This window comes from Coenobita brevimanus, chromosome 6 (assembly GCF_032717465.1).
Source record: "Coenobita brevimanus isolate Jiangsu-jjx chromosome 6, ASM3271746v2, whole genome shotgun sequence".
In the NCBI taxonomy this organism is placed as follows: Eukaryota; Metazoa; Arthropoda; class Malacostraca; order Decapoda; family Coenobitidae; genus Coenobita; species Coenobita brevimanus.
The window spans coordinates 62,732,379-62,876,557 of NC_136959.1; the positions used below are offsets into that span (position 1 = coordinate 62,732,379).

General features: G+C 42.1%; 5 protein-coding genes, 1 non-coding gene and 1 pseudogene across 6 annotated transcripts; 2 read left to right on the top strand and 5 right to left on the bottom strand.

Moving 5' to 3' along the window:
• The first annotated feature begins 2,078 nt into the window (after positions 1 to 2,078).
• On the top strand, positions 2,079 to 6,700 carry LOC145402156 (lysosomal proton-coupled steroid conjugate and bile acid symporter SLC46A3-like). The gene is made up of 7 exons (XM_080274279.1): positions 2,079 to 2,298; positions 3,641 to 3,793; positions 4,318 to 4,903; positions 5,130 to 5,225; positions 5,426 to 5,656; positions 5,781 to 5,937; positions 6,096 to 6,700. Exons 1-7 carry the CDS (start codon positions 2,149 to 2,151, stop codon positions 6,613 to 6,615), a joined length of 1,893 nt encoding a protein of 630 aa, XP_080130405.1. The 5' UTR covers positions 2,079 to 2,148; the 3' UTR covers positions 6,616 to 6,700.
• A 10,074-nt stretch (positions 6,701 to 16,774) lies between these two features.
• Positions 16,775 to 17,953, bottom strand: LOC145401463 (beta-1,3-galactosyltransferase 4-like). The gene has a single exon (XM_080273768.1). It carries the CDS (start codon positions 17,951 to 17,953, stop codon positions 16,775 to 16,777), a length of 1,179 nt encoding a protein of 392 aa, XP_080129894.1.
• Positions 17,954 to 32,994: 15,041 nt separating this feature from the next.
• TRNAG-GCC (transfer RNA glycine (anticodon GCC)) lies at positions 32,995 to 33,065 on the bottom strand. The gene has a single exon. It is a non-coding gene; the product is annotated as a tRNA-Gly (tRNA).
• Positions 33,066 to 41,839: 8,774 nt separating this feature from the next.
• Positions 41,840 to 70,364, top strand: LOC145401479 (uncharacterized). The gene is made up of 22 exons (XM_080273769.1): positions 41,840 to 41,863; positions 44,751 to 45,434; positions 50,695 to 50,764; positions 51,451 to 51,562; positions 52,286 to 52,330; positions 53,119 to 53,232; positions 54,098 to 55,268; positions 55,708 to 55,980; positions 56,120 to 56,332; positions 56,724 to 56,854; positions 57,298 to 57,423; positions 57,722 to 57,910; positions 58,577 to 58,756; positions 59,166 to 59,376; positions 60,169 to 60,336; positions 65,032 to 65,199; positions 65,677 to 65,865; positions 66,506 to 66,617; positions 68,163 to 68,300; positions 68,855 to 69,026; positions 69,379 to 69,581; positions 70,147 to 70,364. Exons 1-22 carry the CDS (start codon positions 41,840 to 41,842, stop codon positions 70,362 to 70,364), a joined length of 4,911 nt encoding a protein of 1,636 aa, XP_080129895.1.
• Positions 70,365 to 76,296: 5,932 nt separating this feature from the next.
• LOC145401495 (proton-coupled folate transporter-like) lies at positions 76,297 to 81,548 on the bottom strand. Its single transcript, XM_080273770.1, has 7 exons — positions 81,387 to 81,548; positions 80,628 to 80,780; positions 79,550 to 80,126; positions 79,248 to 79,343; positions 77,812 to 78,039; positions 77,205 to 77,361; positions 76,297 to 76,888 (listed from the first exon to the last, which is right to left on the bottom strand). The coding sequence occupies exons 1-7, from the start codon at positions 81,546 to 81,548 to the stop codon at positions 76,297 to 76,299; spliced, it is 1,965 nt and encodes a 654-aa protein (XP_080129896.1).
• A 342-nt stretch (positions 81,549 to 81,890) lies between these two features.
• Positions 81,891 to 110,281, bottom strand: LOC145401511 (sodium-coupled monocarboxylate transporter 1-like). Its single transcript, XM_080273771.1, has 15 exons — positions 110,231 to 110,281; positions 105,895 to 106,075; positions 104,979 to 105,260; positions 101,770 to 101,903; positions 101,196 to 101,384; positions 100,109 to 100,263; positions 99,529 to 99,669; positions 98,900 to 99,118; positions 96,457 to 96,575; positions 95,957 to 96,111; positions 95,309 to 95,520; positions 94,902 to 95,005; positions 94,572 to 94,709; positions 92,749 to 92,805; positions 81,891 to 82,066 (listed from the first exon to the last, which is right to left on the bottom strand). The coding sequence occupies exons 1-15, from the start codon at positions 110,279 to 110,281 to the stop codon at positions 81,891 to 81,893; spliced, it is 2,313 nt and encodes a 770-aa protein (XP_080129897.1).
• A 17,175-nt stretch (positions 110,282 to 127,456) lies between these two features.
• LOC145401527 (juvenile hormone esterase-like) lies at positions 127,457 to 137,764 on the bottom strand (annotated as a pseudogene).
• Between the last annotated feature and the right edge of the window lie 6,415 nt (positions 137,765 to 144,179).

Sequence of the window (144,179 nt, forward strand, 5' to 3'; positions counted from 1 at the left end):
ATACTGGTAAGGAGAGCCTTTCCGAACTGGACTGGGCGGATGTAGGCTTCATTAACCCCTTCACTGAAATGCTTCTTGCCACGAACTGGAATAAAATCATCAGGATGTAAAAAAAAAAAAAAAAAAAAAAAAAAAAAAAAAAAAAAATCTCCGGATTCAAAGAGTTAATGTTCAGGAAATTGGTATAGTTTAACTCCGAACCCTTACACCCACAAGCGGAGCTGCCCTGCTATATACGTGCCTCCGCGTGAAGGTGTCCCTGTCCATCACCGAAGAAAGTAAAGAACAGGTAAACTGCAGGTGTTGGTGAGGTACAGCTCAGGGAGGAACGACGATCGGTGTTAAGAAGGCCACGATGCGAAACAGATGTCCATGTGTGTGTGTTCTAAGTGGGATTAGGAGGCTTCGTAACACCTCCTCCTGAGCGCTTTATTTTGCTTATTACACTTCAGCATTCTCTTGCATGTTTGATGTCCAACTGTCGTATTTTAAGTGGCATAGAAGGCTTTTTAGCACCTCCTCCTAAGCAATTCATTTTGCTTATTACACCTCAAAATCACCTTGTATGCAATTTACATCGCTTTACTGTCAACACAGTCTGCATCACCAACATATGAAAGGATATTGAGGTGCAATGTGCAAAATAAATTGCAAGGAACAGGTGTTAAGATATTTCCTAGGCTAAGTACTCAGACTGCAAGAGGAGTGCATGAAGGTGTGCTGGAGTCCATGTTGGTATGTGGGTGAGAAAGTCTGGTATGGTGCGTTTCTGAAAAGTAAAGAGTGAGAGCAGTGGAAATTGCATTGTTAAGAAATGTGTGTGCGGGTGATGTAGACTGGATAGGAAAAATTGATGTAAGAATTCGTGAAAAGCGTGGAATAAGACAGCCTGTTGATCAATGAGTAAAAGGGAGAGAGAGTACGTAGATGTTTGGTAGTAAATGGAAAATGTTATATAGCTACGAACAAAGTGTACCGGATGAATGAATTTAATGAACAGAGAAGGCGTGGTTGGACAAGAAGAAAGTGAATCGATCTGGCAAATAAATTTGTGGGAAATAGAGAGTGTCTATGAGAGAGTGAGAGGGGTCATGCGTTAGATGAGGTATGTAAAAGGAATTTTTAATAATTTGATTGTCAAAGGACTGACTCTGACAGGTGTATGTAAATGAGATATCAAAATTACAATTATGTATGAAAAAACTATGTGCAGATGGTTAGATTGGTGATATGGAGCCAAGAATGTACGGTTGATGCATGGATGAATGTATGGCCCAGTTCTCTGGGCATCTTATTGATAACTGCATCTTTTTCTTGATCATATCTCACCCCATCCTTAGCTAGGGATGAGTTCATTATCATGATAATGATGATACGTTGTTTCGTGATTTAATTAGAATGCTGTTGTTGTAGCTACGCAAAATGAAATCCTACAAAATTCAGAATATATTATATTCGAAAGGGGACGCCTTGACGGAAGGGGGTCTCTGTGTAGCCGCACAGACAGCTGTAACTGGAGCATAATCCGTGACTGGATGACAACCGCGTTCGTTTACTGACATAATACTGACCTAGTTATCGTTAGACGATGAAACAAGTTACCTCAGCCTCGCCTTGGCTCCTTTCATCCAGAACGGGGATGTATGGGACTGGCTGTTACCTCTACCTACAATGATAGGATAACATGCGACGCAACAACAGTTCCTGTATCTATCCACCCTCCTGATCTCGGATGGCCAAATGTGAGTGCAGCAACACTTGCGTCATTATTATTGCTTAATATCACAGATAAAAAAAAATACTTGAACATGGTTGAGCATCTATTATCGGGTATGCCACCTCCCCCTCAACTCCCATAACCTTGAAGACAAGAGACTGCCCCTCCCCCTCTTCTCATCCCGCAGGACTCGTACACTAACCTAGTTTTTATTCTTCCGACTCGTACGAAAACCACCTTGACGGTGGCCATTGGCCAAGGTAAGGGGATAGTCCGCTTTACACCAGAGCGACAGCTGAGGGTATATAACGAGTAAGGGGTGATGCATCGGCATTAGTTGACTCTTGTATGTGTTCTGGAAAACAGAAAGTTTGCACCTTCCAGCGCTTAGAACTTCGCTCGTCTTCACTGGGATAAGAGTGGAAGGAAAGATGGTGCTAAGGTTAATGTCCTTCATTAAATCGATGACGGTGGAGCCTGTCATGCTGGTGGACGGGGCGTGTAAGGAGGCTATGCTACTATTTATTGAGAACGTCCAGCTAAACAGAATTTGCTCGGTCAAACTTGGATACCCAGAAGAGGTATGTAGTGATGTAGGCGACCGGAGCTCCTTTTGTTGTAAACGACCTGTGGTTATGAATGACTCTGACAGCACAGTGTAGATAACTATTCCGTATACTGATAGAAAAGTTCAGAGGGTGGTTGTGTGATTGTCTACAGTGAGAAGGGAATTAGATCAGCATCTGAGGTAGTGAATGAGTATGAAGTTTTCGAGTAAGTGCATTGCAGTTTTCGAAACTAAAGAGAAAATTATACGTAAAAATGTGCAGAAACAGAGGAGGGTTTGCATAGGTACAAAGGCTTTGGGCATAAATACGAATTTTGTAGCACAAGAAATGATTTTAAAAAATGCTGTGGAAATGGATAATATTCATCATAATCACTATTTTAATCCACATTCTTCCTAATTCAAAGAGGTTACTAGGCTCCAGGAATTATATAGTCACAAATAATATGGTGGGAAAAAAATGTAAAAAGAGAAAATTAATATGATGAACGAACAATGTACCTAAGCCTAGTATGAAGAGGTGAGGATGTAGAGTAAAATATATGTTCTCTAAGACAGTGTGGACATGAGATACTACACAGCCCGCTAAACAATAACTCTCTGGTGAACTGATTATGTGAGCACTTGACGAAGCAAACATTTTCTCTCATGTAAAGCTGTAGATGATCTTGAGTTACTTACGTTTAAATATGAGGTGACAGGAATACAGAGAAAGGACAGCGAAGGCACGACAGTTTAAGAATTTTTGTGCTTTCTTGTTTGTTTCTGGATTTACACTTATAAATGAAGTGGAGAGGATCCAGAAGCAGTAGAGGGAAAACACAAAAGCAGGAGAAATTAACGCTAGGGTATCCACTGGAGCAAGACATCCACTCATTCACTCATCGTTCAAGTTTCCAAAAAATTTCAACACTTGACAGGCAAAACCATCCACGTTATTAAATTGCTCTATTTTTATACTCTGGAGTACTATAACACATTTTTTATATTATTCTGGCTATTTCCAAACGGTATTACTCAAAATAGGATAGGTATCTCGAAATGAAAAGGTTAATGAAATCTACCATCTATCCCCCATCTAATTCGACAAGTCTCCTCTAACTTGTCCAGCTATTTCGAGAAGAATGAATTTTAATTTTGTCTCTCTGTTGTTCAGTTTTCTCTGGAAGATATTTTTTTATTTTTTATTTTTTACCTTTGGTTTTTTCTTTATGCACAAAAAAAGAGAATGAAATAGCATGTCGCCTGCAAGCATTAATACGAATCAACAAAAAAGGCATTAGTGTGATATAGGGATCAGTAATTTTCCTTATCAACGTAGCAGCAGGTTAATAACTGTGAATTTCCCCCATCAGGTATGCAGTAACCTAACGGCGTACCCAGAGCACAGTGTCATTGTCCAGAGGGAATTTTCCATCTTCGCCTTCTACAACAGTATCATCATGTCCGTGTTGCCGCTCATATTCGTCCTCTTCATGGGCGCCTGGAGCGACAAGTACGGCAGAAAGGTGAGTCTTATCGTCATCATCGCCATTACATTGAGGTGAGGTAGGATCCAAGGACATGGAAAGAGAAAATGTGAGAGCAAGATAACTCGTGAAATGTATCCCCAGTGAAATGAGCCATGGGAATAATTCACATATCATCCACGCCCCTACAGTCCCGATTCTACCTCAGACCTATCCCTCTGCATATAAATTTTTATGTGTTTATATTATTTTGCAGATGAATTTCATTATACACTGAATTACCTCCGTAGCCTCTTCAGCTCTCTGATTCTTTCCTAAACTTAATACAAAAGTGAATAGTCAAGTGACGTGATGAGTGTAACAGAGAGGGCTTGGTGGTACTGAGGAGATTTATCTATTCACTACGAGGGATTTTTCAAGATTTTAATATTCTGGCAATTGCTCTCTCTTTCTTTCTCTCTCTCTCTCTCTCTCTCTCTCTCTCTCTCTCTCTCTCTCTATTTGGGGGAGGGGGCTATGTGAGTGAGTAGTTCAGAAATACAAGCAATGTCTTTTCATTTCAGATTCCCATGCTGATAACACTTGGAGCTCACTTGTTCTACGCCGGCGGGTACCTGCTGGTAAACTGGCAGAGCAGCTGGCCGGTAGAAATGCTCTATGTGGTGACTTTCATGGAGGCTCTGGGGGGCTCCAACGCAGGTCTCCTCTCTACCACCATCAGCTACATCAGCGACATCACCCGGGAGAACCAACGGACGTCGCGAGTCAGTACCGCCAACTCAGTATGGTTCCTCGGTGGTCCTATGGGTACGCTAATGGGAGCCATCATCATCAAGTACAGTGGCTACAACTTGGCTCTTGGTCTCGTCTTCCTCTCTTACTTCTCCGCTATTATCTACGTCGTCCTTGTCATCAGTGAAAGTCACGGTCCAAAAGCTAAGAAGACACTGGCAGCTCAAGGTTCACTGCCCCTGGACGGTGCAGACAACAGCAAGAAGAATGTGACAGTCGTTACCATGATTACCGACTTCTTCAACTGGCACCGCGTGTTAGAGTCCTTCAAAACCACTTTCATAAAGCGGGACGGCAACAACAGGGCCATCCTCCTGACAGTTCTCCTCTGCAATATGATTAGGCGCATGGCAAGAGGTGAGGGAACGGATCTTTGTTTTGGGTTTCTTTTGCTTCCACTTTTTTTTTGGATGAACAGTTTTTGCTGGCTTCAACAATGTCTCACCCTACCCCTTTTTGCATAAAAGCACACTCTCCCTTGCGCAAGGCTTATTGTGTTTCTTCTTTTGCGTGCTGAACATGTTTGATGCAATATATTACCAGTCATTTGCTATCAGTTTACTCATAATGTGTGTCCTTGCAGGGTTCTTCATGTACATGTTCGTGCGTCGTGTTCTGCACTTTGATGCCACTGACTACGGCTACTGGATCAGCTACCGTAATCTGCTTGCTGCTCTTGGTGAGTCTCCACAGTAGTTGTCTGTATCTGTCTGTATAACACTGGTTGATAATGATAACTGTGCATTAGGGAGGTGGCTATGATGTACAATGTGTGCGGTGTGTTGTAGTGTACACTGCTATATGTAGTGTACACAAGTGAAGAATACAACAGTTGACAATAGTGATATACTAGTAACCATAACGTGCACAAATTCACAGGTTCCCTGTTCCTGGTGCCGCTGCTGACGAAGTCACTGTCATTTCTGGACACAACTCTAGTGGTTGTGGGGGCGGGGTCCCTCATCGGGGAGTACCTGTGCTACGGCCTGGTCAGCGGATCGGCAACACAATTCCTTTTGTGGCTGGGACCGCCCGTCGGCATCATCTCCAACGCCTGTGTCATTGCCTTCAAGTCTATGAGCACCAAACTCGTCACCAGCTCTGAAAGAGGTAAAATATATAAAGAAAGTAGAGTATAAGTAACACCTAAGAAAATATCTGAGTTTCTGATATTTGATGCCGTAGGTTGAAGTATATGTATGGTATATTTCGTCTAAATGAGCCATGTTTGCAGGTCGCATCAATGCAGTGATGGCCGCCTTCAATGGACTGATGCCCATGGCCGGGTATGCTGCCTACTCACCAATTTACTACCACACCGTCGACGTCTTCCCCTCAGCGCAGTTCTTTGTTGCCGCCTGCTTTAACATCATCATCGTAGTAATTTTCATGTAAGGAGCCTTTTTTGCTTATTAAATAGTACTTCGCCTTCAGCAATCTACTCTGTGTCTCAGGAATGTTTAAATAATCTTTGTGATTAGTGTCTGATATTAGATTAGCTTTATCCTCAGCATTATGATAATGTTTGACTGATATTGTTTCTGTGCAGCGCCCTCGGATGTATGAAAGTGTCATCATATTACGATGCTGCGGACCTGGAAGACGGCGAAAAGGAGACTCACACCATGATGGAGGCTTTCAGATACCATTCCTCCATCAAGCTGAAGTCCATAGCCCGCACCCTCAGTGGTCCTGGAGGCCTGCGAATCAAGCAACCCATGAGGGTGTCCACCAAGAAGCGGTTGTCTGGAATCAGTGAAAAAGACTTACCATCAATGTCTACTGAGTCTACTGGAGAAACGGACACCCTCCCGGGAAACAGAAGCAAGTGGAGCAACCTGATAGCGGCTGTAACTGCTGAAGAGGAGCAGCAGCAGCAGCAACAACAACAACAACAAAAACAAAAGCAGGAGGAGAACAGTGGCAGGAATGAGCCTGGATGCTACAGTAACTGGCTGAGTGCGGTGGCAATCACGGCGGGGGAACTGCCCCTGGACAACCAGCCTGTCAGAGACCCCGCCTCATGCCCCCATACCCCCGTGCTGGCACGCACTCACTCACACTGCTGACCTTATTTATTTTGCTTCATTACTGCTGACGTCTACCACTGCTGACCCCACTACTGCTGATCAAAACTATTACTGATTCCCAACACTGCTGACCCCACCAGTGCTGATCTCACCACTGATGACATCCACTACCGTTGGCTCCTACTACTGCCGGCCTCCACCCCACCACGGCTGACCCCACCACTATTGACCCAACGACTGTTGATCTACCACTGCTGACCCCATTACTGCTGACTCATCACTGTTCAATCTACCATTACTGACTTTACCATTACTGGACACTACCGTTAGCGACTCCATCACTGTTGACTCTACTACAGCAAACTCTATCACTGCTGATCCACCACTTCTGACCCTCCATTGCAGACTACCATTGCCTACTCTACTACTACTGACTCTACCACTACTGTCTTTTCTACTACTGACTCGATCATTGCTGACTCTACCACTGCTAACCCCCATCTCCCAATCTCAAAATTGCTGCCCAGTCCCCAACCACTTTCACCTCCACACCTGTACATAGTCTCCATGATTTAGCGTACTAGTATTTATTATGTGTGTGTGTCATTCATAAGTTGTCACGTTCATTCATATCATTTGTATCTACCTTAGGCATAAACTTAAATATATCGTGCATCACAAATATATTTATTATTTGCCCTTCGAATTACTGTTGTGTGAGAAATTTCCAAGGCTTGATTGTTGAGCAAATGGAGGTGAAGTTTAGTTTCGTTTCTACTGCGTTTTCTCTTTCTTATTTCTAAATTATACCCTGACTAACAAAAAAAAATATAGAATTAAGTTTGGGATTAATAATTATGATGATAACGTGGAAAAGTACTAGAATTTTATGATGTCATCTGTGTCGTACTTGACACAGAAAAAGACAACCAGGAACAAAATTAATATAAAGCAACTTGTAACAGGCTTTGAGATATGGAATCAGAGAAGAGAACGCGGTTAATTATACTACTACTGCTACTACTACTACTACTACTACTACTAAAAATAATAATAATAATAATAATAATAATAATAATAATAATAATAATAATGTCCCTCATATTACACAAGGTAGCTAAATATCCTAATTCGGGTCACGTTTCAGTCATCTTTGGAAGCTAACTCTTTCTCCTCCTTAGAAATTTATTACTGTATTCTTTTTTTATGTTACTGCTCTCTATATCATCTATACAAATTTCTCCTTAATAAGTGTTTAGATGCGATATATATTTTTCATTTCATATTTACTTTCTCCAAACAACCCTATTTAATGAAGACTTCTTGGTGGGAAGGGGTAAGTTATAGCCTTATTTAATCCCTTTATTACAACAGGTCCTTACCACGTTGACCAAAATATCGTCTGAAAAAAGCAAGAATAAAATAGAAAATGCTTTACCTGGCTGAAGAAGGGGATATAAATAGCATATAAGAGAAGGTGGTGTAATAGGCAAAATAAGTGTCCAAGTGTAAAATGACCTCCCAAACCAACGAGAAGGCAAGTTACAGTGTCCAACATCCAATAATTATGCAGTAGGAAGTCGAATGGCATGAGTCTGTTATCACTTCAGAACGTGAATCAGAGGAGAAAAAAGTCCATTTCCATCGTCTTTTTATTGCAGAAGCTATGATACTATTCTCATTAAACAGTAAAAAGGAGAACTGTGATTAATGCTTATAGACGGGGAGGGGAGGATCATAAAAAGAGGGAAATCCTTTTTACGACTCGCTGGATGCACAGGGACACGAGGGGAAACCAGCTTTGCCTATGAGTCTGACCGGCTCGAGAATCAAACCCGAGTTCTTTCAGTTGCGAGCTGATTGTGCTAACCCATACATCATCTGCTCCCCTTCAAGTGGTAAGCTAAGTGGGTTGATTCCTTTTACACTTAATTCCTGCTACCTTAACACTATTTTATGCAGTACAAAGATGTTTTGAACTGGAGGGCTAAGATAAAGATTTCATCAACCCCTTCACTACTAGGATGGTCTCCAAAGCTTGATAAAACCATTGGATATCGACAAGCTTAAAATAAAAATGATATACTCCGGCTGAAAAGGTTAATGGAGAGTTTGCAGCACCGTCAGTACGAGAGGATGAATATTTTTGACCTTTTCATTTATTAGTGCTGCCTAAAAGAGAGAGAGAGAGAGAGAGAGAGAGAGAGAGAGAGAGAGAGAAAAAAAAGTTAAATTACACGTCATGGAAGTGAAGGAGTGAATCCGAATTAAATAATACGTCGGTGGTAAAAATAAATGAAAGGCTATAAAGAAGGGATGAATGGAGATTGCTTATAACCCTTTCCCTGAGGACTCTGTGATATACTGGTTAGCACATCTAGCCCACAACTAGAAGAACTCGAGTTCTAATACTATCTATCTATCTATTGCCAGATGCCTTAATCCCGTAAGGGGTGGCCACAAACAAATCGCCTCCATGTCGTCCTGTCCCCCTCCATTTCATTGCCCTGCTCCCAGCTTACACCCCCCCCTCTCTCATATACCTCTCCACTTCATCCCTTCATCTCATCCTTGTCCTCCCCCTCCCTCTTCCCCCCCCCTCCACCTCACTCACATACACTCACCTCGTCACGTGCCCTTTTTCATGGCGCTCTCGGAGTCACACAACGGGATGGAGACAATGGTTTGCTTTTTTCTGGGAATTCGTCCATCAATCAGTGTCAGGCATGAAAGTCAACATCATTAAATCAAAACTCTAATCAATCTTCCCTCACGATGCATCAGGAATAATTATTATTCATTGACTGATACGAATGAAACACACACACACACACACACACACACACACACACACACACACACACACACACATACACACATACACACACATACACGCACCACAATGAAAAAAAAATGTAATGATAATGGTAGGATGAATAAATACGTGACAGGAAAAATGAAAAAAACAAATCCTAAAATAATAGGGAAAAATTAATAACAAGCATGAAAACAATGGGAAGGGGAGAGGACGGCGGCCTTGTCGAACCCCCAGTTTTATCCGTCCGTGGATATTAAACACAGCCCAGCAATGTCTGCCAAAAACTGGTTAGCACTGAGGGTTCACGAGGCTGAGGCGTGGGGATCAAATGGCAGCCCGCCCCAACCTGCACCAGGCTTGAATCACGAAGAGCTCACGTGTATAGAGAGCCAGTAGAGAGTTCCAGCAGTTTCTCGACTCTATGTACGATGCTCTAAAGACGTCAAACGATCAAGTCAATAGAGAGTTCCAGCAGATCCCCGACTCTGTATAGGATGCTCTAAAAACATAAACCGAAATGTCAGCAAAAAGTTCCAGCAGATTCCCAAGTCTATATAGGATGATTTAAAAAGGTAAAATTATACGACCAAGAGAAAGTTTCAACAGATTCCGACTCAACATCGAATGCTCTATAAAAATAAAACGACAGGGTCACTAGAGAGTAATAGCAGATTTCTGACTCTATATAGGATGCTCTAAAAACATAAAACGATAGAGTCATGAAAGAGTACCAACAGATTCCTAACTCTCCTAGTATATAGCTCATATTATAAAAGCATATAAAAGCAATTAGACGTGAATCACGAAGAACTTGTGCAGGGACAGTATAAAAATAGCTGGGTTTCTAGAAGATACCATTCAAATTTCGGGGTTCATACAGGGTACAACTACTTTCCCAGTGTACTAGGGGAGAGTTGCAGAGACTCTTAAAAAAAAAAAAAAAGGTCCTAATCACGAAGAGTTCACGTGCTTAAAGGGTTGTATAGACACTATAAAAACGGTAGGGTCTATAAAAGGTACTCATTTTGATTCCCGGCTCCGGACAGGATACATCTTTCTCGGTGGACTGCACTTGTTGAGTGGGTTGTGGTGTAGATCCTATAAAAAGACAAAGAAACATTAGGGTCATAAGTAGAGACTGTGAAGTTAGATTTCCTGGTCTATACAGGATGCCATTACTTTCCGGCTATGGGTAAGATGCTCGTTTTTACACACACACACACATACACACACACACACACACACACACACACACACACACACACACACACAGTCGCTGTCCACCCCCAGTAACTCGAAACTTGAAGCACGGGGACTTCACGTGCTTAAAAGGTACCAACAGCTTCTCGAGTCAAAACAAGATACCACAACTTTTCAGGTAACGGTAGGATGTTCATAAATATATAGATTTTTTTTTTAAATTAACACTCAGCCATTAACTTGAGGCCTGAAGCACGGAGACTGCACGTGCGTAAAGGGTATTTATGGTCGGGGGGGAAACAGGATACCACTCTTGTTCCGGCATAGAAAGGTTGGTTGTTTGGACATGTACCTGGCTTACCTATGTAGTTTATTGTGTTTAAGAATGTTTGTGTTACAGGCTTTTAAAAAAACTCGACTTCTCAAATGTAAACAGTGTAGGAACCTGAAAATGTCTCCGCTTCTCGAACGTAAATAGTGTTGGGAGCTTAAAATATCGCGACTTCCCAAACGTAAACTGTGCTGGAATCTTGAAAGACCGCCACTTATTGAATGTAAGCAATGTTGGAACCTTAAACAGAATACTCAAACTTTTCCGGTATGAGAAAGCTGTTTATTCTGAAATGTAGATATTCAGACTGTCAGTGTTTATATTGTTTTGAATAATGCAAGTATTAGACCAGATGGAAGGTGGAGGTCACAGAAGCACCCTTCTTCAAATCTTATACAAAGGCGCAGCCAATGCGGGGAGGGGTGACCCGAGGCATTGACGTTGGTGTATTCCAATTTCTAGACAGGTGATGACTTCTAAGACAAAAGAATACTCAGATGTGAAAGAGAGGAGAGGGCCATCATCGAGGGAAGTGAGGTGATATAGCTGCTCGTATAATTATAAACTTTATTTAGGTGGGAATAATATCAAATCAGGTAGCACGGGGAAATGAGAACTAGGACAGTTCATTACCTGTAGCCACATCTGGCACCATGGCATCGCTACACACTGGCGCTCTTTTCAAAAGATGAACTTGCTACATAAGATTAACTTACATTTTCTGATAATGTAATATTTTGCAAATTCAGTTTTCCCGTTTTCTAAATAACTGCATTTTCAGTGTAAAAACAGTATTTTGAGGATAATTGTATGCATAACTTTGCATTTCCTCTGAACTGCCTGGACTGTAGGGGGGATCATACATAGGATACCTCCCTTGACCCAGTTGCAGGAGGTATATGCCCCCCTCAGCCCAAGAGGCTCAGATCCCCACCCCCTCTAAGATAATAAGCCGAACAGGAGTATAATCATTCAGTCATTATTCACGTATTAATTATTGTTTCCTGGGTTCTTTTCCTTACTGATTAACAGTAGATACATTTTAATACTGCATTATGATTCTTTCCAAGCAACTGTATCTCAAGAATAATGACAATCGAAATGCAGCTCCCACCCCTTTAAATCAAAATCCTGGCTGAGCCCCTGCATCCATAGTGGTTATGTTCCTTAATGACCACTATGCAGTCAGTAGTCATAAATCAGTCTCAACTATACTCAATTTACCTTAACATGGCCAGGATTTTTGTCGTATGGTAGTTTATTTCACGTAGATCAGTGGCAGAATAAGACAGTGCTGTAGCTCTACATCCCTTCCATAGCATTTCTTCGTGACTAGCCTCGTATTTTGATGCTAATCTCTTGTTAAGAGTGAGAATTCAAGATGGAATGATGACAGTTTTAGGCCAAGATAGAGTAAAAGTAGTATAGTCAGTTTTCAGAGTTCATAATAGTGGGAGTTTTCGGGTGTAACAGGATGCAATAAATCTCACACGGGATACAATAATTTTCCGGGTAAAAGAAAGGAAGTTCTTTATCACACACACACACACACACACACACACACACACACACACACACACACACACACACACACACACACACACACGCACACACACACACACACACACACAGTCCTTGCTGAAGTCACGTCCACGGAGCCTCCACGTGGTCACAGGTTACTTGTAAGGCCTCCCGGATTAAAACAGGATCCTCAGAACCTTACGCGGGATGCCGAAATTTTCCCGGCAAATGAAGAAATGAAGCTCTTGACGTCACAGGCCGAATCGTTGCCCGCCTCCACGTTACCTCGAGGGCTGGATCACGACACCTGTGCATGATCGGAGGGTGCAGGTTGCTCCCCGAGGCGTGCAGGATACTGAGGCTCTCAAACCTGATGCCAAAACTTTCCCGGTGTTGGGGGAGGATGTTCATTTTTTCAAGGATACATGGATAGTTTTCTCGTCGTCTTAGAAGGCTCTACTGATCCTCTTCCTTGCCAATTTATTTCTCTGTCTTACGGGATGTTTTACCAATAGGTTTTGAATGCTAGCCACGAAAAAAGTGGAAGTGCTGGAAATTAAATTGGAAACCTTCTCTATTACCTTTGCCCTTGTTTAGTCAGGGAGCTGGATATAATATCGACAGTTCCGAGACGTATTCTAGAGCAGACTGGGGCATACAGTGTCTACCTTCCTGACTCTCGTGCAGTCGGTAGGTATTAATCCTTAGCCTCTCTCTCTCTCTCTCTCTCTCTCTGGTGTATCAATAACGTAATGGATAACTCGTCTATCAGGAAACTAAGTAGGCATTAACTTGAAAATAATCCACTTGTATTGTTGCCTCATGGGAACTGTACCAAGGCCATTCTGATTTATAGTCCTGCACTCTATTTAGCATTTACGTAGAGTCTCCGTCTGTGCATACGCTTACGTAGCTCTGTCAGTCAGTCAATCTCTGTCTGTCTGTTACATCTTTTATTTTTTTTTGTATGTCCCTGGTATCTGTCTGTCTCATAGTTACCTTTGAATATTCTCTCTCTCTCTCTCTCTCTCTCTCTCCCCACATTAACTTCTCATATTCACCTAAAGTAACGAAACTTACACTGTTCATTACTGAAGGAATTATGACACTGATTATAATCTAAATATCCATGTGGACTATCGTACAAGTTTATCATATTCTTTTTAGGTGACCCATCAAAAAATTTTCACATGCAAGCAGAATCCTGATTCATACGTACACTCAGAATCCTAACCTTCACATGTATAAAAAATCCTTTCACTTACACAGAGAATTCTCACTTTCACGTACACAGATTCCTGATATTATCGTACACACAGACTCCTGACCGAAGTACACACAGAATCCTCACTCTCCCTATGGTTATGAAAGAAAGGTAGCACGAATAATATCTAGCAGAAGCCACAACCGCAGTCCTAGTATTCTAAAGAGTTTTCTTTTTATATCTCGCCACATGTTAACATTTTTCTTCTGTGGCACTTCCCAAATAACCTCCGGCGGGAATGACTGACCAGAAAGGGAGATGAAGTTAATTTACGAAGGAAGTGTTTTAAAGGTAGTGTTAAGAAATGGTTAGGGAAAGAGGATATTCTTCAAAGTACTTGGTCTGCAGTTATGACTTCTAAATATTTACCAATTTCACATGCACACCAAATGCCTGCTCCACGGGCACGCTTAAGGGCTGCCTGCGCTTGCACACCTCGCCCAGATTCCTTAAGTGTTACACCACCTCTCACGTGCACACAGGCTGCTTGACCACGTTGCCTGCCACACTCACACCGGCTGCATTAGGCCCATGTCAGTACTGGACCTGCGTGATCACTAATACACAGTTCGAACAGCGGGGCATTCAGTACAATCTTTTTACTATTTATTTTTTCATTTTCACTTGAACTGTACATAACCTCGACGACTCTTGGACCGAGATTGTTTACACTCTGTCACAGTTCACTCGGTAGTACTACTAGGGATCTGGATGTAAATTCGATTGTTGCATGTCGTATTATACAGGAAGGTTACGATTTAGTAAAAAATGTCTATATGATCCCCGTGCAGTCGATACGCAATAATTTTAATCCTTCCTCGTCCATTAACCTTGATACGAAGGGTGCTGGAGGTTGTTGATCTTTCCCTCCTCACAATTGGCCCATAGTGGTTACCTCTCTTAATTATTCTTGTGCAGTCGGTGAGCATAAATCTTATAAATCAATAAATATATAAATAAGTAAATAAATATATAACCTTGATACGATGGAAGGGGAACTGTGGTTAGCGAAACTTTCCCTCACCTTTACTCTTAATTGTTATCTGCCTTAATGGCGTTTGGGCAATCGATAAGGATTTTTATTTTCTCAGAAGGTGAACAGAGGAAGGAAAAACACTAAACAAAAAGAATTCCATACACCAGATTACAGTCGTCATCAGTTCATAAAAAAATCTGTAACAGTTGGACTTGAACTGCTGTAGGTTGAAGTTTTGCACAACTAATTAACTTTACCTGGAGACCTGTGGGCGAGGTCTCTTTACCCCATTATTCTCTCACTCACGGTTGTATTGCGGTGCTGTAGGAGGTCTCTTAGTACCTCTTTCTTAGCGAGAGATTTTGCATATTGCACCATAACATTCTCTTGTACTGTATATTATTAGCACAGTTTTAATACTTACATAGTTTGGATTGTAATATGCTCAAGGGATAATGAGGTATAGTGCGCAGAGTAAATTGCCATTAGGTGGTAGGAAATCTCCAGTGTCACTAAGAATACGACTCCTGGAATAGAAATAGTGACATGGACTTGTATAACGACGGCTGAATGGCGTGGCGTGGGGGAATGCTTTTTGGGTGATTGCCTAGTCAGGAGTGATCACGCCTCGGTTACATTGCAATACCGTAGTAGTAGTTGCAGAGCCAGGCTCATCTGAATGTGAACCCAGCGGGGCGCAGACTGAAAGTTACCCTTCTCCTGCAGTCAGCAATCCCTTTATTTGGGGGGGCGGGGAGCATAGGGAGAGAAATTGAGGGGCGTTTATATGACCAGACAGCGGAGCCACCTGGATATATCGGTGTCACCACGCGAAGGCGTCTCTCTCCAGTACTTACATTGCAACACCAGCTGCAGATAGAATTTCTTGATTTTTGAATGTTTTACTGAGTAGTGCAAGCTTACACTAAAACACTTTTCTGTAAAGCACACTTATTAATATTTTGTAACGTTTATGGCGCGGATTTAAGTTTGCTCATAATACAGTTCACATTCTATGCCCCCTAGAAAACATGGTATGCATTTGTTATCGACCATGGTGAGACAATGGAACATAATTTGTCTAATTTGTACTGTTGACGTCATGTGTATGATGCTTATCTGTCAGACACAAAACCCTTTCTTGTTACCTCTCACAGGGAAATTATGTTTTTGATTCTGTTCATTCGACTGTCTTTATTTTTATTTTTATTTTTTTGTCGGTCTGTTAGCAGTGTTATGGAATGATTATGAGAATGAACAGCATCAGATTTGGCATAATGACTTAGGACTATCAGGGAACCAAGTGCTTAAATTTTAGGTGAAAACATGTCAAAGGTCAAAAGTCAAAGTCAAAAGTGCGGATAATTCTTTCTCGGTGGAGGTATTTGCTCTCTGAGTGTTTATTCCTTCCCTACAAGGCAGAGTTATGTACAGGAATGAATAAAACCTCACATAATACTTCTTTTACTTGACTAAATATTTGGTACATCCTTGACTGATTTCATCATCAGGTACAAACATCGCCGACACTGGAAGAAAAAGACTCTGAAACTCATTGAGTCCACCACAACAGAACAGTGAGTGTTGTGCTATTCAGTGAACATCACAGAGGAAGAAAATATATAATAGCTAACATATATACATACATTCTTTAAGACAGAGTTCCATACTTGCTTGGGTCAGCCTTGTTCAGCTGATGGCAGCTTTCTAAACTGTCCGGTCTCACGCAGCATCCGTAATAACTCTGTGAGATCCCTTCCTTGCACTAACTTCAAGTTTTCCTTGCTTTACTCGTTGGTGCTCCCACATGCACCTTCAGGCTTGTGTATCACTTCACCTCGGTACTCTCGCATCTTTTCTTCACATGTCCTAACCGTTTCAGATGTCCTAACCGTTTCAGACCATATTTACTTAACATTAACATTCCTGAGTGCAAAAATTGTCTTTTAAAAAGTGCTGAAGCGCAGATAGATAATAAACACTGAAAAATGCTGGTTAAGTAGATACATAGCTATGTTTCTTCTCATTTTCTGTACACTGTTTTGACATTTTTTAAACTCGTTTGGCTGCTGGTTAAGAATCTTGTCTTCAGTTGAGTCTAATGACAGTACCGATACCACTCTGTGGCTGCGTGCGAGGGCAGGCAGAAGGCGGTGTGGAGGGGCAGTCACCGCCCTCATGGCACGCCCTCGCCGTCTCCAGCCATTCCCGCAACACAGTCAGGTTCTTGTCTGAGGGCGCCACCAGCACACCACACAGTGGGGCAAAGTGCGATCGTGGCCAGCCTGATTTGCCCTGGTTACCCTGCAGGCAACAGAACGCCGCCCCAGACTGCAGTGAATAATGGCGATTGAGGGCATAGCGTGGAACCCCAGCTGCCAGTGCCACGGTGCCTGTCATGTGAACGTCATCGATCCAGAACGGTGGAGTAGCGGCAGCGGTGTCGAGGATGGCTACAGCAGCTGGTAGGGTGGCAAGGTATGCCCAACCGGCGAGAAAGTCTGGATAGCGGAGTTTCGGGTACTCGCGTCTTGTTACTTTCCATTTCCCAGCTCTCCGCTGGGGTATGAGGCCTCGCTGCACTAGACCAGCCATCCATATTTGTTCTGAGTTCAGCCGCTGCCCAGCTCCGCCTGGTTGCAGCTTGCCGCGGGGCCCGAGAGTCGGACCAGCTCGCAGGAGGGCAGCAATACCCCACACGTCTACCATGATGTCATCGTCCATCTTGAGAATATAGCGAGCAGAGGAGCAGAAAGTGGATGGCCAGGCAAGAGCGAGGGCGTGTTTGTAGGTGAGGTTGCGGTAGTGTTCGGTAAAATTGGCCATCACCAGGTCTCGGTGCTGCCCTGCCTCTGCCAGCACCTGGGACACTTTCACTACTGGGTACTCCTCCTGTGCCTTCACGCTACCATCACCCAGCACGAACACACGTCGAGCTTCCAGCGCGTCCAGGGCCTCCTCCGGTATGTGGGTGCGGTGAGCATCCCTGAGGTCAGCATGGGAGGGATGGGAGATGACGACAATGACTAGTAGCAGCGGATCGGTGCCACAGGTGGCGGTGTTGACCAGGAGGGACACAGCAGGAAGGTCTAGAAGAGGGGCAGGGGGCGGGTAGAGCCAGGCAGGACCCCGGGGTGGTGGGCGGCGGTGCTGGGATACTGGTGGGGGTGGCAGGACTGACTCTCCCGCCTGCCACACCAACCCCACCACTAGCACCAGGCACACCGCAGCAACCGCCCCGCACACACACTCCCACCGTACTCCCATAGTTAGTTAGTCTCTAACCGCCATCCTGCTGGTCATCCACCGCCCTGCCAGCCAGGCCACGTCGCCATCGTCATCTGGGGATTAAATAAAAAACGGTTATTCACCTGATTGGGTTATATTAGCTGACACGAACTTTCATTCTCGCATTGCAACATTTTTAGCTCTGACATCACTGTCTATCAATCTTAGCACAATCTCAGCCATGAATTCCCAAATTTAAAGAACCAGCTCAACCACTCATTCCCAGGATAACATCGTCTCACGACAAGTACTTGTATTACAGCAGTTGCATTCCCAGAGAGGAAATCTGAATTCAGTCGAGAGTTCAGAGCTGCCCAGCCCAAGGCCAGTAACGAGGAGAGAGCCTGGAAGGTGCGCATCCTCTCCCTCAGCATCCCCTCCTCCTTTCCTCTCCCTCAGCCTCTCGTCCCCTCAGCTCCCCCTACTCCCTTTCCTTACCTTCTCTCCTTCTTTCTCTCTGCTACGCCATCTTTCCCCTCCTTGTCCTCATCCCCCACCCTCTTTCCCTCCTCTACCCCATCCACCCCCTTCCTCCCTTTCCCCTCATCCTCGGCTCCCATCCTCCTTTCCTTGAAATCTTAAATCTGTAATGGTTATTTCCTTTGATGACCATTGAGAAGTCCTTAGGCATAAACCTATTTTAACTACCCAGCTCACCCACAACATTCACCGCCTCTCACTTCGTTCTATCCCTCATGCTCTCCCTTTCCATCGCCCTCTCTCCCGTGCTCCCTCTCCCTTTGCCTTCTCCCCTGTGCTCCCCTCCTTCACCCTCTCCCTCATACCCCCTCCCCCCCGTCGACGCGGCGTAAGGGGGCCACTTGCTGGGCAAGTCAGAGTTTAAGCGGGGGGTGGGGGTGGGTCTCAGGAAGATGGGTCAGGGAGGGCGTATTGTTGTGAGTGAGAGTGCGTCTTCTTCCTCATGCCGTTCTCTTCTCTCTCTTTCCTCATTCTTTGCTCTCTTCTCACTGATATCTTATCTCTGTTTCCTTATTTTTTCTTCTCTTCTCCCTCATTTCTTTATCACTGTCTCCTCATTCCTATATTGTTTGTTCTGTGTAATTGCAGATTTGGGTCTTTTCTTTCATTTTTTTTTCATTCCCTCTTCTTCCTACTCTATGATAATCTCTTTTTTTTTTCTCTCTGTTTCTTCGCTACTTGCTTGTTCTATACTTTCTTGCTTCATTCCATGCATTCTTCTCTCTCATTCCTTTGTGACTGCTTCCTCATTCTTTTTTTTTTTTTTTACCCAATTATAAACTTGCATCTTCTCATTCATTCCCTCTTTCTGACGGTTTCTTCTTTCCTCCATTAGCCTATTTCCTCATTCTATTTCTTCAATTCACGCATTCTTCACATCTCAGTCAATCTTTCTGACTGCATCCATTCATCATCCTCATCCTCATCATCATATTATTATATCATTATCCACCACTAAATGAGGTGGGTCGAATCCCGAAACAGGAAAAGGAAAAAAACTGAACCATCATTTGAGTACCTGGTGAACCATGCCTACATTCACCCGCAATTCAGACTTTCCACATTCTCTACATTCTTTTCTTTCCGATGTTTTCCCTCCCTGCATCGGCATTTCCGTACACTCTGTTCTGTCTTCCTTTCCCTTCTTTATCTCTTCTATCTATTCACTTATTATTTCCGCACAAACTGCCTTTTCCAGCCGTATCACTTCCTTCATTCTTTACTTATAAATAACGAAGAATTAGATTCGCACATATTCAAATACTCACAGCTCCTATAACTCATTTTCAGGTCAATAAAATCCCTCTCCTTTCCTTACATTTCTATTTTTTCTTCTTTGTTTCATTTCCGACGCACATTCTCCCCCATTACGCTCATTTCTTGTCCTGTCTCATCTTTTCATCCTGTCATGTTTCCTCCTTCCTATTGCTTTTCTTCATCAGTCTTTTGAATTTCTTCTTTTCTCTGTTGTCTCATTATCTCCCATTATTCCTTGCAAGCTGCATTCTTTCTGTATATTTTCTTTCTCCCTAAGCTTCACTGTCAACTCTCTCTCTCTCTCTCTCTCTCTCAGATAGTATAATATGTCCCTCGTAGCTATCAATATTTACACGAAGAAGAGAACTCGCCGAAAGAGTCAGCATTCTTCTCTCCTCATTCTTCAACCAATAACACAATGATCTTAGTTAGGGCAGGGAATCGATCGTAAGTGAAATGATGTGAATCAAAGTAATGGTGTGTGATTCTGAACGGTCCTGGGAGATTTAGGTCACATATGGGCGACATTCCGACTGATCACTCACCCTCCCCCCTGTGTGTGTGTGTGTGTGTGTGTGTGTGTGTGTGTAGTATTATTCACTTCATTGTCTGTCTTTGTCTCTCTGTTGGTCAGTCTGTCTGTCTGTCCCTCTAATATACTGAGTGGGCAGGATCCAGACAAAGAAACAAGGAGACACAAAAAGAGTTATTATCTTCATCATCCAGAAAAAATGAGCCACACCTCCACTCACTCATCACTCACCGCTTCTCTCTCTCTCTCTCTCTCTCTCTGGAAAAAAATATATTCTGACTGATATCCTTTGTGTGGGTGAGCGTGTGTGCATAACTAGTAAAGGAATTTCTCCCACATGACGCATTTCTCTTTCTTTATTCACTCACTCACTCTCTCTCTCTCTCTCTAATAAAAAATGCTTTCTGGCTGTGATATCCTTTGTGTGGGTGAGCGTGTGCATAGCCGAATGAGTTTCTCTAACATGACTCATTTCTCTTCCTTTATTCTCTCTCTCTCTCTCTCTCTCTCTCTCTCTCTCTCTAACAAGGCCTGTAATTACCTAATCCGGTATATACGAAGCCAAACTATTCATTGTGGTCCAGACGCTAATTGCTTCCGTCCGCATACTTACTGTATAAACTTGGACGGTGCATCGAACTTTGAAAGAGAGAGAGAGAGAGAGAGAGAGAGAGAGAGAGAGAGAGAGAGAGAGAGAGAGAGAGAGGGAGAGAGAGAGAGAGAACAGTTAATCATATGGAACAAAAATCCACCAGGAAGTGAAAGTAAATTTAGCCTAACCATTACGCAACACGGAATTAATTAAGACCCATTGAGTCACGCTGTCATGCTTGCCGTCACTATCACTTAACTACAGAGAGAGAAAGAGAGAGAGAGAGAGAGAGAGAGAGAGAGAGAGAGAGAGAGAGAGAGAGAGAGAGAGAGAGAGAGAGAGAGAGAGAGATCAGGTCACAGTTAAAGGGACAGATTGCAATTTACGGAATAATAAAACAATAATAATGAATAAGCTAAGGTGGTTTTTAGGAAGGAGAGAGAGAGAGAGAGAGGGAGAAACATGGATGGTAAAGGAAGAAAACAGTAGCAAAGAGGAGGATACAGAGGCTTAGGGCGAGGCAGGAGAAAGGAAGACGAGGGTGGAGCGAATAGGACAGGTGCAGGTGAGAGGGGGATGGGGATGGGGAGGAGAAAATATTGCTTTAAAACTGGTAGAGGATAGAATCGGGAAGAAAAAGATATCAAAGGGACAATGAAATAGGGAAGAATAGAGTTGACGGAAGGGGCTGTCCAAAGTTAAAACAGGTGTGTAGAGTGGAAGAAATTCAGGATGCAGAACAGAGTACACGTAACTGTAGAGAGTGGGAGGGGGTGGGGAGCGGCAGGAGAGAGCCGGGAGAGAAAAACGGTCCTTATGCATTCTCGATCTAAGTCTTACACTATACACCCTCCAAATAACATACACCATACACCTACGCTCACCTGCTATATCGTCCTTTTCTAACCCATAATTATATTTTAAATATGAGGATGAAAGAGTGAGTATATCTGATGGGAAAAGAGGACTGAGGGTGTAGGAGAGAGTAGTATGAGGTAAGAGAGTGGGTTTGGGTAAGGAGGAAGGTAGGAGTTTCAAATGGTAGGGGTTTGTACTGCTGATCGCAACGTCACAAGATTAATCGTGGCTGAGGTAGAAAACAATTCGATTTGACTTTCGATACATTACTGATCATTGTCCATCTATAAGACCCAACTGACATGAAACAAAAACACCCCCACAAATAGAGAACACAATTTTTGAATAATATAGTCCTCGTATATCAATTCAAACGGTCCATTCTCAAGTGGCGTAGCATTTGAGGGTGTGAGACCTCGTATGTTAGCACTTGGGAAGCCTATTCGCCTAAGGGCATGGACTTCCTGTTCTATTGCCAGAGTCGGATTGTATAAAGAATAAATAAACACTGTGAAAGGCGGCAGTAAATTATGGGAAACGTAGAACAGCACTGGAGTAGTCAGGAGTGTGCAGTAAGGGCTAGGAAAGGGTGGGGGGAGGAGTGTGGGAGGAAGTAGGAAAGTGCAGGAGGGAGCACAGAATGAGGGAGAGGTGTGGTAAGAGAGGTCAGTGGTGAGGAGGAAATTGTGTAGGAGGGAGAGGACAGAGTACGACGGTAGACAGTTGCCTCAGGGTGGGAGGGAGCATGGTGGAGGGGTGAGTGGAAGTGCAGGTTGGAAGAGGACGTAAAAGTTAAGGAGGAAGAATCGGTGTAGGAGGGATGGGGGACAGGGTGGATGGGGAAGTACGAGTATAAGGTGAAGAGATACGCGGTGAGAGGTGGTGAGTAGGTAAGGGAGAGATGGAAGAGGGTGGGGTGGGGGTTGTGGAGGAAAGACAGGGGTAGGGAGAGATGGAAGGGGCAAAGGGTACGAAGGAGGTCAAGGAGAGAGGGACAGAGAACTTGACTGGGGAATGGAAATGGGCAAGAAGACGACGGGAGAGAGAAGGGAGTGGTCAATGGTGGGTGTGAATGGGTAGAAGACATTAAGAGAACAGGAAGTGAGTAAATAATAGCACATGAGTGGGCAGAGGATATCGAGAAGGGAAAAGAGCGTGAAGTAAGAATATGATTAGACAGAAGAGGGGGGAAAAGAGTGAGCAATGGATGTGTTAGTGGGCAAGAGAAGGGCAAGACAAAAAATGAATGAGCAAGGATATGAAAAGGCAAAATAGGACGAAAAGAGGGAAGGAAATGGGTGATGAAGAGGTGAATGGGCAGCAGAGGGCAAGAAAGGAAACCAGTGGCCAGGGAAGGACGATAAAGGAGGGTGACAGGGTGATGGATGAGGGAGAGAAAGAGGAGAGGGTAAGGAGGAGCGGGAGGGAGTGAGATTTCGTCAGTGATGTCAGCGAGCAAGAAAAGGGGAAGAGCGGATGTGAGGAGGGGATGAGGGAGGGGACAAAGGGAGGAAGAGAAGAATAATTCACTGACGTTGTTTTTAATTTTACCTGTTATACCTTTCCTCATTAACATTTTTTCTTCTTGAAGGAGAGAGAGAGAGAGAGAGAGAGAGAGAGAGAGAGAGAGAGAGAGAGAGAGAGAGAGAGAGAGAGAGAGAGAGAGAGAGAGAGAGAGAGAGAGAGAGAACAGAAGATAAATGAAGAAAAAATGAAAAGTACTAGGTGTTGGGGAGTAAGGGACGAAGGATGAGACGGTGACCATTGAAGAGGGGAGGGGAGGGGTGGGGGGGGTACAGACCAGCAGACTCCCAACATAACTGCACCTTTCTCAGCTGCAGACCACACTTAAGCAACACCTGGTTCTAATGAGCAGCTGACCAGGTGAAGTCCCGCTACCTGGTTATACACTGCAGTGCTTGGATGAGAGTGGTGGTGGTTGTGGTGGTAGTAGTAGTAGTAGTAGTAGTAGTAGTAGTAGTAGTAGCAGCAGTAGTAGCAATGATCTTTATAATCATGATGATTTATTTTAGGCTGTTATCCATTTTAATGTGAAAAAATTTGTAAAGGAAAAGGTAATAATGTCGATAATGGTAATACTCTCTCTCTCTCTCTCTCTCTCACACACACACACACACACACACACACACACACATTCCACCACTGACATTGTGAACAGTGATGCCACTGATTTTTTAATTTTATCATGGTCAGGACATACCGTCACTCGTAAGACAGCCTCTCTGCACTTCACACAATTTCCTTGTAAGACAATATTTATAATCAAAAGAACATTTTACTTTACGATAAAAAAAATGTAAGGTATGCATGCATTAAAATATAGTTTTATAACCTGCAGGAAAGCTGTGGATAAAGTTAATTACAAAAAGGAGAAAAAAGAACGACTAGAAAGTAAAAAAAAAAATATTGTGCTCATTACCTCCGAAATTTACACCAGCGCGGGCTCTTTCACACAGGTAAAACGCAATAGGGCGTTGAGGGAGAGGCAGCACCACACACACCGAACACACACCCACACCCACACCGGCCGCTGGAACCACACTGACTGACGCTCGACCTACTAGCACGCGTACCGGCTCTCCTGCACTATCATCGCTCTTCTCACGCTCTCCCTCCTTAGATAGACCGAAGACGTGACGAAAAGTGACCATGTAGTACAGTCATATATAGCATTGGCCGGCTTGCATGTGCCGTTTTTCGCGGACTGTCAGTTCTTCTAATGGGTAACTGAGTAGCGTGTCAGTTGGGAAATAACTATCTGTTACTGGAGAAGTCCCCCACCCCCACCCACGCTTGGCACACGGGAATAGGCAAGGAAATCTTTGGGAGTGCTGGGTGAGATGTACTGGAGAGTGAGTACTGCAACTAGGAACGTGTTTATGTATTTATTTATTTATTTATTCATTCATTCATTCATTCATTCATTCGTTCATTTAATTTTTGAGAGGCACTGCTTACGAACGGGAGTGAGAGAATCTATACCTCATCGAAAAAAAGTTAACAATACGAACTTGCGGTAACACATGGAAGGTATAAACTGTCACAGCCATATATGTGTCCTTCTTGGCGGGAATCCAGGTCCAGATGAATGTCAGTGAAGAGAGCACGACCCACACTACTACAGAAGGCTCAAGGGAAATGAATGTAGATGAGATAAAATGATGGAGGAAGAGTATGAACTTATATGAGAGGAAGAAAAACGGGGGCGGGGGATGTAAGGTAAGAAGGGAGATGAGAAAGAGTAATAAAAGACTAGAGATCACATAACTTACAACGGAAGAAGGAAGAGTAAAAGAAATTAATGAATTAGAAAATTTAAGGGAAGTGATGTTACAAGAAACGAAAGAAAAACGAGGAAAAGTTGAAAGATAAGGAGGAAAGAGAGAAAGACCGTAGGGTAGGAAAGGAAGAAAAGGAGGACGCAGTGGAGAATTAGGAGAAAATAAAACTCAACCAAACCGAAACTAAGGGAATGAAAGAAGGAAAAATAAGAACATATTGAAAAAGAAGTTGTGATAATGGAATGCAGTCCAAACGGTACAGATAATGAAATTTCTCCCCGCTGTTATTACTGCTGAGGTTGATAACACAGGACTTTAGAAAAGTAACTAGGAAGCAAAACACACTTAACACACCTTACACTTCCACACTACACACTAACACATCTTACACCACCACACTTTGCGTTAACTTTACACTGTCACACTTCACACTGCCACACCATATACTCGTACTAACACATCTTATACCAACACACTTTACATAAACTTTACACTGCCACACCTCACACTGTCACACTTTGAAGACGCTGCCACATTCCACAAACCTCACACTGCCACACCACACATCACACTACCAATCCTCGCATTGCTACGCTATAGGCTACACATCCAAATCTCATAATACCCCACCAATCAAACCCACACTTCATAATGCTACATCTCACATTGCCACACCTCTCCGAGTCGCACCACACACTGCCACGCTACTTACCACTACACTTCACGACCACACCTTCCGTGTTACGCCGTACACATATACCCTTCGCAATACACACCGACCAAAAACACACTTCATATTGCTACAGCTAACACACACACACACACACACACACACACACACACACACACACACACACACACAAGCACTAAGCATGATCATGCCTCACACCAACACACCATGCACACGCACACACTTCACACCGCTACACCCCTGACCTACACCTCCCACTGCCACGCCTCCCGTCCCCTTAGGCAGAGGCTCTTCCAACAGCTTGTATTATCCAGCAACTGGAGCATCAGCCACCGCGTTTAGATATCTGGAACAGGTTTTGCTATTGTACTTTTTTCAATCTTTATTTTACGTACACTCTCGTCTAATGATTTACCTGTGGCTAACGGTCAAGAGCAAGCAAAAAAATAATTTAAGGAATGAAGGAGGGAGGTATTTTTGTATGAACTGTGAATGTCATCTCTATTTCACACAGACAGACAGACAGACAGACAGACAGACAGACAGACACACACACACACACACACACACACACACACACACACACACACACACACAAAATCGATCTCACTGTCTCTCGATTCGTTAGTGGCGATCTATCTATTGTCTAGAGCCGCATCCTGTGTGGGGTGAGCTGGACAAGAAAACCTCTGGCCATTTCTGTTCCTACTCAGCAAAGATCCCGTTTCCCGAGAAGGCCCTATGTACTGTAAATCGCCTCTGACCCGTACCATTCATGATTACTAGTACATCATCGTCGGCAGATCCTTCACTTTCGTCGAGAGCGTGAAATCACGAAAACTGAGCCATCATGACTTTTGCCTCTGACTGGTAACTCTCATCTTTGTACAGTCAGAGAGAAACGTTCTCCTACATTTACCTCTTCAAATCCTCACTTTCATCTGCTGGGTAATGTTGTTAAACTGAGACAGGTCTGGTAACTTTCTCTGGCCATAGATGATTCTCTTTGATATGATGCATGAGAAAGGGAAAGTGAAGGACATTTTTAAAGTATGAAGGAAACTCAGTGGAACTAAGAAAATTTTTACCACTGACCATACTAGACTTTTTTTTTTTTTTTTTTTTTTTTTACCCGTAACGCAGTATATTGTTCAACTGGCAAAAAATATCCTCATACTTATGCTTTTGAAGACAGAGGTGATTATTTCGGAATTCTACACGTATACAGTTGAACGCCTGTCTGTTTTACACTGTTAAAGAAAATCCTGTGATAAAAAGAGCTAAAGATTGGTGAAAGGAAGGAAACAGTTATATGACTTTCGTTTGTTTAATATATGCATGAAAGAGTTCCCGAAGCAGGCGGAAGTGAGAGTGATGGATTGAAAGGTAAACTTGTTGATGAGATGAAGGAAGGTTGAAGTGCCAATGTTTTTTTTATGCGTTGTCTGCTTGTTTATTTGTCTTTACCAACCTTTTTATCAATCAATCAATCAACTAATCAGCCTAAATCAGTGCCTATCTTTTTATCAATTTATCTATTCGTTCCATTGCGGGGGATGAGGGGAGAAAATTCCAAATGACTGTACAGTTGTATATCTGTGAAGGTCATTGATCTGTACAATCTAGGGTCTAATGTTGGGAGAAAGCCAGTTGCTGATCTTGGCAAACCAGATGGGTGATAGAGTACGATGAAATTGACGTATGGTGGAGAGGTGTGAACAGTGCCAGTGGGCCAGAGACGCCAGGAACGAAATTTGGGAAGCGATTCTTTGTGTTTAAGGCGAGTTATTGGAAAGCTTATTTTTTTTTTATTTATTATTTATTTATTTTTTTTTTACCAATGAAAGATTGTACTATATGTAATGTGGTGTCAAGCAGGTGTATCAGGTGAGATTATCCCTTTTAGTCCCATGACTTTTTTTTTTTTACTTTGACATTTTCCTCACTTAATTTTTTGGAACAACTTAGGGTCTCTAGCAGTGACTGGGTTAAAAAACAGTCTCCATTACACCAGTCAGTAGTAGGGCCTCTTGAAGAATGAGGTTTCCTTCTACTTAGTGAACACCTCTCGTAATGATGAAGTTAAAAGATGATCACTAAAATGGTTTGGATTATTAGAGAAAATTATGTCCCTAAATACTGACGTCAGACCAATAAGCTAAAGAATCTGCCTCCCACATCAGAAGGTGTGACCCTTCAACTGAGTGCAAGATTTTTTTTTTTTTTTTTTTTTTTGCAGTGGACGAAAAGTCAAGGGTAGCAGGACGAAGAACTACATAGCTATTCATTCTAAAAAACTTTGTTATAAATTCTTTAATGCTCATAGCTACAGGAGGAGGAGGAGCATAATTACGCATTACCACCGATACTGAAAGGAGATAGAGAATGACAGGGATGAAGAACTGAGAACGATTTGCTAATTTGTTCTTCTTAGTGTTCTCTTGACTATGGCAGGATTCTTTGCACGAGAACACTTCTCAACAACAAGGAAAGGAAACAGAGGACGACAAGATGAAAAGCTATTGAAATGCATGGGAAAGAAACAGAGGAAGAGAGATTGAAGGGCCATATAGACCTGCCCACAAAGATTAGCCATTCATTCCTCCCTTTATGTTCTGGATTATAGTGGGAGTATAAACATGAGAACTCTCCCCTACACAACAATGGAAGGAGGACGGCCTACAATCATTCACCCATCGCCATCATCCATATTTATCTATACTGCCAGATGCTGATTCCCACAGTTAATCCGATGTGGTCGTGACAAATACACCTTCTAAAATACACTTCTTTATCTAATCCTCCTTCGGCAGTCCTCCTTCCCTCCGTGTAAGTAGTAAGCCTCACAACATACTGAGTTCTTTCCTTGTGTCCTTCAGTTTCTCTCAATATTATTAATATTACACACTTCCATTCCATATTTCCACCTCTCTTTCGGTCTTCTTCTCCTCTTTTTCCTATCTTTTGTACTTCTGTACATGCCAAGTTCGTAACCACAAAAGGAGGGTGCCGGTGTCACCTGTGCTCGATTCGGGTAAGTTGTCGATTGGATGTTTTGTGGAGCGTGTAATTCCGGTCCCACCTAGGCACTGAGTTCTCTCGTAATTAAGGTTTGTTTTTGCTGAAAGAACGAGAGACATGGGAAGTTTTGCACCCAAATTTTTCCCCCACCCCTCTCTCTTCCACACCCCTCCCTCTCTCCCATAACCCTCCCTCTTTCCCATAACCCTCCCTCTCTCCCACAACCCTCCCTCTTTTCCACACCGTTTCCTCTTCCCCCTATCCCCCACGTATCACCCCCTCCCTACCGTTCTCTCTACTTCACCTCCTCCTTTCTGGCTCCTCAGTGTGGTGTGCAGTGGATACTGTGTGTCAGACAGTGAGTAAGGAGAGAAAATGGTAAACTTACAACTCCGTGACGGCCGTGAAGCCTGTGCGCTCTTCAGTAGGAGACAAAAGTTCACCTGATATTCCTCACATCTGCTCCTCGCTTTCGTCTTCTGGCTAATGTTCTTAAACTGAGAGAGGCTTGGTGTGTTTCTCTGTTCAAAGACGATTCTCTTTGATATTATTTGTCGTTGTTGTTGGTGCTGTTGCTGTTGTTGTTATTGTTGCTGGTGGTGGTGTTGTGGTTGTGACCCCAGGTTCATCCGAATGTCAGCGCAGTGGACTGCATGCTTAAGTTGTGAGGCCTCAATCTTGTAGTTCACTGTCCTCCTATCAAGGGTTAGGCAGGGAACTGAAGGACATTTGTGTATCCAGGCAACTCCACCACCCAGCTATAGCTGTGCCACCACATTAAGGCGTCCCCTTATAGCATCTCTACTGTGTGTTAGGGAGGAAAGTGACGGATATGACCAAAGTGTGAAATAGACACAGTAGAACAGTGGGAGAACTTTTGTCTGTAACTGTACTGTTGGGGAATGAGGGAATGAGGGGTCTTAGTGGGAGGGAGGGGTCTTAGCGGAAGGGAGTTTTTTTTTGTGAGAGAGAGGGGGGTCTTAGTAGGAGGGAGAGGGTCTTTGTGGGAGGGAAGGGTTTTAGTGGGAGGGAGCGGGTCTTAGTGGGAGGAACGGAAGTCATAGTGAGAGGGAAGGGGTATTAGTGGGGAGAGGGGGAACTCAGAGGGGGAAGGGGCGTGGTCTCAAGAACTGCTTACTCACTCTCCCACACATCTTTACCAGGCGCATGGCAGTGATTGCAGCGGCATGGCATGAACTGCAGGCAATGTGCAAACACGGAAGGGGGTGATTAACATTGGTAGTAATTGTGGTAATGCATTATGATCAACGAACATGGTTTATGGAGATGATTACTTTGCACACACACACACACACACACACACACACACACACACACACACACACACACACACACACACACACACACACACACACACACACACACAAGAAATCTAAAAAGGAAAAAAAATACAGACAAGATAACCATTGAACTGAGCTCTATATGGAGGTCCTTCTAAAGTCATGAATCCCGCTTTTTTACTCGAGCACTGAATCGACTCCTTGTAATCCGTCAGTATATCTACGCTGGTTTATGTTACTTTGTGTTCCTTAAGAAAATATCACGTGTTGGGCAAAGATTCAGAATATTCAGTGGATTTTCTTGCGTTTGACCAGCCCTCGTGGGAAGACGTCTTAAGTTGTTCGTTATTAAGCCTATCCTGCCTCGACATTCGGTAAGTCTGAGTGAAATAGCTATTTAGTTTCTTTTTATTAGACATCACCCTCTCACTACGGGGGAGGGGGAGCTCTCTCTTTAGTAGAATAAAATCATCTGGCGACAGCAAAATTGAGAAGTCGTCCTGTTGAAGGGTTTATGGAGACCAAGGCCAAGAGAACAAGACTCGTTTATGGGACAGTTGAAAGTAATAAATTTTGTCAACGTGCACATCATGTTCCAGAGGCCAGTTAACAGGGAGTCGGGGAAGAAAAACACGTTATGCTCTCATCACGGAGTTTCGCAAATGACTGTCATAAACTGGAAACTTCACATCAGCGATCTCTTTTCAAATCCTTTTCTTTTTACATTGTTTTTCATACTGACAGACGATTTACTCAGTTTTCAGAGGTCCCACTTCTTGAAGGGTTTACACATGATCTCAGCTATCTCCCGTAGCACCAACATGTTTGAATATCTCATTTTCTTTACTGCCCATCAATGTTGCCATTCTTACAGCAGACCTCTCGTAGTGAATGGGTTAAAATATATGACTCAGTTAATGGGTTACCTTAACGGGTGTATAGTTTGGCGGACTGAAATCAGTGGTGTGCTTGCTGATTTATGTTACGTTACATTTTCTTTCTCAGATATTAAATTTGCCTGTTACGCCTACATAAGCTTTTGTGTTACTAATGCAAGTCAAGCATGTATTAAAGTATTATAAAGTTACATAACAAACGATTAATCTATGAAGCGTAAAGTAAATCGATACGAAAGAAGTACTTTAATACAGGTCCTTGACACGATGGCACCGATATTTACAAGGAGAGAACATCCCCACAATGGCTGCACACACCTTTCCCCTCTCCATCATCCCTCAGAAGCTAGTGGTAATGGACTGTGAGAGCACTATTAAGGGCGGCTTTCACGAAGCAGACAGTCACTCCATGCTGTCACACCAACCATCAGTTCCACATCTGTGCTGCAGCAGTGACAAACACAACATTTCCTCAGCAACAGATTTAGTAAAAGAGGTTTATGATATCTTGTGCTACCTGAACAAGAAAAACACAAAACACACGCCTATGAATATCTTGTGGAAACTGACCGTGGTGATCCCCTTCCCCTAAAAAAAAAAAAAAAAAAAAAAAAAAAGTTTTGTTAAATGAACACGAAAAACGCATGTATGGATAGCTTGGATTCTTTCTGTTGCTGGAGTCTTTTCTTTGTGATGTGTTTGGTGGTAGGAGAGTTTTCAGCTAACGAACTTGATTTGAGTATGTGATGAGTGAAGAGTGCGTCACGGTTCACCCTACTCTGTGTGTGTGTGTGTGTCTGTCTGCCTTTGTTTGTTTGTGTGTGTGTGTGTTTTGCAAGTGTGAACTGGATTTTATAGCAGCATGCTGTTGTGCATTGTTTCGTGTGAGTTATGGTTGTATTGTGTGAGAATAAATGAACGGGACACCACTGAAAGAGCGGACTTTACAAAACACACACACACACACACACACACACACACAAGTACGTAAGGCTAGACAAGTGGCAATGAGAACTAAAACTAATACAGGGAATGAATGAAAGCAAAGGTTAAGGGAAACTGGCAAGAAGGTGAGGATATCCCCTAGAAAAAAATCAAGGTTTACAACTTTTGTAAACATGTCTATATAATCAGACTATTTTCTCCTAAAGGAACTGGCCCATTCTCATAGCCTGAATGCTATGTAGTGGTTACATGAACTTCGATGAGCCTTCATTATGGGGTAGGAATGGGTCTCCTTGGCTACTAGTTAAGTCGACCCTTGTGTCTGACTATATCTGGCCTTCATCTGAGCTGAAACGGGATGACAGGGGTGAGGGATCTTTGCCAGGATAGAGTAAACGCACTATAGTGAGGGTTAAAGTTACCTCCGTTTTCGTTGTAGTCAGAGAAGTTCCGTAAAGCACTGGGACACGTCACCATTCTGTGCTCAAGGTCCTACTCGTGTATCTTTTCATTCATTACAACATATCCAAGGGGGATCTTTCTGAATTAAAAATAATCGTGTGAAGAATCCAGTAACAAACTGGATAAAAAGATATCGTCGCAGAGGATGAGTCAGAGGAGATTGTTTCTACTCCCCTTACATATCAGAGGCTTTTCCTATGCAGAAGAAAAACCTCTGGCTGTGAAACTCAGATCGAAAAGGCGACATTGATACGAGCAGCGAAATGGTGAAGCGTGTTTTTTTTTTTTTTCTTTTCCATTGTGGACCTACACTGCGTACGACTTCCAGGCAAAATGTGTTCAGATAGACTTCATTTCTAGACCACCGCTGCAAATAACTACAATTTGAGAAATGGCATAGCTAACTTTACCTCACGTATTTGTCTGAGGGCTGACATTTCCTCAATAGAACACCCGCTCTGGCTTCGCTGCGCGTGCGTAAAGGGACGCGGAAAATGACCTCTCTAGCAAGTGTACACAGGCGCACTTCCCTGCCACACTCACACACACACAAACACACGCACATTCTCACGGTCACGATAATGTGATAAACAGGTATTCGTAGGTTATTGGCGTATCCGTTCACCGTTACTCCCAAGTCTTGCACGGATTTCTAGGCCAGTGGAAGGAAGTGTGCCAAAATGTGCATCGGCCGGGAATCGAACCCGGGCCTCCCGCGTGGCAGGCGAGAATTCTACCACTGAACCACCGATGCGATGAATATGTGGTGTAATATTATAAATGAAAATTTGGATAAGCTAATTATTTTCCATGTTGACTGACTGTGTTCATATTCTGTACTTACTAATACTACTACCACTAAATAATATACAATATCAGTTTAGGTACACTTCATTAAAATTTTGCCTTTATAAAAAGTAGACGGGTACTGCAAACAGCCCTGGCAAATGATGCAATAGAATGTCGTGCATTGTTCTGGTAGTTATGTTGACGGTGGGGTAGTGGAGATTATCATTCATGGCAGGTGTGGGTGGAGATGTGTTGTGGTGGTGGTGTGTGTGTGTGTGTGTGTGTGTGTTGTGATGTAGCTGTGTGTAACGTGGACGTGATGATATGTGACTGATGTGGCTGTGGGTAATGTGGACATGACACTGTGTTACTGATGTGGCTGTGTGTGACGTGGATTTGGCATTATTTGACAGTGACATACGGCAGTATGTGATGAGGGTGCTTGGCGACACGGTACAGGTGGGTAGATAACAACCAAGGGACGAGTGGTGACAGATAACAGACCCCAGCGGACTAGGTCAGAGGGGCACAGGTCACCCAGCCACACCAAGCGATATCATAGCCTAAGTTTCTTTTCTTAATTAGTTTCACACACATACTGGAACTGTCTCTATTGTCAGTGTGTAGATGTAAGTCATACATCACAGTAATCACGGAGTTGGGAATCAGGCCATAAAATTCTCCCGTATGTTGCCTTATCGTATAGATGGGTTCAGATTAAAAACACTTTTAAAATTGACTGTTTACGAACTGAATGGTGAAATGAGTGTCATACGATGCATAGTTGAGCTGAAATTAAGTATAAATCAAGTAGGGTCATGTACTGCCCTAGAAACAACTACACATATCACGGTATTAACGCATGTGTAAGAAATGACGTTAATTATTCATCGTCGAAGCTTTCTGTTTATTGCCTGACGCCGCATCTTGTAAGGGGTGGTCTTAGTAATGCGATCTTCAAGCATCGGTGCCTCTTCTCAGTGACTATCTCTTCTTCCCGCGACGCACTGCCCTCCCCATTCACTCTCTTTGCTTATTTCTTCAGTTTGTTTGTGCTCATGTTCTTCTTTCTCGGATAATTTAGTCGGAGAATCACCAGCAACTGCAGATACTTAAATTTCTGATATCCTACGTGTCTCCTACGACTAATCAGTTTCGCAAATGTCAAATACGTCATCACAGGTCAAGGATAAATTTCCTCAAAGTAGTAGTATGACAGACGTCTAAATTTTCACTGTTGGATTATTAACAGGTCTTCTAAACAGGATCATCTGCACAAAAATAATCATATGTGAAAAATATATGCATTTAGAGTACCGTATGTATAGATTCGTAAATCTGAAGGCCCTGTATACGCACAAAGATTATGCGAAGTGCTAAATGGTAGGCATCTCATAAATTTATAGACATTTACAATCGTATGCGACGTAAAATAAAACTTTAAAGCATACTCTTGTGACCCATCAATCCATGTTTATGCACTGCCAGAGAGAACTAATGCAAGATTTCCTTTAATGACTCGTCATTTACTATCAATGATTTTATAATATAAGAGTATAATGTATGTTGATGGATTACTCTCACCGTAAATTATCATCAAGTTTGCTGTTTAGTTTTGATATAGAATCTTCATTCACGTGTATATCGCACCGATGTCCGAAACCACAACTATTATTACCGATAAAGTCTCTCTTAAGATTTCTGTGACACTGATAAAAAGATAACCAACGATTTTCTTAAGTTTGGAACATTGATTTTTGAAGTTGACAAGCAAACTTATAATCATTTCCTTGTGGTTGCTATGCTTTTTAATATTACCTTCACCAACGATGTTGGAGGTTATGTATTCGCCTGTGTTTGTCTGTTTGTCCACACGAGAACTCCAAAAGTTTTCAATGAAAATCAATGAAATTTTGTGGAATGGTGGGCCATGGGCCAAAAAGAACTGATTAAATTTTGGGGCGGATCCAGACCCGGATCCTATGTATCTCGCACAATATCTCCAAAGTTCTCATTGAATTCCAATAAAATTTGTGGAAGAGTGGGCCATGGGTCAAGGAACAATTGATTAAACTTTGTGGCGGATCCGGATCCTATGTATTCCATACAATATTTCCACCCATCCAGATCCGGATCCTTTGCTAACTTAATGCGTCTCAGTTCCTGCTGCAGCATTGGCAGATGTATGCGCTCTCTGAGTGTTTTCTAGTTTATTTATTTATTTATTTATTCATTTATTTATTTTAGGAAGGACATGGAAAGGAGTATGCAGATTCATTCCAGGCGTCTTATTTGTCCTATAAAATGAGTCTTCATTGACAAAAAAATGGTCGTAAGTCTGTCTGTGAAATTCAACCTTGAGTGAATATTTTAATTTCTGAAGTATTTCTTTAAAGTAGTAGATATGACAATGTTCGGTCATGCCAATTGCTTCTTCTGTTTTCATATTATACTATTTTCTTCGTCTAGATCCAAGCCAAAACACATTTAAAAGTGTGTAAAGAATGATGATAATGATGACATTTGAATAAGGATCGAGAATCAGTAGTAAATGATGATGATGATGATAGTTTTGAATGAACGAACGGGGCCGATGTTCATGGATAACGATGATGATGATGACGACAGGTGACCGATGATGAGGATGAAGATGGTGATTATAACTATAACACTTGACGAACGATTAAAGAGATGATGATGATGATGATGATGATGATGATGATAAAGATGATGCAAGGCTAAGCTTCCTGTGGTTATTCCCAGGATATAATGATGATGCATATCCTACCTTAGACCTTCAGTTACTTTTGCCTTTGCTGACTTAATGCTGTCTCAGTTCCTGCTGCGGCTTTGAATCCTGTAGCCTCTCTGTTCTTTTGTTTCCCTATGTTTGTCCTGTTCTTGCTTTCTTCGGTCTTGCTTTCTTTGCTTTAATGTTGTTTTACTATCGTTCTTCTTGCTTTCGTTGTTTTAGTAGTTTTTCCTATCGTCGTTCTTGCTTTTGTTGTTTTAGCACTTTTTTTCATCTTTGGTTGGTCTTGCATTCGTTGTTTTTGCATTAAACTTTTCTTTCATTGTTTTAACTTTTTTCTTCCTTTCGTTGATTTTGTGTTCGTTGTTAATATACATATATTTTTTTGTTCTTGATTTGCTGTTTTAGTTTTTTTCATTCGTTGGTCATGGTTTTGTTTGTTCAATATCGTTTTTTCATCTCGTTGCTTTGTCCTGGTAATGTTTTTGTTTTTCTTACCTCTTGTTGTTCTTGCATTTGGTGCCTTTGGATTGCTTTTGATTTCGTTGTTATTGTTCTCATTGTGTTTGCTTTTGTCTTTTGTTGCTTTCGTTGTGTTTGTGCTGTTGTTTGATTTCTTTAGGTTTGTTTTGTTCTTCCTGTCGTTGTCTTTTGTTTCTCTCTCTCGTTACATGTTGTGTTTTTGGTGTACTATTTCCTTTCCTTGTATTTGTTTAGTTCGAGCTTTCGTTGTTTTCGTCTTCTTTTTTTCGATGTCTTTGTGCTTGTTTTGCTTGTTTTTGTTACTTTATTCAACTGCAAAGGCCTGAGGTATAAGTTATTGGCACTGGGGTTCAATTCGCTGGCCATTTAGATCATAGTTTCCCTGATGTCGTAATTGTTATCCTGTGTCTGAATTTTACCTTTCCTATTTGTGTAACTGTGTGTCCGTGGGCATAGGGTAGGGATGATGATGATGATGATGATGATGGTGGTGATGGTGGTGGTTGAGGTGGTGATGGTGATTTTCCCGTTTCTATATCTCACTCATCCATTTTATTTTTTCTTAAATTTAATTTTACTATTGTTGTGTCTGATTCCACTCACCTTTGCAGTAATGTTTCTTTTTTCTTTTTCTGTGTGTGTGTGTGTGTGTGTGTGTGTGTGTGTGTGTGTGTGTGTGTGTGTGTGTGTGACTTTTTTGTGGATGAGAATATCTGAATGTGAATATTTATCTGGGGTCTATTTTTTCTCTGCCTGCCTGCCTGCCTGTCTGTCTGCCTGTCTGTCAAGCCCCAGCATCCACTCATCCGTCCGTCTTAACCATCTACCCATCGATCAAAGCCAATGCACGGCTACCAGAGGAGAAATCGAAAAGACGGGCATCATCACGCGTTAACATGGGCCTTGATAAGATAAGACAGGCATAAGATAAGCAGCAACCAATCCAGGCCGAGACGAGAGCTTCGAGGGTGGTGTCTGACGCACGATACAACTTAGTGGCGCCCGGGTCAGCCTGCGCGAGGGGGAGGTCAGTCTTGTGGTGGTGGTGGTGATGGTGATGGTGTGTGCTCTTTCTCAGGGCTTCAAAGGGACTCCTACCTTGCCACTAGAATTTATAAAACTGCATTACAGGTTAGTCTAGCCTTAGTGGTGGTGGTGCTAAAAATGATTTCTGCGTTTGGCCTTCTACTGTACCTCGCAACCAGAATTTATCAGACTGCATCACATGTCAGCCTAGCTTAATCAATGGTGTAAGTAATGTGATACGTTTCTCCGGGATATATCTGACTTCCTTCCTCCTAAACAGAATTTATCGCACTGCACCAGAAATTCAGCTTTCCCATATTGATGACGTTTATAGTGTCCCCTGCATGTCACCTCCTACCAAACTCCACTGAAAAGGTCAGTCTAGCCTTGCTAGTTGGATTATTTGTGATATCTTATCTGGACTGAGTCTGGCTTCCTTTTTCAACCACCCTCACATTGCACCAGCCAAGTTAGTTTACCTTTTCGTGTTATGTGACTTTTTTTTTTTTTTTTCCCTCCGTGCTTCATCTGGGCTCCTCCCTTACGATCAGATATTCCCATTTACCTTCAGATTCCGCTATCGAGGTTGGTCAAGCCTTTACTGGTCGAGTCTTAAGTACGTCCAGTCTCACTCCTTTGCACTTATCTTTCTACCTTCACACCAGATTGGGCAAGGGAGGCCAAACTAGTAGCTTCTCCAGTGCAGGTGTTTCTACTATGCTCTTTCTCTGGACTGCATTTGGCATCTTACCTCCTCACAAAATAGTTCAACTGCCCCCAGATTACTTTATCGTGGTCAGTTTACCCTCTCATGGTATTGGTGTTATCTTTCCCATCACGCTTCACTCGCCTTCTTATTTCCTCTACTAAATTTCATCTGAGTGCAAACAAATGTGCTACAGTTCTACTACCGCGATTAAGCCTCGTGTGGATAAAGACAGTTCTGACAATCAAAAGAGACGTCAAGTCTCGGAAGACTGTGAGTTGAGTGACTTGCTGTGTCTGAGTGTCTAGACTAAACTTAAAATGGCAGCAAATGGATTAGTGACTTGATCGACCTTATCACTTTGACTGCGCCTGCCTTAGTGTCATTAGTCTGGCCTTAGGGATTAGACTCCTCTTGCCTTCATGTTTCTAGACAATGTATAAGGCTATCGAAAAGAGCCACAACTAAATTAGTTAGCGCAAATACTGTCGCATGTTAGAAGGTACAGCCAAGTGAGTGAAGAATGGGGCTAACTTATTCAAACCTACCTACTGGCCACCTGGAATAGCAGAGATTCAGAAACTACTAATCTCTTCAGCCAAAAAAAGAAAGGGGGGGTGGGGAAGGGCACAGACACTCTTAGCAGGCATGGCATTAAGTCCATGGAATGCACTTCATCACCTCAATATCCTTTTGTATGCTATTAATGCAGACTATGTCAATATTAGTGGTAGTAGTGGTTGGAATGTGAATCCAGCAGGTTGCAGGCTTAAATTACCCCCCTTCTGCAGTCCACCATCCCTCTTTTGAGGGGATAGGGAGGGAGTTGGGGACATTTGCAGAGCCAGGCAACAAACCCGCCAGGATATGTCAGTGTACATTCTCTGGCACCTTGTCCATATTAAAACACACAAATAGCATGTAAGAGAATGTTAGCGTGTGTTATGCAAAATAAATCCCCATGGAAAAGGTCCAGTCTCTTATGTCATCGTGAATAGATACGGCTTTATGAACACCATGTGGCGTTTGGGAGGTGTGTGTGTGTGGGGGGGGGGGTAGGGGTAGGATGGGGGTGGGGGGGAGGAAGGAGGAGGCACTGAGGTAGGTAGTGGATTTTCTCAGATTGTTGTCGCAGCTACTGAGGACAGCGATATAAAAGATTGTAATGCTTATTATTTGGGTTCCTGATTCGGTAAGGGAGATTAACTTGCTCCTGCATCATTGTTAACAACACCCATATGTGTTTCTTTTAAAAGTTTTCGGATACTCATCTTTGTGACTTTAGCTACATCATTACGAGAAATTTCCATTTGATTACCTATCAGACATTCGTCAGCTCAGATTCTCTCTCTCTCTCTCTCTCTCATTCTCTCAATATCTGTCTATCTATCTATCTATCTATCCATCTTTCTATCTGTCTGTTTATCTCTGTTCGGATATTTTGTTAGTATGGGATAAGTGAACTCCAGTTCACAGAACAATTATCTTCTTTTCCAGTTTAAAGTCAGACAATCACATTCATTTGAGAGTGAGTCCGAGGAGACTGATAATGGGAATTAATGAGTCTCTAATGTTAGCAGACAATTAATGATAAGACGATGAATAAAACCCACACTTGTAGACGAAGAATATAATTACCAAACAGTTTCGGTGGACACTGCCACCATCTTCAGTGGTCAAGATAGTGAGAGGGAGTGACATACTGACTATACAAGCGTTCCTTTTTATGCGTGTGTGTGGAAGGGTGGGGTAAAGGTGAGGTGGGGTGGGGTAGATTGTAAGCGGGGATTAACCCAGGGGGGATTTTGGGGGGGACATTACCGGACAGGTCAGGTGTAATTCCTATCTGACCTTACCTGTGTCGTAGCAGGAACGGACATTTCCACTAGGGACCTCATTATAGGATCTACCTTGTACATACCTTCACTAAGGTTGAAATTCTCGTATTTCTGGATACACATGGCTTCAATAATCTTTCGTTTCCGAAAGTCATGACTTCTATACAATAGATGGCTACCTTGCCAGTCAATTCTGTGGTTGGCTTCACAGACATGGTTAAATATTGCATTATTTAAATTACATGTTCTTATGGCATACTTGTGTTCCTTAATCCGTGTTTCCAGACTACGACCTGTTTCTCCTATGTAGACTAGTTCACAGTCTTTGCAAGGAATTTTATATATGCCTGCTTCTGAATATGTTGTACATTTGTTCTTTACTAACATTGCTCTGATGGTGGAGGTATACGTAAATGCTATATTTACATCACAGCTGTAACCTATTAACTTTAACATTCAAGTGTGCAACATAAGACAAAGTGAAGAAACGTTTCTTTTCTGTGGTGGGGTCTTTAGATACGTAGTAAGATCGCCTAGCTTGAAGGTATGCTTGTTTAATGAACCATTTGGGATACTTAAAGTTTTGGAAGATTTCCCAAATGAGATTATTTTCTTCTTGTATATGTTCTGGACTGCATATTCTATGGGCTCTAAGGAACATTGATGAGATAACAGACAATTTTGTGGCAGACTGATGATACGTATCATCAGTCTGCCACAAAATTGTCAGCAATTAATGATAAGGTGATTAGAAGGGTTAATAGTCGTATCAGGTATGGGTGTAATTGTCATGGCCACTAGCAAAATCTACAAGTGTGAGTTTTATTCACCGTCTTTGATTATCACTCAAGAGTGATTCATCCAGCAATTAATGATTAGGTGATTAGAAGGGTTAATAGTCGTATCCGGTATGGGTGTACCTATCATGATGGTAGCAAGCAGGTGGTTTTGGCTTAGGTAGTTAGTTGGGTGTTTAGTTATGCCCTGTAATGACAAGAACCAAGATTTATTGCTGATTAGGTGATTAGGAGATTAAAAAAAAAAAACATCTTATTCTTTTCTGTGGTGGCATGATAATGAAGGTAACAAGATCAGGAGATGAAAAAAAAGTTATACGCTAGCCTGTTTGGGTATAACTGTAAGAGGATGAAAAAATTAAGGAAGAAAAGTTATATCCTGTCGTGTGTGGGCGTGGGAATAATGATAATATAATAAAAAAAAGGAATATTCTGGCTTGTGTGCATAAGAGATGATAACCAGATTGGAAAAATTTAAAAAGGAAGAAAATCCTGTTTGTATGGATGTGACGTGATGGCAACAAAATTAAAAATATTAAAAAAACGTAATATCCTGTCTTGCGTAGGTGTGCCAGTGTTGGTAACAAGATTAAAAGATTACATAATAGTCATATCCTGTTTTGTTTGTGCATAATATAATGGTAACAAGATAGAAGAAGGAAAAAAAGTTATATCCCGGCTTGTGTGGGCGTGACAGTGGTGGTAACAAGCTTAGTAACTTTGACTGACGTGATCTTCCTGTGTGGCAGCGGCGAGGTGGTGCAGTCAGCAGTGTGGTCAGCAGCTAGTGAGGCACGGTGACAGCACACGTCCTGGTGAGCGAGGCGGACGGCAACGCTGACATGACAACGTGGGCAAGCGGGATGTGGCCACATTGAGCACCTCCCCGCCTCATCCTCGCTCCTGTCACACGCTTACACATCCCCACCCCCTGTCACACCCTTCCACCCACCCCCTTGCCATACTCGACGCCTTTCCGCTACACTTTACACCCTCCCTGCCGCTCCCTTCCAACTACACTTCCCTCCCACATTTTCTAGATTATCCTTTCCACTCCCTTCCATCTCCCTGTCACACTCTACACCTTCCATGCCACACCCTTCCATCTGACCATCATATCTCACCCCCTCAGCCATCATGGAGAGCACAAGGACCCCACAAGTGAGTGAGTCATCATTATCATCATCAGCATCATCTTCATTATGCATACCACCGTCTTATTTCACATGTTGCATAGGATGGGGGAGGTGCAAAAATCGATAGCTAATCCTGTGAATAAGGATCAGAGATACGAATGATTAGTTAAGCAGGTTGCTGGAAAAGTCTCTGAGCAGTAAATGTGACATTGTGTGTGTGTGTGTGTGTGTGTGTGTGTGTGTGTGTGTGTGTGTGTGTGTCTGTGAATATGAGATGTGCTAGAGTGTCCTACTACACATAGACTAATATATAGCTCTATACATCTTTTTCCTCCTGTGGTACAAGACCCACAAGACAGCCTGGGGCACAAAAATCAATGTTAGTCAGAGGAGTTCCTTATCGTACATCACAACACTCGGAAGGAAATTAGCTTACAGATCATGCCACCCTAAGTCTTCGCTTGCGATAGGCAGGAAACACGTGGGTAACATTCTCCCCTGTATCCTGACGTGATCATATGAGTCAGTTTCCAAGGCAGTATATTCGCTGGATTAGGAGGCTATTGATCACGTAGTTTTATTTATCTGTCTAGCTGTCTATCTATCTATTTATCTACCTTTTTAAGCATCCGACTCCGGGCACAGACTACACTGACATTTTCAAGGCCTTATGACCAACAAATGGCCTTCACACCTTTACCTCTCACTTACCTACAATAGTTAATATCTGTATACGCCGTGCTATTGACCTCTAGAGTTCTGTTTATGTCGGTACGAAAAAAAAAAGTATGAAAAAAGAGAATATTGAGGTGTAAGTTTCAAAATAATTAAAGACGAAAGGATGGACTGTCTCCTAAATCTACGAGAAAGTGGCCTTAGGATTTCACCACACACACACACACACACACACACACACACACACACACACACATTCTTAAGTCCTAATGAAACCAGTCGCTATCAAAGTGGAGAGATTATTGGAGACACTATGAACGTTTTATTATGAATGCTTCTCCTTGAGCCAAGTAAAATAATCTGACGGGAGCAAGAAAAAGAAAATAAGGACTCGTCATCGTATTGAAGGGGTTAAGCATGTCTAATCCTTCTTGATCTCCTTTAATCCCGAGGTCGTCTTTTATATTCATTTCTAGCTTCTATTACACGGTTTTGTTGAACTTATGGATTTTTTTTTTTTTAATGGAGGGTTAGATATAGCATTCCATGACTCCCTTAAGTACAAGAGATCTCCACCGAAACTATATTACGTTGTGTGTTTGACGAGAAGAAAAAAAAATAGCGAATGGGGTTAATCTTCACCAATCTGCATTGAAGTAAAAAGTTTTAATCCCGTTTTTGAGATTTATGTTACTGTGCTTTGACTTTCCTTGTCTCACAATTATTTATCATTGACATTCAGTGGTCAGTCATCACCTCCCATCATCAGTCAGTCATCTTCATCAGCTATCATCACCAATCAGTCACCTATCATCACCACTCCTCTACCTACCATCACCACTCCGCCACCTACTATCGCCACTCCGTCACCTAGCCATCACTTGCCATCACCACCTACCATCTCTAACCAGCACCAACCATTACCTGTTATTCCGGCTCTGACGAGGAGCGTACACGTGGCGGCGCTGTGCAATTAGGGTGGCGCAGCTACAGCATCCATCCGGGAGCCAAACATCCTCATATTTCCCTGCACCTCTCCATGAGAAAACACTGATATCATCCTAGTGAGGCGCTGTCTATCAAAAGGGGTTGCCGGATCACTACACGTTTTATGTACTGCACTGTAGGTTACCTGTAGGACGGGCCCCACAGAAGAGGTTGCTTACCAGTGGTCGACGGGTCTGCTTAGTTAAACAGCAACAACAACACCAACAACAACCTTTTTCAGCATTTATCATCATCGCTCCGCTGCCTACCATCACCACCCACCACCCACCATCCCTAACTATCACCAGTCAATACTACTTATCCTCAACCATTGCTCCTACCATAATCATCCCTCTCTACCATGACAACATCTCACCATCAAATCACCACTCACCACCTATCACCACCATATATCATCATCCTAAGCCATATCTTAACGCAGCTGTAATGTCAATATATGAATACTATCTCTCTTATCAGCGAGTAGGAAACGTGCTGATAACAGGGAGATAACAGGCTGACAGGAGACTCTTGCCCACCTCCTGACTCCAGATGGCGATGTTTAAAGATAAAATTATACGATGCTGTTGCGTCGAAAACTGAATTATTATTTTCTTTATATATTAGCACATGACTGTCGCATTAATAATGATAATAATAATAATAATAATGTGCTCATCCCTCCTTAAAAATCAGTTCTAATTATTATTTGCCCATTTCCTGTATTACAACGACTTCTTATTCTTGTTTTCATTCTATAAATGCGTTTTTAATTGGTTTAGGGGAGACTTTTCAAATTGGAGATGTTATATAAGGCCTTCATTTGCTCCTACATTGCTAGAAATCTTTCCAAATTTGAATAAAATCGCCTGGGAGTAGCATGAATGAAGCATAAGAAGTCCTCGCGCTAAGAGGGTGTAGCGAAAATGGCGTGAAAACAGTTAATTTCATTCTCATTTAATCTGGCTTAGTTTCACCCTGGTATGTTTTCTAATCTGCCAAACAAATGTGGTTCGGATTGAGAGAGAGAGAGAGAGAGAGAGAGTGTGTGTGTGTGTGTGTGTGTGTGTGTGAATATATTTTGTTGTCACTTAAGTTTGTTTATTTACATTTCATTACAGTTGTAGTCACTTACTTAGTTTATTCTTCTCCTTATTTATGTCTACAGCCGCGATTGCACGTAAATGATATGTAAGTTAATTTCTCTGTCTGTCTGTCTGTCTGTCTCACGTGGTCCTAATATCCCACAGGAGACACAGGCGCTGCACGACATCGCCTACGTCCTCCGCTTCGGGCACTTCCCCTGCGATGACGAAACACCAGCTGACACGACGAAGCGGACCCCATCAGACACACCCTCTCCCAGCCTACCCCCCTCCTCTTCCTCCTCCCCCTTCCCTTCAGACAGTCCATCCCCATCTTCAGAAATTCCCCAGCCTCCCTCCCCAACCAATCCCTCGCCTTCAGAAACCTCAGAGGAACAATTACAATCTCCACCAACTCCCTCAGACACATCACAGCCACCTAAAGTTTCCGTCATACCGCCCACCCCAGACCAGACCTCGAATCGTGAACCAAACTTCCCAAAGGAGGACATGAATCCCTTCGCTGAGGATGAAGATGATCAGAATCCCTTTAAGGACGATCTAAATTCTTCCATGGACGACACGAACCCTTTTGCCGACGACTTGAATCCATTTAACGATCACAACAACTCGGTGGATGAAGAGCAAGACCGAGGCAGCTCCCCCGGCGGCAAAGGCTCTATCCCACGGATCACAGTCACAGCGCCCCCTACGAAGCCCCCCGAGGCGACACCGAAGGGGGATGTCTGTGGGGTGTCGAGGAAGATGGTGCAGGAGACTGTGGCCGATCTCTTCAACGTGACCAGACTGGACATGAAGCGTCTGGTGGAAGAAGTCGGCAAGAACAAGGTCAGTGAGATCGGACCTAGTAATCTAACGTACAGTACCTTCCAGTATTTCCTTTACGTTGTTCTGAATCGGACTTAAAAGTTCAGGGGAGTCGAAAAGTACAGCTGCAGTTAATGTATGTCGTCTCGAATTAGTATCGAAACTTTAATATGATCTTGTTAAACTGCTCAGTAATTATCGTGTGGGTTAAGATCTCACTGCATTTGCTCGGTTCCTTAAAAATGTAAAGGAGTTGTTGACCAGACGGATGCATGTGGGAGGGAGGCGTGGAGTGGCAGAATGGAACGTTGATGTGTAGTGGAGACTTCAAGGCGTTTTTCTCGTGGCCACCCTGGATGACCTAGGGTTAGTTAGGTAAATCGCTTTCAGATTCAATTCCTCCAATTGTTTATTCTTGCTACTCCAGACGATTCTGTTAGCACTGGAGAAACCGCTTGTAGTGACGGGATAAGAAATAGTCTCCAGTAACCCCTTCACATCATGATATTTCTCCCAAAGCTGAACAAAGTCGCCTGAATGTAATAAGAATGAAATTAGAAATACGTCATTGGATTGAAGGCGGTAAGGACTATTCAGTGTGGAGCTTGATGATGAGGTGAGTAAAAGAGAGGGAGACCGAGAACAAAACGAAAATGGAGAGATCTTTCAGAGCCCCCGAGACTGTGATGACTTACGATAGGTGGTTAGGTGAATGGAGGAGGAAGAAGAGGGAAACCAATAAAGCAATGGAGTGATAACATGAGAGAATATACGAAGGAGGGAGGATAAGGGGAGATCATGGGAAAATGGATCAGTACTGGGAGAAAAATACCCGAAGGTCGTTTTGTGGACTTGAGACCACTCTCACAGTGATGAAACCGAAAGTATAAGCTGGAAATGTGTGATAATTAATCTGCTTTTCACTTTTTGGGGGGGCATATGAAAAGTACAGACTCTTGTTTTATGAATGTATTTTTCTTTTTTTAACGTACTACATGACCTCTTTTGTGTAGTGTCAAACCTTCTATAGCTGCCAGCTTTGATCCCATGCCTCCACGTCTGTAGGAACACGCCTGCTCAATGCTCATGCCCCCTAGTGTGGTACCCCAGATAAACACAAGTACTTTAAATCTCCTGTATCCTGTAGCTTACTCTTCGTTTGCAATGCATGTTTACTTTTATGAATCCTCTCTATGAAACCCAGTGCCACCCGCAGCGCCACCGTACCATTACTATCTAATGCTTGTGCACATAAACATAGTCCCTGCGTTGTGTGTTCCCTAAACGCTGATAAGATACCGGCAGCATGAGAAGTGAGCCATTTGTTGTCGTTGCTCTTGGCTCGAGTGTACGGAACAGGAGGGGTATCGCTCACTATATACCTTTGTTAGTCGCTCAGCAATATATTTTCTTGCTAAGTCTTATTCACTACGCAAAATTTATGAAAAAATTGTTTTAGAATGGTAAAGAAGATATAGGAAACTGTCATCGTATAGTGAAAGAGTTATAGTGTTCTGCTGCTAAACCATTACTACGAAAGATCCATCTTTAGCTGAGAAAAGTCAGAAGTAATATTTGATGGTCGTCGTTGAAAGGAGTTGAGAAAATTATAATTGTGTGTGTGTGTGTGTTCAGGGGGGGTGCTGTGGATGTTTATGTGGGTTGGAGATGGGGAGTGGGGTGGGAATGGAAGTGTGTGTGTGTGTGTGTGTTGTGTGTGTGTGTGTGTGTGTGTGTGTGTGTGTGTGTGTGTGTGTGTGTGTGTGTGTGTGTGTGTGTGTGAAGGGGGTGAGATAGTGTAGAAGTGGGTGTATGTAGGAATGGGTGTGTGTGGGTGTGGTGCTGGATACGGTGGTGAGGATGTTGGTGTGGGTACATATTTGTTTGGGTGTGGACATGTGTGTGTGGGGGGGGGGTGAGGTTGTTATGGCGGTGGGGATGTGGGTGTGGAGGCGTGGATATGTATGTGTGTGGTGGTGGGAGTGGGCGTCTGTTTAGATGTGGGTGCGTGGGTGTGAGTATTATGGCGTGTGTGGTTGTATGTGTGTATGTGTTGGTGGGGGCGTGGGTGTGGGGGTGTGGGTATGTGTCGTTTGGTGGTGGGAGTGTGAGTATGTTCAGGTGTGGGGGTGTGGATGTGGGTATAATGATGTGCGTACTTGGTGTGTGTGGGATGCCGTTTGGGTGTGGGTTAGTGTGGGTGGGTGTGGGTGTGGGTGGATTAGACAACTAGAGAGTGCCCAGCAACAGGTGTCTTCTGCTACTGTCCAGCTTCCCTTTGATAGCATGATAGCAGAGGTGACCCCGGTTACATGGCAGTTTGTATATTATCCATCTAGTTACAGTATTCAGATTCTCTAAACAGTGATAAGTTATTTTGCTTATGAACCACGTAAATTTAGGCTTTGCAAGTGAGCCGTACTTCATCAGTTATGCCTATGTTCGTTTACAGTATTTTTTAAAAGCAGTAAACAATATTGCAACCGCTGCAGGACCTTATAATCTCTCATGACCCAACAGTTTCGTCTACATGAGGCATAGTTTACTGGGTTATCCCTCATCAGCATCAACACAATCGTTCGCCTGAGGAAATTCATTGTAAGATTAGGGCTTCTTCCATCCTTCTCTGCTTTGAAATGTTGACTATTAACTTTTATTTCCTCACATCCTAGCACCCCTAACACTACAATCGCGCCACACTCCACAAGCATCACACACACTAGCACACACAATCATCACCATCATACACCACCAAGGCCATACACTATAATCGCTACACACCATCACCATCAAACACCGTCATCAAACCAAACCATCAGCATCACGCCACCACCACCAACATACACTACTAGCTCTGGTGTAGAAGCTGTGTGGTATAGGTGAGTGGAATCAGGGAGAGCGATGTTTTGGAGGTGTGTGTGTGTGTGTGTGTGTGTGTGTGTATGTGTGTGTGCAATATTGAGGGTGCTTCCTTCAAACTGCTTGATGATGAAGACGAGTAATGTGTGGTGCTGTTGGTGAGTGATGCTATGTGGTGTGTGGTGGCGAGAGGGCCACCTTGTATAACTGATATCAGGATCTAATCTAACTCTCCAACTCGAGGTGTATAGTCTTACACTTAGTCATTCAAGCTCCTCCGTCTCTCTCTCTCTCTCTCTCTCTCTCATACACCTTGTTCTTTTTAAAACCTAGCCATTCTCACACAGGTATCATAATCATCATCATCATTATAAACTCTTAGCCTTGGGAAATCATTTTAGTTTTCATTTCTACTAACTCAAAGTTTTTTTCATTTCTCTTGAATGCAACATCCTAGGGCTGGAAGGGTCAGGAAAAGATCAATTAACCTTTTTCCCTCTACAGTACTATGAAAAATGAGTAAGGTCCAGAAAAAATGAAAGGCAGAAAAAACTTTACTTCGTAGAAGGCGTTAATTAACTTCTGAGCTGCATATTAAATCTGAATGCTAAATCTGAGGGTTTAAAAAATGGAGAGACTGAAAACTGGAAGCGAATGGTTTTACATATCCTCCATATAATTGCCAGGAGTTAAAAGGGTATCAGATACTTAATGTAATGTTCTTATTAGGAAGCGTGTAAGTGCCCGTTGGAAATGTATTATGGCTTTACATCACTGGCTTACTGCTTTTCCTGGCTTATCATGCATTTTTTAGACTGCATGGCGATAAGGTAATCTAAGTTTTTCCGTCCTGCATGATTATTGATACTCTCCTCTCTTACCACCTCAAGATACTTCATCGAGAACCGTGGATTTCCATGACCCATTTTCACAGAGAACATGACGATATTCTCTTATTTTGTAGCTACTTTCCTTTCTTTCAGTCTCTAGCTCATGTGTTTTAGGCCTGCACGACGGTCACTTATGCATTTTCGTCTCTTATCACCTCAAGTTTACTAATTTAGAGCTGCACATTTCGAAAATAGGATTGATAGCTGAATGAAGGGTGACTGGTTTGTAGGTGTGGTCACAGGACACCGTGATGATAGTTTTCTTATTCTGTGTTTTCATTTCTTTTGTTTTGTTATCGTTTTCCTCCTACCTCTCTTACCATCGATAGTCACGTAATTCGGAGCCAGTGATTTTGAAGGTTTAAATTATGAGTGACTGGAGGTGTTTCTGATCTATTACTGCTGGATCCTTGGATGATAGTGCTCTTGTTTATCTTATTCTATTTTCTTTTAGTTTTATATCTTCTGTTTCTAGATCCTCCGTTCAGTTCTGTAAAAGTTAGGTTGATGGACAGACTGATGGAAGGAAATAATCAGAGTAAAAGTAAAATTATTGCTACCAAAAAGGAAATACACTGAAATCTGTCTGCTGTGTTACTTGACGCCGCATCCTCTGAAGGGTGGCCTCGACAAAAGGACTTTAGGCGGTTGTGTCCCTACACAGTAACGACTTCTCCTCTCTCGCTCTCTCTTTCTCTCTCTCTCTGACTGGCTAACACAATGGTATAAACGCAGTACCCCTGGAGTGTGAGAGAGCAATAAAAGCTAATATGGAGCCTAACACCAGAAGCTGAGTGTGTAAGTATTGGCTGATAACTGAGACGTGATAAGGCGTCCCCTGTTATGACCTTACTCTGGCCTTCCTAAAGATATTTGAGGGACATTTTGGTGACCACAGACTCTTTCTTTCATGTGTCTATTTTAGGAGTTTAGAGAATATATCCTAAACCACATTGAGAAGCCAGTAACATCAGAAACAACCTTTTAATCTGAAGCGTGAAATAATAAACCATACAGTCTCTTCAGTGATACCATTTATGCTTTTAAATTCAAAGATAAACTATCTAACAGCTGGAGTTAATACAGTATGCTAAGATTATACTGATTTTTATTTTTCATTTTTTATGGTTACTCAAATTTTGGAGGCTATTGGTAATATTAATTGTAAATTTTTTCATCGAGTTAGTTGTTAAAGCAGACGTAGGATAATCATAAAACTCAATTAATCTGTACACACACACACACACACACACACACACACACACACACACACACACACACACACACACACACACACACACACACACACACACACACACACACACACACACACACACACACACACACACACACACACACACACACACACACACACAGATACACACGGACCTTTTATTTCATTTCAATCACTCAGGATAAACTTTGAGATCAGATCCTACGTAGTCAACAGGAACCATACATAAACAGCTTCTCTTGCACTGTAACTACTAATGTAACTCTCTCTCTTTCTCCCCACCCCCCTGGACCATCAGGAGGCCCCGTCTGTGGAACTTCTGCTGGAGGAGATGCAGACGGCTGGACTGGGACTCGAACCGACTACAGGTAAGGAATCAGCAGCGGTTCGTCCAACTTAAAACGGCTGTGCTTTTATGTCATTTGGTAGCTACACACACACACACACACACACACACACACACACACACACACACACACACACACACACACACACACACTCACACACAGTGGCAGAGAACCAGCCAATACTACGTCCCTCTGCCCTTCGCTTAACATATCTTATATACAAGATTAATACTGTTCAGCTCACCATATTGTACATGATGGAGAATTGGCAGTTTTAGGCCAAGATTAAGTGGACAGGCTAAACACTTATTAAATTTCTATTATATTCTCCCTTATTTGTGCAAACTGGTCTGCAAAGACATACTTATCTTGGAAGAAAAGTTTTCCGTATATCTCTATTTTTCTATGCATTTTCCAACTCTTCACTTTTTCCCTTTATCATTTACGCTGGGATTCGAGCTAAATTATTATTGGAGAGATTAAAATACAGGCTAAAAGGGACGCAGGATAAATCAGTACCGTACAGTGCATTATCAAAGAGTGCTAGGAAGATAAAAATAATGATTGTTCATTGTTGGAGAGGTTATTACAAAGTAAGTGGTACTGGGGAGATTAGTACAAACCGAAATTGTACCAGAGAAACTAGTAGATGTTAAATTGGCTCTACAGTGGTTAGTACATGCTCTTCTAACCATCCTTCCCCACAGGCAGCGTGTCCCCTCCTGTGGTGTTCGTGAGGGCGGTGGTGGGCGCTCACATCGGCTTCACCACCTTCACCAGCATCACAGCGACCAAGGCCGTGCACCACACACTCACCCTGTACGTAAAGAAAAGATAATATTGATGTGTTTATTACCATTATTATCATCATCATCCTTGTCCTAACGCATTATATCCACAGTACTAATAATGTCGTCGTCATCATCACCATCATTATCATCATTATCTCAGTATTTCACCCATACATTTTATCCTGCAATATTAAAACACTGGCCTAACATTCCCCCAAGAACTATTAGCGACATAAAAAAAATAAACTTTCTATTTCCACAAGCCGTTCATGGGCAAGAAAATATACTAAGATTAACACAAGGGCAGCCCAGGGACTGAGGTGGAAAGATAAGATGGAACACAGGCAGATTTTTATTATATGCCGGGGATATGATAACAAAAACTGTTATAAGTCTGTTAATTCATTGGTACCGTATAATTTTGGGAACTTGCGAATAGGCTTTAAAAGTAGCCTACAGGAAGAAAACGGAATGGAGACTTCTTTTATAAATCAATGTGGAGTTGAAGTAACAATAAATAAATAAATAAATAAGCAGATGAATAATTAATAATGTAACCTTATGAATGAGTTCTTTACGACGCACGTCTTTAAGGCAGAAACTTTTGCGAAATGATTTTAGGTTGTAACAGTTTCGAAAAATGAGCAATGTTTATGTAAAGTGTGTGTGTGTGTGTGTGTGTGTGTGTGTGTGTGTGTGTGTGTGTGTGTGTGTGTGTGTGCGTAGCTACTGATGTACGTTTCTGTTGCAGGAACGTAGACAACATGTACACAGACACGCTGCTACTGCAGGTGTGGTGAGTAGCATTGCTCTCTAGTCCTTCTTCAGTTTCCATACCCCCTTACATCCAGCCCTACCTTCCCTTTACCTTTCCTCAAAATTACTAAAGCTGTCACAATCCTCTCTCAACCCGAGGGCACACTTTAAACTATACTCTTACTGTTTCTAGACGATTTTATGCAACTGAGGAAGGATTTATAGTGGTGAAGAGGTTTATTAAGTGTACATTCATCTCCTGCAGACAGTCACACCCAAGCTGAATATTATCGTTTGGAGCTTGCAAGAAAAAAAAAAAACTATATAGTATTCTAAAGTTCATTTATCACATGTCAGCATATATCCGGCTGTTTTTTTTTTTTTTGTCTTACCGATATATTCCTTACATAGAATATCAGTTCCTTGTAAAGTCACAGATATATATTTTTTAGGATTCAAGCAGTTCCATTTTTTATTTTGGTTTGGAATATCATAAACCTTGGGATTTGGTTTACCTAAAGCGTAGATCTACATTCTTGCAAACTTGTGCTTAATGTTAAAAGAAATAACCTTTTTTCTTTCTTAAACAGTTTAGGTTTATATGAATGTATTTTTAGTTAGAAGAAGTAGATTTATACCTTTCGGCTGCCAAAAAACTTTTACTACAGACAACCAGCAAGATTAGAAAAGAGAAGTTGAAAATCTGCGACTTTAATATTCCTTCTTCCCCTGATATTAATGGACTTAAAACAGAATTTAATATTATATGTAGCTGCCTGAACACGTGTCTATTTTCCTTTTTTTCCTTTTTTTTTTTTCACCGTGGAGGCGAGCGAGTTTACCTCCGGTGGTGGAGTCAACCAGCGCCCCTGTGTTGGACATCCTCTCCCGCCTCATCAACAGCGCCTCCAGACTCCCTAAAGACACGTCATCACCCGCCAAGTAAGGGATGGATAGATAGATGGATAGATAGATGGACAGATAGATTGATAGATGGATGAACAAATAGATAAATAGATGGATGGATGGATGGATAGATAGACGGATGGGTAGACGGATGGATGAGTGATGAATGGATGTATTGAGAGAGATATAGGTATATATATATATATATATATATATATATATATATATATATATATATATATATATATATATATTTATATAAAGAGAGAGAGAGAGAGAGAGAGAGAGAGAGAGAGAGAGAGAGAGATGTACGAACCACTTCATTAACTCTGGCAGAAATCTTGACTCCTCTTTCTTAATGACCAGAGGCTGATTATCACCCTTCTGAAGCTCTTACGTATTCCCAACTTCATCCTTATGCCACCAAATCTGTTTTTCTCTTAGTCAGTCAAGTAACCAACCCCATATCTTAGTGGGAAAATTAGTTAGGACGATAGTGATAATGATTCCTGTTTTTGGTCCCTCACCTTTCATAGATAATGGAGATGTCAGCAGATTCCCTCAATGACACTAAGGAACCTCCACCAAGTAAATGTAAATCAGACAACGTTATCTATTTTAATTCTTTCACACTAACCTGGCCCTTATTTTCGACCTTTTTCATTTCATTTCACACAACGGCACAAAAAGAAAAAGCTACGGTTCTACATCCTATCCATTATACTTCTTCGTGACTAGCATCACATTCTAGAATGAAGGTATTCCTGCAACTCAGTGCTGAACATGTAATAAAGGAAATTTTAGCCAAAATTAAGGTGAAATGAGTATAGTCAGTATTAGGGTTAGGAAGATAGTGATATTGGTGTTGATAATGATTCCTGTTTTTCATGTCATTTCGCAGGAACAACGGAGAACCAGCAGCATCTGCCTCGGAAGTCAAAGAACCACCCAAGGAACCACCGTCACCAACAGACACCTCAGACCCTCATAGTAACGACACACCACGTAAGGGCAGCCCAGAGAAGAGTCTCGCCGAAGATGCAAGGGCGGAGGAGGCGCAGGACGGAGAGGAACCAAAGCCAAGCCAGGATGGTTCCACTGGCTTCCTTGATTCCTCCGACACCGTATCTGTGTCCTCAGAATTCACGCCGGAGGATCAGAGAACAAGTACCCCTCGAGGACGTTCTGCCAGCTTCCAGAGCCTTGAACTCTCTGGGATGGAGTCAAGGAAGAGCAAGAAAAATAAGGGAAAAATGAGCATGTCAAATTTCAAAACGTCACTGCGAGCGAGTTTCAGAAAAGGAAGTCAGAATAATCTAGAGAAATCTTCAAATACTGTGACTTCTGAAAACACCGATTTGACTACCACAAAACCCGTTGATGAAGACGAAAGCATTGCCAAAAATGAAGAGAGGAAAGATGGGGATGTGACAGAAAAAGAAGTCAACGATACAAGTAAAGAAAATGGAAAGGAAAAGCTGAAAAGGTCGGGGAGTTTGCTGAGTGTCTCATCTTTTTCACGCATGAATTTTAGCAGCCTCCGTCTTTCCTCGAGCAGGGCGTCAGAGGTCGTGAGGAAACTGAAGTACAAGAAGGGAGTAAAATCTCAAAGCGTGACCTCAACACCCGAGCCCTACAGAAAGCAATTTGAGGATGATAACACGTCGATATCAAGCCTGCAGACTGACGTTCATTTAGAGGATGGACAAAACCACTCATCACCCACCTCAGTAAATCATGCTGACGAAGAAAGTTCTGAGGCTCAACACAAAGAGGCAGTTTTGGATGTCACCCCCATGAACTCCTCTGATCTGCGGAAATCATTCAAATCAATGTTTTCGACTCCAAGAACTCTAAGAACATTCAAGAGTTTAAGGGAGAGAGGACACAGAAGACACGACCAAAAGAACAATGACGACCAAAGCAACAGTCCCGATCTGAAGACGGAGAAGCAGCATACGGCGACTCTGGATCTCCCACAGAATCCAGATGACATTCATAATTACCTTACATCAATCAACAAGAGCCACCTGAAGGCTGATCTTGTGGCCCACCTTAGTATCCCGGTCAAGGTATGTAACTGTCAGGTAGTATAGAAGTAGTCGCGTCCAGATGAACTTCAGGCTGCGACAAAAGCAGCAGAAGCAAAAAACATCAACAGCAACAGCAAGAGGCATATCCACACTCTTCCGTTTGTTGTTGCTAAGTCACCACAACCATCCCTATTCCTCATCCTCGGGAAATATCACTTGGGACAAATACATTAATGTTCTGGCAGATCAATTCAAATATCTGAGGGACCCTCACTCGCCAGCATGGTTATGATATTACTTTTCCACTCTCCCTTCATCCGACCCCATCCCTCCTCTTCCGAGAATTCAGGATTCTCATGATGTTTACCTTGTGAAAACTGCTAATACAATCCTGCACACGTCCTTGAAATACACAATCCTCCTAGTGCACACATTGCTCATAATTTTCGTGTTTCCCCCATTTCATTTCCTCTTCCAGAGCTTAGTGGGAACTTGGAAGAAAGAAGGATGGTTACCACTTACTGTTGTTCAAGATCCCATTGTGATCACCAGCCAGAAGAAAAGGAAAGCATCCAGAGGAGCGCCCGGGGACAGCAGAGGGGGTGCCAGTGCCAGTAACAGCAGCAAGGCCATGTGTAAGTTCCATGTTCGACTGACTCTGCCCACGCCCGAGTGTGAGTTGACCACCAGCGGATATGACACCTACAACATCACCCTCCGCAAGCTGGCAGAGGCACGAGTTCAAACGTTGGTGAGTTTTATTCTGACCTTTAGTTAAATCTTAGATAATCATTATTTTATATGAAGTCAATATTAACTTTTGATTTAGGTCCCATCCTGCCTTTTTAATCGAGTTATAATTGCTGATGTGAGTTCTGTTTCTGGTAAAGCCATGTGTGAAGCAGTACAAGGGTGAGGTGGGTCCCCTTGGGGACGTTCTCCTACAACAGCTGGTCTTCTTCTCACGAGTGCCAGAGCCTCAGCGGACCCTGGCCAAGTGGCTGACGCTGGTGGAGGTGAAGCCCAGCGACCCAAGCCTCCTCCTGCCTCTCATCCAGGCCATCAAAGTTCATCTGGAAGCTGGACTCTTCCTCACCCTCCAGGTACTATCCACCAAGCAAACATATTTAGAAAGAACATATATATGGTCTTGAGGTAACTGGGATGCTGCCAAGAATCTGAAGCTGTAGTATTCCTTTATGAAACGTGTAAAATAATGATATTTGGCCTTCTCCTTGACTTGCATTGGAAAAATGGAGTTTTTATTTGATTTTATTTCGTTTTTCAGGTTTTTAGCCATCTTGTCAATCTTTATGCATAAAAGTGTTACTTTTATGTTTTTGTTTCAAGTTACTCATGTCACAGTGATATCTGAACAAATACTGCTATTCATAAAACTAATGTTTATGTACTGTAGAGTGATGTATGCTTGTTATTTTAGGTGGATTTTGTTGTCAGTGTATAAACAACGATATAATGTGTGGGTGTTTTCAGAAGCGAGAATTGAGTGCAGCACTGGTGACGTGGGTTCGCAAGGTTCTGGCCGACGAGTTTGAGATGCTGCACTCCTCCTTCCCAACCCACACCGACCTCCTTGAGCTGCCCAGATTGGAGAACTTCCTCAGGTACCCTTCTCTTATCCTGTCCCGTTTCATCATCTCCTCTCCCTTGCCTGGTGTCATCCTGCCTTCATCCTTATGTGCTTCAAACGCCTCATGGCACCTATTCCTTATCAGTACATATCTGCACACGGCACATAAACAGTTGCGCGTATGGAACTAAAGCAAATTGTACTAAGGAAGTTATTCCTAAAGTAAGTGTGAATATTAAGGTACGACATAACCTCCGATTTTTATGTGTAGTGTACAGGCATCTCAAAAGGGACGGATCTTTGTTTTGGCTTTTGTTTTTCAGGTTTCATTGGACCGATGGGGCAAGTTGTGCAGGTTCTCTCTTCTAAAACTAGTAAAAAATACGTAATAATATGTGACCTAACCCCAAGAGACTATGGAATTCTATGTGGCTGGCATATAAGGACTGTGATTGTAATAGTGGGTGGTGTGTGCAGGTGCTTCAACACGGTGGAATCTTGTTACGAGCTGCGGGTGCTGTTTGAGAGGGAGATGGCCGCGCTGGGTCTCGCCTGCCTCACTGACCTCCTCCAGACAGCCGTCACCAAGCACGTGGACACATGGTTAGTTAGTATGGGCCAGTAGTTCTGTGTGTGTGTGTGTGTGCGTGTGTATATATATATATATATATATATATATATATATATATATATATATATATATATATATATATATATATATATATATAAGCTCAGTAAAGAATGTACGGTAAATATATTGACCGTAGAAGAAACATAACCCAACCAAGCCAGATCTAACCTGAACCAACTTAACCAAACGTAACCTAACCTATCCTAGCAAAAGTCAGTCTAACTAATTTAACATAACTATATCTAATCCAGCTTAACCCAACTTATCCAGGGTGGAGGCACTGAACAAGGAGCAGCTGGCGGAGACGTCGGGAAGCAGCGGCAGCAACAGCAGCAACGAGGGCACGACGGCGGAGTGGCAGGCGTGGCAGAAGGCGCAGCACAGGGCCAGCCACCTCACCATGCCCATTGTCGACTTCCTTACTGTGTCCTTCCACGCATACCAGCCAATCTTCATGGTGTAGGTACAAGGTGGTCATCTACTAAGCCTGTTAAACACTGTCTAAACTGACTTTGCCCATTCTTGACTTCCCCATTCATCTTTCCGTTAGGTGTATCCTTCTACGCCAACCAACCAGCCTCTATAGTGTATGTTCAGATTTACTGGCTTATCATCTTAATGGTACCAATCTTGACCCTGCCCAGTGTATACTTCCTCACTGTGCCCTTCCATGACGTATGCACAAAATAGCCGCTTCATAACTTTTCTTAATATTACCATATTTAAACATGGCCATTCTCGTCATGTTCACTGTGTTCTTCCATGCCTGCCAGCAGATCTTTATGGTGTCCTGCAGTGCAAATAATTGGTCACATAATATCCTCTTTTAACCTTTCCTTACTAGAACATATCCATTCTTGACTTTCTCAGAGCTCTTCCATGCCTACCCACCAATTTCTCTAGTATAGGCACGAGTTGGTATTCTGTTGTAGTTTTGAGATTTGTTCCATGACCCAGAGGAAAACGACAAAGCGCGAAGAATGATGAATGAGTGTGCAGATGTCCTTTCCAGAGAACTGTCAGTGGATATTGTTTAAGACAAGATAACAACTTTGATATCTTTTCTGTGAGACTATGACACGCAGGGAAGAATATGATGAGCAATAATCTTGGTGTCCATTTCAGAGAGCTGTCGGTGGATTATCTGTACCAGGTGATGCCACGGATGGTGCGTGCTGCAGTACACCTTGTCAACCCGCTGCTTAAGTATGACGTGGACGGCGAGGGTCAGGTGTCGCCCAATGCCCTGCCAGCCACCACCCAGGCAGCTTGGCTTCTCCTCACCAACCTTAGTAGGATCAATAAGTAAATACATCCCCTTCGGAATTTAACCCCTTCAGTTTGATTATGTAATCCTTTAATCCACTCAGTTTGATGATGAGTTTTGTTTCATGTTATTTGTGCTCCTGACAGATAATGTTCCAATATTACAAACCTTTTCTTATGTGCAAAATTTCACATACATATCAAATGCTTGGAATGTTTTACTCGTATACATAAGTATTGCAGCCAACATACAGGATCGGAATAGGTACCCATCTTCCCCAGTGCCTAATCACACAAGAGTACTATATTTTTGGCACCAATATCACATACAGAATACCTAGAATGTGTTTCAGTAATAATTATTCATTGTGTCTAGCCATCTAATCGTCCCTGTGAGGTCTGCAAAATTCCCTGCTATCCCGCCTTACTATATGTCTCACCTGGCCAGGATCGGAATCGACAGTCGCCTGCCTCAGCACCTGATCCCACAGGAGTACCGCGACGCCTTCTCCGTGGTGACCCTACAGTGGCTCTCCCTCAGCAAGCACCTGGCGCTCCGTGAATTCGAGAAGGACATCCAGGAAGACAAATTTGAGGCCGTGGATGAGCTGGAGGGCTACAGTCAGTCAGCCGTGGGTGTGGCTGATCTCATGAAAGCTGTGAGAATTTGGTTTTCTTTCCGTTTTCAAGGACTACAATGTCTCTTAAAAGAATTCACCTACATAATATATAATTTTCTCGATAATGTTACACAACCCAAAGGTTATCTTCAGCGTTCCTATAAATTTATTTTTGCTGTATCAGACGATTTTATTTAGCCAAGGAAAGGCCTCTTTTAGCGAAGGGAGTTTATTAATGCTATATCTACCCTCCCTCTCCAGTTTGCAGGTCTATCCTAGGCTCAATAAAATCATCAGGAGATATCAAGAATAAAATAATAAGTCATCAGACTGAAGGGGTAAATGACTGTGGTAGCTTTCTTTTAAATCACTGCCATTTCCAGTGTGTGTATATTCAAGAAAGACTGCGGAATCTGCGATATAAAATGTCTCTTCTTACAAGTGGGTCCATTAAGTCCATGAAAAAGGAGCAACTAAGGAGAAAAATTATGCAGCAATGAACAAAGATAAATGGAAATAAGAAGTTCATCTGCCAAACCGAGCTAAATTTTGTCAAATGCATGTACTGTACTGAATATATTTTCCGCTCTGAATAGGAAAAAATCTCATTAGTTCCATGACACAATGCAGGTGAAGTACAGCAAAGATAGCTGTAAATTAAGTTGAGTTGAAGTCAACTTGAACTTTTGTGGTGTTTGTATCTGTGAGAAGTGTAACCTCTTCCCCCCTCCACTGTAGTTTACTGGTGGGAAATAGGATCTGGATAGTGATGATGATGATGATGATGATGTGCCGTGGGTGTAGTGATGGCCTTACTTAGCTGTGCTTCAGATGATGGGCCGTGTGGGCGGCGTGCAGTGGCCTGGGGGCGTGGGTCCCGGGGGCACCACGTTGACCACGATGGGGCAACAGCTACTAGAACTGGCCAACCACTATTCAGATATGGTCACACAAGCCTACGTGCACCGAGGGACCCACACATCGACCATCTCCACACAGGTCGGTCTCCTAGTACTGTGTGTGACTTCCTAGTACTATGAAGGGTGTTAGGAAAGTGTATTAGCAGACGGGAGGTGTGCCAGTGTGTGGTGAGGTGTGGTACATTGTGAATACATTGTGAAGTGTGTGTGTGTGTGTGTGTGTGTGTGTGTGTGTGTGTGTGTGTGTGTGTGTGTGTGTGTGTCAGTATATGGTGTAGGAGTGAGGTGAGATGGTGTGGTATGTGTCACTCTGAGGTGCGTGTACTGTGAAGCTAGAGTGAGGTGTGGCAGTATGTGGGGAGGTAGTGTGATGTGCTTGAAGTCTGTGTAGTATGAGATTCGTATGAGGTGTGGCTTTCTGTGGTATGGTTGTGAGATGTGGTAGTTTGATGTATGTGACTCGAATATGCGTGTAGCGTGAGGTGTGGCAGTGTGAGGCGTGGCAGAGTGAGATGTGGCAGTGTGAGATGTGGCAGAGTGAAGTGTGGCAGTGTGAGGTGTGACGGTGTGAAGCGTGGCAGTGTGAAGTGTACCATCACGAGAGGCAGTAGTGGGGCAGCAACTACTCAGGGCCAATTGCTGCGTCCATAGATATGGTCACACAAGCCTACATACAGTTGTGGAGATAAATATCGATTCACCTTAGTACGATATTTAATGAGACGGTGAGCAGTGACTTTCGAAAACACTGATGAGAGCTTCGGAGCCCAACAGACTTCACAGAATAATACGTTAGGGTTTTAAAATTGTAGACAGAAAAGTGGAGAGAGATTCCTGGCCGCGACTGTACTGTACACCTCTGGACTTGCACATCTACTGTCTTTTAAGTTGTGGATGTTAGGTGATGTGTGATGTGGTAGATTGTGGTGAAGAAATGTGGTGATTGTGACTGTGTTTTTATTGTGTTCTTATTTCTTTATTAATATATATATATATATATATATATATATATATATATATATATATATATATATATATATATATATATATATATATATATATATATATATATATATATATATATATATATATATATATATATATATATATATATATATATATATATATATATATATATATATATATATATTTTACGTAGAAAAGAAAGACGCAAGAGTGAAAAGTAGCAGTGTGGAGGTGTGGTAGTGTGTACTGTCAAAGTGTAAGGTGTGACAGGGTGTGATCTGTGAATGACTCTGTGCCTCCATTTGTTTACTCATTTATTTCCACTTTTTTCCTTTTTAGCTAAAATAAAACTTATGTCCTAGCTAAACTACAGTGTGTCACATATGATATTAGAAACTCTGCATGTACCTTTTTTTTTTTTTTTTTTTTTCACAATACCCTTAACTTACACAAATTAGGCAATTTGTTTTAAATACCCCTCCCCCCAAAAAATGACGAATAGTGGTAAACAGGAACCTAGCAAGAGAGAGAGAGAGAGAGAGAGAGAGAGAGAGAGAGATGCTGGGGGTTCGAGCTGCGTCATGCCGCATCATACTCGTTCCATGGGTTTAGTCACACCGGGGAGTTCGTATCTCGCTTCGTCAACTAAAACACCTCGACTCACCGATACGAGACAACATCCACCCGAAGTAACTGCGCTGGGTTAGTCTGGCTACAGAATTTACAGCGTATGCATGCTGTTAATGCTGGCCTCATTGGCAATAGAACACTTCATATGATATATTATTAGCTACTTTTAGTTTATGGTAATTCTGGTACTTTATATTGATCGTTAATTTTTAGCGTGCCAAGAATTACCTCATTAGGACCTCTAAATTATATGCTCAACTGGTACTTGCATTTTTTTTCTTATTATGACAAAATGATAATGTCTCTCTTCTTATCAAATATATCTGGCGGCATATGACCCTGGCAGTTACGTCTCCAGTTTTTTATTTCGTTTAATCAATCAGTCTATTAATTATCAAATAATTTCATGTGTGTGCAGTGTGTCTATATTATGATTCACCGTTTGGACTTAGATTTTCAATGTTCATATACCATGCTTCATTTAGTTTCTATACTGAAATACTGGAGTTGGGATGGCATAGTATAAATGGATAATTGTAGACCTATGACAGAAATCACTCGCCGGTAACTAAACGTGTCTGTTAGAAGTGTTTGGGTATTATATTCCAGTGATATTGAAACATATTATAAAGTAAGTTTGCAATGTGTTCAGCTTCCTTTTCATCCCATAATTTTTACTCTCAGGCCCATCTAGCTTAGAGTGGTCAGAAACAGATTTATTTAGTAACACAGCATCTCTGTTTTCATTTCTTGCTACTGCCGGATATTTTTTATTTAGCTGAAGAGAGAACCCGAGTGTCAAAGTATTTTATGAAGAGAATGTGTTCTTCACGTCCCTAGCATAGTTTAACGTACCCCTGTTTTGGTACAATTTGCCCCCTTTTTTTGCTTTGTAGTTTCATGTATCTTTCTTGTGATGTGGTGATTATTACAACTGAGAATGGTACTTAGGAACTAATGGGATAAGGACTCTTACAATAATAAGATATTTCCTTTCCTAAACTGGAGTGCTCCATTTATCCGACTTACCTATGCACTGTTGTCATGGTTATAAGAAGAAGTTATTGCTTCTAAACCTTTTTCTTGATTTGCGATATCGAATTGGAGATTATTCATGGCATACTTAATCTTTTCATTTTTACTGACTACATTAATAACATTGGATACGCCATTATTTGCCACGTTGAGCAAACCACACAGTTTCCCTTTATGAGGGTGTGTCTGCTTTATCAGTTTCTATTTCGGCAGATTTTTAAGCCTTTAAAAGACAAACATTCAACAGAAGCATTTGTAAATTTATAGCAAATAAAAGCACACATGAATTATACATATATGAGGACCCTTAGGCACTCGTTTTATGCCCGTAGAATTTAGCCCTTTTAGCGGAGACCCACATTGGGGCCCTGAAGTTCCCTCATTTATCTAACAATTATGTACTTGGTCTCGTGAGTTGAAAAAAAAACTTTTCCCTAACCATTTCCAACGATTTGCTAATTACAGCTGTTGGGATTGCATTTGTAAGGTTCGTCATAATTCTCTTGAAGGTATTATATTTGGCACAGTTGCTTTTATTGAGCCGACGTGTTTTGATTTGTTGGTAATCAGAGTACCAATCCATAAGATATCCTCTTCTAAGCGTACCAGGGAAGTAAAGGACTCATTATTTCTACTGTAAATGTATATTGCGAACAATGTGTTACAGAATTTTGGCTATCTCAGGTTTCATTGCTAGTACTGTCGGTTTTCCCCTGCCTAAAACTGGTGGGAGTGTTGTTGGTTTTAGTAACGTTCTTGCTTCCGATGTAGCGAAGAAATGAGGGGGAGATTTGATTTTCTGATGCTCAAGAACCACTTAAGCTAGAGGGGTGAAATGTTTATGGCATATACCTCGGACATGGCCAGAATGCAGTGCTTAATATTGTTTAGGTCGGATCGTCATTCTCTGAGATTGCCTATGGTCCAAAATTTTGGCCTACTCCGGATGACAGAGGTCACCTGATTTTACATGAAAGAATAAAGCTAGAGCCACCAAACTTTGTGGACTTTTAGATCTTCATGACCTAAGGTGACATGTACAAGATCAGTGACCTTGACCTCAAGGCCCCATAACAGCTCGGCTTCTAGTAGGCAATGACTGTGGGAAGTCTTCGTGTCTCAGAATTGTTCTTGGACAATTTTTATAAAATTTTACGGTGTTCTAATTATTATTATTATTATTATTATTATTATTATTATTACTATTAGTATTAGTATTAGTATTATTGTTGTAATTAGTTTTTATTGTTATTATTATTATTATTATTATTATATTATTATTATATTATTATTATTATTATTATTATTATTTGCATTTCAACGTAGGACATCGTATTTGTTTATCATGTTTTTTTCTGGCCTTATAAAAATAATGTGATTTAATTAACGAAACAGTTCTTGCTATATTTAGTCGACACTCCTCTTACGCACTGAAAAACATAATTTAACGACTATATTGAATTTCTGTAAAATATACTACGCATCATTCATACCTGGTGTAGGGACAATGGGATTTCTGTAATTTCCTATCATTATCTTGAATGCTTATAAATCAGTCCTTAATAATGTAGAAGTTTCTAATAGCTAGCTTTCCTGGAACTCCTTTTCTGCAACACTGAGTTTACATTCACGGTTACTGAGTACTCATGCTTGCGACACTGACCTAAACAGAATGGTGGACTAGGTAACTTGGACTAACTTGAATTCCACTGTCTGAAGAAAAGTTCAACAACAAAATTTCTGTTAATCACTGGGGCTGGATAAGATTATTGTATCTGATCTTAATGCGGTCTGCGGATACTGGTTGTGAACAAGTTAAGTAATTAATACGTAACATCCCTAATATAAGTCTCTATTTACTGATGTTCTTGGCAAAACTTAAGCTAACTCAGCTTCTTCGATATTTATAATATATTAATAATTATAAAGCATGTTGAATGTCAAAGAGCTCAGTTAAAGTGATGAACAGTACAGTAACCTATGGATGGTGGAGTCACTGAAACTGCTTCCTTGACACGTCTTGAGCTGCAGATTATTGGAAATATTTCTACTCAGTTGATAACTGCTGAATTGTTAAATAGTACTTCATTGGGCTGAGACCCACACTCGAGAAGATGGAAAGTATTTGTTTTGATATGTGCAGGTGTGTGTGATGGTGCGTAGCATAGAGCACGTGTGTGACCAGGTGAGGCAGCATCTGCTCCATCTGGCCACGCAGACGACGGACAGGGAGGTGAAACAGCAACTGGAGGACCGCACACACCTCCTGCAGGAACATGTGGACGATGCTGCTGAAACGCTTCTACGTCAGGTTAGATCTGTGTACTGTCTTGAGAGGTGCTTATTTTAATGGATTTAGGTAGGAAGAAATAATATTTCTGCTCCGTAAAAGGAATCATTTTTCGCTTAAGTAGTACTTGTCTTTCCGTGCAATATCTGATCATGTTGCAACAGCAGGAGAAAACTTTCAACCATAATGTTGTCGGAAAACTTTCATCCCCTACTGTTATAAAAAAAGTTGCAATCCCTGTTGTCAGATATGCTGTGCCCTCTTGCTGGAAGGAGAGTTGTACCCCATCTTTTTCGTCAAGAATACCGTACTCCCTGTTGTCAAAAAGTAGCACCCTCTGTTGCCAAAAAAAACTTCAATTCCTGTTGTCAAAAATCACACGTTTGTTACTGTCAGAATATTCCACACCTATTGGAGAATCAAAATAGTACACCCACTGTTTCAAGAAAAGTTGTACCACCTATTTTCAAGTCTGTAAAAGAGTCTTTTGGTGTTCAGTGTCTGCCGCGGGTGGAGAAACTGCTGTCCCAGGGAGTGGAGCAAGCCAGCTGGGAGATGGTGGTACGTGGGCTGAAGGAGGCTCTAAGGCCCGTAGAGGATCGCATTTACTTTGCTGAGCCTCTTCTGCAGCAGCTGTGGTTCCGCCTCTTCCAGCACGCCAAGAATCTCAAGGACATATACGTCCAGGTAGGAGGGATGCTCTATTTGGGACTGAAATGTTGTACTTTCTGGGGACACAATATTTAGGAGAATATAAGGAAATAAGAACCAAACACTTTATACCCACGAATCTGTGATGTTGCAGGGAGAGTCAGAGTGTTATAGAGTCACGATGTGGTGTAGCAGAAAAAATCAGAGTGTCATGGTGACTGTTTTGTTTCAGGGAGTGTCAGTGTCTGTCAGTTTCTGGTGTTGCATGGAGTGTTAGTGTCTAAAGCCCTGTCCACACGAGCGGGCAATGCCCGCGGGCACAAGCGAGCAGTTTGCCTGTTGACGGGCTCACCGCTTGTGCCCGCGGGCAAATGCGTAAATTGCCCGTGGCATTTTACGCATTTGCCCGCGGGCACAAGCGGTGAGCTCGTCAACAGGCAAACTGTTCGCTTGTGCCCGCGGGCATTGCCCGCTCGTGTGAACAGGGCTTTAGTCATTTTGTGGTAAACCAAGTGTCATGCTGTTGTGTTGCAGGGAGAGTCAGAGTTATTTTGTGTTGTTGGGAGAGTCAGGGTGTCATAAAGTCATGTTATGGTGCTGCAGGGAGAATCAAGAGTTATTTTGTGGTGTTGCAAGGGGAGTCAGGGTGTCATAAGGTCATGCTGTGGTGTTGCAGGGAGAGTGGCGCGACAACCTGCGACAGCTGAGGACGGTGCTGGCTCAGACACACAACTTCCTCACAAACCAAGACGGGATCGGCCTCTTACTGCCCGAGGAAGTAAGCAAAGGTAATGGATTCCTTTTATCTCTAATACTAAATTACTGTTACTTTGCACAATGCCAAGATAATCTCATCGCATATTTTTACGTTCTAAAGTCATTTTCGTATGAACGGCATCCTTCTACCTTATGCTAAACTATATCTCTTCTATTTTAGATTATCTTAATATGGAGCCATGTTCGTATTTTCATTCATTAGGTTTTGAATCGATAGGAACTTGCAGAAAGGTTAACATATCCGTGGTTTGAAGATAAATATACCCATGAAAATTTTTACTGAATAATACTAAACTTGCACCTTGCTTGTTCAGACGCTTACCTCGTTACTAGCATGGAAGACATTGCATTTTTGTTAAGTATGTGTCATGCATAATTCCCCAAGTGTCTTTGAGTTTGCTTATGTTTTGTCCAGTCTTATTAACATTAATTGTGAGAAAATGTTTAGTTTTTTTTTTTCCTGTCGAATAGTTCATTTCAGTGTTTGTGTTATCCCTGAGTCTTGTTCAGATTAATAATGGGAAAATGTTAATATGCCTATGTAATGTTGATTGTGTAGTTCTTTCAAGTGTGTGCCAAAGTAATGTTAACAACTTCACCATGACGTGTTTGTGAAATGTCCCCTCTAAAATTATGTTCAGATTTGGAGAGATTTCTTGAATTGGTGGGGTTAAACATAGCCTTCATGAACCCCTTAACTACTAGGGCACTCACCTAATTTCAGCTGATTATAAAAGGGTATGTATATTTAGAACAGGAAAAGCAATGCATAAAGGAATGTTATTACACTGAAGTATTAAAATATCTTGTGGAAATATGTTGACCCTCTTAATACCTGCTGTGTAGATTTTTATTCCAGTGAATGTTGTCCATGTTTTGAGCTGTGTCTTGTGCCTCTGTGTGGTGTCACGTCCATGTAACCTGCCCCAGTGTGTTCAAGCCTTCCCAGTAATTACTTGTTTCTGCTGTGAGTACAGGAGTGAAAGTGCCTGAGTATTGTCATTTAGCACTAAACACTTCTAAATGATAAGTTTTCTTTCATTCACTCTTCCAGCTTTAGACTTTCAAGTTATGATTTCAGAGGAAAGTAACTCAGTAGTGCAAAGAGTCTTACCATAGTATGGTTCAAAAACATTAATCTTGATCATGTGAACTTCACTGAGCATTCACTGGTACACTGAACATAAATTGATGTTTTCTCTTAGGATGCTTTTAATAACATCATCTGGCTGTAGCAAGAATGAATGTCGAATCATTCTGACACTGAAAAAAAAAAATGCTATTCTTCCTGCATGACTGCTTAGCGGTGTTGGAGAGGGACTCCTTCGTGTGGTGGAACCGATATGACCTGTTGCTCCTCTGCCTGGTTATGTAAACGTTCCTTTACACCCTCCCCACCCCTGAAAGGAGGATGGTGGGTTGCCAAAGAAGCGCAACTCCAGCTCCCAGTCCACCGAGTTCGCGTTTCAGATGAACATGTGGCTGCTACAACAACAGTTAAGATAAAAATAAGTTATCGTACTAAAAGAAATAATAAAATCTGTTCCCCTTGCTAGAGTACCAGGCGCTGCAGGAGTCTCTGATGATCCTGTGCGCCACCACTGCCGAGCTGGTGGCGCAGTTCTACCAGGTTCGGTTCAGGGAGCAGCAGCGTGAGCAGAGCGCCAACCCACCCACCCTTATCCTTAACGTTAGTGCATCGCTGTTGGTGTTTGTATGTCTTCTCTTAACCCTTTCAACCCCATGCTTTTTTTTTTTTCTTTCTTTTTTTAGTGTACTTCTGCTGCTCCCAGACGATTTCATTCTAAGGAGAAAATTTTGAATCTCAGTTAAATATAGGATTCATTTACCCCTTCACTGGAAGAGGTCTCCCAGAGATGAATAAAATCGTTTGAAGGCAGCAAGAATAAATCTATGAACCGCGTCACCGAATGGAAAGGGTTATCTAAGTACAGTAATACGTAGTTACAAGAGTTGCATTTTACTGATGTCACCATTTATTAACAACTGCATTTTTTTTGTACTGAGGACCATCTCCAAATTTTCCAGCCAGGACTTAAACATGCTGGCCAAAGTTTTTATGAACGCCCATTATGTAGCTTTTAGACTACTGTTCGTGAAGAATATTCATAATATATTGTTGATTTTGTAGGCAAATCTACTGATTCAACAGCAAAATACTCGAAAGTAATGTTCAATGTGCTTTTAGTAAAATGCTCATGTACTGTTGCATGTGTGAGGCAGGCAGCGTTCACGGAGAACGGTCTGCGTGTGCACGTGGTGCAAGCACCTGGCGTGGCGCACAACGGGGTGCTGGTTAAGGTGCGTCTGGAGCCCCAGCAGTGGTTCCCGTCAGCTGAGCCCCGTAAGACGCACGTGGTGAAGGGCGACCCAGCAGTTTTCAACGAGGTCTTTGAATTGTGAGTACTGATATCACGCTTCGCCACCTCACGCAAGAGCATTTTAAAGAAATGGAGATCTCACAAAGTACTTTCAATAAACCTTAAACATATGGTGGTCATCTGTTATTCAGTATGTTTTAACTAACTTAATCCCATACTCTGAGCCTGGAATTCTGCTTTCAGTTATACACACTTTCCCGAGACTTCAAGAAATCGCATATTTTCGGTCAGTTACAGAAAATCTCGTTTCTTTGACTATCTGCCCAGCACTTTTTCCTGCATCACAGTAACATTCATTGCACTCATTGACATCACTGTTACCATTCGTCTTTTTTTATTCAGTAATTTATATATTTTCATCCTATCCCAGCGGAGGTGTTACATCAGGCCACGGGGAAGATGGCAGCGGAGGAGCTTTGACCTTACAAGTGCGGACTCCCAAGTTATTCTCGAGCACCACCGTCCACCACGAAGCTGTCCTGCCGCTCAACCAGATCCCATCCTCGACCAGGGAGGAGGTGCTCACTCTACCCCACACCCGCCTGCCCCTCACTCGACCCTGGAGCCTCACGTGTAAGTCCCGTTTTTTAAGTGGCATAGAAGGCTTGATAACTCCCATTCCTTTTGCAAATTATTTACCCTTTGCACGTTAAAATTCTCTCCGTATGCTTTTCATAATGTTTAAATAGCGACATGATTTGCTCTGGTAACATACAAGATACTGAAGTACAAATTAGATGCTGAGATACACAGGCTTGGCCTTGAATTCTTTATCTTCTCTAACGTTTCGAGCTACACAGAACTCATCTTCTGTGACAAATAGCACTAGAAACTCGCCTGGAGGTATCTGATGTGTTACGAGGACGGCTTAGTCTGCTGGTGTGGGCGTGGGTGTGTCAGTGGGAGTGGAAAAATGAATAAATGGTGCTGGATAGACATTGCTAACGCTAACTGACCCGTCCCAGCAAAGACAAGATATTGGTATATATGGACCACCCTGTAGTGTCAGTGGTAGTCGTCGTCGTCGTTGTTGTTGTTGTTGTTGTTGTTGTCTCATTTCGCTGTGAACCAAATGGCCTTTAGAAAATCATAGGAGTCACAGTGTACATTAGCTTATTGAATTTTGTTACTCCTGCAGCCTACAAGCACCTGGAGGCCCTCAGGACAAGGGCCCTAGACAAGGGGGCCGCGGACTTCCTGAAGGCGCTGAGTGAACGCTGGGAGCCCAACGAGAGTTCCGTGCAGATCAAGGACTCTCAGAAGCTGGCCACCTTCGTGAGGGCGGGCAGCGTCAGGAGCAGTCTGAAGGCAGGGAAGAAGCCGACGTACAGAGGAGGTAGTAATATGGTAAAGTAGAGGAAAGGGACAGAAAATAGGAAAAATTTCTTAGATAGAGGATGTTCTGTGGAAAACGAGCCAAATATCAGAGTACAGTACATATTTACAAGGGATTTTAATAATCTTTTAAAATAAACATGTTTCCATTTGTTAATTATGTTGAAGTCATTTTGTCTCACATAATTATCTCTCATTAACATGCACTCCAGTCTTCCGGAGACACTAGCACCCGTGTGAGTGTCGATAAACATATAAACAGACAATCTTAAACACAAATTGAACCCAATCTTGTATGTTCTTTAAGAAGTGTAAATATGGAACCAGATTATTCTTAGATAAATATAGGGTAGTAAACAGTAGATCAAGAGCTACAGTTACTGATCTTGTGGGCAGGTTGGTTTCCGTCATTATATATACACAGGTTATCACTTATTCTAGCTTTGTAGCGGTTGAGAAATGGACCCACGTTAATGCAGCATATTACTTAAAATTAGCCCAAGAATAACCTGATATTTAGCACATTTTCACAGGACACTGTATGCATGTATTTATGTTCGTTTAGCCACAAAGCTTATTTACATGGAAATTTATGGTATGCCTACCGCCCTAGTATCATTCTAGGTATTTTTAATCATTGTTTGAAATTAAATTCATAAATAGCACACAATAGTTTCATCTAGATTTTCCACATTTTCTGTTTGTTACGTGTTTCTTTTTTTCGTGCAATGTTAAGCCAAACATTTTCTTTACTAACTTGGTGTCGTATTCTAGGTGACATTGCTGGCTTCGTAGCATATCTTCCTTGGTGATTTATTTCTATATTGGGCCTTAACGTTCTCTTGTACGTTATTTACACGGATTTATTATCGACGTAGTTTATAAGGGATACTGAGGGGCAATGTGCAGAATGAATAGCCAAAAAAGAGATGTTAGGAAATCTGCAAAGCCACGGAGAATACCATCCTAGGTGTTACATAGACCATATACCTTCTCTGATACACATGTAGTGTCTGTATCTCCCTACACACCATTCCATACACCTGTTGCTCCATATTTACCCAACAGCCAGTGCCATATCTATACATTACATCTAAGAAAATGTATATATCTAGCTATATATAGAAAACTCGAAACTTAAAAAAAAAAATACGGTGCAATTATTATCTGTAACCATCCGATGTATATCACTAACAATGTCAGTTCCTTTTGCCAAGTGCATTACAATGATATTTTTCTGTAATTATAAATCTAAATGAGCTGTTGTTTATTATGTACATACAATAGAGAGCCAAGGCTTATACTCTTAGCCCATTATAAATTATGCTTGTCACTCAAATACTATGGTGTTATAATTAGAGTTGAATTGAACAGATTTATCAGTTTCAGTCTGGTTATTGTTTATTGTTAACTGGCATAGCTGACAATGTTACTAAAAGAGTAGTGTTCTGTAACCCATTGATATCGTGACAATAAAATATATCCTTAACATTCTATTATTCTTTCCTATCTACCCATCTTTGAATTATTACTTTGTCTAACACGTACTGAACAGGTACAGAATCAGAGGACAATATACTGTACAGATGGTTTCTTGTGACCAGTTTCCAAAAATCATCTTTCTTTCAGCTATTCATTATCTTGCGTATTATCTTTCATCAGTGTTCTTTGCAGTAGGGTTCTTTTCTTGTTTGTCATTTGGCTCTAATAACGTAGGTTGCTTACTGTCTTATTTACTTTTATTTATTTATTCTTATTTAATGTGTTACTTTCATAGAGTATTTATTTATTTTTATTTATATAGTCTGATAATGTTTTGTACGGTCACAACTATAGTTCACTGACCTTAACTTGGCGGAGATTTTCGTCCTTTTGTAGCTTATTTCCCGCAATTCAGTGGTAGAGTATGACAATACTTCGGCTCTGCATTCATTCCATGGCACCATTTTGTGACTAGCTCTATAATCCAGGGTTAATCTCTTGCTACAACACAAAACTGATGATGCTGAGATGGCATGTTAGTATAATACCTTAAAATTAATCTGTAAGAATCGAATTCGCGGTGCCCAAAAGCGGTGGCGTTCTAATGTACCAATTGTGAGCGACTTTTCTGCATAACAATGGAATCAGTGGATGTGTGTGGTTCGTAGGATTGCTGGCCCTTAGAGAACGGGCTGTTAAGGCAATGTCCAGAATCAGACTCATTGAAAGAAATGGAAAGGGATACATATCAGTTTACCTGGGCTGAATATCTAAGTCTGACGGAGCAGATATTGTGCATGACCTGGACATTCTCGATAGAGAGCAGCATGGCCTCCTTGCATGAGCCGTCCACCAGCATGACAGGCTCCACCGTCAGTGTGATGAAGGAGGAGGCAATGTGGCTCATGACACTTACATCCTATATGCTACTCAGTCACAACAAGTAAATGCAGTTTGCCGGTAAAGAGGCGACTCAATCACCACCAAATGGTGTTTCAGTCACGACAAGAAAATTCAGTTCCATACTGAAGGAGAGGCAACGTGTGCCCAACTGATCTGGGTTGCTGGCCTGCCCTCTGTTGTTGCCAGCATTAGCATATAATGACCGAGAAGGGAGTTCTGTGGATCGTACTAGAAGATCAAGGGCGTTCGAGTCCAACGACCCAGCAAGGCTATGCAGACCCTCACCACGACCGTGACAAGGGCTCGTCCAGGTTTTTGGGCTTGGTCTCATAGAATCTTCATGTGGCCCGCTGCAAGTTCAAGGTTACGAGACAAGAAATGTACAAGGACATCCCCCACCCACAAAAAAAGAAAAAAGAAAAAAAAAGAAAATCCACTGCAGCCCAATTCTCCATAATTTTCTTTTTGAACTTGTAACTAGTAAGTGTACTTCCTGCATTCAAGAATTTAAGCTGAGGAGTTTATTAAGGAATATAAAATATCTTATCATGAAAATCTATGCACTGAATGACCGTGAAGAAATAATTTTTGCTGAACAATGCAATGGATTTTCGCAGTATGTGTTGCTTTGTGTCTATGTGATGCTGAAGACGGATGCGTTCATTTGATGGCACCGATACAACTGGATGGTGGAGATACTTGGCTATGGAAATATCCTTTAACTCCCTTCCTATCGCCCGAGAGGAGGAAGGTGACAAGTCGGAAATGGAAACTTGAGCCTGCAATCTACCGGGTTCAGGTTTCAGATGAAATAACAACAACAACAACAACAATTTGTACTACTGCTGCTGCTGTTGTTCTTTCCATGTTGCTTTGCGGTCCGCCAGGTTCACGTTTCAGATGAACCTGGGGTTACACCAGCTACTACTACTACTACTGCTACTACTACTACTACTACTACTACTACTACTACTACTACTACTACTACTACTACTACTACTTCTACTACTACTACTACTACTACTACTATTACTACTACCACTACCACTACTACTATACCCATGTTGTTTTGCATGTCTTCCTAAGGCTTCAACAATAGGAAGTTTCTATCCATCCATCCATCCATCATCCAATCCTATGCTGCCCCATGAGGAGCGTAGGAACCCGGGGCTAGGCAAGTTGGTCTTGACATTTAAGATGAGAGTGACCAGCCTCACTCATCCTTGAGTGGCATTACGTGAGCAATAAACCCCAACCACCCCATGGATATAAACCTGCACAGGCTCAATCCGATTGGAGCACCTTAATTACCCACTAAACCACCAGGCTATTTGGTTACCACCCAGAGTGGTAAGTGATTTCCTGGTGTACAGGACACCATTTGGCTTGTCACTCAGTGTAGAGTCACCCACTGGCAGAAGGAAGAGGAAAGAGTGAATAAAAGAAAGACAGAAGAGGGAGTGTAAAGTCACTTAAAGGCAGAAGGAAGTGGAAAGAATACTGGCATCAAAATTAGGTGACACTCCACAAAAACTCAACCGGCAGGTTCTCTCCTATACAGACACGTGACTTTGCTTGACCTTCGAGATTTGGGGAAGCTGCTCCAGTTGCCACCTCTTCACTCCAATGACGTGTGTGTGTGTGTGTGTGTGTGTGTGTGTGTGTGTGTGTGTGTGTGTGTGTGTGTGTGCTTTATACTGTGTGCATGTTTTATAATGTATATGTCTCATACTGTGTGTGTATTTCACACCATGTGCGTGTGCTTACTATTAAGTGCGTGTGTGTTTAATATCATGTGCGTGTTTGTTTAATATTATGTGCGTGTGCTTTTTATATTATGTGCGTGTGTGCTTTGTATTATGTTTGTATGTTTTTCATTATATATTTTATACTGTATTTTTCGTTGTTGTATTATTTGCTCTTACCACCCTCAGGCAATATTATTCAGATTTAGAGGGATTTTTTCAAAATGGAGGGGTTAGATAATACTAGCCTTCAATAATCCTATCAGTACATCTTTCCTAAGCTGAAGAATGCCATCGACAGGTCCCAAAACAAGTCATAAATATACCAAAAATATACGTCCTCTGTTGATAAGGTTCAGATGCCCTTGAAGGAGTACTGGATACCTTAGGAGTTTGACGTTAGTAAAAAATATCCTATGTATTAATTCTCCTAAACCTCAGCTGGGTATAGGTGATTGTATATACATTTTCCTTCAGGTTTACGACTACCAAACGCTTCACAGTCAAACCAGAGTGAATATTAATGTGAAAAAGCACTAAAACTACTGTAAATCAATCTGTGATAATTGATAGATGTTATGGATATTAATTTGTGATGGTGATTACTTAGGACGTTTTATGAATACTGACCAATTATTCTGCAGTTTAGATAGGACCTTTTATGAATATGCCTCGTTTAGCCTGTGAAGTAGTTAGGACCGTTTGTAAATACCGTAAGGGATCCATGTATTTTCTTTTTTCTTTTTTTTCCTGTGTGTCCTGCTACATCCCGGAACCACAGTAGATGCAGCTGTCCCTTTTGACCTGTGTTCTTGTAGTCGTAGGAAGCTCCCTGACACCCTCTTCCTAACAGCTCATTATCTTTTTTTTATCCTTTACGGTAATATTTTCCTGTGCGTTGTTTGTGCAATTTACAGTGTCAACAAGAGGAAAACGAAAGGAAAAATAAATAAAGATAAATATAACTCTTAAGAGATATAGGGAAAAATCAACCCACAAAAATCCATTCAATCCGACGATCATCTTTTAATACTCGTACTACATCCAGACGATTTCTTCAGCCTAATTGAAACATTTTGTATTAAAGGGGTTTATGGAGACTTCATTCAACCCGTCCAGAAAAAAAAAATATATATATATATATATATATATATATATATATATATATATATATATATATATATATATATATATATATATATATATATATATATATATATATCCTACAGTACAGCCAAATCAAATCGTGTGCAAATTTTGATCAATACATTATGAAAAAAGTTGAGCCTTCTGAAACACGTACTAGAAGAGATAGGGTTTTCACTGTATTTCATCTGTTGTAAATTTTCTTCAGACGGTACTGGGAAAATGGTGGTTTCTGTGTACAAGTATTTTATTTTATGTTTTTCAATAATCATGTCAGAAACTTAAGAATCTATTTTCCCCTTTTACTGTGTCAGGTGTATTTATTTATTTATTTATTTATCTATCTATTTATTTGTTACTAAGGACGTTTAGGGGAAAGAACCAAACTCATCATCATCGCTGCAGAAAATGACAAATTATACAGTCATCTGTTTTATTGAATCTTTTATGAATTTTCACACGAGCCTCCACCGAGGCCCAACTAAAGCTATCGGTAAAAAAAAAAAAAAAAAAAAACTGAGTGTGGTGTTGTACTTTTGATGTGAGGCTTCGTAGAACTTATTCCTTACCGATTTGGTGTGTACATTTCGCCCCAAGTCTGTCTGTGTTTGTGTCTGTCTGTCTGTCTGTCTCTAATGACGAATATTATTTCGATATTTAGCCAGCGTTATGATACCTCAGTGGATGTCGCGAGCACAGATACTTTTATTATTGTTCACTGGGGCTTTTATCCGTTTCCGCTTGAAGGCGTATGGTACCGTCTCAGAGGATGTCATTTCGGTGTCATTCATAGGATTCCCACGACATCCTGTCGTCTGTACAATTGCCATCTTGACATCTCTCAGCTGATCTTCATGGGAACCTGGCACCTCCGTACGGCAACCCGTTTGTGAAGATTTTCCAGTTTTCTGTTGCCCATTCTCCTTCACGGCACTTTCATTGTCATTGATGTTGTTTTCCACTGCAGGAGTTTCTGATTCTGCAACTCTGAAGCTGTTACTACTTGCACCGATGTGAGGAACTGTTCCAGAGGGCTGGGTCTTGGTAGCATCGTCGAAGAGAGATTGTTTGCCGTCGATAATTTTTTGCGTCTGGGAATGCGAATTTACTTGGATTTCTCCTGAGTCACTGAGAGTACAGGCGATGGACTTAAGTGTGGCCTCAGTGCCTTTGCTGAACTTGTCACTGATGTGTTCAGATGGCTTGGTCAAAAGCTCCATCGAATTTGAATTGCTGGCCAAGGGCATCTCGTGCATGAGCTTGATCGTCCTAGAATTAAAAATCACATTAGACCGATTTTCTTTTCATATTTCCTGTTTCCTCCAGACGATTTAATTCGCCAAAGAATAAACTTTTAGAACTGGAAATGTTTGATGTAACCTTCGTTACTCACTACATTATAAAACTTCTCTAAAGTGCATCAAATCGTCTGCTTGGTAGCAAGAATAAAATAATAAAAAATGTCATGTCGGCTGTAGAGGTTAAAGGGTGCGGTAGAAAATCTCAGACGACACTGTGACTTATTTCACTTCTATGTTATACCCATGAGAAACATACGTTGATACTGGAATGTGTTGATGCTCACGTGAAGGTGGTGGCGATGAGGAGATTGAGGGAGGCGCCAACAAAAAACTGCGCCCCAGGGAAGATGTCTACGGTGTTGTAGTAGATGGGGGCATAGGTGGCGTATCCTACCATGGGCATCAGACCGGCCAAGGCAGCCAACACACCACTGATTCGACCTGGTGGGTGCAGGGAAATAAATGTGCATGCATCAACCCTTAAATGAACTTAATGCAGTAAAGTGAGTGTAATGCAACGAGATATGGATTTGTTATTGCGGCCCCTAGCTTACAGTACATGAATGCGAACGCGGTGGCGTGCAGACTGAGGTTGCCCTCCTCCCGCACTCCACCTTGGGAAGAGATGCTGAGCCTCATATACAGTGCGATTAATGAAAATATAGCTTTAGACAATTACCCAAGATCATCAGAGGAGAGGATAATTGCAGTAAGCCACTTGATCCATGACAGACAGCTCCTACGAGAGTGTGACTAAACTACTAGAATAAGACAAGGTTAGCAAAGAAGAAGACTAGGATGAAGTGCCACAAACTGACTTTCAACAATAACCTGAAGGGGGGAAAAAGTGCTGTCTCCAACACTAACAGAATATCGCTCCTTGACAGTAACCTTTCTCTTGGCTGTCGACGAGTTTGGTGGGCATGGAGCGAAGAGCGATGATGGAGGCGTTCGAGATGAGCCCGATGACAGGTCCTAGCCACACCAGATACCAGGTAGCGCCCTCCACCATGCCGTAGCTGATGTACTCCCCCACAATGGAGAGGGACCCGACCATCACCAGTGCTGTGTCAGTCATTTTCACCTTCTTGGTCAGCAGCGGCACCAGCACCAGAGAGCCTGCGTGTGAGTATACAAGGTTAGTCCACACACACACACACACACACACACACACACACACACACACACACACACGCACACGCACACGCACACGCACACGCACACGCACGCACGCACGCACGCACGCACGCACGCACGCACGCACGCACGCACGCACGCACGCGCACACACACACACACACACACACACACACACACACACACACACACACACACACACACAAATGACTGAGTGTATGTGGCAGAATGTTTGTGTGTTTTCCTTGTCGGTCACATTATCTTGGCTAACCCTGGTCTTAAGTGCCGATCAAAGTGGGAAGTCACTGGTCTAAAGGACAATGGGAAGTTTTGGCTCGAATAATGCATGTGTGGTAATGGTAAAGTATTTTGTAGTTCAGGTGTATTGGATATAAGAGAAGAAGTAGGAAGGTTTGACAGCGAAAGAGTAAGAAGTTTTGACCACTTCACTATAAGACGTTTCTCTTAAGCTGATCAAAGTCGTTTTGCGATAGCCCGAAATCGAGGAAAAAAAAAAAACATTTAATGAAGGGGCTTATCTTTCAACTCTGAATCAAGATGAAGATTAATCAAAGCTTTAGACAGTTACCCAAGAACATCAGAGGAGAGGATAATGAAAAATATGAATAAGTTTGAATTTCCGTATTAAGGTCGCAAAATATCTTCATCTTAACCCCTTGGCTGATAAATACCAAATTTTCAGTATTTTCCTGTTAACGTCAGACTTTTTTTTTTTTTTTTTTTTTGCAGAAACTCAGCTGTCAGAGTGATTAAGGCAGTGTCAAAGCGAGCGGTTTCTCTGGCAACCAAATCTTGGATTTTTTTGTGTTGCCGCTGCCTTTTAAATGGATGACAGCAGTAAAGGGTTGCGCTTGTTGACGCTTCAGTTGATAAGGCCCTGTGGCAACTGTTATTAGGTAAGAGGTAAATGTAGTTTTCCACGTTTAAATGTATCCTTAAAATAGTGAAAATTTTTTCAGTCGTAATTTTACTTATCATTGCTAACAGTTAACGACCTCCATCCGTACTCAGATCTCAGGTTATTAAAGGAACCATCTTATAATATCTTCGTCCTATCTATTCTTTTCTTCGAAACTGCCCATAATGTAGTGTCACGGAACAGTAAACTTCAGGAAAGGACTATGTAATATAATAAAAGCCCAGTTATGAGCTTGAGGGTGATCAGCTCACCAGCAGCTACCAGCAGATGACGGTAGGTGATCCAGTAGCCGTAGTCGGTGGCGTCCCAGCTCAGCACGCGACGCAGGAACATGTACATATAGAAACCTAGACAGATATCCTTGCATTAGCACTACTGGGGTATATTTAGCAGCACGAAGTAACAAACAGGAAGAGCATTTTTGAAACAATAAAGGCATAGTTTGAGATAGTAAGGGCACATTTGAAACAGTATGGGCACATTTGAAGCAGTATGAGCACGTTTGAAACAGTAAGGGGACATTTATGAGGAAGACAAGGAAGGACCACTGCACCTCTTGCCCCACGACGAATAGTGTTGGCGAGTAAAACAGTAATGATGATGAAGCGAGTGTTACCCTCACGCTTCTTAAAAACCGTCTGGAAGGACTCGGCCAAACGGTGCCAGTTGAAGTAATCCGCCAGCATTTTCGCCACCGTGAGGTCCTTTGTACTGTACTCCTGAGGGTGGGGGTCTTGAGTCGCCAGCGGTTTTTTGGCGAAGGGACCGTGTGTCTCCTTGATATAGAAAGCGACATACATGATGGATACTAAATCTGCAAGGGTAATGAGACCTAGAGCGAGGTGATAGCCGCTGTATTTGATGATGACTGCAGTTAGCAGAGTTCCCACAGGGCCACCCAGGTACCACAGGGAGGCAACGATGTTGACGCGAGGCGTGCGTTGATTCTCGTCGGTGATGTCGCTGATGTAACTAGTGGCAGTGGTTATCATCCCGACACTGGCACCTCCAAGTGCTTCCACCAGGGTCACCAGCAGCAGCACCTCCACCGGCCAGCTGGCCTGCCAGTTCACCAGCAGGTATCCGCCAGCGTGAACCGTGTGCGCTGTCAGCGACACAAGCAATGGAACCTGTAATATATGATGGGTGTCAGCTACAGCATGTGGATATAATTATTCATCTTCGTCGTCATCATAATCATCGCCTTCATCATCATTAGCTTGACCTCTTTCTCCCACCGAAGAATGAGGTGAGATATGATCCAGAAAACAAATAAACTGAAGCACAAAAGACGATGAACCTTAACTTTTACTTCCATTAACACGGGGATCATACATCTGAATAATTACGGTTCTGTGATACAGGACATCACACAAGATTAACCTTTCAGCTGCGAACTGCCTACTTTACTTGTTACTTTGGTTAACGTCAAATAATTTACTTAGCTCAAGAGGAACACCAAAAAACTCTCTTGAATAATGAGAGAGAGAGAGAGAGCGAGAGAGAGAGAGAGAGAGAGAGAATAAAATACGGACGGTTTCGCTTTGTTCACAGAGACTCACAGCAGTCAAACGCTTGACTAAAGGTCACACTTATCCTCTTATACCATTACGAGTATGAACAGGATTCACCTTTCTGCCGTACTTGTCGCTCCAGGCGCCCATGAAGAGGACGTAGATGGGTGGCAGCACGGATAGGACGATGCTGTTGTAGAAGGCGAAGAGGGCATACACTCTTTGAACGCTGATGTTTAGTTCTGGGTACTCGGACAGGTTACTGCACACCTGTCGGGGAAATTACATGTTGGTTAGAAAAGCAGCCACACCTTTCCTTTTAACGTACTCTTGGTTTTCATACGTGTTTTTCGCATACGAACTTTTTCTCCTGTTAGGTTAGAGTTTTCCTGTGCCTTAAATCCTTATGAAATCTGCCATTTTAAATGCGAAAAAATAAAATATGAAGCACGATCATGTTTCTTTTTCTTTTTCGTTCCTTTTTTTTTTTTTTTTTTGAGGGGGGGGGTTCAATATACAAAAGAAAGCCACAACTAAAACTTAATACGGTATCAAACCTCAACAATGACCCATAATAAAACAGAATCAGCGGAAAAGACACGTACGAAAACACAGCAAAACAGAATCCGACACGTACGAGAACAAAACAAAACAGTATCAGCGGAAGACACGTACGAAAACAACAAAACAAAATCAGCGGAAAAGACACACACGAAAACACAACAGAGGAGTAACAGCGGAAAAGACACTTACGAAAACACAACAAAATACAATCGGTGGAAAAGACACATACTAAAACACAACAAAGCGGAAAAGACTAAGACGAAAACATATCAAAAGAGAATCAGCGGAAAAGACACATATAACACCACATACCTCTGTCGGATACCCCAGCTTGACAGTGCATATTTTATTCATCTGGACGTTCTCCATGAAGATCAGCATGGCCTCCTTGCACGCCCCGTCCAGCAGTATGAGGGGCTCCACCGTCACTTTGGCGAGGGTGGTGGTTATGTGGCTCATCACACTCGCTGCCATACTGACACACACTAAATATTCACGTTCTTGTAACCTTCATTTATATTCTCTACGGCAAATTGGCCACTATTTTAATGTACTGAATTTTTGCCTACTAAATACCATCATCTGGACATCTTTTTTGCTTGATTTTCTCGGACTACAGTATATTGTTTATATTAAAATTTCACGAAATTAACCAGGGCCTTTGGGGAAATTTACCACTGTTTTGAAACATACTGATGCTTCACGTTCTTAAAGTCTTCATTTCCATAACATCTTTTCACTTTTTTTTTTCTTCTTGTTACCCCCAGTCAGTGTTCGCAACCGTTTTAAGACTTTATGATTAACAAGAGAGCATTTTCACATTTTTTCCCCTTGCTGCTGCCAGTCAATAACATTTACCTTCAGAAACACCATCACTATAAGGGCATCGGTCAGGAGTCTCCGAAGTTCCTCTGTCACGTAATGCTTCAAAAGCCTCGAAGGATTGAAGAGCCAGCACATTAATCCACTGCATGAGTTGTTCCACTTCTCTGCTGAAAAGAAAAAAAGTCTATCTTAATTTCTCGGTATTTACTTCACATTGTTAACATCACTTGTTTCATTCATCAAAACAGCCTGCATCAATCCATTTTTCTTTTAAGTAATTAAAAGTTCATCTCAAAGGCTCATTTCGTTCTCTAGCCAACTTCTACATTTCTTATCTTCACCTACATTCCTCAGTACGATCATGATCATCATCACCATCATCATTACTATCATTATCATCTGAGTTTGTCCCTAAGTACTTAGCAACGTCAGCGGACAAAATGTTACCATATTACGAAAAGCAAACCCTTGTGCACTGAGTCTGCGTTTATTTATCATCCATTGGTTATACACTTGCATGGACAAGTCTTGGTCGCTGTGGATGGAGGTTCTGCCAAGCGTGGTAGAAGCGAGTGGAAGACTGAACACAGAGTCTCCCACAAGCATATGAAAAAAAAGAATAATGATTGCTATTAACTGTTTCAGCCTATGGAGCATCCTACACTAGATCTAATCGTGTGGCGTTAGCTGAGATGGAATTATGGAATTTTTTCGACCATGAATGTGTGTGTGTGTGTGTGTGTGTGTGTGTGTGTGTTGTAAAAAAAAAAAAACCCTCTAACATCAGTAAATACAACGCAAGTACCCAGTAGTGTCAGGGCACTAAAATCTACAAAATTCTGACACCCTGAAACCACACTCACTCATTATGCGTTGGATTAAGCTACTTCCCTGCTTGGTGAAAATACAGTAGGCCTACTGTACTCCAAGAATAATTTGAAATTGGACTTAGAACACTACGTCCAGAGTGGGAACCCAAAGATCGAGTGCGAGAAAGAAACAAACAGAAAAAGAAGATTGAGAGATGAAGAGCATAGTTTTGCTAGGCTTACATAGAACAGGCTAACAGGCATTAGGTATGAGTGGGGAAAGATATGAAAGGCCTTTATCAAACAATGAATTGTCTCAGGTTGGTGAAGAAGATAAGGATGAGTCTTTGTCCACTACATAAATTGCCAATGAACGGTCCATGTTTCTTACACCATAGAATATTCAGAACGGTTTTGCACAAATGATTATACTTATTGGCAGCGATGGGTGAAGTTTTTGTGAAGCAGTCAAGCAGTTCTGCCTGGAGACTGCGGCCACGTGTGTGTGTGTGTGTGTGTGTGTGTGTGTGTGTGTGTTTGTGTGTGTGTACTTTAAAGGAGGGGAGGATGTCTTGGAGGGGGGAATGAAAGATGGGTAAGAATGGGTGACTGAGCATACCCTTTATTGCAATTTTTCTTTAGTTTATTCTTGCTGTTACCTTACGATTTTGTTTAGCTTTAGGAAGGCCACTCGTAATGAAGAGATTAAGGTTACATGTAACCCCTCCAGTTCGAGAAGTCTCCCCTAAAGCTGATATACAACAGTGAGGAGACAGCAAGAATAAATAAAAGAGGACGTCACTAGAGTCTAAGTTTGTTGACAGAGACTAGAGTGAGATTGTGAGGTACTGTCAATTAAGGAAATATTATCATCCACAGCATCGGTGATGTAATTATTATGCTTCTGTATTTTCCTTCAGTATACGGTTCCCATTTCATTACTGAATTATATTGCTTGAAATTATTAGTATTATGACAGCTGTGATTTGGACAGTTAGATGCTTTGTTCTGAATGAAGAATTTGCTCATTGTGCATTTTGAGTATGTCTGCAGTGACATCGTTCATTTGACTATTTAGTGTCACTGCGTCCATTTAAATGTTCATTATATCACAGATCGTTCCCAGGATTCACGAGGAAGTGGTGGTTTCCCAGATGATAGGAGGTGAACCCCCTGTCAGTCGCAAAAGAAAAAAAAAAATACTGCAGTTAAAAATCTCGCCCTCGAGCAAGATCCTGGTGACCTTCGGTACCACAGAGTGTGGCCCGGGTCGCGTCAGGATTTGCGCTAAAAAAAAAAAAAAAAAAAAAAAAAAAAAAAATACCCGCAGCAAGGATGACGCAAAGCTCATACTTTCACCTTTCTCTCACTCCTGACCCGGGGCACCTCCGCAGTATGGTTGGTTGCACGCCTAACTAATAAATAAATTGCAAGGCCTACGTACAGTATCTTTGATTTAAAAATATTACCTGCGTGCTTTATAGTGGACATGAGCCATATAATTTTGTCAGTCTAATCATTTCTTGAGATTTGGTTAGTTTCTTAGACCACACGCTTAATATAAGAAGACGAAAGTGATGTTAACCCCTTCAGTACAAGGTTTTTCCTAAGGTGCACAAAGTAGCCCAGAATACTGCCCAGACCCAAGATGACCATTATATTCAGACTTGACCTACATAGTCTATAGGAACCAGTGTACAAAAACAAGGTCCCTAAGTCAGGACTGTCGAGCCAGAAGGAACATATGAACAGATGCAGAAAAAGACAAAGAAAACAGGAAAAATACTAAATTGGCGGGGAAAAAAATAATAATGATAAATAATAACAAAAACTCTTCGGGCTGAAAGTGTTAACAAGCATATCTTTCTTATAAGAACGCCTCGTACTCAGTCAGGAATGTAACTATACCCTTTTCACTCAAACTTGGCCCAAAAGTACCATATCTCCATCTTGAATACTAAGGTGTAGCAAGAGATTAGCACTAGAATATAATGCTAGTCACGACGAAGTGCAGTGAAGAGGATGTAAAGCCATAATACTGACATCCTTCTACTGAGTTGCGTGAAATTAGCTAAAAAAGAAAAAAATAGTGTGGCCAAGTTAAAGGACCATAGTCTCTCTCTCCCTCTCTCTCTCTCTGCGTGTGTTCTTTTGTGTCCAGATCTGCCTATTTGCTGCCAGTATGTGTCCAACTTTATCAGCTGTCCAACTCGAACTCTCATGTCGTCTAAGTACCGGGTCTGTTTTATTTGCCTGTGCTCGGCGGTTTCGGTAATTTTGGTTCTCTATATTCAGCCTCCCCCCTATTTTCTTTCTGTTCAGCCCCGTCTTCTTCCCTGTCTGTTTTTCTGCCTGTTTCTGTTTCTCCGTTTGTTTCTCTGCCTCTCTACCCCCCTCCATCTTTGTCTCTGTTTTTAGCTTATCGATGTCCAGTTCTACTTTTGTTATTCTGGCTCTGTGTCCATCTCTTCCTTCGATCATCTATATCTAATACCGTTCGCCTGTTTCCCCTTGCCTGTCTAAACCTTGTTCTTTCGGGGACGGCAAGAACGGAAGGCAGAGTCAAGAACAGGGATTAGGGGAGGAGGCGGGTGAGTGGAAGGATGGGGAAGGGGAAGAGAGTGGGGGGAGGGAGGAGAATTGGGGGGAATAAGTAGGGGACAGTCCAAAATCTTCCTTCCAGGGGAATAAAAGGTGGGGAAAAACCGGTTGCCCTTTAACTTTAATCCCTCCCCCCCCTCTCTCTCTCTCTCTCTCTCCCTCCCTCAGAAATGCATTTGTAATATCGCTTACTCATGAATGTGTATATATACAGGAATAAATGCACATAGAAACACATGGAAAGCATACAGAAAAAAACAACACGAACAAGGGAACAAGGCCCCACACACCCATCATACACATATGAAAAAACAAACACACTTTCATACACACACACACACACACACACACCGCTCGCTGGTGCAGTGGTAACGTTCTCGCTTGCCATCTGGTAGACTGGAGTTCGCGCCTCGCTCAGGTTGCGAAAAGTTTCACTGACGAAGTGGGTGGTTACTGTCCCCCTGGAGCAAGGGGATGGGTGTGTGGGTGTGTGAAGGTCACAGTCTTGCCCTTAGATCGGACTATATGAGCTCTCAGCTCCCTTCCGGGAGGGTAAAATGCTGACGATCACGACCATCAAGTGATCCTGACCGACCCGGTGAATTATACACACACACACACACACACACACACACACACACACACACACACACACACACAGAATGTTATCCCAGAGTGTTCCAGTCTCCACACACGGAAAAAAATATGACGGCCAGAAGGAAGAGAAAGAAGTGGATAAAGGTTGAGGCCATGTGAAGGTCTCTCTCTCTCTCTCTCTCAATCCATCCATCCCACAGATTTCATGCCCCGTACTGTATCATCTTAGTTTTTGTTTTCCTTTTTACTATATACTCGTCATTTGATTACATCTATAAAATCAAGGACAAAGTAACTGGTTCTTTGGAGTGTCCAGGGTCCGTATTCCCATCGCTTAAGGAGGCTCCCTAGCACCTCTTACTTAGCGATTTATTTTTGGATACGACCGGTTAAATGAGTTTTGTACGTTATCTGTGCAGAATATGGCGATATTGAGAATGATTTATGCAACACAGAGAAGGACAATAAGGTGTAATAAGCAAAATAAGTTGCTCAGGAAAAGTTATCAGGGAGCTTCCTTAACCGACGAGAATACGGGCCTGGGAATGAGGGGGTTAGGATGAATTCAATCCTTCAGTCCGATGACCTAATATCAATTATATTCCCACTCCCACCATACGATTTTCTTCAGTTCAGGACAGATTTCTAGTAGTAGTGGAGTTAATGAAGGCTGTATCTAACTTCCTCTGTTCAAAAAATCCCTCTAGTGCTGGACAGAATAATGTGGTGGTGGGGATAATATATTACAGAAAAGGTTTACAGAAATAGATGGCAGAAAGTTGTTGACGTCTTCTCTTCGGTGATGGCCTTATTCTTGCCACTACTAAACTTGCTACATTCACACCAAGAGAGATTTTTTGGGGCAGGTGGGGTTAGATAAGGATTTTATTAACCCCCTTCGCAATAAGAGATATCCAGTGTGCGGAATAAAATCGTCCGCTGATAGCAGGAGTAGAATGAAAACTACGTTACCAGACTGAAAAGGTTGGTAGTCATTTTTATCATTATCATGACCATCATCAAAATCCTGTTTCCTTTACTTAATATGGGACTAACACGATTCAGAAAAGGAAAAAAAAAAATACATCATCCGAGGTCCTGCTGAAGTGGCCGGTTGAAATATCCATTGTTTTAAAGGCCTTCCAGACTAATTAGCCTCGATATGTGGATTTCTCAGTCGTCCGTATATTCATCCCCCCTTGTTTTCAGACATCGACTTTACCAAGCATGGATATATGCTTTATTCAGGCGCCACGCAGAAAAAGGTCTACAGCCTAAAGTTGTCATCGAATTATGTGTACTAATCTAACTGTATAGCTTGAGATCTGTACCAGATAATGATTATAGTTCAGTAGCCATCGCCATTACCTAGATTTTCAGAAGCTTGATGTTGTTCCGTTATTTGGCTCTTCAGTGTTAATGTGTCTCCTTGCTATTTTGAGGAGGTTCTTTCTTACATCCACTTTGGTAAGAGGGATGGTGACTTAAATGAATCTGTTGTTTACCAGTAGATATGAACATTGGTATATACAGTCTGCTGCTGTGATAAAATGAATGGGCAAACGTAGTGAATTTTGTGAGCCATCCTTTCTCTAATACCATGCACATGTTGCAGTTAGAGAAATACGCACATGCCAACAAGGGACAGATCATTACTATTATTATCATCCTCTTCCTCATAATCATCACAATCACATCACCATCACATCACATCTCCATCACATCACCATTATCATCAACAACAGCTGCAGACAGTTTTGTTCATCTGAAATAATACTCTAGCAATCAAATAGCAAAAAACTACCTCGATTTATCCTCTCCCCGTTGTGAGCACTTTGGTACATGATTCCAAGTCCAGGCGATTCTGTTCACCTGAGAGGTCGCCTGTCACTTAGCAAGGCAATATACTACTGTCGATAACACCAGTCACAAAGCAGGAAGAATGGAGTTTGGGTCTAAACAAACACTGAGTCCTTTTGCTCTAGTTCTTTATCTCTTCTTCTCTCCTGCCCTCGCTTACCTGTATCCCCCCTCCTGCCTCCTTCCACACCTCTTTCCTCCCCCTCATCTACATCCCCCCTCCCTCACGCCTCCTACCTTCTCCTATGTACCCTCCTACTTTCTCCTCACCTTTTCTGACTAGCTCATCCTCACATCTTCCTCCCCACCCTCTCCTGTTAGCCCCTTACTAGCATCTCCCCCTCTCCATACCTCTCCCTTACCTATTTCTTCATCTGGCCTCTCCTACCTTCCCTTCACCTGCCCTTTCTCACATTCCACCTTTTACCTCTCCCTCACCTCGTATACCTCTCCCTCACCTCGTATACCTCTCCCTCACCTCGTATACCTCCTCTCACCTCCTACCTTCACTTCACCTGCTCCTTCTACTGTACCCTCTCACCCCTTCTCCCCTCCTCCCTCCCCAGAACCTACCTCTTCCCTCACCTCACCTCTTCCACCTCCCTATGCAGGTTACAGGTACCAAGTGTCAACCCATAAATTAGGAGTGACTACAAGACGAACAGCAAAAAGCACACGTGGCACCCACACCCACACACACACACACACACACACACAGCATAGCGACGAGGGGAAAAAGTACCCAAACTGAGAGAATCAACTCAAAACAATTTAGATGAGAACTGGGGCAGGATTCTCAGTGGAGGCTTCACAGCATCTCTTCCTTGGTGATTTATTTTGCATATTACCCTCAGCTCTTTCTAGCATGTTATTTATATCCCTTTGACATTGACCTAGTTTGAATAGATAACATGGAAGATAGTAATGAAGTGTAATGCACAAAATAAATCGCTAAGGGAGAAGTGTTACGAAATCTCTAAAGCCACTTCCAAGACAGCGATTACTTCAGCAGAACATTTACCACAAAAAGTACTGACGTGGGACCAGGAGGAGCGGTAGGAGGATGATGTGAGGTAATATTATCCCGGGTGAGGAAATGTGTGGCGTAAGGTGGAGATGTGTTTTTGTGCCGCCTCCACCCACCACCTCCCCGGGCCGGAGGGATGGGTGGCAACAGAGAAGCGACGACCAAGGTGAAGGAGGAGGGGGGTAAGGCAACATAGAATTCAGAGGTGCAAGAAAAAAAGTAATAATCTGATTCCATATTATCAACACATTTTAAATCGCTTTTTATGCAGCACTAGAGTAACTGGGATGCCTGCACTCGTCACTTGTGTGTGGTAAGGCAGAGGCAGGTTGAGGTGTGTAGTGCCCGGCAGAACCCGGCACGTGTCCGTACACTGCTAAAGCCGTCAGTGCCTAACACGTGGCCTCAGGTGCTGAATCATAAGCTGCTGCTTCTGTGTACCCTGCCCACCACTCTGGAGGGCAGCCATAGTGTTACATGTCCAATTTCTTTATCTAAAATCGGATCAACATTGCACACCAAACCATATATATATATATATATATATATATATATATATATATATATATATATATTACACACACACACACATATATATATATATATATATATATATATATATATATATATAAAATGTGTGTGTGTGTGTGTGTGTGTGTGTGTGTGTGTGTGTGTGTGTGTGTGTGTGTGTGTGTGTCTTATATAATAAATTATATAAGAGGAGTGGTTATTATCAAGGTGTGATGTAAAAGACGAATCGCTTAGGAAGATTCGTTACGAACTCTCCAAAGTCAACAAGAAATGCGAACCTATAAGAAGATGAGACATACATTTTCCTTCAGCCAGAGGAAGTTATATGTATGCATGTATGCATGTATGTGTGTATGTGTAAAATGGATTTACTATACCGAAGAGGTTACGGCAAGTTGGGGTATATCATATTCGTCTGATAATTATTTTGTTGCAGTTCTCTATCTTCAGTGCGTTATTTTATAAAGCCTTGGAGAGAGAGAGAGAGAGAGAGAGAGAGAGAGAGAGAGAGAGAGAGCATTCAAGGTGAACTTGTCAAATATTTTTATTTTTCCTGCGCACAGTCAATTACATTAAATGAACAGAACTTGACAAGAAGGCATCCCTCCACCCGCCTCAACCTCTAGGGGAGAGAGAGAGAGAGAGAGAGAGAGAGAGAGAGAGAGAGAGAGAGAGAGAAGCTGGTGGCAAGAAGCGGAAAATCATTTTAAGAAGTCAAAGGAAAAAAAAGTTGGATTATATGAAGATGCTTAAAATTAGACAGCGTATAATTAACTGGACAAGGAAAGCTCCAGAAGATTCCCCAGAAAACGACACACAACCATCGCTTTACCACCCAGGTCCCTTTTTCACCATGATCTTCTCCCACCGCCAAAATACCACCCTTCTGCTATTATTTTCAGTAACCTTCCACATCAATGAATAAAATACTTTCGCCATTGATATCTACCCCTATAATCTACTATAATATTGTCACCACTAAATCTACTACCAATACTACTGGCCTTCAAATTTATAATGCTTGTCTCTTTTCAACTTAATAATGAGTCAGTTAAATATTGTCAAGGTGGACAGAGCCCTGCAATCTTATACCTGTGTTCTCCTTGACTTAAAAGACTCCGTAGCACCCTTTTCTCAGCGATTTATTTGTTATGTTACTCTTTAAGGTCTTAGTGTATAGTTTAACCAACATTTTTTTTGCACTAAAGACTTTGCAGCACTCTTTCCATGACGATTTATTTTGTTTCTCACACCTTGGTATCCTCTTAAATCTGATCCATGTATGTTTTAAGCATTGGCACGACTTGCACCACTTACTTGCAAGAGAATAAGTCGAGGAATGAAAAAGAAGTCGCTGAAAGAGAGGTTTTACGAAGTTTCTCACGCTTTTATCATAAGTTTCCACACATTAAAACTAAAGGTGATGTTGCTGCTGGTGAGGATGATAATGATGCCTATGATGTTTGAAGATGTTGTGATGATGCTGATGGTGATGACAATGATGATGACTGTGATGGTGACGACGACGATGATTATGAGGATGCCGATGTCGATGATGTTTTGTGGATGTCCTCGATGATGCTGATGACAGTGATGATGACGATGACGACGAATCTGTTTCTCACCAACCATGACAACGGAGAAAAACACCAGCCTGGAAAGAAAAACAGCTCTCGATGCTCACCCACTCACCCACAAATGTTTAGTGTCCTCCTCACATCCCACGCAAGGATGTGTAATGACTTGCAACTGAGCCACTGCAAAATCCTCATCAAGGCTGGGTGGTGGGTGGTTGAGCAGTGAGTTATACCTGGTACACACGTGGCTAATTTCACCACAAACACTATCGTATTTCACATCAGTCTTTTAATTAGTCCTCATTAAAGACTGGGATTGTAGTCATTCTCTAAAGTTATGACGATTTGGGGTATTCAGACACTCCAAAAGTAAAGCAGTACTACTACTACTACTACTAAGCATGGCGGAACGTCTGAGAGTGCAATACAAGGCCACCAATCGGTTGATGACGTTCAAGATCGAATTACGTAACCGGTAGTTGGTGCCTGACCCTTAACCATCCCATCACGATTAGTCCAAATCAGATCAAAACTTACTGCCTTGACCTTGTTCTGTGACTTTAACTTTTCCATGTGACCTTGACGTTTAACTGATTCTTCTCAAAATGGAATTCCTTTATTCTTGCCTTACCTTGAACTCTTCCACAAAGTTTAGTACAAATCGGGGGGGAAAAAAAAAAGATGGTCTTACAATGTGATCTTGACCCCTAACCTATTGTTCTAAAAAATGGTAGGTCAGGCCCTTGTCTGATTCTCAACACTTTCATCATCTTTGGTTCAAATTAGATCAAAACTGGTTTAGCGTTTTTTTTTCATATACAGACACACGGATCGGAATTTGACCTTGACAATTGCCCGTGGCTTGTAACTGGTTGTTCTCAAAATCGGACCCCCTATTTCTTACGTTACCCTTAACTCTTACACCAACTTTGATTTGAATCGGATAAAAGCTGATTAAGCTTACCTAGCTAGGTTATACTATGACCTGGCATTGTGACCTTGGCCTTTGATCTATTGTTCTACAAAGCAATGGTTCATCCCTTTGTCTTTCCCTCTACCCCTACCCCTCCACCTGTAAAATTTCTCCCTAAACTTAAAAGAAAAAAAAAATCTCCTGAAGGTCGCGAGAAGAAAAGAAAGACGTCCTCGGGGTAAAGGGGTTGTGTCCATTTCCACATATGGAGCTACTGAATCCATAATTTACAGATACTCTGTAATTTACACGTGATTTACAAGCTTCCCCATGAGCCACTTAAATATTATGACGCATTTTTAAATAATTCTTCCTGCCACCCAAAGATATTTTTCTTTCCAGTTAAGGGTAAAGTTTTTGAAGTGGGAGATTAGAAACTACCTTCATTAACCCTTCAACTTCAGAATTCTTTATATATATATATATATATATATATATATATATATAGATTGTGTGTGTGTGTGTGTGTGTGTGTGTGTGTGTGTGTGTGTGTGTGTGAGTGCTTTCTCTGTCATCCTCTGTTCGTCATCTGAAAGTATTGCCAAAAACTGATGACGTCCCTTCCCCTTCGGTACTAGAATTATACCCCGGTCAACTAGGGGACGTCATTTGCATTTTGTTCATGTTATTTCTAGATTATATTACTGAACTCAAGGAAAGATGTTCATACTGCAGGAGTTAGGTATTTCTCTCCCATCAACCCATTCACTGCCAAGGGCTCTTCGAAAACTGAATATAATCACATGGCAGTAGCCAGAACTACAAATGACTCCATACTGAACTGGTTAAGCATACGACCTGTAAACTCAGCTAGGCGTGGTTGAGCTGCCTTCGCTGAGAAGGTAGGCAGGATACACTCTGGCCGTCAGCTTACCCTCAATCACTGCTGCTCTCTCACTGAAGTCTTCCTGGAATTTAATCTCATCCGACACTGTAAAACTGGGAACTCAGGTGTGAAGTGCAGACACCAGAAATATAATGGGTTGTTAAACAGGAACTACTCGTATATTTTGACGTTGAGATTTCAGTTTATGGCGTATTTATGATGCCCTGATTTTGCCTAACACACGCAGGTTCTCATTATCGCATTCGGATTGCTGGGTGCAGATGATTAAGCGGCCAGCAACACTTGAACCAGAATTAGCGTCATTATCTGGCAAAACGCTCATAATCGGAGCTTCCGGCACTACATAATAACTTCCACACCATGCATCCTGCTGCTGCAATGTTCAGTCTTACCTGTAGTTATTCTCAGCAAGGCTTGAAAGTACTCGTTGCGAAAAATTCACTGAGGCGAGATACAGGTCAAGAGGTCCGCCATTAATCCACATTTTCTACTTCTCACATTCCTCCACTGGCTAATATTCTTAAGCTGAAATGATAATTTTAAGCCAAGTTAGAGTAAAAAGAGTATAATTTTCGAATAAATATTCTGTACTGGGCCCGTAAAGACGATTTGGTAGCCTAACTTCACTAATGTCACTAAACCTACTCTTAACAGGCGCTAGAATGTCACTTAAAAAAGGAAATAGGAAAAACGCTGAACTTTCTTAACTATAGCAAAAATATTAGTCAAATCTAAACTGGCCTACATGTGGATTCCGTAACGCTAACCATCAGATATGGCGCTATATATAATTCATCTCTTAATCTGGTATCAAAACAGCTAACTTGGCCACCCTGACGCATAAAGCTGTCTTCAGAATGATTGACAATTTTTAGCCCGAGAAAGTTTTATCACTTTATTTTTACAGCTGCCAAAAAAATTATATTCGGCTTAAGAAGCATCCCAACAATGAAGGGCCCGTATTCTCGTAGGTTAAGGTGGCTCTCTAGCACTTTTTCCTTTGCGATTTATATTTGGATATGGTTGGTTAATATCCTTTTGCACGTTATCTATGCAGGGTATGGTAATATTGGAAGGATTAATGTAACACAGAAGAGAACAGTAAGATGTTATAAACAAAATAAACCGCTTGCGAAAAGGTGTTAGGGACCTTCCTCAACTGGCGAGAATACAGGCCAAGGGGTTTATGAAGGCTATATCCAACCCCATCTGTTACAAAACTCTCCCTAAGTCTATAAAACATCTCTAGATAGTAAGATTATGATTTAAACAACGTCCCAGGGCAAAACGAGTCAACTAGGTAGTTTTCAATTGTATATTTTTAACCATATTTCAGCTAACATGTTAGGGTCATCAAAAAAATAATGTGGCCAGAGACTGACTTGAGGTAACACAGGAGAGAAATGGGTTATATTTTGATTCATCATTGTATGTCCCGTTAATGCTGTTACTGTCTTGATTTCAGTGTCATGAATTGCTCTGCTGGAAGAATTATACCCACTCACATCCAGTATATGAGTATAATCCTCCCACAGCATGGTATTCCCTAGCGTCTTTGGTATTATGCTAAAGATTACTTCACAACCATTTTAGGAGTGCATATGAAAATATAAAGTGACTATAGAAGGTAATGTTCTATACGGTGAGAGATAGTCTGAAACTAGCTTTACGTGGGTAAGAATGGGAGACCTAACATACAGTCCTTACGTCTTAACTTGAGCCGGAAGAATGACTGTTGCATATCACATCCTCGTCTGTCTGGGTGGCGACGGAATGGCAAGAATAAGCATCACTCGTCTTCGAATGGCAAAACTGATCGTTGTTTGTTTTTGAATGGCTAGAGCAGTCACCATTTGCCTTCATCTTCAATCCATTCACCTCCCCTTCAGCTTTTCCCTTCCGCTTCAGCAGCTGCCACGCTCTCCTGTAGAGCTTGGCTGACATGGAGTTAAGAAGTTGTCCATCCACATCCTCCGGCCGAAGTGGACCTGACGGCGGGATGAAGAAAGCCTGCAGTCATTAATATGGATTTAAAAATCAGTTTCTACTTTCCTCATGGCTCTCAAAATACTCTCCTTCGAAAATCATCTCTAGCAGGGAACATCTCCGTCGAAAATAGTCTGTCAAAAACCATCTCAGAAGGATAGGTCAGCTCTCTCTGCTCCATGCACAGTACTTACGTGTGCAGAAGGAGACAACACTGCTGACCACCAGAGTGATGATGATGCCGATGAAGCCGTTGTAGCAGTAGGACACATCATACAGGGTGTGGTGGTCATGGGTTCTGGAAAACGATGGTTAGGATAGTTAGCTGGTTACATTTTTTTTTTTTCGGATTATTTAGAACATTGTTGGCATTTGGTAACAATGCTACTGTTGGGTGGTTGTCCCAGCTCATAACATACCGCACAGAGCTCGAAATAAGACAAAGTTGGTGAGCATTATCATAATCAGTACTTGGAAATACAAATAACTATTCCATGAATAAAAGAATGATGAAGATTGCTATATCTCGACGAGTAAAAAAGCCCATCAATCGGAAACAACTCGAAACGAGTTAACGTGGTGCGCCTATCGGTTTACTTACTTCATCAGATTAGTTTCATGAGAAACAAGTGAGTCAGTGATGGTGGTGGGAGTGATGGTGGTGGTAGCGACAGAAGAGGCACTGGTGAGGATCTCCGGGCAGCCGTCAGTGGAGAGTGGGAGGGACGGGGGAAAGGTGCCCCCTCTCATTAGCGTCCCCACCACCCTCCACATGCTGAAGAAGAATGACGTCACCAAGCCCACCACAGCCCCCTGCAGATGACAATTATGTCACAGTTTTAAACTGATGGAAGTTCTACTGCTCTTTCTACACTGAAAAATTTTCATCATTTCTAATAAGGTGTCTAAAAAAGGAGGGGGGGGGGACATTCTTTTCTCTTTTTTCTCGGCAGCGAGGTGCAAATACTCATCGACTTTCAGAGCCAAACTAATGCAATTCTATTACGCTAAGTTTTGGCCTCTGCACCGTTTTGATTGTGATACCTGACAGTCCAGAAATTAGTGCTTTGATACGTCAGATGAGTTTTATTTACAAGCATCCCTTCCAGAGTCAAATTTTCCGTGCTGAAAACTAAATTCATTCGACTGAGGGAGAAAAAACTGTTATGGATTACCACGAAAAAATTCTTCCAGCACTATCCCACTATAAACACAGCTATGGTTATCACGTACATTCCTGTACGCCTACCGTCTTATTAGCCCACGGTACGAATATCCCGGTGAGGAAGAGGCCGTCTACGGGCCCCTGGATGGCGGTTGAGACGGTGTAGGCGACGCTGAAGAGGTTTCCCCACCTACCTGCCACCACCGCTAGACCCATCGACGCCAGTCCAGCCGCCATTGCTGAGGGGAAAAATATAATGAATTATTGCCGTGATCTGCATTTTCTCAGGTATACAAGCAATGCGCTATAGTAGTGTGGGTGGCATGTTACCTAATGGGTTCAGTTGTGTTGATTACATTAAAGTTCTGTGCATGACCTGATATTAGGGTACTCTGACATGTTCACTATATCTATAAAGGAATGGCCACCAATGTGGTTACTATAGTTAGTATGATAAGAAAACGAAGAGAAAACTTCGTTTTCTTGAAGTGAACAGTATTCAGAGAGAAAAAAGTAAGCAAGTGTGTTGCAAACAAAGACGATGTAACTGAAACTGACATAAAAACGACAGTATTGAAACTAACACACAAGCTTAACCACATTGGTGGCAGCAGCTGGGGAGATGGCCGAGAAGTACGTTGTGTCTTTGAGCAGGTCCTCCCACACCAGACACGCCACAGAGTTAGCGTTGGACGACATCGAACTGTGAGGGAACACGACACATCTTAATATTCATCAATTTATACCTATCGACGGCACAAACGGATATATGGACTAATAATCACTATGTAGGTTTATGATTAGAAGTAGGGAGGTTCTGCAGATTCGATCTCCCTTTTCTCAGCATATATATATATATATATATATATATATATATATATATATATATATATATATATATATATACAATCTATCTATCTCTCTATCTCTCTATCTCATCATCATCATCATCATCATCATCATCATCATCATCGTCATCGTCATCGTCATCGTCATCGTCATCGTCATCATCATCATCATCATCATCATCATCATTATCCATCATCCATCATCAGCCAGTACAAGTCCACTGCTGAACAAAGGCCTCCCCCAACCTTCTTTACAAATTCCTTGACTGAGCCAGTCTTTGCCACGTTTTCCCTGCAAATTTCTCTATCTCATCTCTACACCTCTTGTCTGGCCTTTTTCTGCTACGCTTACCATCTTCTGGTGTCCAGTCAGTCAACCTCTTGCTCCATCGATTATCCCTTGTTCTTGCTACATGGCCTGCCCACCTCCATTTCTGTTCTTTTATAATTTCTATAATATCTTTGACTTTAGTCTTCTCTCTCACCCAAGATGATCTTTTCCTGTCTCTTAAAGATATTCCCAACATTGACCTTTCCATTGCTCTCTGAGAACGAATTAATTTATTTTCCATCGATTTTGTCAGTTTCCAAGTCTCACAACCATATGTTATAGCTGGAATTATACATTCGTTGTATACTTTTCGTTTCATACAAACTGGCAAGCTATTTTTCATAATGTCTCTATGTTTACCGAAAGCTTTCCATCCAATTGTAATGAGTCTTTTTATTTCGCTATCATTATCTTTCGTTAATTTTAGTATTTGTCCCAGGTAATTGTACTCCTCGACTTCTTCAAGAATTTCTCCACTTATTCTTATGACGCTCTTTGGTGTTTGAGGATTAAACATTACTTTAGGTTTACTCCGGTTCATCTTTAGCCCTACTTTGAGACTTTCTATGTTCAGGTCATTTAACATTTCTTGCAATGTCTGCTTTTTCTGAGATTAGGACAATGTCATCTGCAAATCTTAAATGGTTTAGCTTTTCTCCATCTATGTTTACTCCTTTGTTCTCCCAGTCTAGCTTTCTGAAAATACTTTCCAGGCATGCTGTAAATAACCTTGGTGAAATTGTATCTCCCTGACGCACGCCCTTCTCAATCTTAATTTTCTTTGAGTCCTTATGTAATTTAACTGTAGCAGTTCCCTCTTTTTATATGTTTTCGAGCAGTTTTACAATGTTCTCATTCACTCCTTCTTCTCGCAATGAATTTATAATTGCTATGTGCTCCACTGAGTCGAAAGCCTTTTCGTAATCAACAAAACCTAAGCACAGTGGTTAATTATATTCTGTAGTTTTCTCACTTAGCTGATTCATCGTGTGCAGGTGATCAGTAGTCGAGTACCCGCTTCGGAATCCTGCCTGTTCACGAGGTTGGTTTTCCTCCAAATTTGTAGCTATTCTGTTTGTAAGGACTTTAGTGAAAAGTTTGTAAATGACTGATAGCAAGCTAATGGGTCGATAGTTACTAAGGTCTTTTGAGTCGCCTTTTTTATAATGTAGAATAACAATTGCATTACACCATGTTTTGGGAATTTTCTTCTGTTTTATACTTTGGGTAAATAATATATCTATCTATCTATCTATCTATCTATCTATATATATATATATAATCATGTTCACTCAGAGGTAAGGCATACATACAGTAAATTAACCCTTTGCGTATGTTGACGTAACTACAGAATATTTCATTAAACAAATAAGACCTTGTTACGAACGGGTTTGCGAGTATGAAAACTACTCCGTTTGGAGAGGAATTAGAAACGTGGAAGCCCCGGCTTACTGTTGGCAGAGGACTGTCAGTGAACTTTTGCTTATGCCTATACATATAAATCATACTTCACGCCAATCGACCCCTAAATATATTTGCGAAGTCGTGGCAAAAAGCACTGGTAAGAAGATAGAGAGAGAGAGAGAGAGAGAAAAAAAAAAGGGCACTCTCTCATTGGGAAAGGTAATCAACTACATTGTTTTTACCCTAACTTGACAGATTTTTACCCTCTTGTAACTTCATTCGCGTAGGTCAATAGCAGAACGAGACATTGCTATGACTCTACATCCTTTCCACAGCACTTTTTCGCGACTAGCAGCATATTGTACCGTTAAATATTAAAAAAGTTCACAATTCAAGATGGCAATATTAGGCCAAGTTAGCATGAAAATAGTATACTGTGGATACCTGAGAACCCCTCCATAGATCGCTGCCACAAAGAGTCCAGGGAGGCCAGGCAACGAACCCAGCTTGTCCATGACCATGTAGGGGATGATCTGGTCCGCCTTCTCTATCCTGCCGGAGGTGAGGGGGTCACAGTCACTGTAGGTGGCGTAGGCAACCAGGCCGGAGTAGTAGAAGAACCCCCAGAGTATGATGATCCCCACCAGGAATGCTTTCATGAGCCTGTTGATGGAGAGGTTACGGTCGGTCGCATTTTACTGTAGATGTTATTGGGTTGCTCGACTATATTCGGTTTGTTTTCATCTGACGAAACCGGGCTACTCTCACAAGTTGGAATTCGATGAACTTTAGTTATGAAGTAGGAATCAGTCTCCTTGGTCTCTAGTCAGATCCACCATCCGGTCTGACTAACTTGGCCATCAGCTAAGCGTAAAGGTGTTAGGGTCTCTGTCAGGTGAAAGCAAACAGGCTGTAGAGAGGACATCGTTCTACTGTACCAGCGAGGCTTGATGGTGTATAAGTTTAAATCAAAGTCTTCTCCAAGAATAACAGTAGCGGCAAGAAATCAAGCAGCATTTCTGTCATATACCAGGCTCCTTGTGACACATAAATTTTACAGTTTCCAAACTTGCCACTGTGCTTTTCGGAGCGAGGTGACTGAGGCGAGGCGCTGGAACTGGGGCTGTGCCAGGGCCAGGTAACTCAGGACGAAGTGCACACCCAGAACTGTAGTAGACCATAGGGTGTGACGCGTGAAAGGGCTTGGGTCCAGGCTGAAGGGAGGAGCGGATGTAAGAAGGGGAAAGGGAAGGGAGGAAAGGGCAAGAGGGGGGAGAGAAATGAGGGCATGCGAGAAAGGAGAAGGAATGAGGAGCAAGACGAGGAAAGAGAACAAGGGGAGCAAGCGGCGAATGAGAACAGTTTAGGCAAGAGGGATGAAGTGTTGAAGAACAGATAAGGTGTGATACTAATAAAACACTTTTATCATCAATATATAGCAAATGTTTACTTTTAAAGGATCCAGTGGCGAAACTGCAAAGAATGAGACATATTCAAGGCTCCCTACAAAGTTATTGGAGAGGAAAGATTCGCTAACTGAATGTCAGCTTTGAGAAATAACTTGTTTCATTCGTACGTATGTAAGTCTTGCCTTTGACAATTACTTAGAACTCATTCTCACCTGGGAGTCAGGTTAAACCGAGAACCACCTACTTGAAGAACTCGATGCGGTTCCCTTGGGTGGCCACCTGCCAGACGTGAGCGGTGCCACCCAGGTCTGTTGTACACTTCACCACCACCACCACCACCCCCAGAAACATAAGTACCGTCTGTACCACATCTGTGTACACCACAGTTCTCGCACCGCCCTGTAATATTTATCATTCAGAGATGTTATATTCGTGATATGAAATTCTCAACACATCTGACAAGTGAACAAGACCTTGCGCAACTAGAATCCCCCCCCCCCCACTTCATTTGTTCAACAAGAGTTGACTCCTCAAAACTCCACAACTTCCCCATCTCCCAAGGGGGTTGCTACCGGGTCGTGGCCAAATCCTTGGAAGCGGCAGGAACCCTGGCGCAAAGTAATGTATGTATGTCTGCTAATGTACTGATATGTTTGAATGCATAATGGTGAGGCTGTGATGACGGAATTCTGACCTTGCACAGAGCAGTCAGTCATTGGCTCTATAGAAAATTAATGCAGTATAGATCTTAAATTATTTGAAGAGGTGAGAGGACATTATTGAAATATTTTGTAATACTGCTATAGCTGCCATAAATAACGTCCACGAGAATACCACTGAACCTCATGACGAAATAAAATGGCAAGATACAGGTGCTGGGAATTCTTCTGTCCCTAAAGGAATGTAGGTGGTAGAGTAAAGAACACATAAATAATATACAAGGGAATAATAACGGCCCACGTGCAGACATAAACAGAGCAAGATACTGTGTTAGGGAAAGTCTAAGCCTACGAAAAAAGCTGTTTGAGAAGAAAAACCAACGGCTTTCGACTGAGACTTGGAACAACTTATCACGAGACGTAGACCAAGTTATGTCTGAGAGGTAGACCAATGTGCAGCGTACGACTGCTTGTGCAGCTTACGACTGATTGTGCAGCTTATGACTGATTGTGCAGCTTACGACTGATTGTGCAGGTTACGACTGATTGTGCAGCTTACGACTGACCGTGCAACGTACAACTGAATGTGCAGAGTACAACTGAATGTACAACGTACAATCGAATGTACTGTGTACAGCTGACTGCGGCGTATGACTGACTTGCGTAACTTACGATTGAAACGTAGAGAGTGCAGACGAGACCCAGGAAGAGGATTGATGCCCAGGCGGGGACGGGGGTGACAGAGGAGAGGGCGAGGGAAGGGGCGTGGAGGCAGATCCCCAGGTAGAACAACAGCGACATGAGCTGACAGCAGGTGATGAGCCGCTTCAGTAAGCGAGACTGATATCGTAGCTCCAGGTACTGAGAAAAACGAACACTTATGAGGAAGGCTTTGCTAATATGCATCCTATGTTAGTGTATATACAGTAAACTCTCATCACGTGTTCAGGATGAGTCCCAAAATATCACAAGTTTTTCCAGGCTGATGGTATTGCAAACTGGGGGTCATATAGCGAGTAGTGTTGCATCTAAACCCCCAAGTAAAAAAAAAAAAATCTACAGCTGATTAAATTGGTCTGGTGGCAGCAATAATGGAATATAAAATGTCTACGGTGTGAGTGTTAATGTATTTACGTGCGTGAGAAGACATACAATATCGTATTTAAAAACCATTCACCCAATATTTATTTTTCTTTAAACCACCAAGGAGAGGCCGGCAGGTGAAAGTTAAAGGCCCACACCTCACCTGGATGACAGATACGAGGTTCAGAGGTATGAGGACAGGCAGAATGAGCTTGTTCACCAGGGCCACTCCTATAATGCACCCCAACAAGTTCAGGGTCAGCTGGGTTCCGTACAGATATATCTCTGTGGCGTTACCTGAGGGAGAGAGGAAGCTGTAGACGGGAATAAGGCTGATGGAAGTTGTGAGGAAGATGAGGGAGGCAGTAGAGGAAATGAGAATGAAATTGGAGGAATTGAGAGATGCTGAGGGAGATACAGCATTGAGATGAATTACAGTAGTGGTAGGTGCAGTGTGAGAAATGAAGGTGGCACTGAAGTTGTGGGAGAAAAGTGGGATTGTAAGGAAATTGAGGAAGGATGTGGGGAGAGTTAGAGAGAAAGGTATGGAGAAGATTGGAGGATTCGCGAAAAGGAAGAGAAACAGAAAAAGATAAATGGTGTTGAAAGGGATCATAGGCTTGTCGAAGGTGGAAAAATATAGAGTACTTCCTAGAATGCTTGTTAATATAAGAGCACCCTAAGGACCCGAGTATGCAACAGTGGCTCAGGTATGCAATGGGGGCTCTAGTATGCAGAAAGGGCCCAAGTATGCAACAAGAGACCTCGCAGCAAGGGCCTTAGTATGCAGCAAGAACCTTAATATGCAGCAAGGGCCGTAGTATGTAGCAAGGAACCTAGTATGTAGCAAGGACCCTAGTATGTAGCAAGGACCCTAGTATGTAGCACGGGCCCTAGTATGCAACAAGGGCCCTACTCTACAGCAAGGAGTCTAGTATACAACACGGGCTCTAGAATGCAGCAAAGGTCAGGTGTACAGCAATAACCCAAGCATGCAATAAGGGCTCTAGTATGCGACAAGGGTTCTAGTGCGAATATGCAGCAAGGGCCCAAGTATGAAGCAAGTGTTCTTTGAAGTCTTCAGGGTCAGGAATCGATATCAAGAATGGTTTTCGTAGAGTCTGGATGGTCTAGGTATATACATCTGAGTTCCATAATTCTTTGACACTGTCGGAACTACAAAAATCTAAAGAGTCCTTGCTGGCCTAATCAATAATCGTTAAATGGGGTGGAATTTCGCTCCATTACTTTAGCTTCCCGGACATGTAAAGTAATAATTATCCATGACTGTACATAGCTGAGAGAGACTATGAGAATCAGGTGTCAGGAAGGAAAGGGAGAGCATGGTAAAAAAACAAAATGGAGAGATTAAAGTGCGACATCATATAAGGGTGAATGGTACTTCGTGGGTTCCTTGGTAGATCATGGTTAATAAGAGGGTATATATAAATCGTATCTGTTGGTTCTTTTGTCGAGGCCACTCCTTACACAATGCAGCGTCAGGCAAGAAGTACATAGAGGGACAATCACATGTAGCAAAAGATATGTACAGGGACGGTTTCATATGGAAGCCACATATTACAAGACGGTCATGCAGGCATTCAATAGAGGGACGGTCGATCATATCTGGACCCTGCTTACTAATACCAAGACACACCCACACATAATTAAGACTGGCAAGATGCGTCAGACTCGCCAGCAATAACAAACACCCCTCGCTGATGTACTTGGCAAGATTTGAACCTAGAAAAAACTACTACTTGTTGACGTACTATGCAAGACTAGATCCCATACCTCATTGTTGATGTATTTTGCAAGCTTAGATCCCTTACTTCTTATTGTACTGTGCAATATTAGATCCTTTACTTCCTGTTGTACTGTGCAAGATTACATCCCATATCTCTTGTTGATGTACTGTGCAAGATTAGATTCAAAACTTCTTTTTGATGTACTGAACAAAATTAGCTCTCAAACATCTTGTTGATGCACTGTGCAGATTAGATCCCCGTACCCCTTGCAAATGTCCTGTGCAAGATTAGTCCCTAACAACTCCCCCTTGTTGTTGTACTGTGCTAGGTTAGAGCCAACAAAAACCACCCCTTGCCAAGGTACCGTGCAGCCGATGAAGTTATGCTGACAAAATGTTTATCAACATCTTGGCTGGTAGGCTATGCCGTTGTAAAAACAGGGTAGGTTATTTATTTTCTCACACGTTTGGAGTACGAAGTGATGGGGAGATTTAAACCGCTCCATTAATTCCTTTAAGTCGACGACATGTTCTTTTTATTTTATTCTTCATCCACCAGACGATTTTATTCAGCTTAGACGAGTCTCCTGGTGCGACGGGACTGATAAAGACAAAATTAAACCCTTTCAGATCGAAAAATATTAATCTTAATGAGAATGAAATCGTCTGGGGATAGCAATAATAGAACAGAAAACAAGTCATCGGGGTGAAGTGATTAACTTTTTAAAGTCTGAGCCTTCCTGAGGTGAATAAAATCGTGTAGCAGTAGAGAGCATGCATTACAAAAAATCATCTTCATAGTAAAGGTGTTAATGAAGACAGTTTCTAATATTTTAATCCAGAAGTTTCTATTTAAGCTCAATAAAATCTTGAGTTGGTAGCAGGAATAAGCTAAAAAAGTGTCACAGAACTGAGGGGGTTAACACTACATCCTGAACGAATACATTTTCTTTAATTCCGCCACCAACAGATAATTTTCTTTTTTCAGTGTATAGAAATTTTCTCGTATGTATGCTATTATAGACATTTTATACCAACCCTTTCAGTCGACTGAACTTATTTTAGTTCCTCCTTGCAACCTTTAGACAATTTTAGTCAACCTACAAATGATTTATTGATATTGTTGTTATTGATTCGTTCAGGAAAATATCTTTAGATTTCGATCCAATTTTGAGACATTGTATAGAAACATTTTACTCAGGACTTCTCCATTAACACACACACACACACACACACACACACACACACACACACACACACACGGTGGCGCGGTTGATAAGCACTCGACTCTCAGTTCAAGTGACACGAGCTCGGGCCCCTCTTAGACGGCGCTACTTGCGTGGGCGAGGTGAGCTCTCACCTGTCAAGTGTAGCTCAAGGCGCGCTGTGGTGGATGACCCGCAAGGGTTCGAAATTCAGCCAGGTAAAGATTAGGCGTTCTGTCCCCTTGTGCCTTCGCCTCACTCCAGCCACGGTGAGGCTTGGTACTGTGTCGGCGCTCCCAAGGAGCAGCCAGGGACAACTTGTTGACTTCCATAAGTTAGGATAGTAGATTAGGGACTTGTGTAGTTTCAGCTACTAGCTACGATGAATAAATTAACCGAAATTATTATTATTATACGTACCTAAGATGGAGAGTGCCGAGACGACACCCCCTATGAGAGAGAGGGCCACGGGTACGGCAGGCAGGGTGCGTCCCCCCATCAGGTATTCTGATACACTGGGGGGATGGCGTGCCCTGGCGTAGAACACACCCACTCCCATGGACACCGCCAGCAAGATGGAGAACAGCACGTAATCCACCGCAGAGAAGTGCGCCGCTGCCCCTGGACTTGTTTCTATCTCTTCCTCTAAACTGGCTCCTGTTTCTACTTCAACACTTGCCTCCATCTTGCCCTTATTGAGTCCTGTAGGTAACTTCACAATAGTATATTTGTTCTGACTTTACTAAGATCCCTAGCCTCGTTTAGCTTAACTACTGGCTAAACTGTGGTTAGATTGTAGAGTCGTTTTGCCTAGTAAGAAAGGAGATTGATTCCTACCTTATGACTAAGGCTCACTGAACACCAGGCAACTACATGTAGGCCTATGCTTTGTGATAGATGATTTGATAGACCAAGCTCCGTCATGTGAAAAAGAAAAAAAGCCTATGATTAACTTACAGTTAATTCTGTGTCGTAACTATTTTTTTCCAGGAAGGACAAGGGGGTTTCAGGGAAGAACTACACTAACCAGGATGTTGGTTCACCAACAAAATTTGTGTGAGTTCCCTGTCATAGGTAGGACTTGTTTTTGTAGGATGGACGAGGACATGAGAGTGATGAATAATTCTGGCAGGGCATAGTAACTGACAAAGGAAATATGTCAATATCTGGGTGGTTCTAGTGCAAAGCAGAGCCATATTATTCCTGGAACTGTAGATCAATAATTTTTAACTTAATTCCTCTCCTTTTTGACTACTCTACACCCTCTCTCATTCACCCTGATCAGCTCCCTACTCAGGGCTCGTACACATGCTCAGTTTTACCCGTCAGTACAAACGCGCAAAGTGGTCCCTGGTCGTATATACCGGTTTGAACGTGTGGTTGCATGGACACCGCGCATCCAGACGACTAGATCGGCATGTTCGAACTACTGCACAACTCTCCATGTTTTCCAACTCTGTATTGATTTCAGCTGTCTGTGGGCAGGGGTTAAATTTGCAAAAGACCTTAACAAATTTCTGCAATTCACAGATGGGTACACAACAGTTATTAGTTATCAGGGACCATTTTGTTGTAATATATTGGAGACCTCAAACCCCTGACGACGGAGTGAGACCTCAGGCCCCTTGTCAGGGATTTGAGGTCTCTTAACCCTCTTAACCCTTAATTAACCACAAAAGGGGTAAGATAAAGCCCACAAGAAAACTAACTTGCTTTACTTTACACTGTAACACACACACTAAAAGAAAACAGGGTTCGTTTTACAAAGAAGAATTCACACGGGCCTCATAATACAAATGTAAAACGAGTTATTTCTCTCACCAAACCAAGTTACAATCAGTGTAGGCTACGTATTCACAGAGCTTGAGGAACTAGAAGAGCTCATTGATGATATAATCCAGATATAATCCACACACTAGTGTTATATGGAGAAGTGAACCAAAATGGGAAATGGTGCACAAAAAGTGTGTTTTGTAATCAAAGTAACGTGTTTAGTAATGTGTGAAAATATTTTGAGAAGTGCAGCAAAAAGGTGTCTCTCGCTACGTCCTCGGGCTTATACTGTAGCTTTACTCCGCCTCTCCCGGCTAACTAGCCACTAGGCTGTCATAAGTGTAGTCTCCAGCCACACACACACAATGGAGGCTCCTGCCACCAATTACAAGTTAACACATCCTAAACGTAGCCAATAAGGAGCCGTCAAGAAAACGTTTCTAGACTGTTTTGGAAAAAACTCATTTTGCCCCTGCCACACTGTATGTCACACCCACTTATGGTCAAGGACAAAGGTCTCTGCCTAATTCTTGGAAAAACATTTTCTGATGTTCTGCCCAGAAGCATAGAAACTAAAATCTTTTAATGATCTCTTGAAAGCTGACCAAATAGAGGGATAATAGTGAGTTCTTAATTTTTCCAACTAGCGACAGCAAAACAAATAAGAAAACCCTCAAAAAATTATTGAACTTTCTTGACGGCTCGTCTAATCTTCCTACTTTATCTTCACATCTTCTATTTCATCAATTCATTACTGGGGTAACTAAGCCAGTGACAGACTTTAAACCCCTGACACGCTACGACCTCAAACCTCTGACTGAGCTAATATAGAACCCAGTTCCCTCCGTACAGGCAGGGAAATAGCTTAAAAAAAAAAAAGAATGTCATATTTTTCACCTTACTATTCACTCAAACTACTCAAATTGGGTTGTGAAGTGTTTGGTAGCTCTATGAGTGAATAAAATTGGATGCAGTAAACATGAAATCTTATACACAGCCTCTGTGCAAGAAAGTTCATTAATTTGTCTACAGAACAGTGTTTAAATTTTCGCATGGGTAGTAAAAATCAACATGGGAAGATCAAAGGGAAACTATTTTTAATGAGACATACCGTAGATCTATTTTACTAGGTGGAGTGGGCGAGGAGCGATTGGAATCATACATCTTCATCCTTTTCTAGGAGTCTGGATTCATATTTTTGAGTAACATGGGGTGACCCATATATTAAGCATCTCAGTACTCGTGTGTTGTGGGGACGGCTAAGTCACCATTAGCAGTGTCTTCCTTTCTATTGTTTTCTTCTTCACATAACTCTTTTCGTGCTTTATAGAGTCTAATTCTTTATGTTGCATGGTTAATTAGTAATTTCCTAAAGCAGACTAAGTATCCAAGCTCCTCACACCGCACAACTTAGCCGTCCCCACAAAACACAAGATAAGAGAGTGCAATTTATATTTTTCTACGGCCATTACCTTAACTAATTTTGAATCGTCTCCTGGGCTCCCTACGATAATATGCTAAATGAGGCACATTCTCACCGACTTCAGAGTTCTCGTAAAACACCTCTACCTTCGCTATATATTTTGCACACTGAACACCATTATCCTTAAGTATGTCGCTGAGGTAAGATGTGTCTTTATTAAAGAAAATAAGTAATGTTTAAGGCAGTAATAACCCTCTCAGAGTAAGGACAACTCCATTGTTCTATCCTAACACCATAGTTATAATCAGTTGAGTGAGTCATAGGATCCTGAATAAGTTAATACTCACTGGGGTCATAGGGGATTAAGAAATGGGGGGCTGTAATATACGGCAGTCACTGATCGCTCGTTTAAAAATACCAAGAGTGGAACCATTAACTACAAAAGAAGAGAGATGATAACACTGACGGTGGGGTGGAAAGAATTAGTGTTTACAGATATCAGTGCCTGATATGTGTAGTATTTTGGACTGCGGCTGTCTTTGATGGGAAAGCGTATGTGCAGGGTGTAAACAAGTGTCTGTCTACATCACCTAATTGTTTGTGATTCAGAATAGCATTGCTGTGTCTTTCTCTCTTTTTGCTGCAAGTGAGTTTAGTTTTATGTTTCAATGTTTCAACAAAGTGTTTGTAACTACATCTGATTCATCTTGCAGCATTGTTTTGTGTGATCTCTGATTTATTTTTAGTGCTGTCAGCGTGTGGATCCCAGATGATTTCGTTTTTTGTACGATGAATCTTGATGTCTGCCTTACACTTTTGAACGTTTCAGTTAATAAACCCCAAGGGATTGTTAGCCTTTGCCCTGATGCCCGTCTGTGTTCCCCTAACAGAGAGGTGAACTACTTGACAACCCAGTACCAAACTGATGCAACTGTGGCAAAGGTAGTGTGTGTTTTGTACTGGAGTGAAAAAGCAGGGATGTGACTGTGTGAAGTGTATGTGACAGCATATGTGAGGACAATGTAATTTTCCATTAAAATTCACAGTCTGTGAGAGTCGAAGGTAATCGTTCCTATCTATTGTCGATCAGCATACTAAACAATTGTCTTCCAAAAAAGCTAATTGTAGAACAAAAAGTGACAGTGGAATATCATTGATATAAGATAGGAAGAAACGGGGATCGAGGATAATGTATTGTGGTACCCCTGAAGTAACTGGGATGAAAGAAATGAAAACCGTTTAGTTAAGAGTCTAGCCAAAGAATCATTTGTCCACTGACGTCATTGCAATGTATTCTTTCTAAAATCATTTCGTGTGAGGCATTGCTAAAAGCCTTGGCAAAATCTAGAACAACTTTGTTTTCCTGGGCATCGTCATAGGTTATCATAAATAGATGAGTCTTGCACTTGCATTTGGGTCGAAATCCGTGATGGGCGTCAGTCAGTAATATATTTCACCATCCAAAGTGTAAAATTTTGCAGGGATTTGAAGCAAATTAAACAGACGTATGGTTAACTCGGAGTATCCTACTTTCAGTTGCAATCATTGTCACATTTGCTAGTATCTAGTCAGGGGGAAGATCTTCAGTTTGTGTTGTCTGAGAAAATACATCTTGCAGAACAGGGGCAAGAATGCCAGCATTGACCTCCCATACTCTGCAGAGTGCATCTGGTCTTGTACGTTTGGCAAGAGGAAATGGTGCCTGTCCAGTAGGTCTCTCTGTTCATGTGTGAAAATTGTCTGGATCTCGGAGCTGAGTTCATGTGCTTCGTCCTGTGGAAGTGTGACCAGGAAACTGTTAACGTCATGTACTGTAATGCCAGCAGAGTCTTGTTTGCGAGCTTGTACGAAACTGGAAAAAAATTGTGGGTTTTTGTTTGTTGTTTGTGAGTAAAGTTCTTGAGCACTTAGTTTCTGCTTGTCTTATTTCTTTTCATAGTGTGCCCTCTATATTCTTGTACATTTTCCAGTGTTTAAAATCATTGTACCGTTTAGCTGGCTTATATGAATCTGTTTAAGATGGTCACCATTAACCTTCCTACGGTCGAAACAGCTCTAGTATTCTATTCAAGCTAACACAAGACGATTACATTCATCCGAGAATGAGCCATAGGAACCAAAGAGTTAAGGTGCAATATACAAACATTATTCGCTATGGGTGATGTACTACGATGTCTCCCATGCCAACCAGCTCATGGTGGGTGCACGTGAAGACTTGGCCAAGGACGATAAGGGCTGACAGAGAGGATGACAAACACTGGTGAAAGTCGGGGACAATGTATTTTAGTTGGGTTAACGCGTCCGCTACGAGAGATTTCTCCTTGACTGTGAGTAAGATTGATCGCACCAGTGATTAAATAAAAGATGGTGTTCAGGGAGACAGGGACTCAAAGGCTGATGTTGGTCAATTGAGGGTGACGTTTTGCTGGATGAGGTCAGTTATCATATAATTAACCACGACACCACGAGAATGTACCTTCTGAACCTTGGCACGCACACTAACACACTCATACTTGCTGCAGCTCATTCACCTTAACCTGACAGAGATTTTCGCCCTTTGCAGCGTATTTCCCGTGGTTCATTGCAAAATAAGATAGTAATGTGGCTTGCATCCCTTCCATAACACTTTTTCCTAACTAGCACGGTGTTCTAGTGTTAATCTCTCGCTACAGTTCTACACTGAAGATGAAAAGATGGCAGTTTTGCGCATAACTGAAGTGAACAGAATATTATTTCCTATTAATAATAATGAAAAAATTGGCGGTTCGCATACATCTTCGTCCCCTTGACTTTTAGAATAGGGCTGATAGTGTCTTGCGACCTGTGTACATTGGCTGCTTTTTGTTCCAACTCGTATTACTGTCATCTGATGTCCTCTTTAGTTAGGAGTCCACAGTTGCTTTCTCTGCCTCTGTTGGTAAGTGTTGTAACCACAGTATTGGCTCTAGACTGAGGAGCTAGCAAACCAACAAAATAAAAACCTTGACAGTGGGTGAGAGTCGTATCTGTAGTGTTAGAAAAAGATCGCTTAGCTCGTACTCCAACAAAGTATCAGCTGTGAAAGTAGGTGGTAATCGTTCCTTAGTATTCACGTTAGATTGGCAAGCTTTAAGACCAACAAAATTACTAGTATGAAAGGAAATTGATAGTTATGCTGTAGACTGATGCTAATCATGTTGGGGAATGACGCTGATTTTGGGTAATTTGGACAAGAACGAGAGTAAATGAAGCTGGTACCTAGTGAGGTTAGGAATCAGATGGACTCTTAAACACTTCTGTTGCAGTGACATGTGGAGTAGTTACAGCAATAACTATCCATCTCTTTGGACAATTGGACAAGCCCCCAAATCTGCTATTCTTTCCAAAAATTGATTTTCTTTTCGGTACTGGTGATTCCGTCCAACATTTGATTTTTTCTCCGGTATTGGTTATTCTTTGCAAAAGTTGATATTCTCTCCAAAATCGGTTATTCTCTTCAGAGTTTGTCATTCTTTCTCAATGCCAGTTTTAGGTATAAGTAGCCGCTTAGGACCCTTTTTGTCTGTGGGGAGGGACCCCAAATAAGATAATAAGTGAATTTTACTACATCACAAATTCAGTATAGATCAAAATTTAATGGAATAAACAAACAAAAAAGTGTCCGTTATAGGACAAACCACGAACCACTGTCGTTGGAAAACAGCTGTGGAAAGTTCATTTTAAACAAGTACTGAAATAACTTATAATTCGCCCCTGATTCCATAGTTATAAAAAGTACTTGAAAATTATTTGCTGTAATAAAGCACTTCGAAAGAAATGGATCCAGTCAAGCCTATCGGTCCTAGGCTACCGGGTCCTTAATACAGTCCGGCTTTGGGCGCCCAGACGGCTAGATCTGACACTGCTCTTTCCATTAACAGCCGGAAAACATCTCTGAAACATCAAAAAGCTTGGTTTACCGTGCATGGGAAAGGAACTGGATTAGAGATTCATTACTGCTACAAATTAAATTGCGGATTAAATTACACACTGATCAGTACTTAACAGCACTAGCAACAGCCAACACACCCTTATATAAACGGATGTATAGATGGCCACACATGAATTTGGGACAGTTTCTGTGTGAGGAGGTGTGACTACAATTTCCGACGTTCATGAACCACAATTAGTTGATCGTTTAGACGAATATTTGGCACCTCCGTTCATTCATGCCAGTGCCACCAACCAACGTGTACTTCTGTCGAGGTTGTCAAATGTATCAAGTGCTAGACCTCTGTTACAAGTTGATGCTGTCCTAGGTTCACATTTTGCCAACAGTATACCACAGTCCTATTCCATTAATAAAGAGACAACAGGTTACCGTAAGGAAATACACGGAATATAAGCGCTGAAACTCTCCTCCTAACTAGTTGTTCTGTCCCCGTTCGCCGTGATACTGAATGCTGGCTCGCTGTATCTGTTCATGGTTAGGCCTATGATAGTACTCCTCCGCCGGGCATCCCTAAAGTTGGCCCAGCTCCTGCGCAACCTGTCATCCAGCTGCGATCTTCAATTCATATTCCTTTATAATCTACTGCATGGCCCTACTGCATGGTCCATAATTTCTACGCCTAACTGATTTATAAATTTTACGCCTACATGATCTAAAATTTCTACACCTACATGCTTTATCATTCCTGTTAATACACGATCTATCATTTCTACATATCCATGCACTATCATTCCTGTTCTTACATGGTTTATATTTCCCATACCCACATAATGTATCACTCCTACATAATGTATATTTCCTAATCCTGTTATCACTAATTCCTACTTCCACATAAACTATAATTTCATTAAAATAGAACGCGTTATGTTGATGCTACGTTAGTATACACAAGCTGACCAAAGTAAAGTGAATTTGAAGGTCTTTTTACAGTGAAACCAAAACGATTGTATTACGTAATCAAATTTACAGTCACCTCACGGGGATCGAACCAGTGTAATGCTTTCTTTCCAACTGGGACGTTATAACCACTAGACCACCAGGTTAACGAAGGCCATATCTATTTCCCTCAGTTAAAAAGAAAAAAAAAAATCATACTGGCCCTAAATCATCTGAATAATTTATGAAGGCAATTAACTACGACGTCGGCAGGTCAAAGGGATTAATTATACAGCTAGAACATTGAAAACCCAGAGAAAGGCAAAAATGGCATCTCAGTTTTTTTTTTTCTTGATCTCAGTCTTCAGGCCAAGGACGTCCCCTCTGATTAGCTTTATCGATCGTTAGCCAGAGTAAAGGAGACTTTCGTTAGCCAGAATAAAATCTTGAGACGTTTTCGTTAGGCAAAATATAACGTGGAAACTTTTTCGTCAGCCAGAATAAAATGCGGAGACTTTTTCCTTAGCCAGAGTAAAATGTGGAGACTTTTTCCTTAGCTAGAGTATAATGCGGAGACTTTTTCGTTAACCAAAATAAAATGGGGAGATTTTTTCGTCAGCCAGAATAAATTGTGAACATCATTTCGAGCCTCTTCACAATCCCCTTTCTAAACTAAAAATAAATCGACAATCACAAGCCAGAAATAAACAAGAGCGCGTCTGCGAAATTAATAGAACCGTAATGGGGTGTGTAATATCTGTAGCCTGATAACGTCATCATTTTCTCTCCCATAACCCTTTTCGTGGTTTATAGTGTTTGACTTTTTTTTTTTTTTACCTCCATTAATCGCACAGCTGATTACGTCTTTTACACTAACTTGGCTTATTTCACACAGCTCAATGACACAAAAAGACAATGTTTTGTCCCTTTGTTCTTTCCATAGCACTTCTTCATGACTAACATCCTATTCTAGCATTTATCTGCTATTGCGACTCGGCATTCAATGTGCAGAGATGTCGATTTTAGGCCAAGTTAGAGTAAAAGCAGCATAATTTCATGAAGCAGAGAAAAAGAAAGTCTGCTTTCCATACACCAGCAAACTGAGTCGTCTTCGCAACACACGAGTTTGGGAAGCGTTATATAGGGTGATGTGAAAAAAATATCTGTCGAATGAATTGAATGACGATATTAGTCCCTGGATCTTCTTCGATATTGTCAGCTGATGAAGAGGGTACACATTACACCATACCCATCTATCGTGAAGCTCGTTTGCGACACTATCAGCGACGTTGACCGTCCTGAAGTTCTTGGAGTGCAAACTTCTCTCAATGATTTGCCTCTTAGTTGGGAGGATGCCTGGTGGGAAACTTTCGATGCTGCTGAATGTATGACCACTATGCAGTACCTTGACATTTGTTACATTCTTCCTAGTTCTCCATTATTGCAAACAAATACAGATAACACTGGCATAGACGAGCCTGTGATGAACAATTACACAAATCTCACCAATGCCTGCAAGACAAAGCAACGCAATATTTAGGATGAGACCCAATATATTATGCAATTGATTTCATTTGTGCATACTTTCAGCTGAAAATCACAATCCCAAAGCGGTTAATTCTGATTAATACTATTTTTTTTTAATTTACCACAGTCGACGACTCTTCTGGAGGAATAAAGTTAGGGTTGCTGGCACGCAGAAGATGGCAACGCCCCCCCAAAATGGCATTTTGTCTAGTTTTGACATTTTTGTCAACGCATAGTACCTACACTTTTTAAAAATAGGAGAAAACAATTTTTTCACTCCACCCTATTATATATGGACCACCCTTCGGTCCCTCTCCACCTTCAGCATGTCCCGTATAAATATTGAATCTTTTATTTTTTATTTTTCTCCCTGGAGGGAGCAACCTTGAGGGCTTCTTTGTGTTTGTCTCTTTCTACCTTCCTGAAAAAATAATATAAATAAATGGATAAATAAATAAATAAACAAACAAATAGACTTTCGTCATGAAAAAGGGCTAAAACTTTTAGATTTCTTTTTAACCTCATCAGGACGCCTATTCTGAGAGAGAGAGAGAGAGAGAGAGAGAGAGAGAGAGAGAGAGAGAGAGAGAGAGAGAGAGAGAGAGAGAGAGAGAGAGAGAGTTAGAGAGAGAGAGAGAGATTCCTACCCCTTCAATACGTCTCATTTAAGGTGAAAAACAAAAATCTCTCCTCACCCACTTAAGAAATAAGAACTCGTCTTGGAGCTGCAATGGGCGAGGCTAAATGAAAAAAAAAAAAAAAAGAACAGTCGACCAGAGCGTGCCAAGCGGGACCGGCACTTGAATGTCGGTCGGTTTGTGATGACACTCCGGTGGTCTTAACTAAGTGACACTGGTGAGAGACAGAGAGAGAGAGAGAGAGGACGGGAAGAAGGTGAGGTAGAGAAGGGGGGAGTACTTATTTTTCTTGGCCCACAGTACTTCCTTGCACCTACTTTTTAAGAGGGAGGGGACGTGGGAGGAGTATATATGTACTAGTTTTTCTTCGCCCAGAATGCTTCGTCAGGGATGCCAAAAGTCACGCAGATGATCGTATATTTAACAGTAAATCCTACTAAGTACTGCGTTACCAACTTGGCTGAAAAGTCGTTAAGGCTAACGTTCTACATTTCTAGGTGCAACTCTTTGAAGGTCATCGCCACATGCGTTTTTTTTTTTTTTATGGGGGGGGGGCAACTTTACTTTGTTTTAATATCATTATACCATTTGTATCTGAAATGAGCGTGAAGAACCTACCTACACTTCACGTTTTTTCTTGGTAATTTTGCTATTTGAAGATCGCACAAATTTCGCATCCCACAAATATGGATACCACAGTTTGTTTAATTGATAAGGAGACTCACGGCCGCCCATTTTTTGTTTAAATAGTTGATTACTGCGTAAGGATTGATCTTTATTATTTTATAACCATAATAAAACGTATGAAATAAATCGCACATTGAGGGGTGCTTGGGAAACGTTGGTCCCTTCACCGTCTATCTACACATTATTTTCTTAGGCACTAATACGACTATTTTGTTCAGCCGAGGGAAATTTTAGTGATCGAAGGGATGAAAACTGTTAACCTTTGGAATGCAAGAGTTTTCTCATCTGAATTAAAAAAAATTATATATATCTCCCCCTATACTCAGAACTGCGGTGTTAATTGGCTCAGATCTCTTCTTTGCCATGTTTGTGGTTGCGTATGGACTCTTAACATTTTCAGTACGATGATGTCTTTGCAGTACGATGATGTCCTTGCAATACGATGATGTCTTTGCAGTACGATAGTGTCTGCAGTACGATGATGTCCTTGCAATACGATGATGTCCTTATAATACGATGATGTCTTCGCAGTAAGATGATTTGCGTTTGCTTCTTGATATTGAACGAGCTATTTTATTGGGCTTAACGGAGGTTATTTAATTCATTTATTTACTTTCTAACAGAAGATTTTCGATACAGACTCCACTAAACTCTTCACTCAAGCAGATATCTCTGCTTATCTGAGGGAAAGTCAAACAAGAATAGCAAGATTAAAACATGAATTAAGTCATCGGATTACAGGAGTGAATGTCGACGGAGTTTAGTATCTTTACGTCAAATAAAAGTAGAAACAGCGCAGTATCTTCAGACTAAAATAAAAGTGCAGAGAGGATTATTATCTTTCAGCAGAGTAAATTTATCTGTAAAATCAGATTAAAGTGAACAGAGTATAGGTGTCTTAGGCCAAACAGAAGTGAACAGAATAAAGTAGGCCAAAATAAAGGGGTCAAGAAATAAGTGCCTTCCGACTAGATTGATCAGAGAGACTTTTAGCACTGGAGAGGATAATTATAGTCTTCGTTGACCCCGTAAATGCAAGAGTCCTTATCTAAGTTGAGTTAAATCGTCAGTGAGTAACAAGAATAAAGTGAAAAAGAAAAAAACAGGTCGTAGGGTTCAGGAATAAAAATGAACACAGTAGTGAAAAATCCATCACAAGGTTCAGGGATTAAAATGAACACAGTAGGGAAAAAAAATCCTTCACAAGGTTCAGTGATTAAAATGACCACAGTAGGGAAAAATCTGTGACAGGGTTCAGGGATTAAAATGAACACAGTATGAAAAAATGAAAGAGAACACAGTATACTTTAAACCAGGGGTCGGCAACCATTTCAGTGCGAGGGCCAGAGAAAGCTTCTTGGAGTAGCCTGCGGGCCGGAGTGCCAAAGAGAACCCAAAAGTGACAGTGTACAAAAATTTTATAGAAAAGCAGGCAAACCAGTGACTAGATTACAAGAAATTTATTGAAAAACATGCAAATCATTGACTGCCGAAAACAGTTAGTGACAGTATACAAAAATATATATATATATATATATATATATATATATATATATATATATATATATAGAAAAGCAGGCAAACCAGTGACTAGATTACAAGAAATTTATTGAAATACATGGAAATCAGTGACTGCAGAAAACAGTTAGTGACAATATACAAAAATTTTGTAGAAAAGCAAGCAAACCAGTGACTAGATTACTAGAAATTTATTGAAAAACATGCAAATCAGTGACTGCAGAAAACAGTTTTATCAAGAGACATGCAAATTAGTGGCATGATTGGTGCTGTTTGTCATGGAGAAATGATTCAGTGCCTGGATCGATTGATGAGGTAGACAAGAGCAGAATGTCATTGAGGTGGCGGTCACTTAGCTGGGAGCGAATGCGAGACTTTGTATATTTCATTTTTGAAAAGAGTCGCTCACAACAGAAAGTGCTGCCAAACATAGCAACGATGCGTTTTACATGCTCAATGAAATTTGGAAATTTGTCAGAAGGGAGGAGGAGGTCACGGAAGAAGGACAGTGGAAAAGTGGTACGGTACTTTGCCTTCAGTTCGTCATTACACTGAAGCTCCACCATTTTCTCCCTGGCGATTTTCCGTGGTGTTTCTGCGGTAAAGATCTCAGTCATGCAAATTTGCCCCGCGCTACCCGCCGCGATCACGTCGCGAAGCGCCGACTTACTCATTTAGTTGGCTAGGCTGTTGCGGGCCGGATTGTTAAATCAATATCAAGCAGGGTGACGGGCCATGAGTTCGGTCTCTGCGGGCCGGAGGTTGCCGACCCTTGCTCTAGACCATTGACAGTACCTTCGCACTCACCCATCCACACCTAGCACGTCCCTGTCTTCCAAATCTGGTTGATGTTTGTTTGTACTTATCGGTGCTTGCCAATCCAAACAGCACACACACACACACACACACACACAAACGTACATAACCTACATACATATTACATACACACCAAACTTGGTCTATCCTTAATTAAACTAACCCATCCTAACTCATTCTAATCATGTTGTTGTTTGTGAAGCTGGTTTAGTTCTATCTATCTATCTATTGCCAGACACCACAATCCCGCAAAGGGTGGCCATTTGACACTGAGTTAGTTGTTTTACAGGGAGGGGCACCAACCCTCCACCAACCCACTTGTTGACACGTAGGGAACACGTATGGTTTGGCTATATGGTTACCACCCAGCGTTGTAAATGGTTTCTTGGTTTACAAGAAACCACTTGGCTTGTCACTCAATGTAAAGCCACCTGTAATGGAAAGAAAAGGAATAAGAAGTGACAGGAAAGATAGGAGAAATAGAAAGAGAGGAGGGCAGGCACAAAAAAAGAATGATAAAAGCTAAGGAAGTAGCCAGCACTACATCAAGTGAGTGGATGATGGTCGCCACCACCTACCACAACGGTTTAGTTAATGTAGAGAATTAACTGTACTTTATTCATGGAACCTGCACCTGGCCTGACGTAACCTAATTCAATTCAAAGACACGCTCTGTTACAATGTGAGGTGAATTGTATTGTAAGAGATTAATATATTCTCTCTATTGATTCTGAACGTGACCCTCTTTCTCATTTTTCTTTGCCCTTGTGTCCATGTTACTCAGTCTATTTTAATTTCGCTTTTCACTCCCGATCCCACTTTAATCCCTCGTGAATTCGTTTATATGTTTCTGCCTTATGTCATTACTGTACTGTGTCAGCTCTAGTTATTTCACTGTGTATTTTACTATTTATTTTTTGTTATCTGTATCTATTTCCAGGCTCCATAGTCCCGTAAGGGCCCCGCTGAGGGGGGTCACCTTGACGTGGTGGCGGGGCTTGAAGCGTGGCTGGCAGTGCCACCTACTTTGGAGGCATGCCTACCTTTGTAGGGTTCGGCATTTGGCAGTGTCGTGGACCAAGCACCCCCTACATCACTGGTAGAGGAGGCCTACTGGTGATGTCAGTCCCTGCCCATTTTCCATCTAGGGCGGGACTGTTGCCTCCCCACGTGTTTGCCGTGCGTGGCGTCCCGTAATGCTGGGAGATGGGAGTCCTGGAGGTTGAGTGATGCTGCATGGTGCGCCCTGCAGCTAGCAATACACCTCTTTGGTCCCTTATTCTGGCTAGACGGGTGGCCTGGTTGGGCCCGACCAGGTCAATCGGCTGGTCACTGGCTAGCCATCCAGGCTAGTCACCTAGTGGCTTTAGGGTCAAGCGGGCACTGGGGGACCTGGTGGCTCCTATCGTCCTGGAGTCACCCTTGTCAGGGTCCCTTGGTGGTTACCTGCGTATACTTTCCCACTACCTCTGGGGTCGCCAGTGGTGCTTTCCCTGGCATATGGCCTCCCCTTGTTGGGCTCCATGGTGGGTGGAGGGGTGGGGGAATGAAGGTAGTTTTTGTCTAATATGGCCTCTTATAAAATTTCATCAGCTGACGACCCTGGTTCTGTCCCTGACCATCCTTTAGAATCTCCCTTCTGTGCGCCTCCTGTGCCTCTGGCTGGTGAGACCCATATTGCCACCCTGGAACCATACCTACCTGGTTCCAGTGGTTTACGGTCAACGGCCACTACAAAGAAGAGCCGGACACACACAACAACATATAGTGGACATGCCCGTGAGGTCCTGCCGGGTGTCTTTGAGAGGGTTGATTTTACAAGGTACTACACCATTCGTACGTTGGATGGTCAACCTATTGGGAATTTGGATATTTTTACTGTTCATCGGCGCATTATGTCAATCTGTGGGAGGAAGCCGAAGATTTCACCTCAGGGGGATGGTAGCCTACTAGTGGAGGTTACATCCCCTGAAGAGGGTTCCCGGCTGGCTGCCCAGTGTAAGGACCCGGATGCGCTGTTTTCTTGTGTCCCTCATGCTTTTTTCAATCAGTGTCGAGGTGTTGTTTTCTCCAAAGACTTACTTCGCTACAGTGAAGAGAAGCTACTTGAAGAACTACAGGTCCACAGGGTTGTCAAAGTGGAGAGGTTTCAGAAGAAGGTTGATGGTATTCTTACCCCAACTCCATCCTTGTTGCTGACGTTCGACTGTACTGTTCTGCCTTCATCCATCAAGGTGGCTTGGTTGTCCCTTAGGGTCAAACCCTTTGTCCCAAATCCACGACGCTGCTATCACTGTCAGATGTACGGGCATGTTGGGCGAGTCTGTCGTCGTTTGCAACAGGGCCTCCCAGTGGTATGTGTCAGTTGTGGAGCATCCACTCATGCAGGACAGGACTGTCCTGGACCTGTTTGTTGTTTGCACTGTGGTGAGGCACATCCTGCTTCATCTAAAGACTGTGCCCGGTTTTGCTTGGAGAAGGAGATCCTCCTCATCCGTAATCGGGATAAAATAAGCTTTCCTGAGGCCAGGAGTAGAGCCATGTCATCTGTTTTCCGTAACGGAGTGTCTTGTGCATCAGTTTTGTCTGGTCATAGCCGTCCTCGTCGTCCTGTCCAGCAGCAGACCCGAGTTCCTCCTGTTGTGTCAGCTCCTATGCCTTCATCTGCTGATTCCATGTCAGTGCAACAATCTCCCGCACTTGAGACGGTTGCCACTACAGTTCAAGATTCGACCTCTACATCAATGGTATCCCCTGGTAGTCATGGTGCACATTCTTCATTTGCTAAACGTCATCGTGGTTCCTCAGAGTCTTTGAGTCTTGAAGATCCTCCAAGCAAGGTGTCGGTCGTGGAGTCCACATCCTCTGTAGTTAGTCCATCTGTGCAACAGCCCTCAGACCCTGCTTCTGGGTCTTCGGGGGCTTCTGGGGTGTCAGGTCAGTCTGGCACCTCTTCCTCCGGGGAATCGGATGTTCCTCCTCCGGTTACCTCTGAGGATCCTGTCCTGCCCCCTCCACGTTTGGAGGCCAGGACCCCAATCCCTCCTGCTCGACCTCTTGGTTCACTGGGGGCCCCGGGCAGGGTTCGGAGTAGCTCTTCCTCTCCTGCTGGGCAGCGACGGGTGTCTGTGAAGTCTCCCAACACTTCGCAGACCCCAGGCCCTCGTTCTAGCCATGCTGCTGCCCGTGGCAAGCCCCTTAGTGGGCGTATCCGCATTCCCAAGAAGATTGTCTCCCAGGGTCGCTCAGTGGTTTCCACTAAGTGACCCTTTCTTTTGTGTATCTAGTTCCTCCATTTTAATATTTTTAGTATTTTTTTTATGGTCTTCTGTTTGTCCCTCTCCCCTGCCCCTTTTTATTTCAGTAGTTTTAATGGCTAATATTATTCAATGGAACTGCCGTGGTTTACGAGCCAACTGGGAGGAACTCCGTTGGCTTCTGGCTGAGTATTCACCTGTGTGTGTTTGCCTACAAGAGACAATGGTTGGTGATGCTGCGCCTCCCAGTCCACCTGGTTACCAGGTTTTTTATTCAGATCCTCTTCCTGGACAAGGTCATGGTGGGGGTGTGGCTATTCTAGTACGCAGTGACATACGTTTCACTGCTGTGAATCTTAACACTCCACTGCAGGCTGTTGCTCTCCAGATTTTCCTTCCCCGTCGTTATACTGTGTGCTCTTTGTACCTCCCTCCTAGTGCCACCATTGAGAGGGTTGATCTTGAAAATCTTATTCGTGCACTTCCCTCACCTTATTTCTTGCTGGCTGACATGAACAGTCATCATCCCCTGTGGGGTGGCTCCACAGCTGATGCTAGAGGTACTATGTTAGCCTCCATTGTGGAGGATGTGGACCTGTACATTTTAAATTCTGGTGAAGTTACTTACTTCCATAGTCAAACGGGTATTTTTACTTCTATTGATTTGTCTCTGTGCTCTGCAGGGGTAGCCCTGAATTTTACATGGGCTGTGTTACCAGACTTACATGGCAGTGACCACTTCCCTATTTTATTAAGATCGACACAGAGTGCGCCTCGGCGTCGTCTTCCCCACTGGCGCTTGGATAGGGCGGTCTGGCCGGTTTTTGAGGAGCTGTGTTCCCCGAACCGATGTGTGGAGGATTTTGTCAGCACTGATGCTGCTGTTGAGTATTTCACAGACTTACTACACTCGGCGGCACTGCAGAGTATTCCGAGAACAGCTGGTCACTTTCCTTGCCGTCCAGTTCCCTGCTGGACTGATGAGTGTGCTTCTGCTGTTCGGGCTAAACGTGCTGCTTTCTCCCGACTTCGTCGTCACCGAGGTGACCCTGGTTACTTAGCGGCATATAGGAGGGCCCGAGCTCATGCCCGGCGGGTTATGAAGGAGGCTAGGAGGAAGTCTTGGGCATCATTTGTTTCTTCAATTTCTTCACAGACTCCTCTCACAAAAGTGTGGAAACGGGTGAGGAAGATTTCAGGGAAATTTCCTGTTCCCTCTCCTCCTGTTTTATCTCATGCAGGTGTGGTGGTGGCTCATTCTTCGTCTGTTGCCGAGATATTTGCAGCTCATTTTGCTAATGTCTCTAGGAAGGACACCTCATCCCCGTCGGCACGCCGCCGACGGCACCTGGAATCTTTGGGCATTAGTTTTCCATCTACTGCGGAGGAGTCGTATAATGTTGCTTTTTCTGCTTCTGAACTTCAGATGGCATTGTCGCAGTGTCGCGACTCGTCTCGAGGCTTGGATGATGTCCCATATGCCTTCTTACACCACTTGCCTGATGCAGGCCTTCATTTTCTGTTGTCACTGTATAACAGAATTTGGTGCAATGGTGGGTTTCCGACCTCATGGGGTGTTGCTGTGGTTCTCCCCATCCCTAAGCCGGGTAAGGATCACTTGCAGGCCACTAATTATCGCCCTATCTCGCTGACATCTTGCCTTTGTAAGGTCCTCGAAAAGATGGTGAATAGTCGGCTCATGTGGTACTTAGAGAAGGGTGGTTACTTGTCTCCAGTCCAGTGTGGGTTTCGGAAGATGCGGTCGACCACAGATGCTCTCCTTTCTTTAGAATCTTCCATCTGCCAGGCTTTTGCAACTAACCAGCATCATATCACAGTGTTCTTTGATTTGGAGAAGGCGTACGACACTTCCTGGCGTCATGGTATATTGCAATCTCTTTATGAGTTTGGTCTCCGTGGGCAACTCCCCACTTTTATCTGGGAGTTTTTATCTAATCGTTTTATTCGGGTCCGAGTCGGGAGTGAGCTGTCTACTGCACGTCCCCTTGAGGATGGTGTGCCACAAGGGAGCATACTAAGTGTTACCCTTTTCGCAGTGGCAATTAACAGCGTTATTTCTGTGCTCCCTGATGGTGTTCGTGGCTCTCTCTATGTTGACGATTTATCAATCTCTGTCACTGCCTCACGGATGTCAATGGCAGAAAGGAGGATGCAGATGGCTCTCAACCGTGTCTCTAGATGGGCTGATGAACGAGGTTTTCGATTTTCCTTCAAGAAGACCGTTGCCATGCATTTTTGTCGTGTTCGTGGAGTCCACCCTGACCCAAACCTTTTTTTAGATGGGCGTCGTATTTCGTGTTTAAAGGAAACCCGGTTTTTAGGGCTGATTTTTGACAGCCGGTTGACTTGGGTCCCTCACTTGAGGTACGTAAAAGCTGAGTGTCTCAGAGCATTGGGTCTCTTGAAAGTTTTAGCGCACACATACTGGGGAGCTGATCGCAAGACCCTCCTCCTCTTGCATCAGTCTCTGATTTTATCCAAACTTCATTATGGATGTGAAGTTTATTCCTCTGCCTCAGAAGCCCGGCTTCGTATTTTAGATTCCATACATCATGCTGGTGTTCGTCTCGCCACTGGGGCATTCCGATCTTCCCCGATTTCGAGTTTGTTGGCTGATGCTGGTGTCCTTCCTCTAGACTTGCTCCGCTCTTCCCTTTTGATGAGATGTTGGTATCGCTTATCTCGTCTCCCAGACTCCGTGCCCTTTCTCAAGATCTCTCAAGATTCTCGGTCACCTATTTTTGCCACTCGGCCATCCTTTCCAAAGCCCTTTGGTTTCAGGGTGCAGTCGATTATGTCTAGCTTCTCTGTTCCTTCTGTGCCGATCACTCCCCACCGTGTCCCGAGGGTGGGCTACTGGCTTCTCCCCAGGGTGACATTTTGTCGTTTCTTCTCATCCAGTAAGGCCTCCTTCCTTCTCAGGTTTTATTTTCTCTGTTTTTAGAGCATGCCTCTTCTCATGGGGACTCCATACCAGTTTATACTGATGGATCTAAGTCTGATGCGGGTGTGGGCTTTGGTGTGGTGTTTCCCACCTTCTGTCGAGGTGGGAGCCTCCCTGTGACTGCTTCTGTTTTTACGGCTGAGCTGACTGCTATTTTATTTGCCCTTCAGATTCTCTTCACTCTCCCCCACACTGCTTTTACTGTTTTTAGTGACTCACGAAGTGCTCTTTCTGCAATGGAGTCTTTTAATCCCTCTCATCCTTTGGTTTTATCCATTTTAGAGTGGCTTTTCCTTTTAGGGCGTCGTGGACGTCGTGTAGATTTCTGTTGGGTTCCAGCTCATGTAGGAGTGGCAGGGAATGAACGAGCTGATCAGCTGGCCAAGGCGGCAGCGGCTCGTCCCCCTCTTGCACAGTCCCCTCTGTATCGTCTGCCTGCTGCAGATATGCTCTCCTTTATTGCCTTCAGAGTTTGGTGCTGTTGGCAGGAGCATTGGGATGCTGTGGGTGCCAATAAGTTGCGCTCGATTTGCCAGAAGGTGGGCTCATTCAGTTACCAGGGCTTCCCTCGTCAATGGGAGACTGCTTTGTGCCGCCTCCGCATTGGCCACACCCGTTTCTCTCACGGTTTTTTAATGGAGAGGGCTCCTCCTCCATTCTGTGATGACTGTCTGGTTCCCTTGACTGTTCGGCACCTGTTGGTGGAGTGTCCTAGTCTTGAGGATTTACGGCGTCGGTTCCTCTCTGACCACCAAACGGATGGAGGTGTGTATCATCTTTCCTCCGTGCTTGGGGAGGATGCCTGTGCCTTGGGAGGGGCAACCCTCTCCTTTGTCAAGGAGGCAGGACTTCTTAAAGATATTTAGAATTTCTCCTTTTTTATTGGCTTATCCTCTATTTTTTGTTTTTTGCTTTTTACTTCTTTGTTATACGGCGGCATATGACCCTGGCAGTTGCGCCGCCATGATTATTATGAAAAAAAAAAAAAAAAAAAGTCCCGTAAGGGATGGTCACAAACATAATGGCCTTCACGTAGCCCTGTCCTCCGCTATCTGGCTGTCCTCACTGCAACCCACATCCCCTTTCACATTTCTCCACGCACACCCTCCATCTCATTTTTGGTCTCCCCTCTCCCCGTCCACCTCAGTTATATACACTTTTCTGGCCAGTCTCTAGTACTTAATCCTTTCCTCACAGCCAAAAAAAAAAAATAAATAAATAAATAAAAATTCTCTCTTAATTAAGTCTTTGTTTTGCATGAGGATCGAGGGACATGGGAAGATTCTATATTTTCCATGTCCTTTCTGCGAGAATAAACCACATATACGATAGGAAATGCACCGTAAATTTGTTTGTGAATCTGGGCGCAGATCATTAACGGCAGAGAGGAGGCGCTGAGAGAACATAAACCCCTGAAACACTCAGGTCCAAAAGCTTAAAAAAAGTGACATTAAAACAGCTCTTATAAATCAACAATAAAGTAAATTTGATGAGAAAGCGAAGACAAACATTCAGAAATCTTATGAGGGTAATTTATGAATTTGCATTTGTAGAATGCATTGTTGAAAGTCCCGGATATGCCTCTTGTAAGGAAAGGTGAAGAAGCTTACAGACGAGTGGTGCTGTCGAACATAGAAATAACGTTTATTGAAGTACAGGGGATCAGCTCGGCAATAATTACGAGAGTGTAAGCTTCACTCTTTCTGGGGACAGGATATATCAGACCAGACTCTCCAAAAGAAGGAAAACTTCAATTTGACAAGCTGATGCGAAAGAGTTTCCCTAAGCACAGTGAACCATCAATGGAAATCATTCTCATCATATACTGGAATTTTTGTTTTTTAGAAAGGGAAAATGCATTAACTATACGATTAATGTATCATTGTTTATTGTTGACATGCAGTATCCCAACACAAACCAACCAGAAAATATACTCTGCAGTTTTGCCGTGATACATGTTCCTTGCAGAAGTTGTTACAGGCATATTCAGAGCTATATTTTTTCCTAAACATATCTGAGCTAATTATAACCTGGCTTATTGGGAAGAATAAGGTCCTTGGACGATTACTGTTGACAGATGGTTAGACGACATAGCACACATCTGTGAGTATCATGTGAAACAGAAAATGAGTACTTACAGAAATATTCCTGTACACTGAATAAATAAACTTGTTTTACGATCTTTCGACTCTCCAGTGGACGAAACTTTTGAAAATATTTTCCTGTAAAATTCTTTCGCTTGTAAGTGTTAGCTATTTTTCTCAGCAGACCATAAACAAAAAACCATATACAACAAAACTCAAAAATATCCAGCCAGTAATGTTGTTCTTAGAAAAAAAAAAAAAAAAACGCCAATAACAACACCATTCATTGTGAAACCATCGATTTTCTGAAGTAAAGATTTTTGTTGTTGTTCGAGTGTGCAAAATCCACTCTATATAATTCAGACACAGCGATACTCCATGCATTACTCATTAGACTGTTTGGTAAGCTGTAAATGAGTTAATATTCTAATACAGACAAACATACACTCGCTTCAGATACACTTTAATGCAGAAAATTATTTTCTTTATCAACCAAAAGAGAGTGTTGAGATCATGGAGGTAGAGATTGTGTTCTTGTTATTTATGTATCTTAGTAAATAGTCACGAGATTCTTTTGATAGACTCAAAATATAAGAAAAAAAAGCGAAAAATAGTATACTATCTTCCATAACCTCGTGCTACATGAGAGGAAAATTTACGGCCGGATTATTATTATACTGTTTTTACTCTAACTTGGCCTAAAATTGCCATCTCTCCATTTTGAATACTAAGTTGTCATACTAGATTAATACTAGAATATGAGGCTAGTCATGAAAAAGTGCATTAGGAAGAATGTAGGGCATATCATTGTGTTTTTCTGCCAATCAGCTATGTGGAATAGAGAAAAGAACGAAAGTGTGGGCCAAGTTATTATGAAAGACCTACAGAACTGAGAGGTGTGATAACTAAACATTTTCTATAGTTCTATATCATTGCTGCCTACACTCAATGGAGATGAGATGCAGGCTAATCACATCTAATAATTACTGCTGTTTTCACAGGTGTTTTATAAATTCCCTTCAAAATTTAGGGGCTTGTTCATGACCTCAGTTTAAAAAATACAACAGTTAGTATGAAAAAAAAAAAAAAGAAAGAAGAAAAGCAATATATCACATGGCCAACTTATTAAAACATGGTAGATGAACACTACTGGGTGGTTACGTGGGAGAGCTCTTAACGTTAAACCCTCAGTGATTTATTCTACCCATTACACCTCAGTATCGTCCTCAATGTTACTGCTGAAAAAAAAAAAAAAAAAAGATCGCAGGATGGAGATAAGTCGCTGAGGAGGAGGTGCTACGAAGGTTATTATGCCACCTAAAGCACGACTCTATTTACGAGGTCCTCATTTGACTGGTAAATATTTATAAACTATAGGTGGAATTTGCCGGCTGACCGTCCTCCCTCACTGCGATGTGCCACCTGTTGGGCAAATAAAGGAGTTAATGTGTTTTTGTAATCTACTGGAAATCCAGGAAATCTTAATAATTTTGTTTCAATTCTCTTTTCATTTGAACTTGGCCGAAAATTGCTGTCTATCCATCTTGAATGCTGAATCTGAAGATTTTAACATTACAGTGTACTAAACATGCTGATGTTTTATCTAAATAAGTGTTTCTATTTTCAGACGATTTCAGTCAGCTCAGGAAAGGCCTCTCGAATTGGCGGGGTTAATCATGGCAGTACCAAACCACTCCAGTTCAAAAAAAAAAGAAAAAGAAAAAAAAAAAAGCTATCCTATAGCTGAATAAAATCGTCTGGAGACAGCCAGAAAGATATATAAAAAGGTGAATAAAATAGTACGGCGATTGCCAGAAAAGAAATATAGAAAGCTGAATAAAATCGTCTGGAGATAGCCAGAAAAAATGATAAAAAGCTGAATAAAATCGTATGGAGACAGCCAAAAAGAAATGTAAATAATAGGTAAATAAGCTGGAGGGTTAACAAGACATACCTGTCGGGATACTCTAGCTGCATGGCACACCGGTCCTGAATTAACATGTAGGTGTGGTTGCCAGGGGTGAGGGGCGTCCACTTGGGTATGGCCAGCTCCTCTAATTTGGTCTGGTCCTCGTCTGGGGTGGGATCTCTAAGGGACAAGAGGGAGAGAGGGAGAGAAAAAAGCTGTCATAAGCAGATCGTATCAAGAGGAAAGCTACAGCAAGGAGCGTATAGTATTGTATACTATACAGATTGTGACTGAAATTTACTCTTATTGTAACAACATGATTACCTTCCTGGAGGAAAAACTAGTATATTAACGAGCTGATTATATTAAGAAGGGAGAATAATCGTAGTACAGACCCTCCGAAGACTAAACAATTGAAATTGTAATATATGAATCATACTAAATGGAAGTAATTATTACTGTAACATACGGGTCATTGGAAAAGAAACGGACAATCATTGTATCAAACACATTCGGCGATACTAAGAGGAAAGAACTACTGCTGCAACACAGAGATCATATTATGAGATAAATAATTATTCTCAGACAAGAACTTTGCCAGTTTGTAAAATTATGGTAGTTACATTTTCTAGTGGTGGGTGGTGGCGACTATCACCCACTCACTCGATGTAGTGCTGCCTACTTGTTCCTTAGCCTTCATCATTTTATTTTTTTCTGTGGCTGCTCTCCTTTCTTCCTATTTCTCCCATCTTTCCTGTCTCTTCTTATTGCATCTCTTTCCTTTACAGGCGGTTTTACATTGATTGACAAGCCAAATGGTTTCCTTTAAGCCAAGAAATCATTTACAACGCTGGGTGGTAACCATATAACCAAACCATACGTGCTCCCTACGTGTCAGCAAGTGGGTTGGTGGAGGGTTAATGCCCCTCCCCGTAAAACAAATAACACAAAGTCAAGTAGCCACCCCTTGCGGGATTGTGGCTTCTTGCAATAGATAGATAGATGGACATTTTCATAACCCGTTCACTGATTAAAAGATTCCTCAAACCGAAAAAAAATGTCTAATGGGAGAAAAATATATTGAGCAGACACAATCTTTTTGAAAGGATAAACTGACACGATGCTACAACATAACATCCATCCAGCCGCACCCACCCGTGAATTACAAAATTGGTCCACATCCTGGTGAGTCGGTCCTTCGTCAGTGCCTGTTGCTTGTCCAAGGGGAACATCGGGAACATATAAATAAGATCGTCACCCACTGTCACACCTGTGGACGAAAGGACGATTGCCAGTGATGCGATAAAACAGACCTGAGAGAGTTAGCTAATGTAAACAAAACAAGACTGGCATGCTCTTGAGGCAACGTGATCAGTCGGTATATCTGGGGCTGGCAATGATACAGTTCAAGTTTTTCATGACGGGAAGCTCAGTCAAGCACCAAATAGGAACTGTCAGGAAAAAGCATTCTCAGATGTGTAATAAGGTTTGTAACAGTGTGAACATCATCTTTGTAAATGACTAATCATTTATAGCTAACACAAGAGTTTCGACCGTGTTTACTAGAAGTCAAATTTGCAGCAACTTGACTCTCTAATAGTCGGACCCTCTAAGAGTCGATGATAACCAACCACTTGCTGCATTTACTGTTTGTTACGCTAATCAGCCCATCGCACACGACCAAACCCATTGACCAAACCCAGCCAAACCCACCTGGTCGGAATGGTACGGGATCGTGTCCAAAGAAGATGAGATCAAACAGGGAATCGTTGGACTCAAAATCGAAGGAGAAGAAGTACGTGCTTGCAGTGGCGTTCTGAGCGTGCAGTGCCGCCGTCCGCCACACCCCAGCCTTCATGTAAAGCACACCCAGCATCTGTAACCACGTCACCAGAGTTACAGGAGGGAGTAAAAAGCATTGCGAAAAGGGTGGAAGTGAAGTTCTCTGGGAGTATTCTAGGAGTGCAATGTCGCCGTCTGCCACCCCCCTCCCGTCTTCCAATGCGCTTTTGTGTATAAAACGTCCAGCATCTGCAGCCACGTTAGGAGAATTATAATCCGCTTATTTTTAGCTATCTAGCCTTGTAAAATTATCTGGGGACAGCAAGAATAAGATACACAAGATGTTGAAACACTAAGCATCTGCATGCACGTCAAGAATTTAAACCCACCTATTTTTAAACTACACATTCAGTATGTAAGCCATTTGCTGGTTAAAACAATCGAGAGTTAGCAGTAAGACATTAAAGGTTCAGACAACACCCAGCATCCATGCAGATAAGCTGCAAGTCCAGATTCTGAAATTATTGCGAAAAACAGCAGCCACTCACTTATTTTATCATTAAACCAGACTACCAGTTCCATATTTACAACAGATCACTCCTTGGTCCAAATCTGATTAATCCTGTTTGAACACTGCATTTAGGGAGGTCAAGGAGAAGACAGTAGATAAAGGGACTCTTGAAATTGGGAGGAGAGCGAAAATTAGCTACCGTCCAGTATGCCGATGGTGGCGGATTTTCACATACAAGCCAAACTTACATCGATGAGTCCGGTGGTGGTGGAGTTGAAGTCACTGAGGGTCAGGTTCACGAAGTAGGCGTCCTGGAGAGATTCAGAGAGTTCGTGGGTGAAGTCCTCCATACCTGTCGAAAACATCATCTTAGCTTCGTTACATAAAATAATCTTTAACCTATTTTCTTTTTTTATGTGTCCGACTCTGGGCAAAAGCTCCAGGGCCTATATCTCGGGGGCAGTAGCATATCCCAAGGCCCAGTAGTCCTCCTACATCTCCACATGTCACCACTTCGGCGCTAACGCCCACCGTCCATACTGAATACATGCTAGGGCTGTCTCATACAGGACTGGTGTATTGGTATTAGCGGGGGTACTTTTATGACATGTCGGCGGGTCATCTGGCAGATCAGGAAAGTCTGCTTTTTATGATATTCAAATCCTTAAACTGTTCCCTGCCCCAGCCGGGATTCGAACCTGGATCCTTCAAGACTGCAGGCCGCCTCTCTACCGATTCAGCCACCACCTCCCCTCTACCTTTGCCTAAAACTACCATCATCCCCTCTTGATCACCGAGTTGTAGCATGAGATTAGTACTAGTATGTAATGCTAGTCACGAAAAGGCCATATGGAAAGGATGTAGAGTAGTAGCCACTGAGCTACATGAAATGAACTGCAAAAGGACGAAAACCTAGGTCAAGTTAGGGTGGAAGTACTATAGCGGTAGTCAAGTTGAAATATAATAACATCATATTGACAGAATTAATAAAGGTAATTCATGTACCCAGAATGAAGTATAAACATCACGGTGGAGATAGTATAGCATCATGGTGAATGGGTTAATGAAGATTTTCAAAAAACATTGTGGATTTTTCGAAAGATTTATACGGCGCAAATACAAAATTTACCGGTAGATAATAATCACACATTCCCTAATATTACTTAATGTGATGACTTAAGACCTGTTTGAAGTACACACATTGGAGTAGCTGGATGATTACAACCATGGCATGACAACTTACCAAAGGCTTTTACCGCATCGTTGACCATAGTGTACTGGACGTAGTAGCTGTCTGCTGTGTAATTGCTGGGGTGCAGGTAACCTAAGTACATCACTGCAAGGAGACCAAAGTTATTTAGCTTTCTTTATATCAAGTCTGAGGAAAAATCAACTTAGAATATTCAAATACGTACCGGAATATATGATCTTAAAACCACACTTGTTTCAAACGGAATATTGAATACAGAAGCTAACTGCGCTATATTCAGCATCCCAACTGGAGTTTTTATCGAAGATTTTTGAGCATATTGAAGCTGAGTGCACAAAGGTGTGACAAGCACCTGAATTTGGAGAATAATTTATGTAACATCTGCAGTTATTTGATGTGGTCAGACTGCACTCCACATTGCAAAGTGTATTTAGTAACGATATAGAAGGTTGAGGAGTGTTTAGTCATTACATGCTTCAGAAAATATCATCAGAAATTCAGGCTTGTACACACACACACACACACACACTACTTCCTCTTTCCTACTTATACACCCAATAAGTTATAAAGCAAAAACGTCACTGTAATACCCCTCCATTTTACACTCACGTCCAAGCACGAAGGACCCCTCATGCTTGTTGGCGCCTATCATGAGTGGGAGGTCCTTCAGGTAGCCCTCTGTAAAGTAATCCTCGGGCCTCTTGGTGACCAGACGCGCCTCCTCAGACACATTAAGGCCTTGTGTCACGGGAGCCAGTCCTGGAATATACACTTGTCCTCTGTGGAGTTCACTTGTCTGACACCAAAAGGAAAAGCGTTTCATTATCATTAGCATCATTATTAATATATGAACATTATTATTATTATCTATCATCATCATCATCATCATCATTATCGTTACAAATAGCTACTCCATCTTCATGGTCATCTGATATGCGTCCACATCCCTCACTCAAGCGCCATAATTGGAATAAAGAATAACATTTTTCCAGATTTTTCAAGCTCTCCACGAAGAAAATAAACGCAAGGTTTTATTTGACACTTCCTAGTTATCCATGAAAAATTAAATTCCTTACAAAGAACCGTTCCATCGTGGCAGTCATTTGTTGTGCCTCCATATATCCAAGCGCAATAATGAAAATAAAGGACAGTATTAAAAAAAAAAAAAAAAAATTCTAGCTCTCCAAGAAAAAAGATAATACAAGATACTATTTTCTACATTTCCGTACAAAAAACTGGTCCATCTTGGCAACCATCTGGTGTGCGTCCATGTCCCTCATACAGACATACAGGAGGTCGAGGTCGTCCCAGTACTGACACCCCATGGCCTTACCCACGACCTGGGCTGAGCCTACGGGGTCAGGGTCGTGAGCCCAGTGCTGCAGGGCCGACCCGCTGTTGCCAATGACACCGTGGAACAAACCTGCACGTGAAAAATGAATATATTAATTAATGAATAAATAAGTAAACGAATGAATGAATGAATAAGTAAACAGGTAAATAAATAAGTAAATACGTAAGTAAATAGGTAAGTAAATAAATAAATAAAGAAATAATAAAAAATTGCTGTTGGGAATTGAGAGTTTCCACTTATGCTGAATCAGAGCAAACTATGTGAGAAGTTCAGCCACATAGGTCGTGATGCCACATATTTACAGTGTGACGCATTCAGCATTTACATTTTTTGAAAGTACACCAGAAACACATTTTTAAACAGGCCAATAATGCTCTTAATTTCATTTAGTAATACCGGTACATAACAGCTAAAATAAAATCCTACGGTAGCCTATTCAATGTGCATCTCTCAGCCAAATATTGTGGCTTCGTAGTCTTCGGAATATGCTTCGAGGTCTCCCAGCTGTCATCAAGAGGGTTTAGCTGCTTTAGTCCAGTGAATACAATAATCTAGCATTGGCCGGAAAAAATTTATAAAGTTCCACGCGTACTCAATGGATTGTAAGGCAAGGTTTTAAGACTCTGAATTTGTGTGTTTAGGTTAACTGAATATTATCATCTGAGACAGCAAAAATATATACCTCAAGAGCATTAACCATCGTCTGCAAATTATCTGGCAAGTGTACAGTATGTGAAGCGCAACTGCATAAATTAAAATGTGGAAATGCTTTGAATGATGCGTGATAAGATAACAAGCATGATGAGGATGATGAAGATTTCAATCTCCTCGGCCGGAGTGTAGCCAAAACAAACCCTTGAATGTTAACACACACACACACACACACACACACACACACACCTTCAGTCTGGGGCAGCAACAAGTGCCAGTTGACAGAGGCCGCACCAGCTCCTTGGCCGAAAATGGTGACACGAGTTTCATCTCCCCCGAATCCATCTATATTGTCTTGGACCTGTAAACACATAATCCTTAAACCCCTCAGCAGAAAAGTTCTTTCTTAACTCCTTTCGTTTAAAAATTCTCCACTAAGTTGAGTAATAATATTGTTCTATATTAGCTGAATATATGAAAAAATATATATCCTCTCGAAGTTATTGACGAGGCAGACAGAAATCCTTAAGTGTCCCAGACTTGTTATATGAGGTGAAAATTGTGCAAGTATATTCATTTAAGAGACACCTCCCAATTCAACACATCTTCTAAAACGGTAATATAATCACGGCAAAGGTTAAGCTCACATTTTCTCAGAACAAATTTTGAATGCCATAATATACACAAATAATACAAAGAATATAAAGTGGCAACATATTCTCTTCAGCTAATTACGGGATAAATTTCTCATATCAACAGAACTTTGCATATAGAGCACATAGAACATGCAAGAAAGTTTCAGCTTCTATAATGCAGAAATAAACAACATAGGAAGGGATACTGCAGAATCTTCTAAGGCCACTGTTAAAAACCCACCCATCTCAGAGCCTCGATTTGGTCCCACAGTCCGGCATTACCAGGAGCGTTGTCGTTGTCCAGACTGAAGAAACCTGGAATAAGAGTGAAATTCATCACAGAAGTTGATTGCAGTGAAAAAAAGATGTATAAATGAAACGGTAAAGAACATAACATTTTAAAAATACCCATACAGTGGCATTTCTGATTACTGTGAGAACCAGCCTAATTCGTTCTAAGTTTAGCCACAGTTTATATCCTCACAATATGCTTGAGTGTATTGTGTGGATATAATGACCATCTGTAGTAGATTTCAATGCCGTGCCTGGATGATGATGAGATGATGATGATGATGATGATGATGATGATGATGACGATGACCTAGACATATTAAAATTCCCACCAAATACTAAATTTAATAATTCAAAGCCATATTCTTCACCGCGTAGGAAATTTGAATATCCTTCCCGCATTTATGTTTGTCTCTTCACGGTGAATTAGTATTTAATTCTGGTACTCATAACATCAGGAAGACATATATGATAACACACGAAACCAAGTGATGCTGTTGAGAATAAATCGCTGGGAAAGAGATGTTTGAAAGTCTCCTAGCCCCACGAGGATACGAGTACGAGGCGGAGAAATTTGAGGTCAAGCTCGCGCCCCTCTTACCCAGGCTGCCAATGCGATACTGTATGACGACCAGCATGATGTCGTTGTCCAAGAGGTAGTTGGGTCGGTAAAAGTAGGAGTCGCCGACCATGAAGGCCCCGCCGTGGAAGAACACCATGACGGGGAGCTTCTTGTTGTCGGGGAGGTCATCAGGAAGCTGCAAGAAAAGAGAGAGAGAGAGAGAGAGAGAGAGAGAGAGAGAGAGAGGATATTTATAGTTTATTATTATTTCTAAGTGCCCACGGATCCCTGAGTAGTTATATCATGCCCTTGTTGATTTAAATGGTAGGCTGAGCTGACTGAAATACTGTTGTAATGTACCATTTAAAATGCATGGCACTTATGAAAATGAATTTGATCCAGTTAAAGCCACAGCGGTGATGAGATGTAATTTAGAGACAGGATGTAGGAGGAATTTATGAAAAGGGACATGAAGATATTTCTCCAGATGGCACTACTACCTTTAAACTCAACAAGGATTGCTAGAAAATTGCGATAAATGAAGATGTTAGAAAGGGATGCCATCCAAAGTTAATCATTGTTTTGAGGATATTTTTAGAAATCTGATGATGTTAAAGTGGATGATGTAAAATAATCTTCACATCCTCGTCCCTGCACAGCTCCCCCCCCCCATACACATCCATGTCCCTGACTGCTCACATAAGGGGTGTAGACGTTAACGAAGAGGCAGTCCTCGTCCCCAGCGGGCTTGGAGGTGATGGCGTCCATCTGGGGACAGCGGGGACCCTTGGAACGCGCCTTCAGTTCATTCCCTTCCCAGTATACTCCTGCTGGCTCGGTTTTCTGCAGGCGAAAAAAAATAAAATATGTGTATAATGTGATTTATTTATTTATTTATTTTTTTGACACAGGAAACAAATATACTGATTGGCAGTTTTCTGGCTATAGGGAGAAGCAAATACTCTTACATAATTATAGTTTCTTAGATAGATAGATAGATGGATAGATATACAGACATACAGAGAGAGAGAGAGAGAGAGAGAGAGAGAGAGAGAGAGAGAATTAGTATGACTCTGAGGTACAACAGGTAACACTGTACAGTGGAAGACAATAGTACACTTACAGATCTGTACACTGGAGGCTTATAGTTCCTTCACACTGTCCAAAATGTGACAAAATCTAAAGGGATACTATCAGCCTAATCAGCAATAGTCAAGAAAAAATAAGTGTCATGAGACTGAAAGTAGACTCAACATGATGGATGTTGCCTTAAAACATATCATCTAAATTTCCCATTGAATATATACATGTTTACCTAGTCATAATCAGAATTCCTTTCACTTGTCTCAGATTCGAATGAAAGAAACGATATGGTTGTCTCATTAGTCTGACCTAAAATTACCATCTTTCTATTTTGAATTTCATTTGCAGCAATGGATTAACACTGGAATATGATGAAACTAGTCACGAGGAAGTGCTATGTCAAGAATGTAGGTTTGCAGTTTTGTCTGTTTCTGCCACTGATCTACGTGAAATTTGAGTCAAGTTATGGTGAAAAAAGTATAGATTTTTCAACCCTTTATATCATAAGGATTAGTTGGACAAGATTTCAAGATTTCATTCTCAAAATAGGGAAATGGATCTGTTGACCCCGACTGTACGGTTCCGAGAGAGTGAAATGCCTTCGCAGAAAGAAAAAGTGCTTTCAGTATAGTTTCGGATTATACGGTAGCTATTTCGAAGGCTCGTCCAAGCACAGAGGCGTTCGGAACCTCGGAGAGACGGTAGTGATGCTGGGGTTTGGTAGCGTTGGTGTGGTGTGGTTGTGCTAGTCTGGCGCGTGAATGTGGTCATGTGGCTGCGGGGGTGGATGGCGATCGTTTACAACCCTTCCAGTACAAGAGGTCTCCCCTGAGCTGTATAAAATTCTCTGGCGGTACCGAAAATAAAATATAAAAGACCAGCCATAGTACTGATGCAGTTACGTAACTACCTCGACCCAGCTGTCATCACCCACCTTGAATCGCCTCTCTCCTATTGGTGCCGCTCCGAATCTAAAAGTAAAATAGAGAGAGAAAAAAACATAAAAGATGTTAGCTAGTTTCAAAAGGTTTCTATGAGTATGAATTATGTTTTCGGAAATAACTGTTTGGATGCATATTTCTTTTTTTACTTTAATTTCTTGTTTGGCTGTGAATTATTTGATACCTTAAAAATCATTCTCAAATACAACTTAATCTAAACACTATGTTACAGTACCTGAGGAAGTATACAATAAAGTATCCTTATCAGTTTTTACGAGAAACCAGTAGTCATCAAAATTATTATTATTATTTTTTTTTTTACAGAAGTGATTTTGTTTGCATTTTTTTTTCAATTTAATATTCAGTTCGATTTGGTCGTAAAGTAACCAGAGTTCATAAATGTGAAGCTAAAAGTAAAAACAAACAAGTTTATGCACAATAGAAGCTCAAGAATTATATTACCATACCTGCTGTCTTGAAAGCCTAATGGTACTCAAATTATATTGTTATATAAGCATGCCCTCCTTATTTTCGGTATCTTATAATCGAAGCTTCTGTACAAGGAACTTCTGAACTCAACTGTACCTGATGCCTTGAAATCCAAACACAGTGCGCTTCCTGATGGTCACCATTTTCCTGCCCGTCACCGTCGTTGGCACAGTGGCGCCGTTCAGGTGGGGGTGGACGATTCTAGGTGGATCACCGGCATCAAGGTCGGTCCTGTGGAAGCCAAGGTCAGGCATCTTTATCACACACACACACACACACACACACACACACACACACACACACACACACACACACACACACACACACACACTTCAGTACTATGGAGAAACTTTAAACTGGAGTGGTAGAGGTACCGTTCATTTACCCCTTCAGTAAATGAAGTCTTCCAAAATGCTTAATAAGATCGACTGAAGGTAACATATAACTAACCAACGATTCATATCAAGCTGTAACGGTTAAATTATGTAGTAGTAAAATTATGTAGCTAAGTAATGTTGATAAATAGGTGGCAATAAATGTCCGTGGGGAATTATACAGTAAAATGAGTAATGCCCGATCTCTTGTCCTTGTACCATATGTCTAATTTTACATAAACTCACTGGTAATGCGTCTGCCTAACAGGGCCGGAGAATCCCAGGTTGATGGTTAGAGGGGGTGGGTGGTTGGGTTGGGGGTCGTCATCTGCCTGAGCCATTAGCACGTACCCTGCCTGAACCACCATCACGTACCAAGTGACCTCCAGCATCACAGCTAACAGGTTTGCTTGACACCCGGCCATCTGAAATACACAACAAAGCACTACTGCTGCTGGGAAAACATATGGGCATAGCTGTGAGACGAAATTCCTTTGGGAAAATGTTTATTCCAAATTTGGGTGATGATGATTCTAGAAATGGTCTTTTTACCTTAACTTGGCCAAGATTTTTGTCCCTTTGCAAGTAATTTCATGAAGTTTAATGACGAAATTAGACAACAGTGTAGCTCTCCATCATTTCCATAGCATTCCGTGATCACCACCATATTCTAGTGATAATGTACTGCAACAGCTGAATACTTTCAATGGAGAGATGGTAATTTTAGGCTAAGTTAATGCAAAAAGGGTACCGTAACAGGAACTGCATGTTCAGTTACGGTAAAAAAGACAATATGTGCTTAAGGTAAGTAACCACAAATGGTTTAAGAAGAGGGGAGGTGAGGCTTTGCGCCTCCACCTCTATTCCCAAGTTTAATATATAGAACCATGTCACCGAATCGAAGGGGTTAAATCCTCACCACTGTTAGGATACGGGGGAGGGATTCTCGACCATATATACGATCCATTCCCTGTCGTAACTCTTTTATTTTTTTTTATTATTTTATTATTATTATTTTTGAGAAGAAGAAGGAGACGGAAATTTTCTGCTCTCTCCTTTCTTTCATCTTAAAAAAATAAAAACACGAAAACTTTCCTACCGTAACTAATATACATTTTTGCATATAAAGCGAAAGGCAAGGGAACCATCTTAAACTCTCCTTGCCCTTCCTGCAAACCTAATTCCGAGTTACGAGAGAGAACTGATCTTTTGATATATTTGAGAATCCCACTCCGGGTACTGTTGTTTTTTCAGCTACGTGTACATAGGTCGTTCACCTTGGTCCACTTTGGTCCACAGAGGGAGACAAAATGAGTAAAAGAACGCCAACTGACTGACTGAGCTGCTGTTTGAGTGAGGTGCCGGGTGCAAAGGATTAAGAACGAGGGGGTGAGAGGCTTGTGTGTGTGTGGTGTCGTGTGCAAAGGGTGAAGCACTTGGGGAATGTGTGTGTGTGTGTGTGTGTGTGTGTGTGGTGTGTGTGTGTGTGTGTGTGTGTGTGTGTGTGTGTGTGTGTGTGTGTGTGTGTGTGTGTGTGTGTGTGTGTGTGTGTGTGTGTGTGTGGTGTGTGTGTGTGTGTGTGTGTCGTGACCGGGGAAGGACAGGAGCAAGTGGCTGAGTGCAAGGTTAGATAACAGTAGGATGGATAGGGCGGTCAGTGACACGAAGCAAAGAAAACGAAAACAAGGGAGTGGAGTGATGCTTAAAGAGACGGAAACTAATAAAACGCAGATTAAAAAGAAATTATTTATAGCAGAAATTTTCATATACTTCATAAAACTGAATGAGGAATGGAAAACGAGTTAATGAGGCAAATGGGTAAATGAGAAGGAAAATGAGTTACTTAAAGGGAGAGTCCGATAAAGGGGATTCATGGGACTGGGTTAAGGAAAACTTGGAAGGAATACAGAGGATTTCATTCAGTCTAGAAAAGGTCTTTGCTACTGAGAGGGTTAATGAAGGCTACTTTTAATCTCCCCAGCTCTAAAAGTCTCTCCTGTCCAGAGTCAGGATAAAATTAATCCGTTTTAGTTCTCTGAGTATGGGAGAGTATGTGTGAGGAGGAAGTTTAAAGAAAATGAGGAAATGTCCTACTTTAAGTACGAGGACAACACACAGTTTAATAAAAATAACTCTAAATGACCATGTGAGGATATTGGAAAATAAGAGACTGACTAGGAGAGTGTACATCATTGAGGTGGAGAGGGAGAGTGGGAAGGGGAAACAGAGGATGAGTTGGAGAGATGGGGTGGAGAGGTACATGAGTGGAAATGGTGTGAATTGAAGGTGTGGGATTGTGGGGCCAGGGCAGACTGATGGCGGAGTCAGGGTGACACGGAGATGATATGTTTGTGGCCACCCGTTCCGGGATTAAGGCGTCTAGCTATAGATAGATAGATAGATAGATAGATAGATAGACAAATATATAGAAAGTTATAGATAGATAGACAGGTAGACTGGCAGATTGATAGACGAAAGCCTAAATGGGAAAAAGTTGGAAAAAATAGCTGCTTTAATATTTCAAGGGGTGAGAAGAGCAGTAAATGGAATATGGGGATGTGAAAAACTCCACTGAATGTAAGGAGACAAAGGCTTACAGGACATTAACCCTTTAGCCACTATAGTTTTTTCATCTTAAATTGGCGTAGATTTTCGTCCTTTTCCAGTTTACTTCACGTACCTCAGTGTAAGACAAGAATACGGCGCTGCATCCTTCCATAGCACATCTTCACGACTAGCACCATATTCTAGTATTAATCCATTGTTACAGCTCAGCATTCATAATGGAAACACGACATTTCTAGACCAAGTTGGAGTAAAATGGGTAGTTTTTATTTTTTCTTTAAGATAAACTAATCCGGCACTAGCCAGGATTACCCCAGTGCATCTACAGTAGGGAAGGATAGATATACTGTAGTTTCTCGATTTGTAGGAGCGGTTCTGTCCGTTTGCCTCTCACCAATGATTTTCGGATGCGAGGAGTTTCATTCCCGTAAACTTTATCAATTTTAGCAAAGTTAAACCACGCCACACCACACCACATCACACCACATCACGCCATACCCCAGCACACCACACCACACCACACCACACCACACCACACCACAGTAAGCCACATCACATCACACCACAGTAAACCACATCACACCAAACCACATACCTCACTCTTGACGTCGACACACGGTCATTAACTAAGGTGCCATGTTCCTCCCGCTTCTAGTGTTTATTTTTTTTTACTTGTTTACCACCTAACTACTCCCACGTTTCTCTACTAAACAAACATGTGAGGCGCCAGCCTGACTAAAGTACTTGGCAACGTCGGTAGAAAGGTTAATGGGAGACGACAGCAAAAAATCAGCGTCTATTCAGGAATAAATGGGAGAGCACAGTATACTTGGGATCAATAGTTTATTTACATAATCCAAAAATGCCAGAACCAAAAAATTTCTTTGCTAAATTAACCAGTAAAAATTTCGCCTCATTAGCTTTAGACGTGCAGAAGAAATGACCGCAACTTTAGTGTGTATGATGATGAGGATGATGATGATGGTCGTGACGATGGTGATGATGATGATGGTGACGATGGTGATGTTGATGATGATGATAATGATGATGATGACGATGATGATGTGTGTGTGTGTGTGTGAAACCATGGTGATGAAAACTGTGCTGTGTGGGTGTGAGGCAACGATAAAAACCCAAGCACAATTTGACATTTCCTGTTGCCAAGTAATTTAATCGCTGCTCCTCCTCCACCGTCCACAGTGATAAGTTAGGTACGCGGAGAGGACATTTGAGCAACCCACTCAGTATACGCCCTCCTGTTCTCTCTGCCATTGCACCTCCACCACCAACCCTGCCATCCCACTTCATCTCATTCTCAGAACTGCAAAATCATCAGTTATTTCCGTCGTCATTATCACCACCATCATCACCGCCTTTACTATCAATCATCATACACCTCTGGAATCATCAGACATCATCATCATCATCATCACTACTCCCCCCACCCCTATCCCGTTTTCAGCACCGCTACATTATCAGTCCTTATCATTATCGTCAGCATCATCATTATCGTTCAGCAGCACCACATATCAGGTCAGAATCATCATCACTCTCCGATTCCTACTGTTATTACTGACCGTCCTTTATGTGCAATTTTTAGCCAGTAGCCTTGAGTATTTGTGTGAGAGAGAGAGAGAGAGAGAGAGAGAGAGAGAGAGAGAGAGAGAGAGATGTGGGAACGAAAGACTGATCTCTAATAAGTGGTGCCAGGGACAACAAACCTCGTCCAACAGCAGTTATTTTATTGCTGTTAAATACAGAATTGGTACTTTGACTCAAAGTCAAAGGTCTTGGTGCCATATGAAAGCCCATATGGGAGTTCCTGTATGTTGATAATAGTAAATATCTCTGTCTTCAATCGGTTTCAAGTTACAGCCCTCTGAAAATCCGTGACCTTGACTTTGACCTTTCAAGGTAACTCGATTATTTCCAAAATTTAAGTATTTCCTTTCGGGACCAGTGCCTACATATCCTGAAAGTTTCATGTAACTTCATTTAGCCTTTTGTCTGTAATATTGTTAACAAAGAAACAAAGAAACTCGACCAAAAACAATATCTCTCCGGACTCCGTCCCGGACGAAGTAATTATGTCAGTCTAGCAATATTCCCTAAAACTCGAAAGTCTAATTTAAATAACACCAGCCTGAGCTGGATTAAGTCGGATTTAAATAACGTCGACTTAAAATACTGATAAAATGACGGTGGAGAGTAGTACAGTGTTAATGGCATTATATTCATTTGTACTAGTAATTAATGCCTACGTATCTGAATCAGGTTACTAAAATTTTCCATGGACAAAAATGGTTGATGTGGATAATGTGGAGAAAATGTACGTGATGTAAAATGGGCTATTATCAATCGTTAAGAGAGACGTTAATGAAGTGGGATGAGAAAGAATGGCAGCGAGGGGGAGGGAGAAATAAGAGGAGTGGGGAGGGAAATGAAGAGGAGTTTGAGGAGGGAGAAAAATTAGGGGACGAGTGAGAGGAAGGGGGATGATGAGGGGGAGAGGAGGGGAGGGAGGGAGAGAGAGAGAGAGAGAGAGACGGGGGGAGAAGGGGAAGATAAATGGGAGTAGTAGTGTGATAAGACGGAGGGAAGAACTAAGTATATTACAACATATAAATAAAAGTTTGACAGTACCCCTTACGTAAAAAGAAGTAATGGAATATCAAGAAAGGAAAAGAGAAAACAGAACAGGGAGAATACGGGGACAATGAAGGTGAAAGGGGAACAGACTGAGAAAACAGGTGTGAGAAGATAAGAAAATCCATAAGAAAGGTGTGAAAATTAATGGAGAGTGACGGAGGAAGATGAAGGGAGAAGATAAATGTTTTGAGACTGTTACGAGGTGTGTGTGTGTGTGTGTGTGTGTGTGTGTGTGTGTGTGTGTGTGTGTGTGTGTGCGTGCGTGCGTGCGTGCGTGCGTGCGTGCGTGCGTGCGTGCGTGCGTGCGTGCGTGCGTGCGTGCGCGTGCGCGTGAGTGCGCGCGCGCGTGTGAGTGGATACAGTAAGTGTGTGCGTGTGTGTATGAGTATGACATGGCGGTACCGCCTTGAGGGTACACACACCACCTTCCAACTCTCAACACACACACACACACACTCTCTCTCTCTCTCTCTCTCTCTCTCATCATATTCACCGCAACACAACACAATTTACTCGCAGACACCCCACTAGCCCTGTGAATTTCAAAGGTATTCAGGGTATACTATTTTCCCTCTATGTATTACTAGATATGCTTTTTTTTCATCTTGGGGCCCACACACGGCAATTTTTCTCGCCTCATCGCATCATAAACAAGAAGCGGCGCCAAGGCACAGTGAACCAGACCCCGGCAATCATTTTAGTGCTGGCTTAAAAAAACAACAGGATATCTAGTCAAAGATGTCACATATCAGATCTGAAGTAAATCGGATGAAAAATGACGATCTTTTGCCTGTTTGAGATTTTAGGCCCGACCCACCTGACATTAATCCCCCTACCGCTAACTGGGGAGTGACCCCCCTGATGTAATGAGGCATGTCATAGGAGGCAGACTTGAAAGATGCATTTTAGGTTTTGGTTTCATGTCGATATGACGATTTTGATAGTTATGGCGATTTTTTTTTACATTTTTTGGGCCTACATCCTAGGCCTTGGTCCAATTTGGCCCAAAATTTAAACAGGTGATCAGAAGGTCATAGCCCATCATCTCTGTAATTTTAGTCAAAAATCGCACCAGTAGTTT

What these genes read in the sequence shown, in the direction of transcription:
- LOC145401463 (XM_080273768.1), bottom strand. Translation starts at nt 17,953, where the DNA reads ATGGGAGTACGGTGGGAGTGTGTGTGCGGGGCGGTTGCTGCGGTGTGC.
- LOC145402156 (XM_080274279.1), top strand. Translation starts at nt 2,149, where the DNA reads ATGGTGCTAAGGTTAATGTCCTTCATTAAATCGATGACGGTGGAGCCT. An exon ending in TAATCTGCTTGCTGCTCTTG is followed by an intron (nt 5,226 to 5,425) that starts GTGAGTCTCCAC and finishes ACAAATTCACAG; the next exon opens with GTTCCCTGTTCCTGGTGCCG. An exon ending in CGTCACCAGCTCTGAAAGAG is followed by an intron (nt 5,657 to 5,780) that starts GTAAAATATATA and finishes CCATGTTTGCAG; the next exon opens with GTCGCATCAATGCAGTGATG.
- LOC145401495 (XM_080273770.1), bottom strand. Translation starts at nt 81,548, where the DNA reads ATGGCAGCGAGTGTGATGAGCCACATAACCACCACCCTCGCCAAAGTG. An exon ending in TCATCTGCTGGTAGCTGCTG is followed by an intron (nt 78,040 to 79,247) that starts GTGAGCTGATCA and finishes ACTCACACGCAG; the next exon opens with GCTCTCTGGTGCTGGTGCCG. An exon ending in CTCATCGCCACCACCTTCAC is followed by an intron (nt 76,889 to 77,204) that starts GTGAGCATCAAC and finishes TTTTAATTCTAG; the next exon opens with GACGATCAAGCTCATGCACG.
- LOC145401511 (XM_080273771.1), bottom strand. Translation starts at nt 110,281, where the DNA reads ATGAGCTGCAGCAAGTATGAGTGTGTTAGTGTGCGTGCCAAGGTTCAG. An exon ending in CAATGTGGTTAAGCTTGTGT is followed by an intron (nt 96,112 to 96,456) that starts GTTAGTTTCAAT and finishes TTTTCCCCTCAG; the next exon opens with CAATGGCGGCTGGACTGGCG. An exon ending in ATTGAAGATGAAGGCAAATG is followed by an intron (nt 92,806 to 94,571) that starts GTGACTGCTCTA and finishes CCAGTTTTACAG; the next exon opens with TGTCGGATGAGATTAAATTC.
- LOC145401479 (XM_080273769.1), top strand. Translation starts at nt 41,840, where the DNA reads ATGGAGAGCACAAGGACCCCACAA. An exon ending in GACTCTTCCTCACCCTCCAG is followed by an intron (nt 56,333 to 56,723) that starts GTACTATCCACC and finishes GGGTGTTTTCAG; the next exon opens with AAGCGAGAATTGAGTGCAGC. An exon ending in ACCAAGCACGTGGACACATG is followed by an intron (nt 57,424 to 57,721) that starts GTTAGTTAGTAT and finishes CAACTTATCCAG; the next exon opens with GGTGGAGGCACTGAACAAGG.